We start from the raw sequence: 132,914 nt of genomic DNA on the forward strand, positions 1-132,914 counted from the left end.
TATATATATATATATATATATATATATATATATATATATATATATACACACCACATCTTCTTGATCCATTCATCAGGTGATGGACATTTGGGCTCTTTCCATGAATTGCCTTTCCATGATTTGACAATGCCACTATGAATGTTGGGGTAATTAAAACAGCATGGTACTGGCATAAAGACACACATATAGACCCCTGAAACAGAATAAAGTGCTAAGAAATAAACCCACACATACTCAGTCAACTGATCTTTAGTAAGGGCACCAGGAGTACACAATAGTTAAAAGGATAGTGTCTTCAACAAATGGTACTGGGAAAATTGGATATCCGCATGCAAAAGAATAAAATTGGACCCCCATCTTACACCATGCAAAAAACTCAACTCAAAATGGAGTAAAGACTTAAACATAAGACCTAAAATTGTACAACTCCTAAATGTAAATATAGGGGGAAATCTTCCTGACATTGGCCCTGGCAATGATTTCATGGATATGACACCAAAAGCATAGACAATAAAAGCAAAAATAGACAAGTCAGACTGTATCAAACTAAAATGCCTCTGTATAGTAAAAGAAGCAATCAACAGAGTGAAAGGGTAACCTAAGGAATTGAAGAAAGTATTTTTGAACTATAATCTCAAAAGGGGTTAACTTCTAAAATACACAAGGGACTCCTCAACTCAGTAGCAATCGATCAGTTAATAATCCAATTAAAAATGGGCAAATGACCTAAGTAGACATTTTTCCAAAAAGGACACAAAATTAGCTGAATGCTACATGTAAGTGATGAATCACTAAATTCTACTCCTGAAACGATTATTACACTATATGTCAACTAACTTGGATTTAAGTACAATTTTTAAAAATGACTGAATGTTCAGTGTCACTTATGCCAGTGGATTGGGGCAGAGAGAATGGGAGGTTGTTTTTCAATGGGTATAAAGTTACAGTTTTACAAGATGAATAAGTTTTAGAGATCTGCTTTAAAACATAGTGCTGCTAATTAACAATACTGTGTCGTATGCCTAAAATTTAAGAGGGTAGATCTCAAGTTAAGGGTTCATCCTTATCACACACTGACACAAAGACAAAGAGACATAAGGACATTTTTAGAGGTGATGAATATGTTTATCATATTGATTGTGGTGATGGTATCACAGGTGTCTGAATATGTCCAAACACATAAAAAATCGAATACATTAAACGTACAATTTTAATACACCGATTACACTTCAGTAAAGCCATAAAAAGTAAATACCACACACCTGAGTCAAATTTTTCCCCCCAGTAATGTAATTCACAAGGAAGTAATTAACTCTCTTGGTGGTTGAGGTATCCAAGTTTATTCTGTTTAATCTAAATTTATATATATATATATATTTTAATGTTTATTTATTTTGAGAGAGAGCATAAGTGGGAGAGGGGCAGATAGGAGACACAGAATCTGAAGCAGGCTCCAGGATCTGAGCTGTCTGCACGGAGCCAACCAATTGAGTCACCCAGGTGCCCCTGTTTAATCTAAATCTTAAAACCTTGGCATGTCTGGGTGGTATGACTGATCTCACAGCTCGTGTGTTTAAGCCCTGTATTAGGTTTTCTGCTGTCAGCACAGAGCCTGCTCCGGATCCTCTGTCCTCCTCTCTCTGCCCCTCCCTCACTTGAATTCTCTCTCTTAAAAATAAATAAACATTTTTTAAAAATCTGAAAGCCTAAATATAAAGAACTTGTGAAGGCGGAATTTAACACAAGGAATATTGTGGAAAATGATGTAGGTACTGGAAGATGTGGTGTAATGTCAGAAAAAGGCCAGTAATAATCTAGAAGGAAAGGCCAGCTTTTGAGTGGACTCAAATGCTAGGGATAACTCTGTTGCCCAACTAACAGCAATACCCCCTGTATTGTTTTGTATTGTTTTGTTTTGTCCCATGCTTGCCAGTCTACTTTCAGTGACTGAAGCTCAAAGTATCAGAATTCCCCTTTCCCAACCTTCCCTGAATCTACAACAGGCAATGTGATTCTTGGCTGGACAATGGGTTCTGAGAAGAAATTTTCTATAGAGCTTATGGGAATGTGTTTTCCCCTTACATGAAAGGAAAAATCAGAAGAAACTCTTCTAACTTTGGTTATTGCTGTGTAATATTATGATACCAGGAGCAATGTATGCACCTGCACCTATGACTTTTCCTTTCTGTATCCTTGTTAAAACAGAGTAGAGTGTTGGAAACATGGATATTTGATAATACTTCTTGTTTTGCTAATTTAACCAGCCTTGAAATTCTCCACCCCAGACCTTGTTATGTGATAAGATACTTATCTATGTTGCTTGAACTACTACTAATTAGGATTCTGTTATTTGGAGATAAGTTTTCCTAATCAATACAATCCTGTAAATATTATGAGGCCATAAGATGGGGCAAAGCAGTAAAGTAACAGGATGATATTTATATTTACAAATATCACTTTCAGTATAGTGGAAAAGGCACATAGCAAAGGAGAAGAATGCAGATAAATTAGTTAGAAGGTTGGTTTTATATTAAGATGAGTAAATAGTGATGGGAAAATAAAGTAAGCAGCAGAAGATATTTAGAGCACCATTTCCTTAAGTATATTCCATAGAATGTTGGCTTTGAATGGTTTTATTAGATAGTAAATAGAAAAGTTGGGGCATTAAATAATAACTTGGGAAAACACTAGGCTAAGTCAAACTCTCATTCACTAAAATGCAGTATAAACTCTTCACTGGGAATGAATAACAGATTTTTCTCTATGTAAAAGAATTTTTACTGAACTAGTGTTTCATAGAACACATGGTAGGAAATTCTAGACTTGGGTTTTATCTATTTTATAGAATGCTCCAATCCTGAGGGTTAAACATGACATAAAGTGGTTTTTTTTTTCAACTTTTTTAATATTTATTTTTGAGAGAGATAGAGTGAGAGAGCACAAGTGAGGGAGGGGCAGAGAGAGAGGGAGACACAGAATCTGAAGCAGGCTCCAAGGCTCTTCTGAACTGTCAGCACAGACTCAGATCCGGGGCTTGAACTCACGAACCACAAGATCATGGCCTGAGTCAAAGTCAGATGCTTAACCGACTGAGCCACCCAGGTGCCCCAAAATGTCTCAGTTTCTATCTTGAGTGGTATGATAATGCTACCATTAATTGTGACAGAAACTTTTATGGGAAGATAATTCATTCTTGGACTTTCTAAATTTTGAGTTGCCTGTGGGATAACCAAATAGGAAGAGTTTGCTAGTTATTTGAATATGCATCTGAAGTTCAACAATATTTTTTCCAGCTACATAGGTACTGATTAAAGTCTTATAAGAAGAAATTGTCTATATTAAATTCTTTAGTATAGACTTTGATCAAACTTCCTTTGTAATTGAGGACATTTAAGGCTTGGAGAATATCCTTTGTGAGTCTAGTAGGACATTAGTTTCTAGTGAAATATCTAAGGGGGGAGATGTAGGGCAGCCTGCAAACTTTTAACAGCTATAACATTTATAACAGCTATTCATCTGATATCCTCTTTGTCCATTGAAAAGGCATCTTTGAAAAGTATAGATTCACTCCTTAGAGGTAGAGCTAGAAGAGTGTTTGCTTCTAGCAATACCTATGATGTGTGAACTTTGGGCAATGTCATAGAATCTCTCATGTCTTGCTTAGTCTTGAGTGCAAGGGTTTCCGTTATTAACTGCAGCTGAATGTGAAGCAGGAACCTGGAGATAGAAAAACTTGAGTGGCCATTATGAACTCTCTAAGCTACAGAACCCTATAAACCCAATTAAGTGTATATTTTTAAAGAGGCCAAAAGTTAAACTGTTGATACTTTTAGATGGAGCAGCATGAGCACCATTTTGTGGACTCTGGAACAGAGTGAGTGACTCATAAAGACTACTCATCAAGCACTCTCTCCTTCCTGAAGGCCGTTTGAGTGTTTATCCCTCTGGCATTCCATGTCAAAACGCGTATCTGAACTCTCATCTTTTTTCATCAGCCGCTATGCTCTAGATGTGACATAATATGGAGAAACTGCAGGGCACAATTGCCAAGTCTGCCATCGGTGTGCCTTGTTAAGCCCGGCCATAGGCAAGGGAGTTACTGATGTTCTCACCTTTTCTTGCTAGGTATTCAGAGAATGACCACTGCAGACACGTAAACACTTGACATGGAAGCAAAACAAGTTGGTGGTGATGAAGCAGGGAAAACAGCAAAGCATATGTAGAAGATTGCATAGAGCATCCTTGCCCAGAGGAAACGTTACATGATTTTCCCTCCCAAGATTTATTTGAGTTGAATTTCATATGGGGAGACTATAGTTAATAATGTCTGACATGTTATACATGGCAAGCTTACAACAATAAAAAAATACTCAGTACAAAGAGATTCTTACAATACATCTCAGAATTTTGAGGTCAAATGAACTTAAGGGGATTTAACACTCCCTCCTGTTTGTTCCTGCCCCCCCCCCACCCCGCTAGCCCTCCCCAGAAGCCAGCTCACCACTCACAGTGGGAATGAGCTCTGGGGGCTGCGTGTCCATCTCCATCTTGGGCCTCCTGCCTTCACTAAGCCAGACCATCCCTGTCTCAGCCCCCCATGCCCAGGGAGGGGCAGGTGTGAGGGGCCACAGGCTCTCCTGCCTCTGCCCCACTTCTTCCTCTGCTCTGCTGAGTGACCGGTCTTCTCCAGGCTGAGTCCTCAGCCAGCCAGGCCACCTTTGGGGGCATGAGAGGACCTGGTAACTGGGCACGTAGTACAGTAAAGATGACTATCCATTCTTTGTCACGCCCCACATGGCACGTGAAATTGCCCTTCCCTTGGGTTTATCTGTTTGTTTATGCTGTGTGACTACTTAAACAATAGAATGTGGTAGAAATCATACTGTGCCTGTTGCAAAGTTAGGCTTTAAAATATCTGGCAGCTTCTATTTGCTCACTTTTGAAACAATCACTGTTGGGAAGCCCCTTCTCAAATCCACCTGCTGCTCAGAAGCCAAAGCCACATGGGGAGGCCGTGAGTGTGAGTTCTGTTCGGCAGTCTCACTGAGCTCCCAGCCAAATGGCAGCACCATCTACCAGCCATGTGAGGAAGCCATCTGGGCTGGAAGTCTCCTGATCATGTAGTCCCAGCTCACGTCACACAGAGGAGCACTACCCAGCTGACCTTGGTCAACATGTAGAATCCTGGGAAATAATAAAATTGTGGTGTTTAGCCACTACGTTTGATTTGATTTGCTCTACAGTCAGTGGTTCATAGTTGAAATAGCGAACATGGTTTTATTGTTGTGAACAAGTACATTCTTAACTTTTAGATGCTCTTCAGCAATAAGAAATTCCTGTCAGCTGACACATGAGAAAATAAAGAATGGTTCCATATGCTGCTTATGAAATAATAGAAGTTGATGAAATTCATGATTAGCTGCATTAGTGGATCCCAAGCATATGTAGGTCTGTGATTTGTAAAAGAAAAACAGGGAACAACTGTGTTCAGTCACCACGATATGGAGAGGCCACTCATTGGAATATAATATAATATAACCGTATAACTATGTAATAAAAAGCTTATAGTATTATGGCTAACTGAAGAAATATTGAGATATTTCACTACATATGAAATATAATTATAACCACATAAAATAAATAGAGCAAAACGTGTCTAAGAAGAAAAGGCTGAGAACAAGCCTGCAAAGTATTCATTAACTTCCCTGGATGTACCATTTGCATACTTAACTCTTGGGGTAAAAACAGAGCAAGCAAAACCCTATGCCGGCAACAGACGAGGGAATAGTTTAATCTCTCCTGGTCAGAGGTGGCTTCATTGAGGACTGTTCACTTGAGATGAGTTTTACAAGATGAGTAGGAATTTGTAAGTTGGTGGATGAGAGGAAAAGTCTAAGCAGAGGAAGTAACCTATGCAAAATCACAGAAAGAGATAAAATATCAAAGAGTAATAACTTCTAGAAACTGTAATTGTTCTGGCACATAATTTATGGAGGGGATAGAGAGAGAAAAGCAGGTTATAATATTATAGACCAATATACTAAACTCAGTATTTCCATTTGGATTGATTTCTCCTTTTTCTTTGAATGCCATGATGCTCTGTCTAGTTATGCTTTATATTATAGATATTTGACCACATATCTTACATTCTATTCTAGATCATAAAAATCCTTGAACCAGAGGCTTCGTTCAACAAATATCAATCAGTGTGCTAACTTTGCTTTCCCAGGCCCCTTTTAGCTGTTTAAGATTTTGACAAAGACCTTGGGACTCTAACCTACCAAGAGCAGAAAGTGAGCTGAGGCTTCTGTAATCCCAAAATGGTCATACTCCACAAAACCCAATGGCGATTATGGCTGAGAAGGAAAATGGATGAAGAGGAAGAAGAGCCAAGGGAAAATGAACAAATTAGAATTTTTCAGAGGGAAGAATTTGGGCCAATCAAGGGGTTGCCCCCCGTCAATGCCCAGAGGAGGGATTCCTTAGAGTGTTGACTTAGCTGAGCTTGTTATGTTCCAGCATGTACTGTGCCTACCATTCTTTCCCCTCCAAAAATGAAGAGTGTGTATTGTAGTTATCTTACGTCAGCACGGGGGTGGAGACTAAGATACCTGGTTTCGTTACCCAACAATTTCAAGAAGGTGAGGTGCTACACCTGTTCTGATGGAGACCCTCCTGCCACATACGCAGAGACTCTGGACTCTTACGGTGCAGCGTCTGTGTGGGTTTATGCACTTACTCCTTATGGGAGAGTTGCAGTGCATTCTCTGTATTTGAAGAAAGGAACAAAAGGATATTCAAGTTCTAGATATACGACCTATGCTCAATCAAATATTTGTGTGCTCTCTCCCCATTTCTCTGACACATTTGCAAATTAGATTGGGGCTGCGTGGTTAGCTGTGGCCAGTTGACTGTGAGCAGAACTAGCGTGTCTTACTTCTGTGATCACACAGTTAAGACCTAGGATAACGCTTCTATCCCTCCCTTCCCCTGCCATGGCAGTTTGAAGTGCATTTAGTTTATACAATGTAGACGAAAACAGAGGAAGATATCCTAGCCTGCATGAGACTGTATTTAGTCACTGAAACCTGCAAATTTGTTTATTGCAACAATGAGTATTAATCGCCGTAACAAATGAATTCCTGGGAGGAAGTGCTTAGCAAAGCCTTTCGAATTTCTTCTCCAATATTTCGCACACCCTTGTGAGGGATGTTTGTATCATTTATATCTTCCAATCCTTTCTTCAGTTTCTGCTCCATCTCTACAATATGTATAACAAAACAGTTTGCTAATTTGGTCTTATCCTCTGTATGCTTTCTGAAGTGAAGTAACATATCTCTGGCTATGGCCTGTTTTCCAAACATGAGTGGATTTATTATTCTAGCATCCAGCCAGAAATTAATTTTTCTTCCCTGGGTTGCAATTTCCATCTACTGGATTGTCCTCTGTAATCTCGTAACTTGAAATGTTCTCTCCAGCTTGTTGGAGCTACATGTCTAACTTAAATTTCCAGGGCTAACGTTTCCCATTGTTCATCTTTGTTTCTGCTAATTTAATATCAGAATACTTTCTTTCTTACTGTACTTTTCTTCACAAAGAAGGCAGCATTCCATTCTTAATGTACAGAATTTAAGAGTTTAAGGGCTCGTTCACATATGGTAATGTATCTGATTCTCAAAATAACTCTGCAGAATCCAGGCATGAATGGTATTATTTATGTCTTGTCCCCATATTCCAGATGAGGAATATGAGACCCAGGCGACCTCCCCAAATCCCCTGGCCATGACTGCCGACCCATCAATTCTTCTTCCAAGTCTCATTGTTCTACTCTACCTTTATTACCTTCTACCAGTCTTCTCATTTGTTCCTGGTCATATACTTTGTATATACATCAGTCACTAATATGAAATCTGACATGTTTTGAAACCTATCTTCCTGTGCCTAAAATCATATTTATACAATATGTTATAATGCCACAAATCGTAAGGAAGAAAAAGTTGGAAATCCAAATAGGAAATAGCAAAGCTAAAACTTAAGGAAAGAAAAAAACAGACATTTGAGGTATTTCCAGTGCTTTTTTTTGCTTGCTTGCTTGTTTTTTGTTTTGAGTTTGTGTGCACACACGTTTCATTTTGTTTTGTTTTGCTCTTGAAAACGGTTCTCCCAAGAACATTCTTGTTCAACTCCTGATGCTCATGAACAAGATTTTCTCCCAATCTAAGTGACAGAGCTAGCATTAGAAATGTTGGGAAAGTTTGAATGAAAAAGCCCATTCAAAAACATCTGGTGTGCATGTGTCTCGCTGGTAGAAGAGGCCCTGGTCCGGCAGTTCCAAGCAGACCCAAATCAGGAGACACAAACACTGGCAACAGGCGGATGCCACTTTAGGAGCACCTCCCCCACCTGGAACCGGGGCCATTGCCTTTGCTACCAACCCTGGTCAGGCTGCACAGGGGTGGGTACAGTGTGTGCCCAGGGTGCCTCCGTCATTCCAGAGGAGGCTGTTCCCGCTGGAGCCATGGCGGGGTCCTCGGGATGCGGCTCTGTGCCATGTCATGTGGGATTCCTGGCTGCATCTTTGTCCACATCAGCAGCTTCCTTGGTGGACACTGCACCCGAGAGGTGCCTTGAGCACGGCCCGTGCCACCGTGGCCCAGTGCCTCTGCCTCCCACAGATCCCATCATTGAGTAAAATTTATTTCATCTCATAAATAAACCTTTATTTAGATATTACTTTGAGAGAGAGAGAGCAGGTGAGGGGCAGAGAGAGAGAAGGGGAGAGAGAGAGAAACCTAAGCATGTTCCATGCTCATTGCAGAGCCTGATGCGGGGCTCAGTCTCAGGACCACAAGATCACGACCTAAACCACTGTCAAGAGTTGGTTGCTTAACTGAACCACCCAGGTGCCCCCCCAAAAACTAATGTATATAATCCCCATACATGTGTATGTATGTGTGTTTATTATATATATATATATATACACTATAGATACATAAAATATATAGCATATGGTATCATATATATGATATGTAGAGTATGATACAATTTTTGTAAAGCTCCAAAACAATTTGCAGTTTATTATTCAATAATAACTATTAAAATACTTTTTTTAAAGATTTATTTATTTGGGGGAGAAAGCAAGTGAGGAAGGAACAGAGAGAGGGGGACAGAGGATCCAAAGTGGGTTCTGTGCTGATAGGCTAATAGCAGTGAGCCTAATGTGAGGCTTGAACCCATGAACTCGAGATTGTGGGCTGAGCCAAAGTTGGATGCTCAACTGACTGAGCTACCTAGGCACCCTTAAAATACTTTTTTATTGAAAAATGGAACTGTGCAATTTACTTAAATATGTAGCCACAACTTTGCTTTTAGAGATCATCATAACATGTTTTCTGATATCACACTTAGGATTTTTATACAATTATTAAATCTACATATTGACAGCTTACTTCTTGAGATATAAAAACTGATCATCAATTATTTCTACCTTCAATGACATAGCACTAGCTGCCTTTTCAAATAGATATTTAATATTTTGTATCATATGGAATTAAATACTAAATTTAGATATAGTTCTGGCATAGTACTTTTAAGTTTAGTTTGTCACTTCAAGTCTTTTTCACTTGTCCTTTATTTTTGTACTAAATGAATATTAAAAAATTGAATTTTTCGTAGTCTGACTATTCATTGATATAAAACTAAAGGTAACCATATGAAAAAATTAGAGATGTAACTACTCTACTTTCTAGTATGATAGCATCAAACAGGTAAAAAATATATATATAATAATTCTTGTAGTAAGCCAATATAACTTGCTGAATACTATCTACAAAACTGTCCTGTCACCCAGTATAGAGGAAATTTTATAATTTGGGGGATATCTGTTCCACATCCAACTCTCCCTCTTAGGCATTAGGGTTTGAATCATATCCAGCCTTATGAAGTGACTGGCAAAATCTCAAAGCACCATGGGTAATGAAAGATAGAAGAGAAAGATGGGGGAAAAGGTAAACAATGTCACCATGTTCTGGTCCCCTTTTAAGTACTAAGTTACATGGCCAGAGCTTAGCTCTAGAAAACTGCCAAATATCATAAGGTAAAAGGTTAAAAATCATTACCAGTTCACTACTGCAGCCTTGGAGGTGAGCACTCGCATCTTTTGAAAGAGAATCTGGGTAAGCTGAGCCCCAGCACGTCAAGGTGTGTCTCAGCTTTCAGTTCAAGGCCACACACTTTCTGGGCAGCCTCTAGCCCATGACGGAACATGCGGATCCGAGGGCTTACCATTTGTGGTCATATTGACTCTCCTCTTATGGGCAGTCTTTACCCTGAAACTTCCTGGTGGTGGGCCACCTGAGACTTGTGCAGAACTGCCCTGCAGTCTGAGGGTCGTCCTGCCCGGTCCTGCTTCCTTCCCTTCCTTTTGCAAGTGTGAGACCAGCATCATGGTGAGAAGGCTTTTCCAGACTATTGTTGCCTTTGCTCTCTTTTTTTTCCACCCCTCACGGGAATTCCCTCCAATAACTCTCTTGCATTTTTATTTTCCCTTTGGCACCTATTGCCCAGAGACCCAGAATTGTCACTTGAGAGTCATTATTGACCTTACTAAGATATCCGACTTATAGCTTCTACCATTTTTGGTGGAGAGGGCTGAGAGAGCATGCGCATATATGAACAACTTCGTTAACTAGTCTCAGAAGATCATCAGAAAGCTCAATAACCTGGGAATCGGTACAAAACACAATTAGTAAAACAAAGATTTCTTACAAAAAAACTACTTGCAGAAAGTTAGCTGCTAGCCAAAAACTTTAATTTGATTAGGCAGAAGGAAAAGATTCTGTGGCGATTTCGCTAAAGAAAATGGAGAGGGAGGCACCTGGGTGGCTCAGTCGGTTGAGCGGCCGGCTTCGGCTCAGGTCATGATCTCACGGTTCGTGGGTTCAAGCCCTGCCTTGGACTCTGTGCTGACAGCTAGCTCAGAGTCTGGAGCCTGCTTCAGATTCTGTGTCTCCCTCTCTCTCTGACCCTCCCCTGCTCACGCTGTCTCTCTCTCTCTCTCTCTCTCTCTCTCTCTCTCTCTCTCTCTCAAAAATAAATAAAAACAATAAAAAAAAAAAAGAAAGAAAAAGAAAAAAAAAAGAAAATGGACAGGGATTTGCAAAACTCCGTTTCATTGTGTACTTTACCAAAACCTAAGTTGCCTCCTCATTATTACTGGTATTCATTTAGATTGTTTTCTAAATTAATCTAATTTAGATTTTCTGGCTCAGGTAAAAAAAAAAAATTCTCCACTTAATGCTTTGGAAGTTAACCAAATTCCTATGGGTTATTTACTTATTTAATAGAAATTAACCAAGGCTAATTATTGATGAGAATATGTCTTGCTGTAGCTTTCTTCAAATATTAAGATCTGTGATACTATGAATTCATAATAAAATGGCGTATGCAGTATTGAGGAAATAGATTACAACCTGCCTGTAGACTGTGGGATGCTTGAAGGCTTATCTTTATGTCCAACTATTGAAAGCACTTAGGACAAGTAGGCATTTGTGAAATGTTTCCTAAATTGGACTGAGGTCCAATTTTCCATGATTCTGTGCCAATGAATCCAGACACAAAATAACTTTATTGCGCTAAGTTTCACTGACATTGATGGCCAGCATTTGCCACGAGAATTGGATGGAAGTATTTACAGTTGAATTTCAGTGTATATAATTTGAAGGATCCTCTATTCTTTTCGCTTTGTCAGGACCTTAAATGAGACTTTTGAGTTGTATGTAACTAAAATAGGAGAAAGCATTTATTGGTCTGGCTTGGCCTGCCGATGTTTGGGATTACACCTAATTGCTTTGCCGCTTCTATTTTCATCAGCCTGCTGACAGGATTTTTGTAAATGTTGGAAGAAAGCCTAACTTAAAGGGGTTAAGCTTCTGAAGTGCTGTGATCTACAGTCAGTCAGAAGTGACAAATCGTAAGCAAAAGATAATCTCTTCCCCTTACAGAAATGCCAGCCCAAATATCATCTGTAGAAAGACTTCAGCAACTTTAATATATTCATGTTAGAGAGCAGAATTTAAAAATAGACATTTGTGGATCTTTTAGGTCCCTGCTGCTTTATAGATTTTAACGATGCTGTTAGCAAGTCTTTTCAGCTGTGGTCTGATGGTTTGCATAGAGACTCTGTCTTTTATGGAGATTTATGGAAAACCTGTACCACAAAGGCAAGCTAATACCCAGTCCCCCAACTTCCTGCATCTTCCGCACAATGGAAACCACAGCTTGTCAGGCGAGGGAATGTGAATCTGTTAGAAACGTTTTAAGCTGCAGGTAACAGAACATTCTCCAAAAAATGGCGTAAAAAAAGAAAATGAAATTATATACAAATTATAGAGATATACCTTTTCTTTTCTCTTCGTTCTTTCTTTCTTCCTTCCTTCCTTCCTTCCTTCCTTCCTTCAAACAGCATCTCTACTAGGTCAGGGATGCAAATATTTCTGTTCGTCTGTATCCTTCTCTTGCGGACACAAAATGGCAGTTGCATCTCCAAGCAGAGTGTCACCAAATCACATTCCAAACACAAAGAGAGGAAAGCAGGTAGAAAAGGGGCTTTCCTTTTGTTAAGGAGTAAAATCCTTTTTAGATTCCCCTGCTGGTGTCTCTTTATGTCCAATTAGCTAAAATCAGATAATATGGTCCTCTCTGGGTCCACAAGTGGCTGGGAAAGTGAGGAGATGGCAAAGAAGAATGAAGATAATCCTAACCAGCTTGGATAAAACTATTAAATTCCATGAGATTGGTTGCAGTTTTCTTTTTGAAGAAATTTGAGAATTTGTTAGCAAGGAAAATGCAAATTTTAGGATAGGCTTGCAATAGTGTTTGTAAACTCCTAGTCAGTCCTAGGCTTGTCCTAATTTGAAGGTCAGACAAATGAATTTCTCTGCTTGTTTCCACATAACACGGTGTTGCTGCCTGTTTAATATGAAAGGACCAATAAAAGCAAAATTAAAACTAGTAAGTTACAAACAGTAAAGACACTTAAACTGCATCCATAAGATTATCACCAGAAAAATAATCTGAGTTCAAATTTGCATGTTGGTATTAACATGTTCATGTTATTTTTCCACAATTACTCGTGGAAAGTTTATATTCTTTTGCATCCTGCTCTTTTCATGTGTCATAAATATTTTCCTCTTTCTATATTACTTTAACAATTTTTACTTATCACATCACCGTTTTTCATTTGTTGTTAGCTCCAGATACGTGTAACTATTTTCCTGTGATTGGCATTTAGTGTAGCATAAAGCGAAGCTCAGGAATTAGACCATAATCATCTTTGGCCTGGAGTTTCAGTTATATCACTTACACGGTGAATGACCTTTCAAGTTATTTAACTGCCCTGAGCTATAGTTTTTATATCTGTAGAATAAACTGAATAGTAACACTCTAAAGGTAATAATTATCAATTATTAAGTACATTTTATTCATTGAATTAGGTAAAGTTAAGAAGTAATTTGCTTCCTGTAAATTGCTTAACATGGATCTCACTGTGCAATCCAATATGGAGTCACGAGCCACACGTGACTACCATGAGTGTGTATAGATAGCTCTGTCTCTATATCTACATATATCAAAGTTTATTTATTTATTGTGAGAGAGCGAGAGCAGGGGAGCAAGCCCTCAGTGCAGAGCCCAATGCAAGGCTGATCTCATGAACTGTGAGATCATGACCTGAGCCGAAATCAAGATTCAGATGGTTAGCCAGCTGAGATGGGTACCCTGGAGCCCCTGTGTGGGATTACTTAAATTTAGGTTTAAATTAATTAAAATAAAACTTCAGTTCTTCAGTGGCACAAACATTTCAGGAGCTCAGTAGCCACATGTGGTGAGTGGTGACCATATTCAACAGTGCGGGAAAAGGTATTTACGTCATTACAGAAAATCTTATTGGACAGCACTGACTAGAATATAGTAAGAGCTCAATAAGTAGTGGTGCATCTACCTTTTCCTTCTTCTGAATGTCCTTGGGGAAATATTCTACTTCCTTATGGCGAAGCTCATAACAATTAAAATCATGACATTTCATTTATATTTAAGTAGAACTGAACACCTGTCAAAATGCTTTCAAAAATATTTAGACCCTTTGCAAGCCAAGTCTTTTTATACATTTAATTACAGAACTGCTAGTTTAGAATAATGATGTCACATAGTAACAGTCAATAAATGCAGTCACTGAGCGAAAGAAAGATTGACCAAATGATAATACAACCCAATAAAGTATCCGAGCAAAGATCTGGTTACCTTTTTTTTTAACTTTTTTTTTTTTACATTTTATTGTTTATTTTTGAGAGACAGAGAGAAGCAGAGCACAAGTGGGGGAGGGACAGAGAGAGAAAGAGAGACACAGAATCTGAAGCAGGCTCCAGGCTCTGAGCTGTCAGCACAGAGTCCGACGTGGGGCTCAAACCCATGAACCGTGAGATCATGACCTGAGCTGAAGTCAGACGCTTAACCGGCTGAGCCAGGCGCCCCAGATCTGGTCACTTTTATAGATGAAAACGTTGAGTCACTTAGTGAGTTACCAATATATTACAAACCAGCACCCAGTTGTCCAGGCCGAGGTTTTATCTCATAATGTCACTAACAAATATTTCAAATTTGAATTGTAGATAAATCAGTGTTAGTTCTAAAGATCAATGTAGAAACTTCCATCTCTATTCTATGACAAATGTGTCTGAAATTAGTGTGCCGTATATACACCCCCACATATATATAAATATGCATATACATATATTTTACACATACAATATGTACATGTATTAAATATATAATATACATAAGCACTACATTTATATTTAATCCGGGGTCTCTACTAATACTCACTGTATTAATGATATTAATACTCTATTATGGTCAGAAGGCTCAGGATGCCAAATTGTGCCCCAAACATATCCAGGTCTGCTCTTGAAAATTCCAAGGGAAATTTGTAAACAAACAAACAAAAAAACCCAATCACAAATAAGAATTAAAGACACATTTTATTTTGACTGGTCTTGAGCTCATAACTTCAATGCCCGGCATTCTGGGAAAGTGAGCTAGAATTAGTGATCTACCCAAAGCCCGCAACGGTATCTCCCTCCGCTTGTCCAAGTTTTGCCATAAGCCACCTTTCAGAGGCTGATTGATTACCAAGACACAGGACACTGAGAAGCAGAAATCTTTCAAGACAGATAGGCCAGGCTGTCTTAACTGATCTTGCAGCATAAACAGAAGAGGCAAAATGTGGGCTCCAGAGTGATCCCTTACGTCCCTGAGAGCAAGCCCTAGAATGACTTCCTACTTTGGCATCTAGGGGACAAGACAAAAGTGAGAGAATACAGAAGGAAGGAGAACATTCATGTCTCTAAAGGTGCCTGAGCTTTCCATGCATAGTTGTCTTTCCCACAGGTACAATGACCTAATTAGAGTTTCAAGATAGAACTCAATAAAATAAGCGTCTTCTTGATTTGTGAAAAACTGAAGGTGGAGTGGCAGAAAAGAAAAGATCTTCCCTGCTGCATTTGGGACCAAGGAACCACCTTGATCTCTTACCTAGATTTTTATATTTAATTTTATCACAGGGTATGTCCAGTTTTGCTTAAAGAATGTGTATGTAGAAACATCTTTTTGAAGTGTCTTGCACTGAGCAGAGGCAAAAGGTTTCTTAACTGTCGATTTGACATGAATTCTGCTACCCATGGAGTGTTTGTGCCTTCCCACAAGTCTTATGTTGAAATGGATCTCCAGTGGGATGGTATTTGGAGCTGAAGTGTTTGGGAGGTGATTAGCTCATGGAGGCACAGAACCTTGTGAATGACGAGTGCCCTTATAAAAGAAACCAGAGGGTTCCCTCTCTCCTTCCACCATGAAAGGACACAGGCCGAAGAGGGCAGTTTACAGCTTGGAAAGGGGCTCCCACCAGCGTTTGACCATCTGGCACCCTGATCTCAGATTTAAGCCCCAAGAACTGTCAAAATAAATTTCTGTTTTATCTAAGCCATCCAGTCTATGGTACTTTGTTCTAGCGGCCTGAACTAAGACAGATTAAGTAGAAATTAACAGAAACTATTGAAGGCAGATACTTAAGTCCCAGAAGGACTGAGTAGCTGAAGCTTTGTGACCTAAAAAGGCTCAGAGAAAGAAGGATTGTGACACACCATTCAGTACAATTGTGTGGATTCGGGGTGATCTGTGTGTTTGTGTCAGTTGGCATCCCAAGGGAAATCATTCATTTTTTTGGTTCCTAAACCACTTCTGGATGCAACAAAATGAAGCAGACTTTTCCCTGAAGTTACAGACTAAATATAATCATTTTAATCATATAATCATCTTATTCTACAGTTGGAAGATCATTTTTAATCTTATTTTCAACCCTGCTCATTGCTGTTTAGCATAACTTAAACGCACACTGTGAGCTAACTTTTCTATACTGTTGTATGTTAACATCTATCTTATTATATAAATAAAACACAAATCAGGCAAAACAGTGAGGATCAATTTGTGATTTTGGTCACTTTTCCTTTCAAAGTTGAAAAATCTTTATCAACTAGAGACAAATAAAAAATGACGAGAATTTTCCAAACTTTTCTAAAAACCAAAGAATCTGTTGGGAACCATAGTCACAAATAACCAGTGTATAAATCCCAATTCTCTATTGATATAATTTTGTACACCAGCCTGGATTAGGGAATATACCCAGTCTTCTGATAAAAAAAAAAAAAAACGGAGTTTGACTGTTATTTTCTATATAGATGATCATGGTGTAACTTTACACTTTTTATAGTAGTGATACTGGTGTATCATTATTTCAGCCTGTTAATTGATGATATCTCTCAAATGATGAGACAGATCAGTTCTGTTTGTCAGTTACTGTATTTGGTAATTCAGTTTGTAAGCTCTGTAAGTTGTAGTCAAGGGTTATGAGTGCCACAAAAGGCCAGAAGACGTGGGTGTATACGTTTGTATTTGTGTAACAGTGTGACACATGGTGGGAATAGACCACTACTGTTGACTGAATATCTACTGTGTTCCAGGCACTGTTCTGGGTACTTTACATTCATTCTTTTATTCTCTGGATACTTGTCATTAATTATATTTGAAAGGTTAATTCATCCAAGTACATTAATATTATGTCACACCCACACACACCCACACACAAACCCACTCTGTTTTGGTCCACTTAGTGGTATTAAAAGCAATTCACCTTTCACCTTTTGGCAATACCTTTAGTTTTTGAAGCTAGTATAAATGAGTATAAATGCTGCTTAACTATAAACAAATCTTTTAAGTCCCGAAGGGAGGCTGAAATTAGCATATCTAGTAAACAGCCTTAGTTGAAAAAAACGTTTTGTTTGTGATTTCTAAATAAAAATGGGTCTGTGTAGACATGTATTATCAGGGAATGTTAACATGGATACCTAGTAGGCTTTCAAATGTAGTGTGTACGGAGATGTACTAGCCTGCCGGAAACGCCATGACAAAATATTACAGCCTGGGAGATTACACAACAGAAATTTATTTTCTCACCGTTCTCAAAGTCTAGATTGAGGTACCAGCCGACTCTGTTTCTAGTGAAGGCTCTCTTTCTGGTTTGCAAAAGCTGCTCCTTGGCTCTGTCCTCACGTGGCTTTGTCACGTTGGGCATGTGGAGATCTCGGGAATCTCTTCCTCTTCTTACAAGGACTCCGACACTACTAGATAGAGTCCTTCCCTTATCACCTCGTTTTACTTTGCTGACCTCCTGCAGGCCCCATCTCTGTATACAATCGCATGGGATGGCTTTGAGAGCTCTAGAACTCCGCGCATAACGTCTCTTCCCAAACCTCTGCCCTCAGACACTTGACCAAACTCGAGCATGGCTGCTGGTGACATAAGCCATGCCCCTAGGGTAACCCCAGGGCCCCTCGTGAAAAAGCCGGCCTGAGAAAACTCGGTGCTGCCTGGAGAATTCACTGTTTCTTTCAGCCAACACTGGAGGACAGGCCGCAAACTCCTTAGAGCTTTTACTAAAGAGGACTCACGATTATGAATAGGTATCTCTTGCCACATGTGATTTTTCTCAAAGACCTGAGAGCCACTCCTTAATTAGTCTTCTGGAAGGGTCGGACCCGTGCCTTCCCGTGTTTGCAGGAGCACAGAATCCTGACGTCAGTAACTGTCAGCTTGCAAACACAGCTGACTGAATCACACTGACACTGGCCAGTGGCTTGTGGTTTTTCACGTCTCTGACTACTAAGCCCCGCTTTCTCTCCCGGCGTCTTCCTTCAAAGAACCCAATCACATCTGCACAGATCAGAATGGAACTCTCAGTTCTTTCTTTCACTGTCAGTACTTACTGAGTAAAACCTGTTTTCACTTCTTTAACGATTGTTAATCATGTTTGACAGCTTCAATATACAAATTTGGTGGAGAGGGGACACAGGTCAGTCCACAACAAGGGGTAGCATTAAAATTAGATATGGGTGAGACCAGGTCTATCAAGTGACTACAAGACTCTTTCTTCTATAAGGAAGAAAAATTGTCAATTGTTTCCTGCTCCCATATCCTTGCTTAGAGTGAATTTCTGCCGGTGTTCGCAACCATTCATCTTAACATTCTGCCTACCTTCTTGAGGGATAACTTCCCTTCATTTAGTGTAGACCAAATAATCTAGGTAACTAGGTGCTGCAGAAGCACCCAATTGCTTAGAAACCGAAAGAGCAAAACCCTTTTCTCACTAGCCCAGGTCACCGGATCGTGGCTGTGCAGCTTGGATGCTGGAGGAAGCTAACTCTGAACAGAGTATAATTGACATGCAGGAGGTTGAGTAGGGAATAGTCTTGGAAGGAAAGGGAAGCAAGCAGGTTTGGACAGAGGGAGACATTGGGCTGCAACACAAGCTCAATGGAGACATTAGCTAACGCCACAGCAAGTTCTGAGCAACCGTGACCCTTAGGCATTGTGCTGAGTTAGGACATGGGGAGAGCCCGATGCCCATTGTTGTATACAGACCACCCCCATCAGGGAGAGTGCGGCTTTCTTTATAAGCACCCTGCGTGGGGGTGTTGGCTAGGGATTTCTAGTCCTAGTATTCTGAGCACCTAGGACAGTAAGTACTTCATTCCTGAAGGGTACATTACACATCCGCCACATTGCCGAGTACAAGGTTTCTCTCTGGGAAATGAAATCTTGAGCTAATAGGACAAGAGAAGACAGAATGGTTAAAATTCATTCATCCTAGTGAGAAATGGCTAGATCTAGCTCACAAAAATAATTTTCAGCAAAAGAAGTCAAACACATCAGAGTACACATTTTATAATTCCATTTTCCTGACATCTAAAAACAACTGGAAAATTAATGTATGGGTGTTAGAAGTCAAAATAATGTTTACATTGGATGTGTTTTTATTTTTTAATTTGGTAGAATTTTTATCATTAAGTTGTTAATTCTTGTTATTTGTTACAAATAGCTTTAAGCACAAAGACTGTATTCCTAATTTTTTGTGTGTATATTTAATGAAGAAAATAAATATAAAACTATATGTATAATCTTTAAGATTTATATATTTATAAAGTTAGTAAAAATTAGGGCTCCATAAGAATTTTTATTTAAGGAGGCTCCATCAGTTTTTCAAACTTCTAAAAAGCTCTTTCATAGAAATTCAGTTAGGTGGGAGCCAATGTTTGGGCAGACAGTGATAAGCAGCTACGAAAATGGAAGCGAGATTACTTTGATTGAAAGGCAAAATGTGGAATCAGACCCAAGACAAACACTGGCAAAGGCAAGATTAAATACTAGAACCTGGAACTTAAAGACACAGAGCTGTCACAGGAGAGTTGGGGATGATTTTTCACAGAATAATAAGAAAATAACTACCATATATTGAGCCTTTCCATGGATCAGGCATCCTGGTCCAGGCATTTGAAAACGCATGTTAAAATATTATCTAAAAATTTCAGAATAAAGAAGGTGATCTTTTCATCAGAAGTTTTACTGAAGCAGGCATTGAGGCTTAAAGTGGTTAAAGTCACAGAAAAAAGTGTTTCAGCCAAGATTCAAAGTCTGTTCCAAAGAAACTTTCTCCTCTTTATATTGCCTAATAATAAACTGAAACTAATTTGAGATTCACACACACACGCACATGCATTATATGTATATGCGACAATAATAAAGGTTTTTAGCCACAAACAGCTGTGACACAAGCCATGAGGAATAGACCGCCTCAAATCAGAGGTAGTCTAAGAGAAGTCATTCATTTCTGAGGCATTCTTCTCAGGCATTGTACATACTTTGGTTTCATTTTTCCTCATTGCAATCAGCAGAGGAATTTACTTGGAAGCAAAAACTTTGGTTTCTTAACTATTATTACCCACCTGAAGTCATCGTTTCTGTTTATTACATCATAATCATCTCTCCGTGCCACCAAATGTACATTCCCAAAGAGGAAATTATGATTTCAAGAGAAGACAATGGAGCAGGAACAGATGTGCTACTAAAAGAGAGACATCCTATTATCCTGAAAATGTACTCCATAATGAAAAACAAGGGAAAAGAGATCAGAAGGTATGGTCATATTTCAAAATAGAGTCTGTGTTAGCAGCAGGATTACATTTAAATAGAAAGATCTGCTGAAGTTTCGATGTACCACTCATAGCACTTTATGCTTGACGCTTTATACACTAGAGAAAGTGCAAGAAATTTTGAAAAAAAAATTCCTCTTCTGCATTGTTGGTAAATCTTTTACTGTAGCCTTTGCAACATTTCCCTCTATTATGATTTTCTCTAGTGGCAAGAAGTTGACCCTATTTCCAAGTGTGACACTTTCATGTGGCTCCGATTCCATGATTCTCAAAACTTCTCTTAGACTGCATCATCTTCTTCAGGGATCTTCATAAGATATATGTCTTCTTGACTCTGGGGAAGGAGATATTGACAGAATGGGAAATCATGTAATGATTCAAAGTTTTTAAAAATGTGCGTTTGGTCACACCGATTCATTTATAAATCATCCCTTATTCGCTTAATATGTGTCAGACGTTTGATAGGCTAATGTTACAGAGATTAAAGATTTGTTACATAAACTTAAAGCAGCCATAACAGAGTTAAAGAGATCAATTAATGGATAATCACAGAACTGTGATCAATGCTATAATCGAGATACTCACTCTGTCCAGTGAGAGTTCCTTGTAAATGCAGAGCTGCAGATCAGACCAATGAAAGGAGACCAAAAAATGAGCAAAAACAGTGTTTGCAAAGATACAACAGTCAAATCAAGCATGGTACGTTAAGGACAGGGACAAAGATAGTCAGACATAGGTGTTGAGAGGGTTGTTGGCTATGGAGGAGACAGGTGAGGTTGGCAACGTGGGCCGGGCAGGACCAACTGAGCTTTTAAATTAGCAGTAAAGTGCGTAGAACTTTGCCTTATCTGAGGGTCATTCTGAGAAAATTCCTGAACTAAATCGACTCCCGGTGGGAGCGCGGTAAAGACCAATCTGTTTTCTTCCCAGGAGCTGCCCTTTTATCTCCCTTTGAATATCCTGGGTTTGGAGTACTTTGTGCTCACTTTTTCTGTGGCAATAGAAACATTTTTTTCTGTCATTTCCTTTCTATTTCTACTTGTTCCTCCACTCCTTTCCCACAGGCCTACTGTGTTATCTTTTTTATGAACTTTGATTAACTCAGAGTCAACGGATTAGTAACATCATCATACCTACAAAGATCCTTGAGCTGATACACCATCCTATTGCCATATTCTGCCCCATTCAGGAAGAATTACATGAGACATGCGCAGAGGAGGCAGGAATTTCCAGGGCATCTTAGAATTCTGTCCACCGCATGGGCCATCCAACAGAATCCCATTGCAGTCTTTTTACATTGTAGATACTCAATATATAGTTGTCCACTGACTGAAGATAAAAAATACCTTTGTAACAAAATTATATATATAATATCTTAAAGATGTAGTTAGTGATGTCTACATCACTAGACATCTGGGAGCGAGGGTGTCTCTCCTCCCCGGGCAAAAGCTTACTTGGTCCTTTGCCTCTCTGTGGTCTCTCTCCCTTTAACCTTTATAAATTATAATGCCTTGTACTATTTAGTTTTTTCGGCATTGTCTCCAGCTTCTGTCGAATGTGGAATTTTTAATAGTTTGAACAGTCTTGGGTCTGGGAGGTGATGTAGCACACGCTTGCTTAGGTGTGTGATTTCTTTCATACTTACCTCTTTCAGGACCTGCAGCTGATCTGTTAGGAACTTAGAATATGATTATTCTAAGAAAATGTTCTAAAAGATCTCAATTTCTGTAAATAATCCTCATGGAGAAGAAATTAAGGACTTTAATGATTTCTAGCTGCAGACATTTCTTGCTTGAGTCTGGGTACTGACAGACAAGTGTTTTTCTTTTCTTTCCTCTTTTTTTTTTTTTTTTTTTTGGTAGAAACAGACATGTGGAAAGAGCAAGAATATGTGAATTTTAAAGAAAGTATGTGTGCGGGCTCTTCATGTTCAGCTTCATTATTGGAAACATGCAACAAACAAACCTGCAAAGCTGGTCTTTTCTTACTTAGAACCGTGAAATAAAAGACATAAGCTGTTTATTATCCATGCTGCTTTATATAAAAAAAATATGTAGATACTTTATAGTCTCAGAGAGCTTCAGATACTGTGTAGGGACTTGTCCCTCATGATCTCTCATGATAAACATATCTAATTAAAACATAAACAGATTTTAAAAGCTTATATTCTATTAAAATCCATGCAAAGAAACATAGGAAAAGACTACATCTGTTACATATATGCGTAGAAATGTGAATATAAATGGAAAACCCTAGTTACTTTAACACCAGTTTCCCCAAATTTGGAATCCAGAGCAGTTTCATATGTCCACCTGGTTCAGGGATACATAATTACACCTTCATGTAACGGGACAGAGACAGGGTATAAATACAGGGTTCTTGTTAACTATTCGAATATTTCAAAATGAAATAAATTATGTTGACTGTTCCATGCCCATTAATATATACTTCTTGAAATTGATAATATCTAAATTTCTTGGAATAAAAAATTCAATGTATGCTAACTTATTTATAATTATGAATTAAACATTAAAAAATTCCCACCCTGAAAATACAAAAGAAACCCTCCAAATACCCACCTCATAAAGAGTCATGAATGAAAAGGTGCTTAAATTATAAAGAATAAATAAACCAAACCTATTTAATAAGTGCTTATGTTGATGGAATTAGCACATATTGGGGGAAGGAATCTGTTATAAATTTTGAATTTGGATCCTACAGATTTCTTAATACAGGGTTCAAGACATTTTCACTTAATTGATGCAACAGAGGCTAAAAGTTTTTCTCATGGTTTCACTTGGGCAAACAGCTCAACACTAAGATTCTTTCATGAGACGAATGGGGTTGTGTTTAACAAGGGTGGCATTCCTTTGGCAGTGATTGGCAGTGACCTGGAGAGAGAGTAAAGGAGATAACCACAGAATGATCATACATTGAAAACTGCTCTATAGTAGAGATAAACCAAAAGCATGACCAAGGATGAAGGTATTGATATTCAAGTCAGAGAGGATATGTTGTTAATGTCAGTGGGAAATTAGTTAAAATCAAGTGTTCAGGTCTCTGAGAAGCAGATGATCACAAATACCACTCTTCCTCCTTTTGGTTGCGTAGTTTGACCTTGACTCCCACAATTTCCTCTCTTGCTACAAGACTCTCACTTTGTTTTCCATTGATTTCTGCAAAGAACTATTAAACACTAAATACATCCCAAATTAGATTGCTCTTTGTAAATAAAAGTACTGATACTTAAATATAATGTGTATAATACTTGCTTCTGGCTAATATTATTTTCTTCCAATTAATCAGAGTCCTGGGATACTATATGATTCATTTACATTCACAAACATATGCATACACTCAATACACACACAAACATAGAAATATACACATAATCCCAAACGTGCTTTTACCCTGAGCATTGAAAAAGTCACATATTTTTTTTTGGTTTGGCAGTATTTTTTTTCACTCTTGTTAAAATCATTGTTATTTTTCTGTCATGTGGAGAGACATCAAATACCATTTCTTGTACCAAACTCCAACAAGTGAGAAGAAACAGAGAAGGCAATATTTTGGTGATGTGCTTGGGCTTTTCCTGATAACATGGAACTTCCTCCCTCATGGGAGGGAATCACAGAAGGCTGATGTATAAGGAAATGCTTATATTGCTGGATTTGCATAGCATAATATGATTTTAACTATTGAGGCTATAATATGAACTATGAAGCTCATGTGGAAAGAATACAAAAAGAGGCAATAAACAAACCTTGAGAGGAAGGAATCTCTTTGTTAGCAACAATGCAAGGAAATACATGCTGGTGTTAAAAGAAAAATTTTACTCTGAAAATAACAGAAATTGATCTGACCACAATGATAACTTGTCAAGGGAAGAAATTGCAAATTACTTCAATAGTTTCATCCCTAATGGATTATTAAACCAGAGTAGATAAGAGACAAGCAAAGTATATTAATATGGGCAACAATAAGCTGGCAGAAGGATAGAGTGAGAAACCTCCTAGGTCATTTCCATTATTATTCATCAGTTTTTAAAAATGCATTTGATATCTTAAAAGGTCTTGGAGTTTACGAACACATTTTTCCACAGTGCTATAAGCCAAAAAAATAATAAAGTAAAAGAAAATCTAAGAAAAACCCCCACACTTTATCTTGAAAGCAATTTCAGCCATTTTTCCAGCAAGTTGAACATTCAGAAATGTCTTATGATGCAAATTAAGAGTATCCTAAGATTTATGCAGTGTGAGAAATTACTGATTCCAAAAACATAGGTCTTAGACTTAGTGCTTAAGGCCCTTAAAGACTTAATTTCCAAATTACATTCTGTGAGAGCATTTTAACTCCTCACCCCTCCTGTGGTCTACACGTTCACCAAACAGCAGCATCACCCCTAATTTCTCCCTTGCTTATATATCCCATGTTTGCTGGGCTCCATGCTTTTCTTGGCTTATGTAATTTTCAGCCTGTAAACATCCAGCCACACCCCACTCACATACCAAGCATTCTCCAGCACCCTACTGATTACTTTCCTGGGTAAATTTCCAAAGACCTATGTTCAAATCTCTTTTCTAGTGTGTTCAGTTTTGTGTTTTAATTATTTGCACATTTAATTTACTTCCACCCTAACAGTAGTTCCCCAGACTTAAACCTTTAGCCCCTTGGAAGGAATGGAAATCTTTTTTTTTAATTTTTTAATGTTTATTTATTTTTGAGAGACAGAGCATGAGAGGGGGAGGGCCCAGAGAGAGGGGGACACAGAATCTGAAGCAGGCTCCAGGCTCTGAGCTGTCAGCACAGAGCCCACCATGGGCTCAAACTCAGTAACCGTGAGATCATGACCTGAGCTGAAGTCTGATGCTAAATTGACTGAGCCACCCAGGTGCCCTGGAATGGAATTCTTAAAGGGGACCCATATATTTATACATGCCTATATATGTTTTCTATGAATAGAGGAGTGAAACTATAGCCATTATTATATGAAGAAATGTAAAACACTGAGTCTAACTGGAGACAGCACCTTACAGCTCGTGGGCCAAATTCAGCCAAGTGCTTGTATTTATAAATACAGTTTTATTAGACTAGAGGCACAGCCATTCGCTTCTGTGTTGTTCACTTTTGTTTTCATGAAATAACTTTGGAAATGAGTGGTTGCAATAGAGAACAAATGGCTTTCAAAGGCTAACATATTTACTATTTGATCATTTAAGAGATAATTTTGCCTACTCCTCGTCCAAAATATAATCATCTCGAGGACCGTGGTAGTATTATAGATAACATTTGCATCGCCCCCATAGATACCTTAGAAAAAGTGTATAAGCTCTGGAGATTAAAACCAGAAATTGTTTCATTTTCTCAAAAACATACTTTTCTCTTCCTTTTTTATTATGACCCCCGCTTACAGTTATCAACAAATACTTGGTTGAGTTTACAAATGCTGGTCGTACTCCTCTCTCCTCACTGTTCATATCTATTAATCATGTCGTAATAATTACTGTGTTAAATTGTGTTAATTTGATCAAATCATCTGAGTGATGACCATCTCCTCAATCTCAGATGTGACACTTGATTGAATGTGCATCTTCCCATACATGGTTTCATATGATAAGCATATATTTTTGCATATATATGTATCCTTATTATAGACTACTGTTGTAAGAATTTACATATATGCTATCATATTGCACATACATTTCATAGAGTGAATTTTTTTCTCCTCATTCAACTGAAATCTTTTTCTGATACTCTCTATTTCTCTCTCCCTCTTTTTTTTTTTTTAAACATTTTATTTATTTTCGATACAGAGAGAGACAGAGCATGAGAGGGGGAGGGGCAGAGAGAGAAGGAGACACAGAATCTGAAGCAGGCTCCAGGCTCTGAGCTCTGAGCTAGTGTCAGCACAGAGCCTGACGCGAGGCTCGAACCCACGAACGTGAGATCTGACCTGAGCCGAAGCCGGAGGCTTAACCGACTGAGCCACCCAGGCGCCCCTCTCTCTCCCTCTGAAAAGGACCCTTGTGATTAATTTGGGCCCACCCAGTTAATCCAGGATTACCCCCCTACTCAAGATCTTTAACTCAGGCACACTGCAAAGTCCCTTTATCACGTAAAAGAACACATTCCAGAGATTAGGATGTGGATAGCTGTGAGAGGACATGATTCAGCCTACCAGCAGTACACAAACCATCAGGTATTAGAGACTGTCAATTTCCTTTCCAAAGCAGTTGCAGCAATTCAAATACTACCTCCACCAGGTCATGGTGTTTCCTTGTCTTTATATCATAAAGACTGTCTTTTCAGTCGCTGGAAAGTACAAAATCTAACAGTATTGCTTATAACTTTAAATTTTGTTGTAATTTCAAATATACTGGAAAGCCATACAAATACTTATAGGAACTTGTATACTGTTAATTTGCACTCACCTATTCTCTCTCTCTCACTGTCACTCTCAAAATAAATAAACTTTAAATAAATAAATAAATAAATAAATTGTGGTGTCATTATATTCCACTTGATTGTGTATCACTTCATTTATTTATGAAATACACATGCACACACATACGCACACATTTATTTGTTGCGATACGACAGTCACTATGCTAGACACTAAGTGACAGAGTAGTAGGGAAAAAAAAGTCCTGGGCAGAAATATTAATTTCTTATGGCTGGTGTAACAAACTATCATAAACTTAGTGGCTTACAGTAACACAGAAGTATTATACATCTCTGGAAGTCAGAAGTCCAAGATAGGTCATGCTGGGCTCAAATCAAGTGTCAGCTGTCTGTGTTACTACTGGGGAGGGTCTACCTGTGTAGTATTTTCAGCTGCTGAACGTCACCTCCACCCTTTGGTCTGTGAACTCACACTTTGATTTGCAAAGGCAGCAATGCTGACCAGAGTCTTTACACTGCCATTCACTCTGGTCTTCTATCTGAAGATCTGGATAATCAATAATTTCCCTATCTTAATGTCAACTGATTAGCAAGCTTAATTCAATCTGATACTTTAATTCCCCTTCCCTATGTCATATAACATAGTCAGTTTCTAGAGATTAGAACATGGACATCATTGAGGGAACGTTATTCTATCTACCACAGTAGCCATGATTGGTTAAGATCTCTGCCCTGATGGACATCGTATTTTAATGAGGGGAGAGGTTATCAAATATAAAAATATGTCATAGTTTTAAGAATAGATAAACACTTGAATAGAGCAGGGTTAGTGGAAAGAGATTAATGGGGATTGAAAGTAAACTATCTTATCTCTATTTTATAAACAATAAGACCAAGAAGTGAGGTACTTTTCCCAGTGTTAATGTGGCATTCACATCTCTGTCCCCAAAGCTACTGTTCTTTCCATGATTCAGCTCTCTCTCCCCATTGACCCACCTATCAGATTACAATGGGAATGAACCTGCCCCTGTTATTCCCAATTCCACCTGCAGTGCCTGGCCTCGGGTCTGGGATACAACAAAACCTAATTATATGTCTTTGGTGTTGATGTTCTTCTTAGGCTTTCTCATCTCCTACTTTTAATTGCTTCACTGGACCAACAACACAGTTATTCTGCAGGGAATACTCAGAAGTTTCCTTTGAAAACAACTACTGTGAGAGACAAAGTGGTACAAAGATCCATAGCCCATAAAATTCTCCTCATTTACCTATAGTTTTAAATGCTTTCCACAGGTGGGTGAGAATCATGGATGAAATATCCACAACTGAAGGATGTGCCCTCAAAGAAAACAAACAAGGCAAGTTACGCAAAAGTTGTGACCAAAAAGGGAAGCCTTGGGTGGCTCAGTTGGTTAAGCATCCAACTTTGACTTCGGTCACGATCTTGTGGTTGGTGAGTTTGAGCCCCATGTTGGGCTATCAGCAAAGAGCCTGCTGAGGATTCTCTGTCTCTCTCTATGCCCCTCCCCTACTGATTCTCTCTCTTTCTCTGTCTTTGTCTCTCCCAAAAATAAATAAACATTAAATTTAAAAAATTGTGACCAAATGGCCCATATAATCATTAGGTCAAAAAATCCATGATTCCTTGCTACCTAAAATGATCCAAAATCCCCGTTATCACATTAAAGGCCCTTCACAATCTGGATCCAATCTGTCATTCCAGTTTCATTTTCTGCCACCCTGTATTCTATTGTAGACTACATTATTTTGCACCACAAATTTTGCACCACAAATTGTTTCTAATTTTTAGGAAGCTCCTTGCATTTCACATTTCCCTAGAGTTTCATAAAAGCAAGGAAAATGACATGTATTTTTAAAGTGTTGGTGCTTACATAGACTTAGGCACCTAATAGGAATCAGTAGATGAACTGTAACTAATAAGCTGAGTAAATAAATTAACTAATTAATATAATTTTGACTGTTCAATAATTCTGTTCTTACTTCTGAGATCTATAATTGCATTTCTGTCTATTAAAAATATTGAATACTTCCTTTATTTTTAGTGCTGAATTAGCTCAGGCATTTCTTATTTTTTAGATTCAAGGCATTAGCTTGACTGTGTCTCATGGTGGTTGACTCGAAGGAAACTTTGGGGCTGTATGTACCCATCTCCTGATCAGCCATTTGCTTTGGTACATTAGGACTTTAATAGAAACTGCCTAATGTGCAGGTAAAGTCAGCAAGAAATGAAATATAGGTCATTACTCAGTGGTATCAATTGAGCAGAGCAGCAAGATGTAAATCACTGAGAAACGGGGATGGTTCATGCCATTTTGCACTTTGGTGTAAGTCTGAGGACTTCCTGAGGCTGAGGGGCCCCAGGGTCCACTTTAGAAAGCTAAGGAGCAAATCTCTTCCCTATAAGGGTCAACCTAACACCAGCAACTCCGTGGTCTAGAAAAAGGAAGTGAAGACATTGTATTTTTACCCCAATTTTCTGCAATTCTCTAGACTTATCCTTTATGTACATACATTACAGTACGTGACCTTAAACTTGTCACTCGGGTCTCCAAACCTCAGCTATTTAATTTATAAAATGAGGGGCGCCTGGGTGGCTCAGTTGGTTGAGCGTCCGACTTCAGCTCAGGTCATGGTCTCACAGTTTGTGGGTTCAAGCCCCGTGTCGGGCTCTGTGCTGGCAGCTCAGAGCCTGGCGCCTGCTTCTGATTCTGTGTGTCCCTCTCTCTCTGCCCCTCCCCTGCTCATGATCTGTCTCTCTCTCTGTCTCTCAAAGATAAATAAATGTTAAAAAAATAATTTATAAAATGAAAATGACATATATTCTCCCTACTTGGCATGGTTCTTTTAGAGCATTAAATAAAATACACAGAAGAACTTGGGTAGCAGCCCTTCTCACCCTCACCCATAACTCTAGCATCTTTCAGTGTCTATAGCCAATACCAAACTTCCAGTATCTGAAATCCCCAAGTACTGGCTTCAGTTTTTTCCCTGAAACCATGGAAAACCTCACTATCTATGTGCTCATGTGTGTGCATACACAGAACAGGGAGAATACTGAGGAACTAACACCCCCAGGAGCAACTCTCAGCCGTAGGTTCTCCAGAATTAGTATATAAATATTCTAGTTGCCTCATACTTCAGATTGCCTAATTATGACGTCTGTGTTTTATATCAGTTCCCAGAGTCCAAGTAGGATTTAGCTCAACTTGTATACTGTCAGCAGGCTTAATAGCACACCTTCCACTGGCTGCTTTCCGTTCCTTTCATCGTGTCTCTACCTATGTTATCGGAACTGCTCAAGCATACTACTTATAAATGAATCCTGGTCTCAGGATCTCTAATGAGGAGAACCCAAATAATGGCCTATACATTGTGAAGACGCACCTCAGTGGGGAATGATGTGTTATTATTTTCATAAACTAGAAACATAAAGCTAAGGAACTTTTTGTGTTTGGGGCTTACCAGGGCGCAGAAGAAATGGATATGGGAAGGGATCTGGGTGATAGCCTGAGGCAGGGTTAGAAATAGAGCAAGACTGTGTCTCCTGAGCCCAACGGTTAGCCTACAGGCAGATCATCAGATTTCAGCTCAGAAAAAAGACTCTTGAAACCCAGTAATGGCCTCTAGGTTCATAAATATAATTCAAGTAAAGGAAGGCATGTGCACCTCAGACACATTCCAATATGTGGTAACATCTAGAGCAGAGAACTTTAGCTCTAAAAGGGATCTTACCAGCTCACACCCATTTACCTTTATAAGGTAATTTTTTCTGACACTTCCAACAGATTGATTTTTAAAATGTTTCAGGAAAAAAAAGTGAATCATGACAGTGCTAGATTATTACCCATACAGTAAAATAAGAAGCCACAAGCTCATACTGGTTAAAAAATTGGAAGAGTGAGTAAATGGTGGGTAAGGTATGGTTCTGCCTTAAAGCAGAATTCCAACTAATAAGTTTAGAATATACAAAATACAATAATCTCCTCAGTCAAGGCAAAATTATGATGAGAAATAAAATACTTTCATAATCTCAAATCATCTTTTCACACGATACTTAGCAAATACAAACAAAAATAATTTGCAGTGTAGCAATCTGGTAGATAACACCTTAGCTCCATTAGTAATAAGACCTATGGGCATCGTGAGTGGGAAATAAGCATGACGTCATGAGAAGGCACCGCAGAATTTCTGTGATATTCTTGTCACAAATACATAGTCCTGAGAAAACATCAGACTGAAGCAAGGAACATTTTACAAATTAACACTCCAGTACTCTGGAGAAATATCAAGGTTATGAAAGACACGGGTCAATGAAAGAACCTTTCCAGGCTAAAGGAAAATAGGAATCCGTGACAACAAAATGAACCCTCATCTTACATGAGATCCTGGGTCAGTCCAAGAATCTTGGTGGGTCATTTGGCAAAACTGGTCTATAGATTTAAATATTAATATTGTATCAAGGTTAATTTCCTGATTTTAATTATTAATTCTAATTATATTTTGAAGAATCCAGTTATAGGGCATAAGGGATTCTTTGTACTAGTTTTACAATTTTTTTGACGTATGTTTATTTTGAGAGAGAGAGGTGAGAGAGAGTGCAGGTATATGTGCATGCAAGCTGGGGGAGGGGCAGAGAGAAAAAAGAGAGAATCTCAAGCAGGCTCCGTGCAGTCAGTGCAGAGCCCAATGCAGGGCTTGAACCCACAAACTGTGAGATCATGACCTGAACTGAAATCAAAAGTTGGATACTTAACTGAGACACCCAGGTGCCCCTAATTCTTTTAAATCCTAAAATTATTTCAAAATTACAAAAAAAACCCTTCTAAAATATTACAGACATTCACTCAGGATGATTCATACATTAATCAGAAACATGTCAGGGCACCTGGGTGGCTCGGTTAAGCGTCTGACTTCAGTTCAGGTCATGATCTCACGGTTCATGGGTTTGAGCCCCACTTTGGGCTCTGTGCTGACAGCTCAGAGCCTGGAGCCTGCTTCAGATTCTGTGTCTCACTCTGCCCCTCCCCGCCTCACGGTCTGTCTCTCTATGTCTCAAAAATAAGTAAATATTAAAAAAAAAATAGAAATATTTCAGTCCCAAATCCCAAACTAAGGACCAAAGCTTAGAAATCATGTATTATTTAAACTTTGATATTAAATCAGAAACAGTCTCATAAAAAATATTGTTTTGTTGTCATTTGCTTTTTAAAAAATGCTATATAAAACAACAGGAACCCATGTGTGATACGGACTCAAAAAAAACCAATGTTTCTGTCTCTACCATGAGGGTATATATTATTGAATGTCTCTGTTTCCATTTCTTTCTCTGAAAAAAAAATGGAGATAAAAATCATCTGCCCTCTGAGATCTTTCTTGCAAGTAATCGTAACGGTGAAAATCAAAGCAATTATGAAAACACTCCAAAGCAGTTCTTGCAATCCTCTGTATACTCAGGTTCACTATTCCATTCTGAATTGAATGTGTAAAAAAAATATTGTTCTTTAAAGTGAATGATTTTGAAATATGATTACATTTTTCAACAGGCTCCTTTTTATTGAAACTGGATTTTTTTTTAACCCCAAACATTTTCGGTTCTCAAGAGGCTGCCTTTTAATTATATCATCCCCCTGATCTGGAGTCTTTCTTATTGTTTGTTTAAATGTTATTGTTCAGACTTGAATTGATCGCTTCTGTTCAATTTCAGGGTTAGCATTTGCTGCAACACAGAGTGAATTTTTACTCCTGTTGCCTCGAGGACATTCATTGGAAACATCATGTTGCACTTGATGGAGACTCTCCTGATGAAAAGGTTCACAAAAAAGAACAAATTAATTTTTGGTAACGATCAATGGTACCATCCAGCACATTTTCCCGTTTCCTTTACTTTTCATTCTCTTTTTCATTGTGCCCTAGCTTCCTGATTCTCTTCAGGAAGAAAATACACTGTAATTTATTTTAAAAGAACTTCTATGGCTGCTTCCTGGTCTTAATTAAAACAGGGACCATAGTTTATCTGGAATCCTAATCTAGCTATGGAAGCTCAACAAAGAGCCTCAGAACCACAGCTCAAACCACAGAAAGAAATCAATCAAAAGGACTCTGTCTGTCTTGTTGCTAAAGAGAAATGCGACCCTCTGGCTTGGAGGAGACAATTCGCTAACCCACTCAACTTCCTTTTCATTTTTCTTTTCTTGTTTTTTAATTTCCTTTTCTTGTCTTTTAAATTATATATTTATGTGTAATATACAATTTGAATTTTATATACACACACTAATTTGAGATTTGTTTTCTTGTGACATCATTTCCACACAAAAGGTGTATGATAAATCCACTTGGAATGGCTAAATTATTTGTGAGTTTATTGTACAACAACTTTTTATTCTTATTTAGCACCGAGGGGACTTCCTTTATAGTAGAAAGAGATTGTAGAAATAAAATGCAGTGTTATTATGACATTGTTCTGCATTGAATACATCAAGAGCAGCCAAGCTGACTTGAAATGGCCAATTTACCCAGCTCAGTTTGTCAGTGTTTTGCATGTTGCAAATTTCTGTTCAACTCAGAGTGTTTTCTTTCACAAATATGTGTTTGGTATCCCTATGCATTATTAACTATATGCCAAGTATTATTCTCCAAAATTTTAGCTGTAAGACAATCAAATGACCTATTTTTGAAGAGTTTTTGGATAAAAGGAAGCAACTATGAATTAAGAATATAAAGTCTAGTCTCTTTTTTTAATGTATATAATTTATTATCAAATTGGCTTACATACAACACCCAGTGCTCATCCCAACAAGTGCCCTCCTCAATGCCCATCACCCATTTTCCCTCTCCCCAACCCCCGCCATCCATCCTTAGTTTGTTCTCTGTATTTCATACTCTTGTGGTTTGCCTCCCTCCCCCTCTGTAGCTATTTTTACCCCTGTCCTTCCCCCATATTGTCTGTTACATTTCTCAAGGTCCACATATGAGTGAAAACATGATATCTGTCCTTCTCTGACTGATTTATTTCACTCAGCAATATACCTTCCAGTTCCATCCACATTGCTGCAAATGGCAGGATTTCATTCTTTCTCATGCCATTGAATATATAAACCACATCGTCTTTATCTATTCATCGGTGGATGGACATTTAGGCTCTTTCCATAATTTGGCTGTTGTTGAAAGTACTGCTGTAAATATTGGGGTACACATGCCCCTATGTGTCAACACTCCTGTATCCACTGGGTAAATTCCTAGTAGTGCTATTGCTGGGTCATAGGGAAGCTCTATTTTTAATTCTTTGAGGAACCGCCACACTGTTTTCCAGAGCAGCTGCACCGGTTTGAATTCCCACCAACAGTTCAAGAGGATTCCGTTTCTTCCCATCCTCACCAGCATCTGTTGTTTCCTGATTTATTCATTTTAGCCCCTCTGGCTGGTGTGATAGGCTTTTACTATAACAAAGAGAGCATGTTATCATCTGCCATACACCCAAGCAGGTCTTAAATTATAATACTCAAAAGAAATGATCACTATTCCACGTATCCTAACCAGTGCCTACATAAAAGAATGTATATGACCAAAGGACACAGTAGGCATAGCACATGCTGCCTGGAAATTCAGCTTACAGTTAAAAACTTGTCTTTATTTTGTTTTCCCTGAAGAGCTAATACCACCTTCAAAATACAGTAAGGACCACTCTAAAATGCATATTGCTGGAGAACGCTTGGATGGACACTGTCACGAAAACACCCCAGATGACATAGGAGAAATGGTGAAGAAGAATCATAAGAAAAGAAGGAGGAGATGAACATAGAGATTCCAAAAGTACATCCCAGTAAAGCTACTGGTGGCGTCTCAGGTTTGCCTCAGGCCGAAGTTCTTTCATTTCTTAATTGGGGTAATAGAATAGTTTTTCTTTTACTTATAAATATTCTGAGAGTGTGGGTTACCTGTGTAATGGCTTCCATTAAGATTCTTTCAATACTTCTTCCTGCTTGATTTTCATATAAGTGTGCTAAGAGTACTATAGAAAGCTTCACTAAATTAAAATATTGTTATAGCTAAATGTTACAAATATTACATTATAATTCATGATAAAAGGCTATTCATTAGTTCAAGTTTCTATTAGCTTAATCTTTCTGTCTTCATGACCAAGAAGTAACAATGTTTTTTGGTCTTATAATGGTGAGTTAATTATTCCTTTTCCTAATAATAGCCCTTAAAAATGTAGAGTCTAGTGACAGCATTGCTCCATCCCTCGTTAAATAGAATAAGGACAGAATCGTGTGCTTGAAAGGGCTGCAATCGCAAAGTTTGAGAAACTGGGTTCAAGATCCATCGTCTGTGCTCATATATGTTATTAAGAGACCAATTTCTTCTTTCTGAACTTGTTTCTTGGCTGTAAGGTAAGGATAATAATCATTAAACCTATCCCCTCAGGATGTTGTGAGACTCAAATGTGGTAGTATATGTGATCAGAAATGTATACATTTTTTAAGTGCAAGGTCTTATCACCATAATCATCTTCACATTTTTAAGACTTTGCCTATGGGGATATATGACCAGTTCCCACCCACCCACCCCAGATATACCAAAGGCTCTGAGGTGTTCTCTGATTCTTTACATATTTGCATGTAATCCATCAGACCAGTATAGGTCTCTAAATACCCACATATCATATTAATATTGAAAACCAATAAAAAGAAGGAAAATATTATAACATAGAGATGTCATTGGATATTGAAAGTTTAGGAAATCGAAGGTAACACTTGGATGGAACCTGATGATCTCTGTCTCCTCCTCCTCCTCAAGCGTCTTTATGGTAGGATCACCTGGCCTGTAAGTAAATCCCACGGCTCACAATTTTGTAAGGTGCCTGAAGAGGATGAAGCTCCTTATCCCTGGAAAACCAGTGTGTTATGTTACGGAATATCTGAAGGTGTGGACCTGGGGAAAATTTGAAAGTGCTTTGGGGAGAAAATGGGAGTGAGTGGGCATTGGGGTCTGGAGAGAGAAAGCAGTTATAGGACACTCATTTCAGCCGTTGAGTCTGGAAGAGCCTCTGCATAATCTAAGGGAGCAAGTAATTTAGATAAAACTTCCACCAAATCTCCACATTGAACTTTTCTGAGATTTTCCTGACCATCGAATGGAGGTTCTCTTGTAACTGGTCTGAGGAGGACAGAGGTCCCAGGGTGGCCTAGAGAAGAGACACACCTTATCTCTCTCCAGAGAAGCAGTGACCACAGACTCGCCCACCCGCACTCATTGTGAGTTTCACTAGGCGGAATCACCACCAACCACATGATGCCCCCCCTCTCCATATTTTAAATTTCATTTGGAGCCATTCTCCTCTTGACTTACTGCACTCTAGACACACCAACCTCCTATTCATTCTTAAAAAATGAATCCTTCCCATTTCAGAATTTCGACATTTTCTGTTTTTGTAGCCCAAGGCACTCTCTTCTACTGTTCTTTACATGGTCTGTTTCTCCTCATTCATGAATGCTACACAGATTGGCAGACTAGCGCGGGATCGGTAATAGCCCCATGATTAACACCATGTAATAAAATAAAACTGGAATTAGCGCTGACAAGAAAGGATGGATTGTTAAATAAGTGGTTTTAGGATATTTAGCCATAGAATTTGGAGAAAAATATTAGTTTCTAAAAATAAGTTCAGATGAATTAATACCAATATCCAAAAAATGTCCATTAGAGAACAGAAAAATGTATTTTTTAACTTAGAACCTCAAACCAAAACAAATCATAAAATCCTGAATTACTCTATAAGAATTAAAATACTTTTATAGACAAAGCTTATAAATAAAGATAAAATGTCAGTAGCAGACCTGGAGAAAATATTTGCAATATATATTTCAACAACCTTTCATAATGTTCCCCTCAGCTTCTTCCTGATTCTAGGCCACGACCTACTTGTTTTCGAGCATTTTCTTTAAAAGCTTGTAAGTTCTTTCTGTGCCCCTTTGAGCTATACGTAAATCTTCCAGTATTTTTTATTGTGGTAAAATACACATAACATAAAATTTACCATCTTTACTATTTTAAGTGTACAGTTAAGTGCTATTAAATACATTCATGATGTTGTACACCATCATCATCATCATGTCCAACCCTTTTCACCTTGTGAACGTGAAACTCTGTACCCCAGACACTGACACTACCATTCTACTCTCTGCCTCTAGGATTCTGACTACTCTAAGTACTTCACAGAAGTGGAAACATACACAATTTGTCGTTTTGTGACTAGCTTGTTTTACTTAGCATAATGTCATCAGGTTTTATTCATTATTCACAAAAACATAGCACACAAAATATTAAACACAATAGATTTAAGAAATTAATGTTATTAAATTCTTTGTTTATATTTTTATTTTTTCCATGATTTCTTCTACATTTGCTAATGTTAGAGCACAAGTATACAATTAAAAATTACTGATAGTATTGTCTTATATCAAAATATAAACCCTTGCTTTGGTACAGACTGTTTGCCAACACTCTACAGTAACTTCCCAGAAATGAGTGATTTAATTTCTTTTTTAAAATGTTTATTTATTTTTGAGAGGCAGAGAGAGAGCACAAGCAGGGGTGGAGGCAGAGAGAGAGAGACACACACAGAATCAGAAGCAGGTTCCAGGCTCCAAGCTGTCAGCACAGATCCCGACGCGGGGCTCAAGCCCACTGACCGTGAGATCATGACCTGAGCCAGAGTTGGATGCTCAACCGACTGAGCTACCCAGGCGCCCCATGACTGAACATCTTAACATGTGGCACTTGAAAAGTAAGATGTCCCGTCCACTTTCTGTACCTCATGTCTGGGTGAACGGAAAGAGAGAGAACATACCTTCAAAATAGTATTCAATCTTATTTTTGCATCAGGATCATTGCTTAAAAAGATTCCCAAATCTCACCTTTGCTTCTCCTTTTGAAGACCTGTTATTGCTGGCCGGGAAGCTTCCTACCAGCACACACAAGCTCAGCACTCAGAAATAACTAGCATCTTTTTAAATATTGCAGGTACATTTGGTGAAGTGTGGGTGTTTGTTTCATCTTTGGCATGTGCTGACTTTCATCTGCTTCTCTCTCCTGAGGCATAAGGATGCCTACAGCCTGTAAAGCATATGGCACCTTGTGGACACCCTGATAAATATTACATGATGATGATGGTAATGACAGAGCAGAGCCCTGTCTTTGCTGCTGTATAATTCCTCCCTTACATTGTGTGCCTCCTCACACGCTGTCACACCCTTGCTTTCAGAGGCAGAGATTCCTTGCCAAATTAAGGCTTGAGAGGAACATATTACATCTTCATGTCATTGTGGGAGTGTGAGATGTGAATGCCTATAGCCATCCACGTCACTCAGAGATGCATCTATTTGATAAATACTGTCTCAAGAGCCAATTCAGATCGACTACCTGGCCAATTCAATCAATCAGATGGATATCTGATCCAAACTACTGGCCAATTCGGGGCGGGGGGTGGGAGGTGAGCCCAGCCCATCTGAGACTTTTTAGGACAGTTTAGTTAGTAGTATGAATTTAATAAGCATGCATTATTAGCTAAACTTTTTTAGACATGCTATTTAATTAATTTACTTATCAAGGGACTTAGTATATATCATTGTTAATATCAGCATCGATTTTTAAGGAATTAAGGAATACTACTGGGAGCTACAATTTGCTTGATACCGTATTGAGTACTTTTCATGCATTTTCTTGTTTAATATTCAAGCACAAAACCCGAGAAGTAGATACTAATACTGTCCTTTTGTGCACTTAGAAAAACTGGGGACAAGAAAATGAAAGGAAGCCTTGGCTCACAGGTAAGTAGGAGCAGTCCAGTTCAGTTACCCGTGATTCCTTAGTCTTCCAGAGTTTTCTGGGACTACTTTTAGAATGGAAAGAACACCTTCACAATAATACCCAGTCACTTATATATTTTTAAATTGTATATGAGGTATTTTTTGTTCAAAGTCTAATAAAAAATAGCCTAGCCAAAGGAAAAATTTCAAGTTCATGTGCGTCAAGCTAGCACGTCTACCTCTACCAACCATTTTTAAAGTGGCGATTCTATTCAAATTAGAATGAAACCTACAGATAAGAAAATGCCCATGTGCAATAATAAAGGGATGGTTTAAAACCACAGAATGGGATATTCTTCAGTGATTAAAACTGAGTATTATAAAGATTAATAGACTCAAAATGCTGACTGTACAACAGAAAATAAGAAAAAGAACATTGCCATATAAAGTGGCTGACAGACTAATAAAAAAAAGGAATAGGAAAATAAGGCTAAAAATATACAACAAAATGTGTGTTAACATTATGGGTGTGTTAAGATTATATTTCCTTTCTGTTTTAATAATTTCTAAAAGTGTGTTATGTTAATTTTATAATAGAAAACATTTTTAAAAGAGATCCATTATCAAGTCAGATTCTTTATTCGAAATGGTGGTCATATTAAATTATGATAATGAACAATTTAATCATGTATGTATATTTCTTTCTCAAATAGCTAATTCAGCAAAAAGAAAAGTCATGATCTATCAAAAGATTTTTTTTATAAAAACATACTTTGCTAAATCATTGACCAGATTGTTTGTATAACATATTTTCTTTGATCACACGTTTCCAAATATGCTTACTACAAAATTACTTTTTTAAAGGAAGAGAATTTTTATTATGATTTATGCAATTTCTCATTTACATAGTTTACAGTGCTTTATGTTTTAATTAACTCACCATCACTAGCACACTGAAATTATATTTTAGACCACTAATTGAAAAAAGTTGTCAATTTCTGCACTTAGTCATGCAGCTATAAATTTCATTGTCTCCTTCATGAGATTAAGGAGTATCCAATTAAGACAATGATTTTAATCCGTGAATTCATGAGGCATTTCCTAAGCTTTCCTACCGTTTCTACTAAATTGCATAACAAACTAGATTGTAAAGGCAAGCCCCATCATGAAGAAAAATAATTATCACCTTGTCTTGAGAATGGAAACATATTCATATAAAAGCTTCCCTATGATGGGAAGCAAGAAGGGCCTGCTGCGAATCCTTGACCTTCAAAGTCAAGGTCCCAGGTAAGTGCCCTGAAAGTTAATAGGCCGGGCAACAGAGAACAGAAAGGCCGTCTTGAAGAAAGAGAGCTGTCAAAATTCCATCTTTATCATACATGATTTTTTTGGAAGACTATTTTATTCTATCTTTAAATACTTGCAACTTCTGATTTTAATTCCTGTCTGAAACAACACCTACACTAAAGCCTTTAAGCTAGAGATACTTATTTAAATTCAGCACTTAGACTATGCAAGAAAGTATTTTATTATTCACATTGGAAAAATAAATTCTATTCTTGACTCCCAGGATGAGATGGGCTCCTATTTATCCACGCATCTATTCCGTCTATCTACCCACCTATTTGCTATTTTACTTCTGAGTGTTCTCTTACTTTCCCCATTTATATGTTGGAAAAAAAAACGTATTCCTTCTTTAAGTGTCGAAAAGTTATAATAGTGTAATGGGAATTATTTATCTTCAACCTTCAAGCTACCAATTCCTTTTTAAAAACTTACGAAAATGTTTACATTAAGTCATTTGCTCAACTGCAAATACCAAAACAAGGAAACAAATTTATTTCAAGTTTTCATCTCATAGTCCTTACAATACTCCTAGAAAGCGGTCCTGCCTTTTGAGAACGTTTTTGTGGGAAAAATATCTTGCTTTGCCATTCTGAGGTTTGACTATTATCATAAATATTGCTGTGAAAAAATTAATAGAAGCTGAATGCTGTATAAACATAGAGGATGGATTTATCATTCTATTCGGAGATGATAGTTTATGCTATCCCGCTGCTGATTTAAAAATGCAATGGTTGAGATGTAGGCAAAGGCAAAATTGAGTTACATCGAGGTGCTGTGTGTCACAGTGCTAGCCAGGGTGTCTAATGTAATTTGTCTGTTATAGTGTTTGTGAAACGTTCCATCTGGCACAATATGCCTCTAAGACAGAAGGTGTTGGCATATTAAAGATGCAGGCATCTCACATATGACTATTTACCCATTTATTATTTCAGCAGAAAGGAAGACAACCTTTAGAAAACAGGGAAGAGATTAGCAAACACAGACATTGGATTCAGATATAAATTTGAGGACTACTGCCTTCACAATACATCAAGATATTTTAAGAGGAAATGAGATTTAAAATAAAAGCTAAAAGCAAATAAATCCCAGAGATTATTTTTTCTTTTTGTTCATGGAAATTACACTTTTCACTTTGCTTCGCTGGTTTTCATTTTAAGAGAAAGGGATTTTTAATTTTTTTTCATCTATATTTTTGAGATAGAGAGGCAGAGTAGGAGCAAGGGAGGAACAGAGAGACAGAGAGACAGAATCCAAAGCAGGCTGCAGGCTCTGAGTTGTCTGCACAAGAGCCCAACGAGGGGCTCGAACTCATGAACCACGAGGTCATGACCTGACCTGAAGTCAGAGCCACCCAGGCGCCCCCAAGAGAAAGGGATTTTTTAAAAGAAAACTTGGAATGTCACCACAAGATATGGTAACAGAGCAAAGTTTCAGGCGAAGTCCAAGGAAAAAAACCCTCCATTATAGATCTAGCTCTTTCATTAAAAATGAAAGAATCACTTGATTACCATGAATCTTTTAACAGATTGCAGTGACTGCTATCTTACCATGCACCCCCACTGCCAATTAACTTGGCACTTTTTAAACATAGTAACTTCCGGAATGATGATAAATAGAACTGAAAGGAAGGAATGCCGTCATTCAATTAAAGGAGAGAAGAATTGGATGTGCTATTTTACATACTGGGAATAACAGACATGTTGAAACTAAAAGGACATTCACATCCTTAAGAATATTGACTTGTGATGATCATTATTTGAGAAAAAGCTAAGTAGGGGTGACCTAACCTGGCACCTCACACTCATCATCTCATTTAGTCCTCAAAACAAATCTCAGGAGGATGCTGTTATTATCCCATTTTGTCTATGAGGAAATTGAAGTTAAAAGAAGTTAAGGAATTACCCAAGCTTGGCCTCTCCCCTAGGATGGTCTGACTCCAAATCCTATGTTCTTTCCACCGAGATTCCCTGACATGGGATATTTCAGAAAGAAGTCACACTGGGAGTATTTTGATAAAGCACAATTAAAACTATTCTGCATCCCATTAGAAGCTCAAGGGTTTCTTTTGGTACATTATTCCATTTTGCTTCCCTAAGGTGATATTTGAAGAATTCATCAAACACAAATCTGGCTGAAATGCAGCCCCTCGGACCTATACTCCCTGCACTTCTCTTCTGTCTGAACCTCAATGCCTCCTGCACCTGGAGGTGGCCCTTCTGTGTCTTTTTATAACATAAAACAAAACATATTCCATGTTGACTTCCTTTTCCTCTCTGCCAAAGCGCTATTCCTTTTAAGCATTTCCATTGTTGACAAAACCCCCTTCTGACAAGAAACTTGGCCTTTTCCTTTCTTTTTCGTGTTTCATGTCTTTTACTATCAACTCCTGCCATTTCTGACCCACTGCATTTCACAGAAAAAAAATAGCTGCTTTTTCAGACCTACACTAAAAGGGAAACACTTTTAATTTCAGATAGTTTGGTTAAGTGCCTTCTTTTCCTCATAGGTCCTTCCTTGACATCAACCAGCCTGTAACACACAAGGTCTCACCCGGTAAGAACAATAATAAAAATACCATAACAAAATCAGAACCGTACTCCTTAGACACTATTGCCTTAATCTACTTCCCTAAAATAATTGTTTCAACTGCTTCTCAAATCAAATGAAAATGCCGTGGTATGGCCTTTCTGTTTCTTCACAAATTAACAAATTAACCCCACCCTTCTATATTGGCTATATTAATACCTTCATGTATAAATTATTTGATCTTCTGCAAGATAAACTCTACCTACCTTTTCCTGAATAATATGTATGTATTTATGTGTATATACACAAATACCTATCTACCACAATATATAGATGCATGTATATGTTTTGCATTTTTACATAATCTGTCTAATGTAGGTATTCATGGTGTTGAAATCCTTATTACCGTCAACCTCAATCTTAATATTAGCTAATAATTGTTTAAGTATGTACTGTAGGGGCACCTGGGTGCCTCAGTCAGTTAAGCGTCTGGCTTCAGCTCAGGTCATGATCTCACAGTTCATGGGTTCAAGCCCTGCGTCGGTCTCTATGCTGACAGCTAGCTCAGAGCCTGGAGCCTGTCTTCAGATTCTGTGTCTCCCTCTCTCTGACCCTCCTCTGCTCACATTGTCTCTCTGTCTCTCAAAAATAAATAAAGAACATAAAAAAATTTTTAAAAAAAAAGTATGTACTGTTCAGGTGCTTTACAGACATTATATTATGTAATTATTAAAATAACTCCAGGAGAAAGAAAAGATAGTGAAATAACTAAGTAAAGGTAGGACCTGTAAATAACTAATAAGAAGGGCAGTAGGTCCCTGATCTGTTGTTTGCTGTGTTTCCCATTACTCAGATATAGTTTCAAGAAAATCTGCCAATAAAATCAAATCAAAATCTTAAGTCAATTTTGGAAATGTATACACTCAGTAAACTACCACTCTGTTCTAGATAAAAGCATTTCCGTCACCTCAGAAAGTTTTCACTTGCTCTGTCCAGCCAATCTCCCATCAACATAAGTGATTAGGGTTCTAATTTCTAATATCATAGATTAGTTTTACCTTCTATTGAATTTTATGTAGGTTGAGTCATACGGTGTGCACAGTTTTATATCTGACTTCCTTCTCTTCATGATTTTGAGGTTCACTCGTGTTTTACATGCATCCTTTGTTCATTTTACTTATTGCTGAGGAGTGATCCATTGTGTGAATATATCACAATTTCTTCATCCATCTGTTGATGGAGATTTGATTTTTCCAGTTATTTTAGATTAGTAAAAACTCTTGTGGACATAAGTTTTCCTCACTGAAGTAAAAAATTGACCTGAAAAAGTGACATTGCCCTTTGACTTTCATCCCACCAGGTTTAACTTATTAAGCTTTCTTCTGCTGCTGGATTGCAGTTACCATGAGGAAAAGGATTATATTCTTTTATCCAGCTCATGACCCACATAAGATCTGCCAGTAAGTATTAGATGAATTAAATGTTGTCAAACTGCTGTTTAAGATAGTTTCTCCAAGAATCTTGTTTTGATACACAAAACCAACCTCTTAGCACTCATGAACATCCTTCCATATTCTTTCTGTGACTTTCGTTTGAGGTTCTCTGGGTTCGTAAGTTTCTCTTGACCTCCTTAGATATACTGGTTTGTATTTTGTGAGTCTCAGGGTCAATCACATGGCCATTGCCCTCTAAATATGGGAGGCTGGCTTACCAGCCTAATCCCAAAATGTAACACACACACACACACACACACACACACACACACACACACACACACATACACACCAGAAACTCTAGGGTGAAGACACCTCAGGGAAGAATCCTGGAATAAGTGTTCATCCAGATTCATCTCTTTGTAAAATTATCTCCCTAAGGGATGAGGATAAAATATGAAAGAGGAGGGGAAAGTCAAGGACCCTCACTCTTAACACTGAGCAGAAACAGTATAAATCAGGAGCCATGGCAGTGTCCCAAACTAGCCACTAACATGTACTTCTTTAATTCTCAAAATCATATTTTAAAAGAATCACAAGATAAGCCTGGAAAAATCTTCCAACAAATTAAAATATAAAACCTACCAATGTATGAAAACAAAAGTTAAATTTTCTGTTCTCTCACAGCGTCAGAGTATGACAGAAAGGATTGAGCCTTAGAACACACAAATAGGTTTGTTGTTTTTTGGTTTTTGGTTTTTGGTCTTTATTTTGAGACAGAGAGAGAGAGAGAGAGAGAGAGAGAGAGTTAGCAAACAGGCGAGGGGTAGAAAAGGAAGAGAGAATCTTAAGCCGGACCCAAACTGCCAGTGCAAAGCTGACATGGGGCCCAAACCCACAAGCCATGAGGTCATGACCTGAGCCAATTCAAGAGTTGGTCAGTGACCCGACTGAGCCACCCAGGCACCCCAGAACACACAAATAGTTCTTAAATTTTAGTGTGCAGAAGTACCTGGAGATGTGTGGAAAACCCCTATTCCCAAGCCTTACATTCAAGTATTCTAATTAAATAATTAAATAACTATGGCATGGTAATCACATTTTAAGTCAATGTACCAGGTGATTTGTGGACAGACGTGTAGACTTTGGCTACTCAAAGTGTGGTCCTTGGACCAGCAGCATCATTATCACCTGTGAGCCTTATTAAAAATGCAGTAGTTTGGAGTCATCCCTACACCAACAAAATCAGAATCTACATGTTAAGAAAATTTCCAGATGATTCTTGCATCTTTTCCAGTTTGAGAAGTACTGCTTCAGGTACTCAGCACACTGTGAGACATGCTGCCTATACAAACCAAGTAGGGATGATCCTGTTAGTTATTTTTGTTCCTATAAGATTCTAATTATGTGGTAGCACAATATGAAAACATCAAGAGACAACATTTAGCATTTGTTGAGCACTCCCCACGGGCCAAGCCCACTGTGTTTGGTTCCCCTGATGCTTTATTGCTCCGTTCTGATAACTGGGGAGTGTTGCAGGCTGCAGGAGGGAGCACACCCTTGGGGGACTAGACAGTTCTGGGTTTGAATCTTGAATTTTCTTTAGCTGCTCTATATATAACCTTGACATGCTTTGTAATGTCTCTAATTATTAGCATGGCTTCTTTGGAAATAAGGCTCCACCCCAGCCTTTGGTGAGAAGTCAAAGACCCAGGAGTGAGGTAGCACATGGCACGTAGTTAGTTCTTTCATTTCTGGACCTAATTTCCCCATTTCCCTGACCTCCATGCAGTGCTGATCTGTCACAATTCTATTTGTTTTTTTAAATAATTTACTTCAAATGTAAATATGTTTATTTGCATCCGAGTGCATTTTTTCACATGTTCTGGGTGCATTTTTTCTCTCACTCAAAGAACATTCTACCATTCTGTCCTGCCTTTAGAGTGTTAAAGAGAGTGAGAGATAACTTGACAAAATAATTCTGAGCTCACAATTCCACTGTGACTGGACTATAATGGTATTATATAGTACTAACTCAGCCTTGTTCTCAAATATATTTTGTGTACCTTCCCAACTAGACAGAGTCAGTTACGGAGCCTCTATTCTTTGGTCGACTTGCTGCTGTAAGAAATCTAAGTGTAAAAGGTCGCATCAGAACTGTATTCATATCTTTAGGATATGAATGCTGTTAAGAACTTGAATCTGAATCAGTGCATAAAGAACCCTGTAAATAATTAAATTATTTGCTAGTATGGCTCTGAAATTTGCATGACCACCTGCCCTCCTCTTGCAGGAAACCAAGTTATATTTCTTACAATCTGGGGCTCTGTTTATACATCTGTTGTTGAAACTATTTATTTCATTTAAGACAGAGACTGTAACTTACATCTTTTTCTGCAGCAAGTAACACTCTGCCTGGTACAGAAAAAGTCCTAGAGAGGTTTTTGTCGAAATGAACTAACCACAGGAAGATAGGATATAGGAATTGAGATTTCCTGACCCCAAAAAAGAAATATGCAATGGTACAATATATGATTCCTCCCTATCACAGCTTTATGCCATATCAAACTATTTTAACTATTAATATTGAAGGATTATACTTCAATTCTACTAAGAATAAAATGGTTTTTACCATTAGACATAGAAGAATGTTCATGAATTAAGTAAGCACCTTCTGGCCAAAGCATGTGAGACAATAGAACGCATCCACTAAAGACATCAGAGAACCTTGCTTCAGAGTTAAAACAAAAATAAAAGCACATATATATACAAACGTGTATATACACATATATAGGTGGTTTAGGCAGAGTGTATTATTTTCTGGAGAAAAAAATAAATGAGTGATTTCTCTTAAAATAATAGTAAAATACATACTGAAATAATTTGAAAAGTTAAATATATAAAATTACATGTGCCCCCACCCCGCCCCAATCAGAGACCACCAGAGACAGCCACTGGACTGAAGCTCTATCTTCAAATGTTTAGCTACATGCTGTGAAATCTCAAAATCTATTCATGGCCCAACTCCTTCTTCTCCTCATTACTATCTTGTCTTACTCATGAAATGATCCCTGCCATTGTTTATGACATACAGTATTGGTTTATTGTAAATTTGAAACTCAAAATGTCATTTACAATAGCATAACGAAAATGAAAGGTTGTAAGAATGAACATAACAAAATATATGTGAGTCCTTTAGCTAAAATTTGCGTAACTTTACTGCAATACTTAAAAATAGTGTCTTACAGTAGACAAACCCAATATAGTAAAATTGTCACTTTCTCCCAAATTGATCTATAGATTTGATACAATTGCAAAGCAAACTCTCTACTGGTATATTTCAAAGAACTTGACAAGCTTATTTTAGACGATTTAAGGAATCGAAGAGACCTAAGAAACTTAAGACACTGATAAAGAAGAATGATCAGGTAAGATTTTTAATACTAATTAAAACAGTGTGAGGGCTCCTGGGTGGCTCAGGCCAGTGAGCATCCGACTTCCACTCAGGTCATGATTCCACAGTTCACGAGTTGGAGCCCTGCTTTGGGCTCTGTGCCGACAGCTCAGAGCCTGGAGCCTGTTTTAGATTCTGTGTCTCCCTCTCTCTCTGCCCCTCCCCCACCCACACTCTGTCTCTCTCTCTCTGTCTCAAAAATAAACATTAAAATTTTTTTAAAAATTAAAAAAAACTGTGGTATTGGCACAGAATTGATCAAAAGGACAGAGAGAAGCCAGAAACAGGCTTAAACATGGAAACCTATTTTATGATGTGGCTAGTAATGAAAATCAGTGAGAAAATGTTAAGTATTCAAAAAATAGTGTTGGAAAAATTTATTTTTAATTGAAGTGTAGTTGACCTAGAATAGTATATTAGTTTCAGGTAAACAACAATAAACAACAACATTTATACACACAGCAAAGCAGCCACCACAATAAATCTAGCTACCATCGAGCACCACACAAAACTGTTTGAATATGATTAACCATTGTCTCTGGGCCCTACATTGCATCCTGTGTCTTACTTGTTTTATAACTGGAATTTTGCACCTTTTAACCTCCTTACCCTATTTCGCCTCCCTCCCTGGCGACGACCAGATTTTCTATTATCTATGTATCTGTTTCTGTTTTGTTTATTTTGCTTTTTAAAATCCACATATAAGTGAAATCATATGGTATTATTAATAACAAATTTGTTATAAAGTTGTTATAAATTAAAATCAATTTATTATCTCTATGGAAGAAAAACTTAAAATATATTCCTAATATAATGTGTGAAAAATAATTTCGGCAAAGTCAAAGACAAATTTAAATAGGCAAATTTTTAAACCTTTAGAATAAGATATAGAATCATTTTTGTTCAATGCTGCATATTATAGGATTTACTAAACAATACACAAAAAAGCATAAAGGACACAAATGAATATTTAGAAAATTGATTATAATAAAATTATGAATGTCTGCTCATCAGAGTACAGTATTTAAAGAATATAAAGAAAACTCATTTAATGGGAGAAGACATTTGCAACATATTAACTGACAACATTTACTGTCACTACAAATCAGTAGGAAGATGTGGAAATAATTTCTTTCAGTGTGCAGAAGACTTGAACAAGCTCTTTAGAAAAGAGCAAATATCAGTTACCATTAAATATATGGAATGATGTGTGAACTTATTGGCAATTAAAACAATGCAGGAAAATCCACAATGAATGACCATGTCATAGACACAAAATTAGAAAAAACTAAAAATTCTGAGATAATTCGTGTTGTCAAGCATGTAGAACAATGGCAAGTCCTATATATTATTGATAGAAAATTTGCTCAATTTTCTAGTCCAGCCTCTGTCAAACAGAAGCTATTCCACAGAGACATCAGGAAATATGTATAAGAATCTGTAATATTACTGTTTATAACAAGAGGAAGAAAAAAACTAGACATAGTTCAACAGTAAAATGGATATAGAAAGCATGGAATAGTCACAAAGAGAATATCATAATGAAATTCAATCATAGCTACTTTATCAACAACCAATTAAGTGAAAAACAGTTGTTCAGAGCATGATGCCATTATTCTATTTATATAAAGTTAAAAAAATGCAACTAGGGAATTTACTCAAAGATGTGCATATATGTGTCAAAACTATTAAAAGTGAATTATTAACACAACACTCAGAAAACAGAACACTTAGGTAGGAGTAATGGGAGAGGAAAAAGATTGGAAAATTACTCAGATTTTGCAGGGAGGATACATTGATGCTATTCTTTGTAGTATATAAGTCATAAACACTCTTGTAAGACATGTATCACATTTCTAAAATTCCTTTTAAAAAATGCACAGAAGTAAGATGATATTCGGATAAAACAATCACCCAGCAACTATTGGGAGTCTTTTAGGGAAGAGGGGATGGTGTCCCATCTTGGTGGAGACAGAAAAGAATCAATGACCAGAGAGAGACGTAAAGTGCATTTCTTTCAATTGACAGTATTTGTTGGCTTCACAATTTAATATTGTGATTGAATGAAACAGGTTTTCAAACATGATTCCCAGTTTTGGGGCACCTGGGTGGCTCAGTTGTTTGAGAGTCCCACTTCAGCTCAGGTCATGATCTTGTGGTTCATGGGTTCAAATTCCATGCTTCAGATCCTCTGCCCCCTTCTCTCTCTGCCCCTACCCTGCTCACATGTGCTCTCCCTCAAAAATAAATAAACACACAAAAAAAGAATACTTGCCGGTTCACTCCTTGTTCAACTTAGTGGATGTTGGAACCATTTGTAGAAAAAGGAAACACTGACGTTAGTTTAGGAAAGTATTTTTTACTCCTATAGCTTTGATAACTTGACCGAAATACAGATTTCACTCAGTGAAAGTTTGCTAAAGAAATGAGATTAAAGTTTTGGAGCCAAGGTGATCTCATCTAGCTAGAATTTCCTATTGTAATAATTTTATTATCTTGAAATACTCCTGTATGCAGTCCACAGGGTATGCTTGTTTGTCTGCGAGCCCAAACATAAGCTTGATGGTTTTGCCAGTTAGCACTGTATTTCCTCCCGGCAACAAATCCCACTCTCTTGCCCTCCTTTGTGATACTGTAGCTGGACCCTCGAAACATTTCTTCTTTGCAGCTGGAACAAGATTAAGCTTTGTAACTTGATGGCACTAGAGGGACACTACAGGAGGGAGGGAGTTCTTTTCTTAGTTCTAGTGGACTTTCTCCTCCTGCTCTCGCAGCACGTGGCAGATAAGCAAGAACACTCATTTACACTCACCTGCAAATGGATTTCAGGGGCTGCCCAGGGGGCAGTTTTCCAGAGTGTTCTAGTGGTGTCCCGGAAAACAGCTTTTCAGTGGTTCTTACCGGCATGGTACCTGGTAGCTTCCTGCCTTCCAGCCCTATCTGGCAGCATCGCAGCAAATTTCTCTGCCACTAAAGCTACCGTTTTACACCAAAGTCTGAATCTCAACCTTTGTAGGGGATAGAGAACATCTTCTAAATGTCTTCCTTCTTTAGGTACTCTTGTCTTATCCCTAGAGGTAGTGACAGCTTCTAAACTCCCCTATTCTGGAATTCTTTAGCATCCTCTTTACTCCTTAGTAGTTAATCTGTTGTTATTTAATAATTCTCTCTATTAAATTAACCCTATTCAGTTTACTGTGTGATCTCTATTTCCTGACTGAACCCTGACTGATAGTAGGATCAAACCTCTTTTGCTGATGAGTGTCCTACAAAATGTTTCCAGAACGACTTGACCTATCTCCACTTCTGTATTATATTCTAATCCCCTCTAATCAAAGGCTACCCTAGAATTTTGTTTGAATAGTATCTGTTTTCTTCTACCTTTAAGTGAATAGGTTTTGCACCTTTTACACAAAGACTATGACTCTTTGTTCTGACCTTTGGTGGCAGGGAAATTATCTCTGAAGAGTCACTCAAGAAGGCAGGATAATCCAGTTCTCACTGAATATGCTTTTAGATCAGAAAGCTACATGTTCTCTTTGAATAGTGAAAATAAATAGTAAAAGATAAATTTTAAAAAGCCAATATGTTTCAACAAATGATATATTCATGTGCCATGGAGAATAAATGACTTCAATAATCATAAATGAATGCTGCTGGAATCACAATTTTTTTCCCAAATCAGACTTTATTCTGTGTGATAAGTAAACTACGTGTCATCCATTGACTTTTGCCTTCCTTTGCCCCTGTGTTTCTGCTACTGAAAATGAAAGCTTATGCCCTCCACCCCCACTCTCTTTTCCCTACATGATTAATAGCACTTGCTAATCACCTGTCTCTTTCTGCATAGTTCATTGCAAGTGTGAGAAATATTGTCAGAAACTAAATGAACCTTTTGGAGTTGACTGATTTCTCCCAATTTTTGTGATTTTACCCAGCATCTGAATGGCAATTTATTTTAAAGAAAAAGAAGAAAATTCTCCCCAAGATTCTGACTTCTGATTCCTCCCAAAGCAGAAAACACACAATCTAAATAAAGTTGTTTCCAGAATTTACCTGATAAAACCTTTTGCTTTGTAAGGCATTATCAAAATACATTTAAAAACAATTTAATTGTTTCTTTTATTATTATTGTTCCACTTACTGATTGAGCCAAATGTGAATAAGCTGTATTTTATCCAGCTGACTCCCCTCCTAAGCTTATTGTCCCATTCAAGCCACCAAATTTGTGGACAAATATAAAACTTTATTTATTTTTTTAAATGTTTATTGATTCATTTTTGAGAGAGTGAGAGAGAGAGAGAGAGGGGGAAAGAGAGAGACAAAGAGCGTACAAGGAAGGGAGGAGCAGAGACAGACAGAGAATCTAAAGCAGGCTCTAGGCTCCAAGCTGTCAGCACAGAGCCTGATGTAGGGCTCGAACTCACAAATCATGAGATCATGACCTGAACCGAAGTTGGACCCTTAATCCAACTTAGTTGGCCCCACCTACACATCCCAACGAATATAACATTTTAGATCTAACACATGTTGTTTGTAAACAGAATGAGATATTCAGGGTATCACTGAATTTTGTGAGTATGTCTAAGCTGGAAGGTGGGAGGACAGAAAGAGAGGGAGACACAGAATCTGAAGCAGGCTCTACACTCTGAGCTGTCAGCACAGAGCCCGACACAGGGCTTGAACTTCTGAACCATGCGATCATGACCTGAGCCAAAGTCAGATGCTTAACCGACTGAGCCCCCTCAGGTGCCTCTCATTGATAATCTTTATTCAACAAATACATGTTCAGTAGCTCTTAATGGCCCAGGAGTTATACTGCATATATATGATAGTGAATGAAATAAGAACAGAAAGTAATAAAAGAAAAAAAGAAACTCTAGTAATATGCACTTGATGAGCCCAAATCCAAATTTATTCCCTAGGAGAAAGATACCTGCAAATTACTAGTGATTTCCAGTTTCTCAGCAGTTAATCATGTCTCCCACAAAAGAAATCATTAAGGAATCATATCTCTAAATTCTATTCAGGATTCTATACTGGACTTAAAGGTTTCATGAACAATCAAGAAGGGATTTTATTATTTATTTATTTTTTATTTAAAAAATTTTTATTTTGAGAGAGAGAGAGAGAGTATGATCCATGGGCATGCGTGGAAGAAGGGCAGAAAAAGAGCAAGAGAGAGATTCCTGCCCAAGTAGGCTCCACGCTGTCAGAGCAGAGTCTGACACAGGGCTGGGTCTTATGAACCGTGAAATCATGACCTGAGCTGAAATCAAGAGTTAGACATTTAACCAAGTGAGCCACCCAGGTGCCCCAAGAAGGGATTTTAGTAAAATTATAAATGTATTAAGAGAAGGGAGGGAAACGTAGCAGTAACTCATGTTTCTCTAGCTCCTGATATCCAGTTACAGTCTGTAGAGTACTTGATAGGCTTTGAAAGTAGCGGTTGGTTACACAAAGGTGTTTTATTTTAGAAAAATGAGATTTCTTATGGCCTTTAATATGTTGATGTTATTTCTGATCATCCAAGGTTTTATAATATGTATCATTTTCCAAATATACTGAGTCACAGAACAACTTTCCTTCACAGACCATCTTCTTGAACAAGTCACTAGGAGAAAAATAAGGTAGTCTATTGGTTAAGAAAGGGTTTTGTGGTCTGACAGTAACTCGTTCAATATCTCACATGGAATAAAGGACTTGACATCTCTGAGCTATTGTGATCTCATCTGTAAAATAGAATTAATTGCATATACTCGTAGAATGGTTAACAAAATCAAATTAGATATCCTATATAACAATTTTGCAAAGAACACACATTTGTGTATGTATGTGTGTGTATAAAAATAAACAGATACCCAACACATAGCTATGAAGATAGAACCTCCAGTATATGCAAAGGAACTGGATTAACGCAGAAATCAACAAAACTGCTTGAATGGCATAATTTGAGAAGCACAGGACCAACGGTACATTTCCCTGCGCTATTTTATTTATTTTATTTCAAACCTCATCTCTCCCTTCTCATATCGTGCCTCAAGATGTGTTGTCTGTGACCCTATTCCTCTCCCTAGACAACAACCGAAGAGGTCCTGGTCTTTCATTCTTAACTAGAAGTTAATGTGCTCATTATCCATAAACTTTACTGAGAATTTCTTAAAGAATGGCCCTAACTCAGGGATATATTTAATTGAAAAGACAATACCTGAAGATAAAAAGAATCTTAAAGATCCAACATAATGAATCTCTAACGAAGAAAAGATAGGAAGTCGTTTTGGGGACCGAGAGATCTTTTTATCTTCTGCACAGACCTATGGCTAAGATAAACATAGGCTTCTGCAAATGTGCAATTCTTATTTAGCTGTTTTAAGCTAAGTTTCTAGCACAGTTCAAGAACACAGTTCTGAGCAAAATCCCGCTTTGTCCCCAACACCTATTTTTAGTAGTAGGCGCATCAGTTTTTACCATCCTTGCTCTTACCCCCTCACCCACCATTCAAATCCCAGTGCTTTCAAGGAGTGACTACAACCATTTTTAGCACAGCATCTCTGACAGGTGGGCACCACCTAATCTAAACATTAACTTTCTATTCTCTTCTGAGCAGGGTATTTATTTAAAATGTCACACCCTCATAAAAATGTCTAATTTTTATGAGAAACAATGTTTATTCCAAAATGACAGCATATACTTGAATAGGCTAGGCTCAAATTATACCAGTCTTGTAGACTTCATGAATTTTAAATTACATGATACGATAGACTACAATATATAGACACTTCCGTGTGTTTGGTTTTCTCTTTTTTTCTAGTTTAATATTCTTTTATTATGATTGTGTGATAACATCAAATGTTGAAATGTTACTTATTGGAAATGGCAGATAATCATAAGGAAAACTGTGGGAGTTGTTAAAATTCCTGAATATGAATAATAGTCCCTGCTATTTATAAAGCACCTTTCTTCTCAAAAACCAAAATTTGCTTTCATGGTATTTTTCTGTGACATATATGTCTCTCTTTGGAATAAGAAGGGGCTATACTACTATTCATTTGGTGAATTAGACTCTATAGAAGGGAGACCAATTCAGTGCCCTGAAACTCAAGAGTGAGTAACACACACGATATTAGAATTCAAGTATCTGAATTGACGCTCACTCATTTGCTAGGTTGAATGTACCTTATTTCATTCATTGATAGTTAAATGTTAGCTCTGTTATTGCATCTAGAGATGGTATATTAACCAAAAAAGGTGTTACTTTTTTTAATGCCACATAAAGTATTGTAATAACAGAATACAATTTTGCTTTTCTTTTTTTAATGCTGGTTTATTTATTGAGAGAGAGTGAGTGAGTGCCTGAGGAGGGGAGAGGCAGAGAGAGAGGGGGAGAGAGAGAGAATCCCAAGTAGGCTCCATGCTCAGCACAGAGCTGGATGCAGGGCTCAATCTCGTGACTGTTAGATCATGATCTGAGCTGAAATTGAGAGTAAAAGCTTAACTGAATGAACTACCCAGGCCCCAGTTTTTCTTCTCAATGTAATTATTTTTGAGTTTTTAGACTAGAGAGACAATAAAACACTGATATAAAAATACCATGTGTTTCTTTTTTGAAAAAGCACCTGTATGACAGTGTTATATGACAAATAAAGGAAAGAAGTCTCTTTGAGTGGTAAAAAAAAATGAGTGACATTATTTCAGAGAAAACCATATGGAATTATTCTAAATAAGTAGAATCTCAGTAGGGAAGAATATTCAGAGGTTTTTATTCTATTACACTGTGACACATTTAGTATAGATGTTATTCGTGGGGCACTGGTACATTCTCTTGAGGGGAGAAAAAGTCATGATTTGCAGCATTTGTCCGCTTCTGTGTTGCACAGATTCCCATCATGGCCAATTTCATGTTGCCAAGGAGTCCCCGAACAAGAAGTGGAGGAGATACACAGGCCAGCATGGCCTGACACTTGCACATTACTGGATGTTGTACGCCAGGCCATATATCTATTGCCATTTGTGGGGCCACCACAATGCACTGAGACAACCTTCAACTACAAGGACGGCAGTTAGTCAGCAGCCGTGCTCCAGAACCATCATATTTGTGCAGAGGACATACCTCTTAGGATGACGCCCAGCCAATGGCCAGACGGCAGGGATGCTAAGGCAAGCCTATTCCTGGAAGATTTGAAATGCCCTCTGACAACACACTTTGACTCAAGTACTTCGCAATGGCTTTGCCAGACCTTTTCTTTGGCCCCTTCGCTATATGAGACACTTCTGCCTTATCCCTGTTTCCTCTCTCCCTTTAATTTAAGGACAGACCTGCACTGAATTCTCATGGTTCTCCCAGTCTTTCCCATTTTCTTTCATAGGTATTTCCCCTAATAAAATCCGTGCATGCTTAATTCCATCTTCTTGTTTGCCTCTTTAAGGACCTGGATTAACATTCCATTTCAGGAGTATCTCTGTGTAGCAAGAACTACTGTTACCTCATCCATATTCCTTGGGCCAATTTGAGGCGGTCTGCAACTGCAGTGGAAACTTCTCAAGAGCACTTACAACTCCGTAACACAAGCCCTCCTCCTATGCTCTAGCAACCTGATAGAAGGCTGGACATGTAGGAGAGTTCATGGATCCCATGTATGACTGTCAACCAATGAAAGCATTAATGTGATGGTTAGTGCTTCAGTTTTCTTGCGTTCCGATGAGACCATTCTAAATTATGTTTCATCAAGTCACAGAGAAGGTCACATACACTCCATCCAGTAAATTGCCAATTAACCCACTTCTTGGCAAACTTCCCTTCCCTGCTCCTACTCCAACACAGCTTCTTGGGCTCACCTTCCAGATAAACTGCCTGTATCCAAATCCCTGTCTTTGGTTTTGCGTTTGTGAAAACTGAAGATAGGGTACATTATTAAGATCAAGTGAGATACATTTTTAAATTTATTTATTTATATATGGATTCATAAATTCTAAGTCTAATAATAAATTCTCAGTTTTTCAACTGAGCTGAAAAATTAGAGCAAATTGATGAATCTAGCCAGGTGTAAGGAAACAGAGTAGAACAGAGGCATGGTCAACTGCAGAGCACAGGCTTTATCTACAGGGCAAGGTAGCTCCTCACTGCCTGCTTGTTTATTATGCAGAAACGTGGATCTAGAAAGCCAGGTATTGTGATTTTTACAGAGAACCAGTTAATTCAAATAATACATATAAGTAAATTTCAAGATTTTTTAAAAGCTATGTGGACAAAAGAAATACATCTTGTACATATAAACGTGGCCCTTGAATTTGTGGTCAGTGATCAGTGATTTTGGACAAAGATCCTACTAGATTTAAACATGTAAAGTGCAAGAATAAATGCCACTTCTTGGATGTCATCTCCTTTCAACGATAGCTTCTTGATCTTCCCCTGTTCTCTTTTTTTATACTCTTGAGAGAATTTCAGAGCTTGTGGCCTATCAAATTTGATAAGGGAATAGGTGAGTCAACATGGCATCAAGTGACTAAATGGTCTATACATGTGAAGGAATTAAGAGACCAAGAAGGTTTTATTCTCCTTTCTCAGACATGAAGCTTCTGATGTTTTAAGAACAGAGGCAAGTTGGGGAATTCTCATTCTTAAATAAAATGTTGCTAACTTAAAAAGAAACTGCTGAAGACAAATTTTCTTATGTTAATGTGAAATGCATTCAACTTTACCTTGCTTTCAAATTGTACTTACTGTATCTGGTTTTTTTCCCTTTATTTTTTTTAAGTTATTTCCTTGCTGTTGGTAAATTGTAGCCCTTCATTGTCATTTCAAATGGTCACTGCTGCAAACTTTCCTCCTTACCTTTCTTGTATCCAGTGTTCCCTTATCCCTCTTTTCTTCACACCTCCTTATCCTTTATAAGACTTAGTTTAAACATGACCATCTCAGTGAAAATTTCCTTCCTGAACGTGAGGTAGAGTTAAGAATGGTAGGTGTTTAAAGACACTTGCATAAATCATTATCTTTGACACTATTGGCATTGTATGATTCTTATTTGCTCGTCTATCCCTCTATGCGGAAGTCGAGTGGGGGACTGGGCTACATGTACTTTTAATTCCAACGTCTCGCTTAGTGCCTGGGGTATACTAAGAGACTAACACATATTTCATGAGTAGATGCAAGTCTTAACCTGTCTTAACCTCTCTTTCTTCTTCCCATTAGGTCTTCCCATCCTCTTCTGCTCCTCATGTGAGCAAGGCTTATGGTGAAAAATGCAATTGGCATCACAAGGCCAGTTTCATTAAACTGCATGGATGCTGAAATTTCTCCACTTCCTTGTTAAATTCTGAATAGAAGTGTAAGAAGAATAGGAGAAAGCAAAGAGAATGCAGAGAAGGCATTGACGAATGCAAACTTGCCAATAATGAGGAATTTATACTCACTTATCATTGGGGTAGATATTGTACTGCCTTTTAGCCTCACAGAAACTCTTAGAGGTAAGAAGGGTAAACACTGTTTGCAAATTAGAGAATGCTAATGAATGAGGATACTGAGGGGTAGAATGAGAGTATGACCTAGTATGTTCTATTCATTCCTTTCCCATCTTTAGGAAAATAAATAGGGGACTATTTTTTCCCTCAAGTCCTCTTTGAATGACATACTCTATGCTGTCTTCTTGTGTTTTGTTTTGTTTTGTTTTTACTTTTTTGCTCTTGTCTCTATCAGCTGGCTTCACTGAAAATCAAATCTAGTGTCAACTCAGACAGAATAAATGAGTAACCTGCTAAGTAATGTTACACAGCTTCTTTTATAAAAGGAATTCAAGACAGCCTTGACATCCATCTATCAAGCATGGTTAGTGCTAATAAAATCAGGCCTCCGACAGTGCAGGTGGATGGGCTGGCTGACCTTGTATCTAAATGACTCATGGTAATTTGTGGTTCCTCATGATAATTAGAAGTCCTGCAGGAGGAAAAAGCTAAATAACTGCCTCCAACTGATGCATGCTGTCAAGACACAGACCTTATATACCTGTGTTTCTCTGTGCCTCTCTAATCAAGTGTCTTGAGAGATCAATTTAGAAGGTGGCAAAGTGGGTAGGATAGAGGGAAGTTAGGAAGAAACTGGAGATGCCTTAACTTCCACATCTGCCTTTGAGTCTGCGTGTGGAAGCACCCACCCTTGACCATCACCAGGGCCTAGGTCAAGACATATAACTTCAAGGTTCTTCTTCCCTCCTTGCTGGACTGGGGGAAGAGGGACAAAATTTGAGAAGATGCAATAAATATATGTTTCCCCATTCCTCCCACTAGGTACAACTAAGGATCTCTGATAGTATATATATGAGAAACATAAGGTAGAGAGAAAAAAGTGGATTGGTTAGGGGTTTTGAGACACAAAGATGGATAAGATGTTGTGTTTTCTGAGTTTTCTTTTTGCTTAACATATTTCAGACTTGGAACTAAAGAAGCTGCCAACCTGGAAAAGCCAGTGGGTAAAATATTCCCAATAAAAGTCGGCATTCACTATCCAAAGAGCCAGGAAAGAGACAATATGGGAAGACAGGAAACTTTAGATAATACCTCTCTACCTAGTCCAAATACCACAGAAAAAAATTGAGACCCTCACCCCCAACCATTCAAGACCGAGTGGGTAGTCTACACTTTCACCTTTGCCAGAATGATTTCAGAGAGCCCAGAGTAAAGAGCCAAGAATTTGATCACCACGAGGTGATAACTTCCCCTTGTGGAGTCCAAGACCATGTAGAAAGCCTGAATTTCCCCATACATCTGGCAATCATAAAGCACCACTCACAGCCCCCGCTTGGGTGGTGTCCAGAGAGGTCTAATGGCGAGTCAGAATATCCACCACCTCCCGGTGATAACCAGGTTTCATGATGTCAGTGGAGGCCTCACAGGGAAGAGTAATAAGACACTCCTACTTTTCCCAACCAGGAAGGTGGTCATGGAGATACCGTAGGAGACATGAACACCCACTCAGTAATGATTACACTTCTCATCTACCTGAGTATGAATGCAAGTTGAGTTGGGAAACTTAACATCAATTCTCATCTGTCAGTGACAAGGTGGCACATTTCCTCGACTTCCTTCTATACTGTGTCAGAGGAAATAGGCTAAAATTAAAGGTTAACATTCAAAATGTACAGCTTTTAATAAACAACAAAAACACCTCATCATACCAAAAACTAAGAACATCTCAGACTGATTGAGAAAATGACAGTTAGTAGATGCCAATTTCAAGATAACAAATTTTAGAATTACTTGCCAAAATTTTATGTAGCCATCATAAAAACCCTTTATTGATAAATTTCAAACACTTGCAACAAATAAAAATATATAAAGTTTCAGCAAAGAAATGGAAAATATAAAGAAGAACCAAATTTTAAAACTGAAAAATAGAAGAACCAAGATAGAAGTATCAATGGATGGGCTAAATGGAGGAACAGAAAGAAAGAAGAATTATAAAAATAGGGAAAAAAACCCTGAATAATGAAGAGAAAATAAGCTAAAAGCTAAAAATAAACCACCAGGGCACGGTGAGACTATAACAAAAGTCTAATATTCATGTCATTAGAGTTTAGCAAGTAGAAGAGAAAGAGAAAAAAGTACTTGAAGAAATGATGACTTCCTAAGTTTGGCAAAAGATATGAAACTGCAGTTTTGGGAATCTTAAACTCCAAACAGTATCAGCCCAAGGAATTCCACACAAAAATACATCATAGTCAAACTTAGGAAAACTGAAAACAAAAAAATTCTTGAAAGCAGCAAGATAAAAACACCTTACCTTGTCATATCCCGGAGGCCGGGGTCGCGTTCCTTCACTGAGCCCCGCGCTGAGGCACCAATTGTCTTAACCCAGAGGCTGGTCCAGCGCGCTCGACCCTGGCGTTGGGGGGCACCTGTTCTGGCAGGGCGGAGAAGCATCGCGGGTTCTTTTCCTGAGGGAGGGAGAGAAAAACAGGGCAGGAGGGAGAGACGCAGAGAGTGAAGACAGCACTCGAGTTTCCGATCAGGCGAAAGAGAGAGAGAGCTTTATTCAGAAAACTGTCTCTTATGAAGGTTTCAAGGCAGGAAAACAAAGCAGCTGACCAAGGTCAGTTACCAGGTAAACAGAGTCAAATGAGTATCAAAAGAAACGCCCAGATTTGCCTCAGGAATGCTGGGAAGCGGGGAGTTAGCACTGAATAATCCAAAATACGGTTTTGATCTTTTGTGCACCTTGGCCACTCCTCGTCTTGCCCATCATGACAGACGCCAAAGTTATTTTGACCAGGAAATGGCAGTTTCCAGCCTCTAGATGCAAATCTTGTTTACTGGTTTACTCTCCGGAGAGTGATAATCCTTGCCTGAGGCAGACAGAAAACTTGGCGGCCCCTGACATTACCTTACTCTTATTTGAATAAGAGTAGCTTTCTGTCAGAACCCATCAAGGCCAGAAGGAAGTAGCAGGACGTTTTTCAAGTGCTGGAAGAAGCAAACTATTAATCCACAGTCCCATATCCAGAGAAATTACTCTTTAATAATGAAAGGTAAATCATATTAAGAGAATTTATTGTTGGTGGGTCTACCCTCAAAGGATGGCTAGCAGATTGCTTCCTGGCCTTTTGGCCAAGAACAAGTGAAGAATGGCTAGAAGAATTTCCTAAACAGAGGGGAAAAAAGAACATAAGGAAACTTGCTTGGAACATAAGCAAACATGTCAGTAATACAGCAGGTTTTTTTTTCTCCTATTTTCTAATGATGTTCTCCTTTAAAGTAAAAAGTAATCATAGTATCACTTCACATAGTGATTCTAAATGTATGTATAAGAAATATTTAAGGAAAGTATATTGTAAATAAAGGGAGTAGAAGAACATAAAGGGAGGTAAGGTTTCTACACTTCAGACAGACTGGTAGAGTGACAGTACCCATAGACTGTAATAAATTATGTATGTGTAATGTAATGCCCTGAACAACCACTAAAAAACTTTACAAAGAAATAGTCTCAAAAAGTATATAGATAAATCAAAATGTTATTCTGAGTGGCCCAGTCGGTTAATCATCTGACTTTGGCTCAGGTCATTATCTCAGTTTGTGGGTTCGAGCCCCGCATTTTGTGGGCTCTGTGTTGACAGCTCAGAGCCTGGAGCCTGCTTCAGATTCTGTATCTCCCCCTCTCTCTGCCCCTCCCCTGCTCATGATCTCTCTCTCAAAAATAAATAAACATTAAAAATTTTTTAAATATTATTCTAAAAATGATTAAAATAATCCATAGAAAACAGGAAATGGAAAACAAAGAAAAACAATAAAACAAAAAACACATTGACCAACTGAAGACCTAACATATCAATACTTACATTAAATATAAAAGGTCTAAATATACCAATAAAAATAGTGGTAGAGTAGGTTAAAAATGTGGTATGAGAAACTCATGTATGATGTAGGCAGGTTAAATGTAAAAGGATAAAGAATGGTATATAAGGCAAAAGCTAATAAAAAGAAAGTAGTGGTAACTATGTTAATATTAGATAAAGTGGATTTCAGAGCAAAGAACAGTACCAGAGACAGGGAATAAATTATATATGGCAAAAGAGTTAATTTTCCAAGATTGTACAAATATAAGGAGCTATAAAATATGTGAAACAAGAACTGAGAATTAAAAGAATAAATTCACAATTATAGTTAGAGACTTCAATGCCATATCCAAACAATTGATAGAACAACTAGAGAAGAAAATCAGGAAGTATATACAATTCACCAATATCATTAATCAATAGAGGTGAATGGACACTCAAAGAAAACTACCCAAAAAGAACAGAATATGCATTTTTAAAAAATTACTGTGGAAAATATATACCAAGACAATCCATGTCCTTGTCCATAAAATAATCCTCAAAATTTTTAAATTGAAATAATTTAGAATATGTTTTTAGAGAAAAGTAGAATGAAGATAGAAACAAACTGATAACAGAATTTACCAACACTAGGAAACTTAGAAACACACTTCTTTTAAAAAATAATTATTGGGGCACTTAGGTGGCTTAGTTGGTTAAGTGTCCAGCTTCAGCTCAAGTCATGATCTCACAGTTTGTGGATTTGAGCCCCGCATTGGCTCTATGCTGACAACTCAGAGCCTGGAGCCTTCTTCAGATTCTTTGTTTCCCTCTCTGCCCATTCCCCACTCTTATTCTCTCTCTCTCTCTCTCTCTCTCTCTCTCTCTCTCTCTCTCTCTCAAAAAAAAAAAATTAATTATTTATTTAGAGAGATGATCCCACAAACCTTGTAATTATAAATTGAGCCAAAACAAGAGTCAGATGGTTAACACACTGAGCCACCCAAATGCCCCAAGAAACTTCCAAATGACACATGGCCAAAGAGCAAATCCCAAGGAAAAAAAAAGTTACATTGAACTTAAGACAAATGAAAACAAAACATATAAAAGGGGAAAGCCTCAAATCTATAAGCTCCCACTTAAAAAACCTAGCAAAAAAAAAATAGCAAAATAAACTCAAAACAAGCAGAAAGAAGGAAATAATAAAGTAGAAATAAGTAGGATGAATCATTTCTGGCAAAACAATAGAGAAAATCAATGACACAACTAGTTGGTTCTTCGAAAAGATAAAATTGCAAACTTGTAGCAATAATAAAGAAAAAAACATGCATTATCAACACTAAAAATAAAATATCTCTAAAGACGCTATGGACATCAAATGATGATGATGATGATGATGATGATGATGATGATAGAATGCTACAGACAACTCTACATTGGTGGAGTTGACAGCCGAGACAAAATGGACCACTTCCTTGAAAAATACCACTAGTAAACACAGCCAATATGAAATAGATAATCTAAATAAGCCTATAACTATTAAGGAAATTGAATTCATAATTTAAAAACTCCAAAAGAAAAATCTCCAGGCCTAGATGGTTTCACTGTAGAATTCTACCAAACACTTAAAAATTAGCATCAATTCTAGGGGTGCCTGTGTGGCTCGGTTAAGTGTACAACTCTTGATTTGGGCTCAGGTCATGACTCACTATATGTGAGATCAAGTCCCATGTCAGGCTCCACACTGACAGCATGGAGCCTGCTTGGGATTTTCTCTCTTTCTTTCTTTCCCCTTCCCCCACTTGCTCACTCTCTCTCTCAAAATAAATAAATAAACTTTATACATTAAAAAAGAATTAGCATCAATTCTAAATAAATTTTTTTAGAAATTAGAAAGGAAGGGAACATTTCTCAATGCATAATATTAAATTAGTATTACCATGATTTCAAAACCAGAGAAAGACAATACAAAATGGAAAACTAAAAGACCTCAAAAACAAAGATTCGGGGATGCTCAGTCAGTTAAGCTCTGAGTCTTGATCTTATGGTCATGGGGTCAAGCCCCTTGTTATACTCCACACTTGACTTGGAGCCTACTTAAAAACAAACAAGCAAGCAAACAAACAAAACCAAAGATGTGAAGTCCTTTTAAAATGTTAGGATATAGAATTCAGAAATATATTAAAATAATCATACACTGTGACTAAGAAGGGCTTAATCCACTGATGCAAGGTCTAAATCACACACAAATAAATGAATCAAAATGAATCATGTACATTAAGTGTAAAACAGAAAACTACCATAGAACACTGTAGGGTATAATAAATATTTTTAATTGCATCCTTAGTCTTGGGTTATAGGGGTTTGCTGTGCCTATCCAAAAGTAAGAAGTACATAAAGAATATTTAAGGGGCACCTAGGTGGCTCAATTGGTTAAGCATCTGACTCAGCTCAGGTCACAATATCATAGTTCGTGAGTTTGAGCCCCACGTCCGGCTCTGTGCTGACAGCTCAGAGCCTGGATCCTGCTTCAGATTCTGTGTCTCCCCGCTCTCTCTCTACCCCTCCTTTACTTTTACTGTCTCTCGCTCTCTCTCTCTCAAAAATAAAGAAATGAACATTTTTTAAAAAAGAATAATTAATTCAGGTAGTAAATATCATACAAGTAAAAAACTTAGAATAATTAAGGTAAGTTTTATACAGTGTTATACAATACTGATTTAAGATTTATTTAGAATTTGGGAATTAGTGATTTGGACAATGAGAATTTTCTTTTGGATTCCTCACGGAATAAATACTTTGATTGACAGTGTGCTCCCTGGTCAGGTACAGAAACTAGGAGGGAACAATATTTTGGTTTTTTTTTTTAAATGTCAGTGATCAATAAATTAAGAATTCAACAAAATTCATTTTTTTCTAAGTCTGAAGCAGGAGGCTTTAGCTGGAATTTAAGCGTTCATATGAACACATCATCTCTGACATGTGGAGATTTGTTTCATTATCATTAGGAATTATCTGCTTAAAAAGGGGAGTGAGGGAGGTACATCCTTAAAAACACATCATACATTTTCTTATTGCATTGTATCACTTTCCTCTCCTTTGCCAGACAGAGGTTCTTTTTCTCACTTTAATTAAACTTTAAAAAAAATTTTTTTTAAGTTTTTGGTTTTGTTTTGTTTTGTTTTGTTTTGTTTTAATTTTGAGACAGTGAGAGAGGGAGACAGAATCGGAAGCAGGCTTCAGGCTGAGAGCTGTGAGCACAGATCCCAACACAAGACTCGAACTCACAAACTGCGAGATCATGTGTAAGGGAAGGCGGACACTCAACCAGCTGAGTTACCCAGGTGCCCCTTAAGCAAACTTTTAAAAAGGGACACAGGATAAAAAAAATATTTAAAATCTTTTCATGATTCTATACCTTAGAGAAGAAATATCCGGAAGAAATATAATGTGACCTGTAAGTATAACCAATGTATGTAATTTTAAATTCTAGCAGCTATACTAAAAAAACTAAAATAAATTAAATATTAATAATAGATTTTATTTAGTCTAGTATATTCAAAGATTTATTGTTTTAACATAAAATATTATATATTTTACAGGTTTTTTTTTACCAAGTCTTTGAAATCTGGTATATAGTTTACATTTGCAATGCATTCACTTCAGGCTAGCCACATTTCAACTGCTCATTAGCCACTGCCTAGTGGCTCTCCTATTGGACTGGGCTGCTTAGAGAATAAATAGCAAATGTTATCTTTATTCAAAAAGATTTCATGCAGTGATTAGAGCCACCCTATTTCCGTGGCATGCCTAAAATCTTCATATATTTATGCTGCTAGATTAATTTGTAGATTAGAATGGACTTTTTAATAGTAATATATAATTGCATATTCAAGGTTTGTTTATTTCTTCATCAGATCTTTATTCCTTTTTGTGAACTAAAATATGTCCGTAATTGTGTGGAAAATCAAGAACAAACTATAACATTTTGCAATAGTTCTGCAGTAGTGATATAATAGTAGATCACACTAATCAATCTTGAGTATCTTTTGCACTACCTCTTTTTCTTTTATTGAAGTATAGTGGACATGCAATGTTATATTAGTTTCAGGTGTACAGTATAGTGATTTGACAAGTTTCTATGTTATGTTATGCTTAACCACAATGTAGTAACATCTGTTAGCATACAGCACTATTACAATAGCATTGACATTATTCCTTATGCTGTACCTTTCATTCCCTTGACTTATTCATTCCATAACTGGAAAATCATACCGCCTACTCCCTAACCCATTTGGCCCATCATTCCAACACTTTCCCCTCTAGTAGCCACCACTTGATTCTCTATATTGATGGGTCTGTTTCTGTTTTCTGTTTATTCATTTGTTTTATTTTTTAGATTATACATATAAGGGAAATCACATGGTATCTGTCTTTCTCCAACCATGTTGTTGCAAATGGCAAGATCTCATTATTTTACATGGATGAGCAATATTCCATTATATATATATGCCACCAATTATATATACACATACCAATTCTTTATCCATTCTCTGTTTATGAACACTTGGCTTGCTTCCATATCTTGCTATTATGAAGAATGCTTTAAAAAATATGAGGTTACATATATCTTTTCAAATTATCGTTTTTGTTTTTTTGGGTACATCCCCAGTAGTGGAATTCTGGATTATATGGTATTTGTATTTATAACTTTTTGAGAAACCTCTATACTGTGTTCCACACTGGCAATCAATTTACATTTCTACCAACAGTGTACACGGGTTCTTTTTTCTCTTTATCCTTGCCAACACTTGTGATTTCTTGTCTTTTTGATACTAGTCCTTCTGACAGATGTAAGGTGATATGTCATTGCTGTTTTGAATTGCATTTCCCTGATGATTAGTGATGTTAAGTATCAATGAATGTGTCTGTGGCTGTCTGTAGGTCTTCTTTGGAAAAATATATATTCAGGCCATATGCCCATTTTTTAATCAGATTTCTTTGGTGTTAAATTGAATAATTTCTCTGTATATTTTGAATATTAAACCCTTGGCAGATATATCATTTGCAAAGATCTTCTCAATTGAACAGATTGCCTTTTAATTTTGTTTATAGTTTCCTTTGCTATGCAAGAGATTTTGGTTTTGATGTAGTCCCAGGAGATTTTTTGTTTTAGTTTAGTTTAGTTTAGTTTTGTTTTGTTTTGTTTTGGTGATGTCTTTGTGTGCTTTTTGTATCAGGGTAGTGCTGCTCTTGTAAAATGTAATTGGAATCTTTTCTTCCTCCTCTCTTTTTTGGAATAGTTTGAGGAAAATAGGTATTAACTCTTGTTTAAATATTTGGTAGAATTCACTTGTGAATACATCTGGTCCTAAAATGTTATTCATTTATAGCTTATTTGATTAATATTTCAATTTCATGACTAGTAATAAGTTTGTTCAGATTTTTTAATTCTTCCTGATTCAATTTTGTAAGATTACATATTACTAGGAATTTATCCTTTTCTTCTGCTTGCCCAATTTGTTGGCACCTAATTTTTTGTAGTATTCTAACTCTTTGTATTTCTGTGTTGTCAGATATTATTTCTCTTTCATTTCTAATTTTGCTTGGATTCTCTCTTTTTTACTGCAGAGTCTGGCTAAGGATTTATCACATTTGTTTACATTTTCAAAGAAACAGTTTGTGGTTTCTTTGATCTATAAATTTTTTATTGATTTTTCTCTTTTTTCTCTTTTTTTTTTTTTAAACCTTAATGTTTGTTTTTGAAAGAGAGAGAGATAGAGCACAAGTTGGGGAGGGGCAGAGAGAGAGGGAAGCACAGAATCTGAAACAGGCTCCAGGCTCTGAGCTGTCAGCACAGAGCCCGATATGGAACTCTAACTAATGAATCAGGAGATCATCACCTGAGCCAAAGTCAGACACTCAACTGACTGAGAGACCCAAGCACCCCAGTTTCAGTCTTCTTAAATGTATTGAGACTTGTTTTGTGGCCAAATATCTCATGTATCCTAGAGAATGTTACATATGCACTTGAAAAAAATGTACATTCTTTTGTTTTTGGATGGAACATTCTATATATATGTTATGTCCATCTGGTCTAATGTGTCATTTAAAGACACTGTTTTCTTATTGATTTTCTGTAAGTGAAGTATTAAAATTCCCTAGCATTATTATATTACTGTTAATTTCTATCTTTATGTCTGTTAATATTTACTTTATGTATTTAGGCACTCCTGTGTTGAGTGAATATTTACAATAGATTGTCTTTAGATTGATGCCTTTATCATTCTTTGTCTCTTGTTACAGTTTTTGTTTTAAAGTCTATTTTGTCTGATATAAATATTACTACCTGGCTTTTTCTTCTTCTTCCATTTGCCTGGAATATCTTTATCTATTCCTTTACTTTCAGTCTGCATGTGTCTTTAGGTCTGAAGTGGGTCTCATATAGATAGCATACAGATGGGTCTTGTTTTGTTTTGTACTGTTTCATCCATTGTGTCATCTTGTGTCTTTTGATGGGAACATTTAGACCATTTACATTTAAAGTTTATTTATAAATATATACTTATTGCAATTTTGTTCATTGTTTTCTAGTTTCTAGTTGTTTTTGTAGTTCTCAGTTTCTTTCTTCTCTTGCTTTCTTTCCTTATGGTGGATGACGTTAGTGTTGTGCTTGGTTTTCATTCTCTTTATTTTTTATGTATCTATTATAATTGTGTGTGTGTGTGTGTGTGTGTGTGTGTGTGTGTGATTACCTGTGAAACCATGAGGCTCATATATACCATTTGAAGTATATAGCAGTGTATATTCAGTTGATGGTCACATAAGTTTGAATACATTCTAAAAGAACTTCATTTTTACATACCCCCTCAAGTTTTTATGTATATGTTGTCATATTTTACATGTTTTTATTTTGTGAATTCCCTTAACTGTTTTTTAGATATAACTAATTTTACTACTTTTGGCTTTAACCTTCATACTAGTTTAATAAGTGATTAGTTGACTATTATCTGTGTGCTTTTAGTCATGATTTTTTTCCTTTTATAATTTTCTTCTAAATATGGCTTTTAATGTTCTATTTAAAAAATTCCCTTTAAGGGATGCCTGGGTGGCTCAGTCAGTTAAGTGTCCAACTTCAGTTCAAGTCATGATCTTGCACTTCACGGGTTTGAGCCCTGCATTGGGCTCTGTGCTGACAGCTCAGAGCCTGGAGGCTGCTTTGGTCTGTGCCTCCTTCTCTCTCAATCCCTCCCCTGCTTGTGCTCAGTGTCTCTGCCTCTTAAAAGTAAATAAACATTAAAATTTTTTTTAATTCTCTTTGAGATTTCTTATAAATAGGTTTAGTGGTGACATACTCCTTTAACATTAGTCTGGGAACTCTTTAGCTCTCTTTCAATTTCTCAGCAATAATCTTGTCAGGTAGAGTATTTGTGGTTTTAAGTTTTTTCCTTCTCCTGTTTGAATGTGTCATGCCACTTTCCCTGGCCTGCAAAGTTTTTAATTTTTTTAATGTTTATTATTTATTTTTCAGAGAGAAAGAGTGGGGAGGGGGCCAGAGAAAGAGGGAGACATAGAATCTGAAGCAGGTTCCAGACTCTGAGCTCTTACCACAGAGCCAGACATGGGGTTCAAATCCTTGAACCATGAGGTCATGACCTGAGCCAAAGATGGATGCTTAACTGACTAAGCCACCCAAGTGCCCCTGCCTGCAGAGTTTTTGCTGAAAAATTAGCTGATAGCCTGAGGGGCTTTCCTTTTTATATAATTAGTTGCTTCTCTCTTACTGCCTTCAAAATACTCTGTATCTTATATCTTTGATATTTTAATTATTATGTGTTTTAGTTGGACCTCCTTGGGTTCATACTATTTGGGACTCTCTCTTTAACCTGAACCAGAATGTCTGTTTCCTTTACTAGCTTAGGGAAGTTTTCCACTATTATTTGTTCAGATAAATTTTCTGCTCCTTTCTCTTGTTCTTTCACTTCTTGGACTCAAATGATACTAATGTTCATTCACTTGATGTTATCCAAGAGGTCCCTTAACTTATCCGAATTTTTTTCAATTATGTTTTTCCTTTTGCTATTCATCATAGATTGTTTCCATTACTCTGGCTCCCGGATCACTGATCCATTCTTCTGCAGCCTTTAATCTTTTTTTTTTTTAAATTTTTTAATGTTTATTTGTTTTTGAGAGAGAGACAGACACAGAGTGTGAGCAGGGGAGAGGCAGAGAGAGAGGGAAACACTGAATCCAAAGCAGGCTCCAGGCTCTGAGCTGCCAGCACAGAGCCCAACATGTGGCTCTAACCAACGGACCTCAAGACCATGACCTGAAGTCGAACGCTTAACCAACTGAGCCACCCAGAAGCCCCCTGCAGCCTGTAATCTACTGTTGATTCCCTCTGGTATATTTTTCACTTAATTTTTAATTCCTCAACTCTGATTATTTTAAATATATTCTCTTGGTTGAACTTCTCACTGAACTCATCACTCTTGTCTCCAGTCTGGTGAACATCTTTATGATCATTACTTTAACCTCTTTACAATGTAAATTGCTTATTTTTGTTTCCTTCCGTTCTTTTTCTAGGGTTTTGTCTTGTTCTTTTCTTTAGAACCTAGTCCTCTATCTCTTCACTTTGCTTGGCTTTCTGTATTTCTATTATGAATTAGGTGGAATAGCTATTTCATCTAAACTTGAGGTGATGATATTATGTTTGGTCATCACCTGTGTAGACTGTATGTGCCTGGTAACTTTGGTTGGCTGGCTGGCTGGCAGGCTGGCTGGAGCTGTGGCTCTCATGAACTGGGGTCCCCTGTTCTGGGGACACCCTTATAGGATGGCTAGAGATGAAGTAGGTACAGGTCATGGCAGTCCTAGGTGTCTCTGCACAGAGGGCACCCTGGCTAGACACTTAAAGCTAAAGTGGTACAAGTGAGGGAGACCTTAGGCTCTCCACAAAGAAGTTGTCCACGGAAGACAGTTAAACCTTAAGTGGGCACAAGCCACAGTGTCCTGGAGTACTCCTCACAGGAAGCACCCTGGTGGGATGGCTAAAGCCAAGGCAGGCATGGGACGGTAGTTCCCAGGGTGCTCTGTGCAGAGGGCATCCTGAAAGTGTGGCTGGAGCCAAAGTAGTATGGGCTTAGAATGTCCTGGGGTGATTTGCACCTGTCACCTTGGTGGAATGGTGGGTCCCATAGTGAGTGCTAACCAGGGGTGTCCCAATGTGGGCCACATTGAGGCTGCTTTGATGGCTGGGGCTGGTATGAGCCAGGGACCCCAGGTTCACTGAGGTGGTAGACTGGAGCCTGCTCCTGTCTATGCAGTCAAAGTGGAGGGAGAGTGTAAACTATGGCTTCATCAGCTCCTCTGACCTAGAAAGAGTTTTAGCAATGTCCCTGCCATTTGGTGAAGTTCTACATTTGGATACTTTATATTCTAGTTGCTCTTTTAAATTAAGGCTTTTTTCTATACCCTAGGAGATCTGGGGCCCAGGACTCACTGAGGTGGCAGGCCAGCTACAGGACCTGGACACTGTTCCCAACTGCAAGGTAGAGACATAACATAAACTGTGGCTTTTGCCAGGTCCTCCAGCCTGGAGCCGCTCCCCCTTCCCCTACTTGGCAGGGTTCTAATGTTGGTTCCTTTATATTCTAATTGTCCTTTGAAACCACAGCTCTTCTCTGTCCCTCCAGGACAGACAAATCTGCTCACGGTTCTTCAGTACTATCCCTCCCTCCTGCATGAGTATGAGTCGGTGGGGGATTGCCTTCATTACCCTGTCTCTATCCCTCCAGCCATTCTCCGTGTTCTCTTTTATTGCATAGAATCTGTTCAGTTAGCCCTCAATTCTTCTTCAGGAGGAATTGCTTTAAAAATAGATACAGATTTGGTGTGTCTGTGGAGTAAGTGAGCTCCGGGTCTTCCTACATCACCACCTTGGAATGAACTTTGCAATTAAAAAAAAATAATTTCACTTATCTTAAGAGAGAGATAAGAAAGGAGGCAAGGTCTGAAACTGAAATAAGAAATCATGATTTATCATTCAATTAGGAAACAAAATGTTTAACTGCTTTTGGGTGGGAATTCCAGGGTTAATGGAGTTATGTGTTGGAGTTCCTCAAATGTCCAGAAAATGCAAATCATGAATAGAACAAATGGCTAAATTAAACACCATACTGAACCTGCCCTTTGGACTTTGTTTTCTTCATTTTAGCCTGATTGTAGTCATCTCCAGAGATGCATCGATAGACACAGAACACAACCATTCCTTCCCACCTTCATGGCTACGACCTTCTTCTGAGCCACCATCTTTCTTTGGATGATTTAACAGCCCTGGAGTCCTCTCCTTCCTTCTGCCTGTACTGCTCTACATTCTAGTCCAAACAGAACAACCAGAAGAAATATGTCATGTTTGTTATCTCATAAAAAATGTTATGTTATTTCTCTAAGTAAACTTAGCAATTCATTCATTTTTCCTTAAACACAACAGTGTCCCATGAGCCATACACCCCTTGGCCCCCATTATCTCTCAAACTTCAGCTTCTGCCGTTCTTCCCAATTCTTACTCTATCCCAAACACTCTGGCCTCATTGATGTTCTTTGAACAAACTGGCACAATCCATTCAGGAGTTCTTTACATGGGCTATTTCCTCTGCCTAAAATGTTCTTTCTAAATGTCTACATAATTTCTTTCTCACCTACATCAATTCTTTGCTTACTTTCACTTTTTCAGTATTGCTTCTGTGTTAATGAGTTTTGATATTTGTTTCTACTAGTAGAAATATTAAATTTTAGCCTTTATCCCTCTTTTTTCCTTTTATTTTACCGCGTTCTATCCTTATCATGTATTATTTAATACATGATCGAGGGAATTTGCCCATTCTGTTCACTGTTGCATCCTCTTATGAAACAGAATGTATAAGTTCCATGGTAGATAGTCAGTATATACTCATTGAATATATGAATGAATTGGAGGTCAGCAATTTTGCACTTCAGTGAGCTATGATTTGCAGTTGGACTGTGCATTAATATCAAGAAAGCTTTCACTTCTGTAAGAAATCCAAAAGATTTGCACTTCTCTATGGTGTATCCTATTTCATTCATTATATTCTTATGAGTGAACAGTACTTTTATCATGACTCTGCATGTTCAGACCTGGCAATGAACAATAATAAACAATAACCCAGTTTGACATCTTTGATTAATGAACTGAAGATATTTTCATTTAGGCACAATTCACCAGGTAACATGAAACCAGAGTCCCTTCATTCAATTGCTAAAAAATAGTCTGTAAATTGGAAGACCTACAAATAGGGTAAGGTAAGGATTAGCAAAGGAGAAAGTAATAATGTACATACAGAAAGAATCTTTTTCCAAAACCGCCGTGGATTGTGACTTACCAACACTAGCTATATTATTCGGTGATTTAAGTAACTGGCTACAGTTCATATGTATTTGAAGCCAAAGCTTTTCAGCAAGGTGTGCGGCTTCAGCATGGCTGGCTAGTACGACTCCAGCATGTACATGCTTAAAAGACACTATTTCTTATCACTCTTTGAACTATTTTAGGGTAATAGCAACAGATCTGAATAAGTAATCCTGAAATAAGTGTGGAGTCCCCTTTGGGACTTCTGCTTCAAGCTAGTTGTTTTTGCTTTTTCTATTTCTATGTAAAGCTAGAAAACTCCTTCCTATATATTACAAACTGTCTGGGAGCATACGACTGTATATGTTTAACTGCTTTATTTTAGAAGCAACAACCACCCACTGCATGTTGAATAATTAGACAGAAGATTAAGAGGATACAGGTTTGTTGAAAATTTCAGGCTGCCTTCAAAATTAAATAAGCACAATGTTTAACTTGTTACTAAATATGTCACTGCCGGAGTCCAGCTCCAGCAGGTCCTGGGGTCCCTGAAAGGATGGACGGTGTCGGCACGAGAGAGTGATGGGAGAGCCACAGATTTTATTCTTTGTTGTTCATCACCGAGCAGGCATCTCTCCTTCCGTCTGCTTTGGTGTCTTCTTTATTGGATAGACTATAACATGACATCAGAAAATAGATATTGTTTACAGTTTCTAACTCTTAGTGATAAGGTGTTTTAATCACCAAAGGTGTATAGAGACAAGTTTTACAGAAGTCTTTTTGTAGAACCACTCCAATTTATTCTTGGCATCAGTCCCCAAGGTTAAGAAATTAATAAACCTATCTTACTTTGTAAAGGTTGGGTTTTGGCCAATAATTATGACTTTGTTTTTAATTAACATGTTATAACCAGGTCATGTAATGCACTTACAGTAAGGTTAAGTAAATTTTACAATCAAGAGAATAACAAGATGTTTTTAGAAAAAAACAGGATAATATACATATTATTTAAGTTAGTAATGCTAAAACTAAAACATAGGTTAAATTGTATATAGGTAGGCTGGGAGATATTTTACCTAGCTCATAAACCACAAGAGAAAGAATGTTTGTTAACAAGTTGCCAGAGAAAGCCCTTTCCCTGATGTAAGCATAATGGGGGCCCTGTGTGTGTTGACCTTGCACCTGGGTTTCTAGTTTCTTACCATCCTCATAGCTGAAGTCAGTACAAGGGAGGGTATTTGTGACTCCAATAGCAAAGATATATGCAGCGACTGATGTCCGGTCCTTGTCTGTTTCTTATCTCTAAGTTAGGCTCTTCTTCTCGGGGCCAGAGTTAATTGTAACTCTTGTGTTCTTAGCCCTGCTTATGTTTTGGGTCTGCAAGGCTCATTAGAAGAGCCTTTTGTCAAATATTCATATGTTTTGATCCAAAATCTCTTATGCAGGGACAGGAAAATGCCTTTTCTTATGGGGTAACCATGTGGGGAGTATCGGCCTGATTTGGAACATTGTGAGGCCTAATCAATAGCAACAGGCTTAATTTCACATGAGCAGTCGTAGCAGAAGAAGATGCCAGTTCCACCTCTCATGGCAGGAGCCGTGCAACGGCTGCCATTTCCTTACTGTGACCATGTCATCCAGCAAGGACGGTGCGGCTCCCGGCATGTCACATTTAAAACATTCTCCACCCCAGAATCCTTATATCAACTATATATGACCCAACAAATCCCCTGTTTTCTCCATAATGAAATCCTGCATGCAAAAATTGGATTTAGACACAAAGAATAGCGTAAAACAATTTGAATGATAGAAGTAGAATTTAAAAATATCTTCTAAAATTAAAAAAAAATGGTTATAAAGTAATCAGTGTTTTGGTTTGAATGTTTAGATCTTTACTTTTTGCCCAGGTCACATTTTGCATGGACTCAAAGTAACTCAGAGTAATAGATGGAGAATTTGGATTTTATGGCTCAAAAGGAATTCAATCTGGTAAATCAGAGTAATCATAGGGACTTCCTGGAAACAAAGACAGGGCAAAGCCAGTATTTGTGGATCAATTTATTTATACCACATGATGTTATACATTGTGTGCTTGAAATAAATGCATTCCAAATGTGTTCAGTAAGTACCGTTGCATACACTACAAAGATGAGAAGTGATGTCCGCTGTTTATAACCGTCACCCATGACTTGGGTGTGGTAGATGGTTTAAAGACCATATAACACACATGCAGAAGTAAGACATGCAAAATAAGTATCTGAAAGGTATAAACAACAACCCAACAAAAAATGTAGATACTACTGAAAGGAAAACGGATTACTAGCATATGAATTAATAGAACTAATAAACAGAATCGACTTGGGTTGTGAATTTTCATTTGTTTAAGTTAGTCATTAAGTTATTAGAGTTTGCCACTGAAAGAAATGTCATCAAATGTTCAAAAAGTTTAAATTTCACACATCCTGAATTGCACAGCAGAGACCTACACTCAGTACATAAAACCCTAATATTAGAGTATACGCTAACCATTTGTTTAAACTTTTGTTGTATGTTCATCCCTGTAATAGCTGTTTGTTTTGTTTTATAGATACTTATACTAACATCATAAGCTAAAGATACCTCTGGGGCACCTGGTTGACTCAGTTGGTTAAGCATTTGACTCTTGATTTCGGGTCAGGCCATGATTCACAGTTTGTGAGATAGAGCACGTGTCAGGCTCTGTCTCTCAGAGTGGAGCCTGCTTGGGATTCTCTCTGCCTCTCTCTCTCTACCCATTCCCCACTTGTTCTCTCTCTCTCTCTTTCTTTCAAGATAAATCAATAAACATTAAAAATAAAGATAGTTCTGGGGTTCCTGGGTGGCTCAGTCGGGTAAGCAACCGACTTTGACTCAACTCATGATCTCACAGTTTGTGAGTTCGAGCCCCACATCAGGCTCTGTGCTGACCGCTCAGAGCCTGGAGCCTGCTTTATGTTCTGTGTCTCCCTCTCCCTCTCCTTCTCCCTCTCTCTCTCAAAAACAAATAAACATTAAAAAAAATAAGAAGAAATAAAAAATAAAGATAGTTCCAAAACATTTTTCTTTCTGTTTTGCCTCAACAGCATTACAGGAAACTAGTAAGTACCAAAAACCTGCACTGCATCCCCATGCATTATGTCTCATTTTTTATTTTAAAGAAACAGTTGGAAGAATTAGTTTCTCTACGTAAATTTTACATTGATTTTTCTCAGTTCACTAGTCATCAGAACTCTTAAAAGCTATTTTATGATAAATATCGTGATGATGCTAATCATCAGTAGAAGTAGTATTTTATATTCTACAAATTACATGGAAGTTGTAATATAGTGTAATTCTCCAGGTGTCTTTCCCAAAGATTTCCAAGAAGAAATGAGAGAAAGGGCTTATTGCTATACAGCTTTAAGTATCCTGGAATATACTAGCTCTTTGTTTTAGATAAGAAGCTCTAACTACAGTTAAAGTGCAGTTAATTATTCAGTGGCTGCTTATCCATTTAAAGATTATCCAAGTCTTTTGCATCTCCTGTCATTAATTCAAGGCTCATTAGTTCTTCTTTCTTTCAGAAGTCTGACATGGGTCTCACTGAGCTAAAATCAAGGTCTAAGCAGGTCTGCATTCTTTCTGGAGCTTGTAGGGGAGAATCTATTTTCTTGGGTTTTTTGCCAGTGGCTAGATACTAGCTGCATCTTTGGGCTCTTTCCCTCCTCCCTCCATTTTTAAGTCAGCAGTGCACCATCTCTCTGACCTTCCTTCCATCACTATATTGTGCTCTGATCACAGCCGAGAGAGGTTCTGCCCGCAAGTGCTAAATCAGCCCACCCAAATAATCTAGAATAAGTTCTTCATCTCAGGGTCTGTACCCTAAGTCACATCTGCACCATCCTTTCTGCAAAATGATGTAACATACAGATTCCAGGGTATCAGGGCATAGATATCTTTGAAGAGTCTTTCCGGAGTCTAGTTATCACACTCAGTGAATCCCAAATTCTCATATTACTCTTTTTAAATTTCTTTTTAGGTAAAACAGCACATAACACTAACAAAATACCTAAGTAACTCGGGAAAAATAGCTCCCATTTGCTGAGTGCTCACTATTTTTCAGAAACAAATAGTATCACATAATTCTTCCAACAACCCCTTGAAGTAGGCAATCTTTTTATTACCATTTTACAGATAGGAGAGGGAAAATGATGGCTTGGGCCAAGTCACACTGCTGCGACCAAGCATAGAGGCAAAGCCAATGTTCCATTCCAGGTTCTCCTGGCTCCAAATTTTACTTGTGACTCTGTCTTACTTTGTAAGTAATTAATCTCATGTACTTACACCTTGACTCAAAGAGCTTTACTAAATAAAAACCATGATGGAGGCTGTAGTGCATGGCTTATAGCACTGGTTCTCAAACTTTACCTTGTATCAAAGCCCCCTTCAAGAGTTTGATATAGTGCACAGTGCCGGGCCTATCTCGAGAGTTTCTGATTCAGCAGCTGTAGGGCGAGGCCTGAGAAACTGTGTACCTGCAAGTTCTCAGGCGATGCTGATGCTGCTGGACTATATTTTGAGAACCACTGGTCAAGAAAATGGAAAGCCTGATTTGGGGCGAACATCTGCCCCAGATGCTCTTGGCAGAGGTGAACTTGAAGGACAGAATTGAAGGAAAGGCAAAAAAAAAGTCATTGAGAGTTAAGAGAGGGTGGGGAGAAATACAATTAAGCTAGCCTAAACCCCTATCAAGTAGAACAATTGACCAGGGCCGTTTGTTTATGTATTAACAGATCTGAAACTAAACCCCAGGTCTTCTCAGGTACAGAAAAACTGCTGAGAACAAACCTCACTTATTTTTAGCCTTTCCTGCCTCTGACCCTGTAAGTGGATTTAATTATCTACACTGTCTCCATTCTCATGTCAGTAAATAAGTGGAAGGCTGGCATCCGAGCTCTTTTTGTCCATTTGCTTTGAAAAATATCCTGGAACACTTGGGGTATAAATAAAGAGTGAAGTCTGTTTTTAGTGCCATCGTTTTATTAATTTAGGCTGTGCACAAGATCCATGCTATTTGAGCATCCAGAGGATTTTGCTAATTTTTCCCCCAAAGAACATCATTTTGGAACAAGGTCTCGATGTGCTGTTTCTCATGTGTCTCTCTAACGTTCCCTGGCAAGGCACGTGCGAACAGCCTGACTCCACAAGCATCTGGCTGGCACTAGAGCAACACTGAGTGAGACAGAAGGACCTGTTCTTCATCATCTTTCCAGAAAGGATTTCGACTCTCCGGAGCTTGGCGGGAAGTCCCGTCTTTTCTTCATTTCCTAACATTGGTATTCCTTTTGAAAGCCTACTTATTGAGGTTTCTGAAATGCTTTTCCTGACACCAAGTTTGGTCATCATCTGACCGTTAGATAATCAAAAGGACCTGGGAAACATTCGGAGTGAAATGTATGGCATGCTTTAGAATTGAAACACAAGGGGAAAGTGAGATGAGGCAGATGTAGGAGCTACAGCTTATGTACTGCATTTCTAGATGTCAGCAGTGTTGAAATATGTAGCTTAAAGCAAGTGTAGATCAGCAAAGGCTGGGATAGAAATAACTCTCTATTTCCTGGGATGATTCATTTAAGGAGGCTATTTATTGCATACATAGTTTAAAGATTACATGCCCATTTTCTTCTATGATTGTTCATACATAAATATATTTTCTGGCCCTGAAATCGCCTAACATTCCCTCAAAAACTAAAATAAAATGATGGGGGGGGGAGTTCATATCCTGAGCAATAGGATGTCAAGTTTCAAACATGGAAGATTATTATAGTAATGATTGATGCTTTTAACATGATGTCACCAAGAATGATATTTTTTCCTGATTGTTGATTTGAGTCAGAGATTAAGTGGAACACAACTCCCCAGGCCAAAGATTCATTGGAAAGGATGAATATGTTAAGAATGTCTTTCAACTTCATGGAGAGTTAAGCAGAGCATCTTTGGCTTGACCACTGGAAGTCTTCCATGTTGGTTCTCTGACAAATATGTGCCCAGGAGTCCTCTGGGCTCAGTCTGTGGTGGTACATGGGGGATATTCAGGGTTCAATTTTATTATTGTAGCCTTAGGTAAGAATTTGAGCCAGTTTAGCACTCCTTGATTTGAAGGCAAAGCCAACTCAGAAAAAGTAGCCAGAAATCGTTCCATGGGATCTAGGTGTTTCCTGGGCTGGTATTTATTTATTTATTTTTTATTTATTTATTTATTTTTTTTTTTTCTGGGCTGGTATTTAAAAGACTGTACATCTCCGGCCTATTTACCAAGCCCTCACTAAGGACTCAAATCACCTCTTCTTGGTAACATTCAAAGGCACACTTTATTTGCTTGGCTAGTTCTGTATTTTTCCTTATTTGCCAGTCATGTTGTCTCCCTGCATCCAGGAGTAGTTCCAGCAGTCTACTTAGGATATTTTTATTGGAAGGCTCTGCAGCAAATGTATCCTATCCTCTGTCCCTCCCCTATTTTAAGGTAATTTCTCTCCCTCTTCATGTTCCTGCACTTGATCGTTGCAAACAACAGCACATTGAAATGGCTCCCCACTGCCCTATAGCTTCATAAACAAGTAATGGGTGTAACCAACCAATGTGTATTTTGCATTCCACATGCAAGCCCCTCTCAGAGGATCTGCAGTACTTTAGAAGTCCATTCTGAATATGGGAAACATGTGATGGGGAAGGAATAATAAGAATAAGAAACAAGAACTACCTAGGTGAAAATAAATTTGAAATAAAATTCAGTTTTATTAGGAATGGTCTCCAGAGAGAAACTCATATAGTACTAAAACATAGAACTCCCTCACTGCAGTTACACCATCATATTCCATAAAAGATTTTCAAAGACCTTCTCCAGAGGTTGACAGAGTAGTTTATTATTACTATTACTATTACTATTATTATGTTTTTAAGTGTTTCTAATTCAAATAATTGAATGCAATCTGAGTAATCATTTAAATGTCAGATGCATAGTTAACATTTATATAAAATTTTGGAGTTTCCAGACATTTTTTGGTGTACTATCAAATAATATTCTTCAAAATAACTCTGTAAGTTACCATTATTATACTACATTTTAAAATGAGGAACCTGGGAGCACCTGGGTGGCACACCTGGTTGAGCATCTGACATTGGCTCAAGTCATGATCTCACAGTTTGTGGGTTCGAGCCCCACATTGAGCTCTGTGCTGACAGCTCAGAACCTGGAACCTGCCTCGGATTCTGTGTCTCCCTCTTTCTCTCTGCCCCTCCCCCACTCATGTTCTCCCTCTCTCTCTCTCTGCCCTCCCCCACTCATGTTCTCTTTCTCTCTGTCTCAATAACAAATAAACATTTAAAATAAAGTTTTTAATAAAAATAAAATAAAATGAGGAACCTGAGGTATACAGAGTGAGGTGGCTTGCCGGGGATCAGGCAGTTAGTGACAGAGTGGCCCTGAATTCAGTGGTTAAAAATCGTGCCTTCAGAACTTTCTATTATATAAGCACCTGGGGATTTGAGGGGACCAGAAATCAGTGCCCAAGCCCCAATCCAGAAAAATTAAAGCAGACTACCTAAGGGTAAGGTACAAGAATCAGTATTTTCTAGAAACCCCCTAGGAGAGTCTCATGTGCAGCCAATAGTGGGATCCACAGCACTAATCTGAATCAGTTTCTTTATCATAGTTAATATTGGAGCCTAGGTTATTTAGTAAATTTGTAGCATAGGCAGGCAAACTAATAGCAAAATCACTAGCATCCCATTTCTTATCTCCCATTCTCCTGCAGCAGGTGTTTTGGGTTTGCCTTTACCCAAACCCCATGAAAACATGGGAGATATTTAATACAACTAAAAAGAACACTGGGAATAGCAGGGACAGCATACAAAGCAAGCAAAGAGAAGGTCCTTGCTAGTGGACTCCAGAGTATTCCAATTTCATTATTCCCATTACCATGGACACCACTCCCTTTCCTCATTGAACCAATCATTGTCATTGGTCTTTGGCTCATATACTCAAGAGGGAGGCGAAATTACCAGTGGATATGCAGGCCCTGAACAAGTGTACATCAACTGCTTTTTTATTCTCTTGGTTAGTTACCAATGACTTGTGAACTTCCATTCAAAATGACTCTGACCTCTTTTTCATTAATGATTGTAAGTGCTCCTATAATTCCTAGTAAAACACAGAGCGTATTTTGCCACTATGAACTTGATGCATTTATTCTGCCCCACGCCTCTTTTTAATCAGCCTTCTTTCTTAGTGGCTGAGTCCAGAGGCCTGCCTCCTAAAGTAGCCTGATTAGCATAACACTGGATTAGAAAACAAGGGGTGGGCGGGCACCTGGGTGGCTCAGTCCAGCGTCTGGCTTCGGCTCAGGTCATGATCTCAGGTTTCATGGGTTCAAGCCCCATATAGGGCTCTGTGCTGACAGCTCAGAGCCTGGAGCTTGCTTCAGGTTCTATGTCTCCCTCTCTCTCTGACCCTTCCCTGCTCATGCTGTCTCTCTCTCTCAAAAATAAATTTAAAAAAAAACATTAAAAATATAGATATATAAAAAAAAGAAAACAAGGGGTGGGGGGAGAGGGAATTCACTAAATTCCACGATCACTTCTTTAGCTGATCAAGAGCTATACTTGGTAAGTGAAATAGCAAAAGTTTTATGTAAAGGTGATCCAATCAGGAAGAGGAGGTTTAAAGAAGACCCCCTTCTGGTTGCTAAGAATGAAGAGAATGTGGATAAAAATGGTAACGGAAGGAAGGCTTCAGATTACATTCTAGTACCCTTGCTTTAAATCTTCAGTAGATCATAAGAGTGAAGAGAATACCAAGTGCCCCTGCCCGAGCCGGGGCTTTGCAAGGGGAACCGTGTGTATTTATTGATCTAGTCATTCAGAAATATTTATTGAGTACCTGTTCTGTGCTGATTACTATTTTGAGTGACGGGAGTAGAGCAGTCTCACTCAGTTCCCATGTAGCACTGCTGACAGAAGAAAGGGCTTTTGTTGGAGAGTTGACTTAAATCTGAAAGAAAGATGTAACTACTGAACTGTTCAGACTGAGTTATTCGGAGAATCTAAGCTATTCAATTGGTCTAAGTTACTGAACTGAACGGAGAGAAGAATTTTGGTTCCCTTCTCTCACTGGCAGAGAGTGTTCCGGGGTATATCATATCAATTAGTTCTAAGAAAACAAGCAAACATAGAAATATGTTTCTCCACGTATTACTAATTTTGAAACTCTGCTCTGTTAGGGAACAAGGAGATGTAGTAAGACAACAGAATACCTGGGAATGGGGCGTGTCTAACTAACGTAGAGTATTGGCATTGCTCATTGCCAACACTGGTAAGCCTAGGAGGACTCAGAGGGTCAAGAAATGGATAATTTGGAGAAATAGTATACCATTGTTGTATATTTTTGCGAATGCACTTTTTTTAATCCTTTAGGCTAAGAGCTAGAACTGTGCCCCTAATTATGAAGATCAACCTCTTAGGGAAAAGAACAGGAAAGGTAAGCTGTTTTGGTCCTTGAAATTAGATAGTGCCATGCTTGAAGGAATTTATGTGCATTTATCTATATTCTAAGTCATTGAATAGCTGTAAGCAGCTATCATTTTCAAAAAACTTTCACAATTACGTGGCACCCTCTTATAAAATATAAATATAAAATATAAAATAGGTCTTCTTCCTAAGTATCATGAATAGCATCTCAATTTCCATACTTCATTTGACATCCATTTAGTGTTTGACATTGTTGTCTTAGTTTTTACTCTCACTAGGCTCCATTTATTTGTCTACAGTGTCTTGAAGCACGACAATAAAAATTCTTTGATCATGGGGCTATATAGGGACTTATCTAAAGATCTAAGAGCTTTGGCAGAATATAACTGCTTCTTTAAGAAGATTCTGGCATGGCAACAAGATTGTTTTACACTTTCCTTTTGCCCATTTAGTGATAGTTACGTATCTACAGTATCTGACATGTTTCCTAAGTATAGATATATGTAATCAGATACTCAGTGGCATCCAACCATGGCTACTTAATTTTCTACTTACATATTCAGGAAAGAGCCTAAAGTAAGAGGCAATGGGTACAATAATGCAATTCAGTGGTAATGATGATGAAAGTAAGCAATTCTCCTCTAAGGAAAGATCATCTTTTCTTGGTTCATTAATTGGTTAAAGAACTTAGATCAGCATAAAATGCCTTTAGCTGGTAATTAGCATGCAAATAAGCACTGGCCCACAGGCCCAGGATTTAAAAGGAACTTGGCTGGGCTTAAAAGGAATGCTGGAGGCAAGCATATTTTAATAAAAATAAAAAATAATTCCCAAAGCATTGATAATATTTGCTTTATGATGTTTTCCTTTTTAATCCTGTGAACTCCGCCTTGAGAGTTGACTCTATTATTAAGATTCACCATTGAGGGCACTTGAATGAAGTCCTTAAGAAACAAAAAAGAGATGTTGCTTTTGAAGAAGACCTGTGGGTTTTCCATTAGGAAGTTTATGAAACATTTATATCTGGTCCACAACACCTGGGCTTTATACAAGAGTATATTTTACAGAGACTATAAAGTTGCTGCAGGGGTTAATAAATTTGGAACCCCAATATCAACTCCATATCTCAGAACTAGCAATTGCCTCTGTATTTTTCAATAGGTTAGAGTGTGACCCTGTAACAGAATAACCCTAGAACTTCTATGACTTAACACAGGCAGAGTTGATTTCTTTTTTTTTTTTTTTTAAGCATTTATTCATTTTTGAGAGACAGAGAAACACAGAGCATGAGCAGGGGAGGAGCAGAGGGAGAGGGAGACACAGAATCTGAAACAGGCTCCAGGCTCTGAGCCATCAGCACAGAGCCCAATGCAGGGCTTGAACTGACTGGTGGTGAGATTATGACCTGAGCCGAAGTTGGACACTTAACCAACTGAGCCACCCAAGTGCCCCCAGGCAGAGTTGATTTCTCACTCAGACTACCTTTCTCACCTAGATGAGCAGAAGCCTCTCCACATTTTTCCATGGAGACCCAGGCCATTGGAGGCTCTAGTAATTTATAGCTGCACCATCTGGGACTCAGGTCACTGGCTCTTGAATGCTTTACCCTAGAAATGAGACTTGTTACTTCTGCTTTGAGCCCATGGGTCAGCACTAGTTGTCTGGCCCCACCAAACTGGAAAGCGACTGAAAAATATGGGGGGAGGGGTGGCACACAGTACACCATACTTTTCATTTTAAAGGCATACAGTGAAAGATTTTACCAAAGCCTTCATATCCTACTTTGCTACAACAAATGTGGTCAAGCTTAGGCTGACCAAGATGCTTTCTCAGAGCAAGAGTAAGAAAATGGGGACATTATTTTCTGGAGTGATGTAACAAAAATGACTACGGGGGAAGAGAGGTGGTGCCCTGACCACTTTGATGTGGTGTTTAAAGCATAATCTCTATTGAATTCCAGCCAAGTGTTCCTAGCTTTAAAGTTTTTAAGTTCTTTATGTAGATAAATATTTCTCAAACTTCTTTTTTTTTTTCCCAATACCTCCACCAACGGGCCTTTTTAGACATTTGTTTATCTAAATGACCACTCATGAAATATCATGCTACGGGTATACTCCATCTCTGTTTATATACTGTTATACCCAGATTTTAATATCGCCCCCAAAAACCAGAGATCGCCAGGGAGATCGAGTCACGCATGCAAAAGCAAAGGGCTTTATTACGAGTTTAGGCTGGCCCGGCCTAAGCTTGGGCTCACAGACTTTACCAACACAGAGGATCCATGCAGAGAGTGAGCCTGAGCATGGCAGGTAGGGGCTTTTATGAGTTTGGGAAGGGGGAGTTACAGGAAATGGTGACACAGGTATATTGACAGTAGGTTTAACCATTCATTGATACTTTTGGTGGGAGCCAATCACAACACCTAGAGTACTGACCAATCAGAGTGGGCCCAGGACCCGCATGTAGGGCGTGACTAGTTTTAAGCAATAGGTGATTATCCTATAGCCTCCATCTTTAGGCCCACCCTTAGAAATGTTAAAGGTGTTAGCTGGCCTTTCCTGATTGGGTGTTACAAGGGTTTCTGAGAAGCTGACAGACACCTAGGCCTCCAAGGTCAGAGTCAGTTTGATTCAGACCTGTGTCCTTACAATACCAAATGTGTATCTGAGCTTTACACATAAGAATGCTCAGGGTTTTTTGTCCCCTAACAACCTATTTTCATGCTCTTGAAGGTGATATCACCCCTCATAAGGATGCATGATCTAAATTTAGCAGAATAAAAGTGAAACGTGATCTATATTCTAGCATTTGTGCAGCTGATTTACATGTGTTTTACATGGTTCTATCATATTTTCTACAATTGTTTCCCATGAGCCGTTAGGAGTCAGGTGCCTCCACCCTCATTTTCTGTGTTTCTCCTCCAGTGCTAAGAAGGTGGTGACATAACTTAGTGAGTCAGAGCACAGGCTCTGGAGTCCAATAGCATACTTTCGAATTCTACTACCTTCCCTAGGGAGAGCTCAAATCTTTGACAAATTACTTAGGCCCTCTAGACCTCATTTGTTTTTGTTTTTGACTTTGTTTTTTTTTTTGCTCTTTAAATCTATACATGGATCCTAGTAGAACCTATGCTGTAGCATTATTTGAAAAAATGGGGAGGGGAGGCATTTTTTTTCATATTGCCTAAAACATAGTTCATGGTAAATGTTTTTATGTCATTGTTGCTGACGTTCTTAAGCTTATGTAGGCCTATTTCATAGCCCCTGAATCCTGGGATTTCTTCATGGAAATAAAAGAAGCTGAAGCTGAAATTTCTCTGTTATGTGCCTTAATCCTGTGTCACCATAGGCCTTAATCTTGACTTTATGGCTGGCAGTGCTGGCTTCCTGGCTTCAGATCCCAGGATCAGTATCAGGATTAGGTTCTAAGTAAGGTACCACAGAAATCCCTTTGGTTTGGGAAACACACAGATTAGTGTGAAATGTTAATATCTTTTTGATATTTTAGCCAACTGCCATACAAGTATTAAGACTGAAGGTTAAGACACTTACTCGGATTTTAAAGAAATAACCTCCCAAGCAAAAATAATAGTTGAGAGGAAAGAAGTATGGTTTCTCTAAATCTATTCATAAAACCCACCTGTGAGGGAGAATGGAAAGAACACTGGGCTTAGAATCAAAGTTCTGAGTTCAAACCATAGAAGTTTTACTGACTTGCCTGGGACACTTGAACCAGTCATTTAATCTCATTGAGCCTTGGTTTCCTCATCTGTAAAATGTAGATTATAACGTCTATCTCATTGAAGGATTTTGTTGGGCTCAGATGAATTAGTATTGATGTATTGATGAGAATAGTCTTTAGATACCAAGGCTCTATGTAAATGTTAAAGATTATTACCTCCACCTACTTTCACCCATACGTTGGTCTAGTTTTTCTAATTACTAAGGGAAAGCAGGGATGACTTTCTGATTACAGATATTTTATCTATCCCATATCATAACCCCATCTAATCAGAAAATGTAGTGCTATTGAATTGTAAAACGAATACTCAGATTCCTGATGTTAGTTTTAAAATGGTGGAAATTGCCCCAGAAGCACTAACTCTACCATTTTCCCCTAATACCTGCCAAATACATTTAAAATTAGATGGATTCGAATGGCCAGCAATCCACGTCTGCATTCTCTTTTCCTTTTTTCTTAGCTAATAGAATGAAAGTATGTTAATAAAAAGACATCTCCATGCCTTAGTCTATTTCTAGTTGTTTCTGTAAATAAGGTTACAGGAAGGGATATAAATTGGAGACTTTTGATGTTTGGCATGAAGCATTAACATAGCTCCTTTGGACAGATGTTAGAGATCATAAAATGCCAGAAGTTCACACACACAAGATAGAATCAGGAATCTCACAGGATACAAGGGTGGAAGTGGTATAGATCAGTTCACCTGGAAAGTTTCCTTTTGCTCTCCTTGTACCACCTCCCTTAACTCACATGCATGTGAACCGGAAAAGATGGATCACAAAGGCTTAAGAAGTTATTATAATTTGGAATCTTGTGAAAATCTCTCCGAATTGGATAGATAAGAATATGGGTCATTCCCATGATATGTGGTATCTCACAAGGAAAATAACAGGCCCGTGAGCTTGTGCCAATCTGTCTCTTTATGATCCAGGTGACGAAAGAGTAAAGAGCTGGTTGGAACTCTGTTTAGCCGATGAAAGTATAGTAGGTTTCCAATTCTCTGCTACGTAATATATTTCTCTCCATAGTTGGGAAATTTGAGCTTCTTTGTCTGAATATTTAAAAAATGAATGCAACTCAGCATAGCATTAGTATTTTTTTAAATCTGCAGTGTCAAGTTTTGCAAATAATATACATCTTTTTTTATACATGACCTGTAAGTTGACCTTGGTGCTTTGCTTTGCTCTTGAACTGGCATCCCTTTCTCCTGCCAGTCTCCTGCTAGCTTTTCCACGTCAGTCTATTTATCAGAGCAGATGCCTAGGGCACAGGATTTGTAACTCCACAAAGTGTGTATTTCACTTGGAAAGAAATATTTGAAGGAGCCAGAGCAGCACTGGTTCAGGGGGGCATTGGACATTGGGCATTAAGCACAGATACATTTAATAATTTATACAGAATTAATAAGGTACTCGGTTGTATTTAAAAGCTATGATCAAGTGACTGTTCCAGATACTATTTACAAACTTGATACTTTGCTGGGAGACAAAGCAAGTTTAGTAACCTAATTAAATAGAAATTAAATTAAGGAAAATGCATAATCATATTCTTATTAATATGATAACTTTGTAAAAATTATTTGCGTATTGTGGGCATTGAGCAAGATAACTAAAGCATGCTAATTAGATTTTAAGTGAATTACCACCATGTTAATTCATATTTTATAAGAATAGTAATTAAATTCCAACATGTTATAACTATAGAATAATATTTTATTATATCCCATACTCTCATTTCCTTATAAGTAATTTTGAAACATCAGCTTAATGAATTAGTAAAAGTGCAATAGTGTAACTGGGCATTTATTCTTAATAGAGTCCAGATTATGAAGTGAATTTTTATTATTCTTGAAGTCATTCACAGGACAATTTTAATGCTATAATACTTACATTCCATTTGGAGTTCTTTTGTAGCTACTTTGTGCTGTCAATGACTTTCTATTGCATATTTAAATAAATATTGGTTTTATATCCCTTTTTCTAACCTTCTTTTTGTTTATATAACAAAGAATAATTATCCTGGTCTTTGGATTTGAATATCAAGTTCAGTAGGCATGTAATATTTTATGGATTGGAATTTTATTGGTCAGGTCACCATATAAGTTTGCCAAACATTTTGCATATTTGAACAAGGGTACAGATGTAAGGGGTGATTCTGATTCTCTTACTAAAGAGTAATTATAAGAAGGATGATAAGATAAATACTAAAATGTGTGAAGTCAGCTTAGGTCTTCTTTTCGGCAACTAAGCCACCCTCTTGGTCATATGCCATTTAGAAAATAGAAATTTCATTGCTCTGTTAACTCAGGGTCTTAGCAGGGCCCCAGTAGTCGATAATACCAGTATGTGCCAACTGAAAAATGCTGCATAGAAACTAGTGAGAAATCATTATCAACGAGTTGTTAATCAGAGCAATTTGATATGGCTACTACCTTGCAGGGTCCTCTGCAGAGTTCCCATGCTGTTGTCCGAGAGAACTCCGTCTTCTTTTCCCTCAGTGCTTCCGACTGAGGAGATATGACTTACTGACCCAAGGGAAGGGTCTTAAAACATGTTTCCAATAACATTTTGGGGAATGCATTAATATTTCAACTTTTCAGATAAGGAAGCAGAAGTGATGCTATGTAATAGGCAGTGCCCAAAATTTCCAAAGGTTCCCAGCAGGAGTTGTTGGTTGCATTTCCCTCGTGATTGCTCGATATCATCCATTCTCCAGTACTTCTCAACACAGCCTTCAACCACTTATTCCTGTCTTACCTTTCTGTAGTGTATAGGCTCTCTGTGCTCCTTTACTCAACCTTAGGGTAGATGCTGTGACTCCTGCCCAAATTATCTTCAGAAATGAAGGATTTAAACTTCCAGTTGCTGGTGCCTCAGATTTCACCCCCCTCCAGGTACTGCCTTGGGTAGAGATCTGCCTCACTCAAATTCATGTCTACTTCCTGGGATAATCTGCAACCAATAACTAACCAAAATCAAAGTGCTTGGCTTCTAACCCCAAAGTGGGGAAGGTTGAAGAAGTATGCCTTCTTTATACCTCTCTGCCAGGTCATCTGTGATCTCCCCTAAGACCACATTGCAGTTCAACTTCTCATTTTGCCTAATGGCTTTTTCGTCTTTAGGTTAGATCCCCAGAGCACTCCCTGATAAATTTCTTGCATGTTAAACTGTCTCAGAGACTGTGGCCCCGGTGAAATCAATTGCAGCAATGCTGTCCTGCTTCTAGATCTGGAATTTGTCATTATTTTGTGGAGATCACAGAGTTAATCTACATTAATGCTATTTTGTTTTTCTGTCCTGGATACACACTTCTTGAATGTCTTAAATAAATAAAAACAACAGTTGAATCTAGATGATGAGGTTAGGCTTATAAGATGTAAGAGAACTTTAGTCTCCAAAGGCATTAGATAAAATGAGGGAATCTTACCAGGAGAGATAATTGGATTCCGATCATGAATACAATAACTAGAAATCAGGAATATGAATTTAAGTGATTGTATGAAAAAAAGGATTTCCCTTTGCAACCTTCAGGGTTCAATGATTAGATAAAAGTCCCAAAGGAAAATATGTTTTGCCTTTGTGGCTTTGATCATTGGATGACTACTGGAACAAAAACTTCAAGTTTGCTACAGGGAAATGAGTTTGAGTAAGTGAGGAAATTTTTCTGGTAGGTTTTACCAGTGGAGAACATGGAAGCTCATTACCCTTTTACATAATGAAGTCATTTGCTGAACTTCTTAAGTGCCTCTTGACTGAACACATCCAAGGACAACCAGAATGGAACCAAGAGGAAATCAAAATTCTTTCCTAATAATCCTTTAGAGATAGTTCATGAAATCTTTCCAAATATTGGTATAAAAAACTCTAAATAGATTGTTATAAAGAGTTTTATTTAAACAGCCAAGTACTTTCTGGATAGTTCCATAACTATGAGCTTTCAGTGATCTCTTAACTCTCCCCAGTGAATATTCATAGGCTTCTTCAATGCAGTATTTATGTTTTCCAAACTATAGGTATAAAAGTTTCTCATTTTCTCTATTTTCAGCCTAACAGTCAGCACATTTCTGTGTTTCAACTTTTCTTTGTCATATCTGCCTAGTGCCATTGAATCATAGCATTCTCTGATTCTCACCCCCCACCCCAACACACACCCCAGATAATACTTACTGAGACTTAGAAATTGAAGATTTAGCTAGGGTTGCATATAAATGATAAGTCTCATATAAATGATAACCTACATTAGGGAAAGTCTATCCATGGAGAAGTCTATGTCTATGATGTGAGCTTATTTGTTTAATCACATGTTTTATTTAAATAATAGTGCAAATATAGTATATACTTCCAACTCCAAATTATTGGAGATGACCTTTGAAATAAAGGATGCTATGCTTTGAAATAAACTTGCTACAAAACTTAGCAAGTTTCCTTCCCTCCATCCCCCCTTCCTTTCTACTTTTACTTTTATCTTTGCTTATATATTCCTTAAGTCTACTGTTAACACTAATAGATACTAATAATGCAAAGGTTTGCACATTCACTTATTCAACAAATATTTATTGAGACTCTATTATGTGCTGAGACATGTGTTAGAAATTTGGGATACATTTTTTTTTTTACCCAATCAGGGATTTCCCTTCCCCAAAGAAAGTTAATTTAGAGGGAAAAGAACTTCCTTTTATTTTTCCAGGATCTGTGACTTAGCTTAAGAATTAAACTGACAGCAACAGATTAACAGAAGAAAAGTGTACACATTTTCTTTAATATTTTGTATATGTACCTGAGAGTCTTCAAAAAGAAAATGAAGACCCAAAGAAGCTGTAAAGCGCCAAAGCTTATGTAGTTGACAATGCAGGGGTGAGGAGTGCTGACCCCCTATATGGTCAAAAATCCCTGTGTAGCTTTTGATTCCCCCCAAACTCAACTACTAATAGCCTGTTATTTGTCTGGAAGCCCTACTAGTAACATAAAAGTCAATTAACATATATTTTGTATATTATGTGCATTATATACTGTACTTCTACAACAAAGCAAGCTGGAGAGAAGAAAATGTTATGAAAATCATAAGGAAAATAGGAGTACCTCGATGGCTTAGGCGGTTAAGTGTCTGACTTTGGCTCAGGTCATGATCTCACAGCTCCTGAGTTCACACCCTGCATTGGGCTCTGTGTTGACAACTCAGAGCCTAGAGCCTGCTTCAGATTCTGTGTCTCTCTCTCTCTCTGCCCCTCCCTTTATCACACTCTCTGTCTCTCTCAAAATAACATAAAAAATTTAAATCACAAGGAAAATAAAATATATTTACAGCACTGTATTATATTTGTGTATTTAAAAATGTGTGTTTTAGTGGATTTAAAGCACTTCAAACCCATGTTGTTCAGGGGTCAACTGTACTTGGGCTAGGAGTAGGAAATTATGGGAGAGTGACTAGGAAATGCATGGGGGAAACTAACGGGAGATGAGGGCCATTTTACTGGGTTTGTTTGAACAGATCCATTTCAGTATTCACTCACAGTCAGGTGATAAAATGTTCTTCTCAATATAAGGAAGTCACTTTTTCGAAAACATTTATTTATTTTTAGAGAGAGAGAGAGGAAAAGAAAGAATCACAAGCAGGTTGTACACTGCAATGCGGAGCTCGAGGTGGGGCTGGAATTCACAAACTAGGAGATCATCACCTTAGCTGAAATCAAGATTTAGATGCTTAACCAACTGAGCCACCCAGGTGCCCCACAAGGAAGGCACTTTTGTCATGGGAATGTTACACTTGCTTTTAGGTAGAAAAGGAAAGGTTAGAGAGACCTTCATGTATCTATTGTTTCTTAAATGCTTTTAGCTCAAAATAAGCAATATTCCAAAGCAGGATATTATGGGGTGGCACATTCTGAACCCCTTCAATAACAAAGTGACTTCTAATTTCAAAAAATTCACTGCGGATTAGGAGACTCTGGCACGTAGCAGTCATACATCAAATGTGTTTTATGTATTCGCTGCTCCACAAAAATGAGCTGGAGAACCTCCCAGTTCTACTTTTCGGGATTCAGGAAACTATCAACAAGAGAAGGAGAAATCCAGGCAAGAAAATAACTTGATCAGAGATCTGGGGCTTAACAGTGAAATCCTGTCAGCACGGTCAGGGGGCATTGAGCTGACTGACTGCACAGGCAACGCATAGGAAAAGAGACTGACACATTAGCGAAGGGCTAGATTATCATCTTTACATTTCTTACTGAGAAGGCTGTGATGGAAATGACGTTGGAGAAAGCAAACCGGCCACCAAAAATTGGGGGTCTCATTTTGTAATACAGAATTACAGTTAAATATGGCTTCCCGGCCAGGGATGGCATATTCTGGCCTCTGACAAATCAAGATTGTGACTGGTCACTGATTAGATGTAAGGGGCAGGGTTATGTGTTTCTCCCAAGTCATAGTGGTGCAAAAAAACCAACCTGAGTTTTATAATGACTTGATGAATCATATCCCCAACCTGATAACCAAGAACACCTACATTAGACAGATGCACAATTGAGAGATTAACTTTTACTCTCTTATCCGATGGGCATTTTCAGTTTTCTTTGTCCCTACAGCTAGCTTCCCCCTAATTAGTGCACAGGGCCATTGGAGGATTTTTCATACAGGTATGATATGGTCAGATACATATTTTTGAAAAAGGAAGATGTATTGGTTTTGGGCAGGAAGGTCATGGTATCATAAAGTGTAATAGTCTACCAGAAGGTTAGGATTTGTATCAGGAATTTTACAGCAAAAAGAGAGGATAGCTCCGTCCAACATTTGGGTGGTCTAACCTCTAGGAATTGCTCCTAGCTTTGTTAGGGATAGGTCTGGATGGCTCTCAGAGTTTGAAATATATGAATGGCAAATTAAGAGAAATACACAAATTTCCAGAAAGTAAGAGAATTAATGGTACAGTAAACATGCATATTAGATTTGGAGGACCCAAACTATCATGACTAGGGTGATTATGTTCTGAACCACTACATCAAAATATTTAAAATGAAGGATTCCATTTTTAATGGTAAATCAACATCTCATTGCAAAAACAAGTATCTTTGGTTTATTATTTATAGAAAATGGTGGGTTTTTTTCATCTGGATGCTCGCCACCTTATAAAGACAGGACTGCCACAATACATTTCAGGCAAGAGGGTCTAGAGACTTCTAAATGCTTAGTGAGTGGAGCTTGAAGAGAGAAATCCCCTCTGCCAGGGTGTAGAATGCCAGATAATGAATCGTCCAGGAGGTGACATTACAAAGTGGAGTCTGGAAGAAGAGAAGTCCAGGAAATAAGAGCTGTTATAGAATGAATGATTGTGGTAATTAGGGTTATGGGTAAAGAAGGGTTTAGTTATTGCAATGCAATAACTAAAATCAGATGCATGTTTTAAGCAATGAAACTGTGCCTTTTGGAATGTGTCAAATTCTTGCTTTTTTTTTTTGTTTCCATAAAACCTAATGCTCTAGTCAGGAAGTGTCTTACTCTTATAAGACATACAGAAAAAAAAGGTAATTTCTGAAATACAAAAAGAGGCTTATACACACACCTAGCTTCCTTGAACCAGTTTTGGATTAAAACAACAAAAAAGACATCAATCATATTTCTCAATCAGTATTTAGCATATCATTACCAACTTGGCAGGAATAAATGACACGTTTGTAGGTGATGCTAATGAAGATGACATTTTAAATTCAGATTGACAAAACTCAAAGCTTCTATTTGTAAAATAATCCCCAGATGTGATACTGAATCTCTGAGGGGATGTTTGAATCACAATACTAGAATATTGTTCTGTTGAAGGTTTCATGTATAAATTGATTATAATCTATTTTTTTTTCAAGCCACACTTCAATGAGGTTCTTTTGATTATTTTTTGGATTTTTGTTAGTTGTTCGTTCTTGGTTTTGGAGGGAAAGGAAATTTTGTCTTTTGTATTCCACTGTTAGGAAGCTGGTGACAGAAAATATAATGTATCATCCAGGGAATTGTTTCAGAGTTCAGGTTTTCAAATTCTTTCATATGGTTGCAGACAAATTTGCATTTATACTAAAAAATAACAGTTCTTTTTCTGATTATAAGATTATATGCTCAGTCTATAAAACTTGTGAAAAAAAGTATAAGGACATTAAAATATGTTAACATAGTTATGTGTTTCTTCTTTATTTCTCTGCGCATGGATAAATTTGGTGAGCTTTTTCTTGCAATGGTTTATTATATCATCCTATGTCAAAAACATTTTTTTAAATTTTCTTTTACATTTATTTATTAATTTTTTTTTGAGAGGCAGAAACAGAGCATGAGCAGGGGAGGGTCAGAGAGAGAGTGAGACACAGAATCCGAAGCAGGCTCCAGGCTCTGAGCTAACGGTCAGCACAGTGCCCAACACGGGGCTTGAACCTACAAACTGTGAGATTGTGACCTGAGCCAAAGTCGGACGCTCACCGACTGAGCCACCCAGGTGCGGCCTCAGAAACATTTTTTGACAACATAATTTTAATAGCTGTACAAGATTTATCACATAGATATATCAATATCAATAAATCTTTCTTTTTTTCTGAACATATGGAATGTTTCCCGAGTTTTGCTCTTCTACAGCGCGCGCGCGCGCACACACACAGAGAAAGTCTCTACCCGGGCAAGTCTCCTTATAATATCGCTATATCTGTACATGTTATTTTCTTACTAAAGATTGATAGAAATGAAATTTCTAAATCAAGGTAAGTCCTGTTAAAGGCTTTGTATACATATTGTTATATCGCCCTTCTGATCACCTGTGGCAATTTACGCCGCCATCAGCGTCATTGTTACGTTGATCTAGCCAGCTTTGATTATCATACTATTTCTAATCTGTGTCAATTTGACAGATGAAAAGTGGAATCTTATTTTGTTTTTCGTATCATTTTCATTTTTCTGTCTATAAGAGGGAATAAACTTTTTCATTTGTTAATTAGCCATTTATATTCTTCCTTCATTAGCTGACTTTCTAAATCTTTACATAGCATTGTTTTCAAAATACTGATTTATAGGGATATACTTTTAGAGATACAAATTCTAAGATCTTTTCAATTTTATTGTTTACTGTGGTCCCCATATCTTTCATTATTCTGTAGACAAATATTAACATATAAGTTACAACATATGTAAGTATATAAATGGAACTATACAAGTTATAAATATTTATCTGCTAATCTGGATTTATAGATACACAAGGATTCTTGCCTTTATTGGAGTATCTCTACTCTTCACAGTGTTGATTTGGAATGCTTATTCTATCACTAAACATCATATATCATATCGTATATTGTATTCTTACATAATCTCTGGTCTATTTTAGAACTATTTATGTTAGCTCATAATACCAGAGAGCATATGATAGGTGTATCGATTATGTTATTCTTATTATATGAGATAGATTTATCTATTCCATGTCACACCAATGAACCATTTAATTGTTATTCTTTTATAATAGATATATTTAGACATATCTGATGATAGAAGTTCCTTATTTCCTTTTCAAAATAATTTCTCAAAATATTTCCAAATGATTTTAAATTATTTTATCAAATTGCAAATAATTTTCAGATGAGATTTCAGTCAATGAGGAAGTATTTTGGACATAACACCCTTTTCAGTACTCAATATTTCTATCCATAGAAATACTATGTTTACTCATTTGTTTAAATATCATAGCTGTTAGAAAGTGTTGTAGCTTTGCATGTATGAATTCTAAGCATTTTCCATGAGAATTGGTCATTTCTATATTATTTATTTATTTATTCTGCATTATTGAAGGAACTTCAATACATTACATGTTTTAACTGGCTCTACTGATACATAGGAAGTTTATTGCTTTTTTATTTAGCCTTTTTACTGGATTGTATTATTATTTAAAATATAATAGAGTTAATCCTCTACATTCTGTAAAAAAAAAATGGATGTGATGATCTCATTGCAATCATCTTGTTTCATTATTTCCAGTAAGTTTAACTCTTGTTACTTGTTCTTTCTTCTTTCTTCTTCTTCCTTTTTACTCCCCTTTGACTTTGAATAGACCCTCCAGAAAAATATTAAATAGTAATGTCACTAACAAACTTTATTGTATTATTTAAAAGCTGGATGGAATTTCACTACAGCTGTGTTTTCCAAAGTGTTATCCTTTGAACATTAATCTCTCCAGATGCTCCGGGAGCAAAGAATTCCATGTTAAAAACTGTTTTTAAAAAGTCTGAAACTTATCTTGATGGCTTATAATGTATTTTTGCATGTTAAAGACCTGAGAAATCTTGTAGTAAAAAGAACTGTTTAATTGCGTTTTATTTCATTTCCTAACAGATGACAGAATTTTTTATAGAATTTTAATTAAAAATCATTAGAATTAATGTTGCATTGAACAAAATCAGACATCAATTAAAGCAAAACTCTTTGTCCTATTTACCCAACTGAGCAAGTACCAAAGGCGGGAAGAATGTTCTGTTCTGGGTGCAGGCAGTAATAAGGGGACATATTCTCTGAACAGAATGTGAAAGCAATAAAAGCCAACTAAAGATCAGTGTCATTACCACTCTTCTCTTGCTTGTAGTTCTTTGTCCCCCTTCCCCCACCAAAACCTTTGGTTATTCTGAATACTAAATTTAGAAAACATTTTCCGTCTCTCTTGAGTCTTTGTCATTTATATTTAAGCTTCAAATTACACATTTTTATTCTCTTTTAGAGTTATATTCTACATGAACATTAGCTTGATGTTCTCCCATTTACATCGTGGCTCCCAACATATGCAGATTGGGCTACATGTGTTCATTTTGAATTTATTTTTAATTTTTGAGAGAGATTGAGTGAGAGAGAGAGAGAGAGAGAGAGAGAGAGAGAGAGAGAGAGAACCCAAAGCAGGCTCCAGGCTCTGAGCTGTCATCACAAAGCCCAATGTGGTTCTCAGATCCATGAACTATGAGATCATGACCCGAGTTGAAGTCAAGATGCCGCACAGACTGAGCCACCCAGGTGTTCCAGACCGTGTGTTCTTTATGAGACCTAATTGGCAAGGATAGCATTGTTTGCTGTTTGAAGTTTGTGTCCTTGTGGGGATATATAGTCTTGCATTTATATAAATAGTACATTGGAAATAAACAATAGTACCCAGTGGTGGTAAAGACAAAGAATACAACTTCAGTTATATCAATTTCATAATTCATTGTGACCACTGGAGTTTTTATTTGTATTTAAATTTTCAATTAGTGAAAAAAGGTGGGCTGCAATATTTTCATTTGCTTGATTCAGATTTTGGTTCCCGCACAAAGCATGTTTCTAAGTTAGAGTAATGTGTTTAACATTTTTATTATTCTTACTCGGGCAGTAGAGTTGACCTTTTGTACCCCTGCATCAGTCAGTTATTGGCTGCAGGTCGGGACTAAGGCATCTTCCATTAGCAGACAATTCTCCAGGGAAGGCAGCTGTGAGCAGTTATTACCCAACCCTCACAGTAATTGGGATGGTTCGTGGGCCTGGTTAAGGACTCTGAGTAGAGAACCAATGGATTTCACTGCAGATTCGAAACTTTTCTTCCCATTTACTCTGTTGAAGCATTTTTCAATTTGTCAAGAATATACTTGAGGTAGGCTAAATAATGCCCTCCCCCTTCCCCCCCAAAGACATCCATGTCCTAATCCCTGGAATCTGGAAATGTAGTTTATATGGCCAACAAACCAAAAAGGGATCTTTGCAGCTGAGATTAAGAATCTTGAGATGGGGAGAGGAGCTTAGATTATCCAGGTGGGCCCTTAATGCAATCACAGGTAACCGTATAAAAGGGAGGCAGACGGAGCCAAGAGACGCTGACGGGAAGGTGTGTTTACTGAGGCGGTTGAACTGTTGAAACCACCAGAGGCTGGAAGGCGCAAGGAATGGATTCTCTCTTAGAATCTCTGGAGGGAGCATGGCCTTGCCAACACCCTAATTCTGGCCTCCAGAATTTATGAAGGAATAAATTTCTGTTGTTGTAAGCCAGCCAATTTGCCGTATCTTGGTGCAATGGCCACAGGAAGCGAACGCAGCACCACAGTCAGACTGAGAGGTAAGCAGCTCTAGGCTGACTTTTTCTAGGTAAATAAACCTGTCTTTGTCTCAGATCTGTGAATACCAAACTTTTTCCTATATTCATGTTTTTTTTTCTTAGCAATTGTTTTGTATGTATATTGTTGTATGTTTGTACGTATATTGAAAATGGTGGAAAGAAAGTAAAATTTGAAGTCAACTAGTCCTGGTTCTGAATTCCAGACCATACTTAGGCAAGTTACTTAAAGTACTACTGCCTTAGACTCCTTATGATGCTCCTTCGGTACCTATGGTGTAAGGGAGAACTACATAGATGAGATGAAACAACAAATCCAGAGCATCTGGTTCAGAGTAGGATTCGGAGAGAGTTAAGTTCCCTGTCTTTCTTACCTGAAGTAATAGTACATACTTTGGCATCTTAGTAACCATTGAGTAAGTAAGTCTATTTGCTTGATGCATTGAATATACTTAAAATTTATACTAAAACATTTGCAATCTATTTGTAAACAATTGGTATTTACAAAAGAGTACACAACATTACTTATATACAAGCATTATACATTGGAGTAAAAAGAAATCCTGGACTATATTGTAACTATGAAGTTTCAATATTCCTTTTTTAACCATATTACAAATCATTTCTTCACTAGAGAGTTGTCGAAATCAGCTGTTAATAACATTTTCGAATCTAGTACTTTGCAACCTGAACACACAAAAGCAATCAATGGTAACTCGGCTTCAGCTATACGAAGGTGCGCTGCGTTTGTTTGGTGTGGTTTAGGTGTTGCCATCTGTTTCTCAGATATTAATGAGCTAAATGTTTAAGAATTAATAGGACCTAACGTTACAAGTGCCATTTTCTGGAAAAAAGACTATTTCTGAGCCTTGGATTGGGTCACTTTGCCAGGAAAGAGACCAAGAAAAAAAAAAAAAAAGAAACTTAATCAGCTCAAAAGAATGGTCATCTTAAAAGGAATTGAACTGATTGGAAGAGATAGAGTGATATCTGATAGACATTTTGGTAGACCCAGTGAGTTCAGGACATGCTGGATAATTAGAAAAGCAAAGGGATCTCAAAATATAATACTAGTACAATTTTTTTCTCTGTAGACTAATAGCAAGTGGCTTAGGATGTATCCTGTGCTGCTAGATTCAACTGACTTTGGGGGCTCATTAATCTAACTTGGTGTTAGACACACCATGAGTATGTATCCTCACCTTACCAGTGAGGCTCTTGTGTTGTGCTGTTTGTTCTTGTGAAATAATAGATGAAGATAGATCTATCTGCCCCAAGTTCCTGGCACAGAGCTCCTAAAACTCTTGCAGTTCCTAAGTGATAACAGTGCTAAGAGCATCTTCTGTTTTAATATTTGGTCTTTGACCCTGGTTTCGGACAGACTTCCTAAATCCCTTGGAATTTGCTAGGTGATAGTCTATCTTTTGCTCTAATGACATGACTCTTGGTGAGCTCCTGGATGGAGGCCAGTCATCAGAAAGACCAAGCCGTGATTGGAAGCTTGGAAACTTTAGTCCCAGGCCTCAGTTTCCAGAGAGGGGAGAGGTGCTCCAAGATGAGATAATGATCAACCATGCATTCATGATGAAGGTTCCAAAGAAATCCTAAAAGTACGGGGTTCAGAGAACTTCTGGTTGGTGTATACCTCTACGTTCACTGAATGTGGTGTACCCCAACTTCCTGGGTGGGGACAAGATCCTATACTGGGGACTCCTTCTGGACCTTATCTTCTAGATCTCTTCATATGGCTTTTGCCTATACCCCTTACCATATCCCCTATTGTGTAAGAAACTGGTGAATGTGTCTCCCTGAGTTCTGCAAACTCAGGATCAAACCCAGGGAGGAGATGATAGGAACCCCAATTCAACCAAAGTACAAGTGATAGACTGGAACTTGTGATTGGTATCTGATGTGGGTGGTTGGTCTTACGGAACTGAGTCCTTGGTGGGGTCTGATACTAACTCCAAGTAGGGTCAGAACTAAGTTATGTAGCAGGACACTCAGCCCTTGGCAGAAAATTACTTGGGAAATAGAAAACCTGCACCTCTACTGTCAGAAGTACTGTGAGTATGTGAGTAGTAGAAGAAAAAACACTGCGGAGTGTGTGGGTGTCTTTTTGTTTGTTTTCTTTTGATGACCTACAAATTCTGACCAGCAGCAAACTTGTATATGTACAATATTTATAGTATATTCATGTATGCACACACATTGTGGCTTCTATACCAGAGGCCTATACTAAAAATGCCAAGTATTTGAGAGGTAGATAAAGGAAAGTGGTAATTTTTTTTATCCATTTACAGATTTAGACATTATTTTCTACTATACTATCGTGTTCCTGCCAACAATCCAGGAAAGCACATTTATGCCTGACTTGTTCCAAATCTCAGAAATGTTAGGACTTCTCCTAATTTTGTGAAACTAAGTATTGTTGGTAAGTACATAAGTCTTGGGGCTCAGATCCAGAGTGGCCCAGTGCTCTTATCCGTTTCTCATTGTTCTCCAGAAGAAACCACTGGAACTTAAATGATGAGGGATCCAGAAGCCATGTGCCCTTCAGAACTGCTTTAGAGCACACTTAACGATATGACAGATCAGAGTGGAGGGGACAGCACCTAGGGGACTTGGTACAGCATTGGAACGAACCCTCCTGGGGCTTCTCCTGTTCCTAAAACTCCCTTCTATGCTCATAAGATTCCTGAAAGACTCAACAGATACAACACAGAGAATCCTATGAGGAGTGTTTGCTGCTGAGCAGAGCTTTTCCTGTGAGGACAGCTAAGGCCCCAGAAACTCAAAAGCCCTGACCCAGCAGTTTTCCTGTCCTCATCCAAAATCCCATAGAACTCTCAGAGTTAGAAAACCTCTGCTTTTTATCTTTCTTACTATTCCATTGTTCCCTTGTGTCCAATGCCTCTTCAACTCCATTATGGGCTTCTACAGTTTGGAAAGAGAAGAGAGCTCCCTTATACCATTCCTTGTTTGCAGATGAATCCTCCTATCTTGATCCATCCACTCTTTGCTGATTTCTATTGAATTTCACTCATTTCTCCTTGCTTGGCATTTCGGAAAAATTCCATATTGGCAAATTTGTTTTTCCACTTGGGTTTAGGTTCAAAGTGGTTACTTGGATGGAGTCTAGAACTCGATCTTGAAAAGGCTGAGAAGTTCAGGAAAAGGTAGGGAACAAATATATTCCTAATTTTTACTAATTTGGCTCAGAATTAGTTCTACTTGTCAACTTGTCATTTGATTCCTTGTTTGTGATTAAACTGACACTTGTAGTAAAAACTGATTCCAAAAGGGAATTGTTTGCTATCATGTATAAAAGAATTAGTAGGATCTTGAAATAGTCATTGTACAGGTATGAAACTCTGCCATTGTTGGGTGAACATTACAACTACTCTTACATGTAGTAAAACTTCTGCAGATGGGTCATGTCTCAAGCTATTACAGAGATCATCATGATATGACCTGAGTAATTAGCTTAGAGAAAAGAATTCCTTTTTCAACAAATTGAGCAGGGAATAGCAGTGGCCGTGTTTGCCCTGACCTTTATCATTCCTAGAATAATTTTTATCACAGCAAATTTTCTACGGAATCCTGTGGATTGAGTATTAATTTTATCTCCATTTTAAATCCTAGATTAATACGCATGTTAGAAATTACATTTAGAAAATGGTATATGGGGCATCTGGGTGGCTCAGTCAGTGAAGTATCTGACGTTTGATTTCAGTCAGGTTACGATCTCATGGTTCGTGAGTAGGGCTGTGCGCTGACAGGGTGGCGCTTGCTTGGTATTCTCTCTCTCTCTCTCTCTCTCTCTCTCTCTCTCTCTCTCTCTGTGCCCCTCCCCCACCAATAATAAATAAACCTTAAAAAAAAAAGCACAGCAAATTATTATTAAAAAAAATGGTAAATGTAGTTATGAATATGGGTCCTCTGCTTTAAATTATTTTTAATGTTCCTTTATTTTTGAGAGACACAAATCATGAGGAGGGGAGGGGCAGAGAGAGAAGGAGCCACAGCATGTGAAGCAGGCTCCAGGCTCTGAGCTGTCAGCACAGAGCCTGACACGAGGTTTGAACTCATGAGCCATGAGGTCATGACCTAGGCTGAAATCTGACAACCAACTGAGCCACGCAGGTGCCCCATGGATCTTCTGACTTTAAATCTTTTCAATTGTAGAAAATTATATATCTAACTTAGGAACAAAGCCTCCTTACTGAATAGAGAAATAAGAGTTTAAATATTATAAGAGAGAGAGAATGTAAAAGAAAGATACCTATTACAGTGAATAAACTTATTCAGCTCCTGTTCTATTTGGAATCCATTCCCATTTTGCCACAGTATCTACTCTCTGGATTTGAGAATCAACTCTGAAGCACTGGACATAACTTTAAAAAATAAGAATGCAACCCATAGTAGTCTAGTTAACTGCCAGTGTTTTGGAAAATAGGCAGAAAATAGTTCCAAGAATTGAAGGAGAGGGAAAGTAACTTTGCCAAAGGCTGTGAGGCTTAGGCCACAAACCTAAGTTCACACTTGAACCTAAGTGAACACTTGAACTCTCAGATTGTGACCGAACCCTCCAAGAGTGGTAAATTCTTCTAATGAGAAATTGGGTGTCATTTTCTACATGTTCATTCATTACTATCTTGCTGAATTATTGATTTATTTGATATCTTAAAACTATAACTTAATTTATGAATACCTAACATTAAGAATGCTCATGTTTACTCTGTATATTCATTGATTTTCTTAGCAAAGAATAAATGCATTGCTGCAATAGGTCAATCATTAGATTGGCTGTTTGGGACACTGAGGTGAAAGAAACATAGCATTATTTTCAGGGAGCATATTTTCATGGAAGATGAAAAGCATGTATGTATTTATAACATAGCATGAGATATGTAATAGTTGGACACATGCAAAGTATTTTGGTAGCACCAAGAGGGAGTTAATTGTCTCTAACTATAATTGTTGAAGGAGACATCACATAACAAAATTGGTCTTGAAGTTGAAGTGTGTCAGTTGGAAAAAAAAAGGGGGGGGGATGGTATAAAGCATTCCACACTTGAAAAAAGAAATAGGGTGTGATTGAGAATGAAGATTTTGGGGAACTGTAAATTATCTGATACTGACTAGTACCAAATGTGAGCTCCCCAAATTATAAGCCAAACAGCCTGCCAATGAGACAAACTTAAGTTTATTCTTCCTGCAATGAGAGATCTCCCTCTGCAGTAGTACTGGCTGAGCATAAGGGCAAATTTGAAATATGTATTGAGATTTTATTTTATTATTTTTCTAACATTTATTTTTGAGATACAGTGACAGATCATAAGCAGCCGGGGGAGGGGGGGAGGCAGAAAGAGAGGGAGACACAGAATCCAAAGCGACTCCAGGCTCTGAGCTGTCAGCACAGAGCCCAACGCAGGGCTCAAACCCACGAACTGTGAGATCATGACCTGAGCCAGTCAGACGCTCAACCGACTGAGCCACCCAGGTGCCCCTGTATGGAGATGTTAAAATCAAGTTTAAGACTGGTTTTTAAACGTGAGGTTGAAAATTTTTTTATTTAAGTTAGGATTGCTACAGAGCAGCAAGGCAAGGATTTCAAAGGAGGGGTTCAGAGTCTTAGCATATAAACTGCCATTTGACACCTTCAAGTGAAGTGTTGATGTATCTATCAGATAATTTCTAGAATGAATGATAGTCATTTGCAACTTTGATTTTGCCTGGCAAAAGTGGCCTGAAATGATAATGTTATATTAATGATAAATGGAATAATAGGGTCATGTTTCTGTAGACCATAAGACGTTTTGGTGTAGATGGTTCTGATTCTCAGCCTGGATAAAACGGGGGATAGTTGAAAAAAGTGCATTCTATCAGATCTTAAAAGTTTTTGTTAGGTCCTCTTGAAGAGATAGCAAATTTTTCTTAAGAGAGTGGCTTGGTCACATACATGTGAATTGGTAAGAGAATAGAATAGAGATTAGATAGGTTAAAGGGGAGGAGTGGAGATAGAAGGTAGAGATGATCTGTAGATACGGGATACAGGTGAAATCAGCTAGAAGGTAAGAGGTTATAAGGGCTTGAAAAAACAGGAAATAATGAGACAAATTTTTATAATACCGCATATTTAGCTACATTTAATCTACACTAGAATCCTGGAAGGTAGGTACCATTATATTTCACTTTCCGTGTGAGCGAACTGAGTAACTCAGAGGCAAAACTACCTACTTCTTGTAAAGATAAAGTCAAATCCAGAGTCCAATCCAGGCTCTCTGGCCTTTGCTACATCATACTATGTTCCAGTTTGCTAGTTGGGGTTATTGGGTAATTGAGGGTAGATGAGCAAAGTTGGAGACTATTGGAAGATAATGATTTGCAGAAGAATTGATTAGTGATCATTTGAGCTTGGGACACCACATGTCCTCTATGTCCAGAACTGATCCCAGGGTGGGTGTTAATGGCGTTAGTTAGAAATGAGTCTAAAAATCAAAAGAGGTGTGTTTTAAAAAAACAAAACAAAACACAAAAAAAACCTCACAAATGTTTAATGAGTATCTGTTCAACGTATGGTTGAAGCTAAAGAAATAAAAATAATGGTGATGACATCGTTCCTCCTTATGCTGGTTGCCTGTATGGACATTGTATGGAAAACATATATTACTCCTGTGTTTCTCCTTTATCCTTAAACAACTACACTAGAACAGATGTATGGGGATTTTTTTCCATACCAAGCAGTTCTGCTACACCAACTGGGTATCCTGAGATTGAACTTCCTTCTGACATTGTTTACCCAGAGCTAGCCTCAGATCCCACAGGTTAACAGCTCAGTTCCTACAAGACTGTTCTCCCCCTACTTAAGATGCCAATTACAAGTCAAGTTGTCATTTGTTCTTCTGACCAATTAGCTATAAATTGCAGTTTTTCACAAATCCCTCCCTAGGTTTGATTAATTTGCTAGAGCAGCTCACAAAACCAGGAAAATGGCTTACTTTTTACCAGTTGATTGTAAAAGGGTATGACAACATCATTAGATGAATAGAAAAGATGCACAGGGGCAAGTATGTGGAAATGGGCACAGAGATTTCAAGCCCTTTCCAGGAGCATCCCTTTCCAGCCCCTTCATGTACTCAGCAACCCAGAAGTTCGCTAAACTGTGTAACTTTTGAAATTTTTAGGAAGGCTGATGTAGACACGACTGATTATTGATCTCCATTTCCAGCACTTCTCTCTAAAGAATGGGGTTGGGGGTGAATGTTCCAAGCTTCTAATCGTGATTTGGTCTTTATGGTGCCAGCTCTGTATCCAGGAGCTTTCTGAGTCACCTCATGAGAACAGAAGACCCTACCATTACTTAGGAAATTTGAAAGGATTTAGGAATTTTGTATAAGAAACCAGGGTCGGGGCGCCTGGGTGGCTCAGTCAGTTAAGCTTCCGGCTTCGGCTCAGGTCATGATCTTGTTATGCACAGATCGCAATATCGTCCCCAAAACCCAGAGACCGCCAGGGAGACCAACTCACGCATGCAAAAGCAAAGAGCATTTATTATTACGGGCTTAAGCTCGGGCTCACAGACTTCACCAGCGCAGTGGATCCGTGCTGAGAGCCCTGAACAAGGGCTGAGCAGGGTTTTTATGGGCTTTGGGAAGGGGGAGTGACAGGAAATTGTGACACAGGTACAGTGATCCAATCACTATTGTATAACCGTATTGGCAACAACTTTAACCATAGATTTTGTTTAGAGCATTCGTTACTTTTGGCTGGACCCAATCACAATATTTAGTGTTTCTTTGAAAATAACCAATTACAGGGTGGGCTAAGGACCCCCACATAGGGTGTAATTAGCGTTAAGCAATAAGTGATTATCTATAGCTTCTATTCCTAGGCCTGCCCTTAGGAATGTTAAGCATTTTAGCTGGCCGCTTCTGATTGGGTGTTACTAGGGTGGTCCTTGGTTGAGCAATCTGTGCCCTTTTATTGTCTAATGATTCTAAGAGACCGACACTTAGGCCTCCAAGGTCAGAGGGGAAACTTGAAGCCTGTCATGGAGTCAGTTTGGTTCAGATCCATGTCCTTTCAATCTCACAGTTCGTGGGTTTGAGCCCTGTGTAGGGCTCTGTGCTGACAGCTAGCTCAGAGCCTGGAACCTGCTTCACATTCTGTGTCTCCCTCTCTCTGACCCTCCCCTGCTGGCGCTGTCTCTCTCTGTCTCTCAAAAATAAATTAAAAAAAAAAAAAAAAAAAAAAAACCAGGATCAAAGGCCAAATATTAGAATAAAAGATGGTAGGAAACTATCAGGGTTTTAGGAGCTCGGTGCCAGGGACAGATTGTGTGTGCGTGTGCGTGCATGTGTACACACTATACATTGTGTGCGTGTGCATGCATGTGTACACACTATACGTTGTATGTGTGTGCATGTGCGCACGCATGCATGAGTACACATACGTTGTATGTTATGCATTATATATGTAATTTTTATTTCACAGAAGTATAGAAGATATTAAAAGAGAAAATCATAGGCAAATGGTTCAATTAAGTTTTTCTAATAAAGAGTGGTCATGGTAATTTGTGCCATGGTGTGTATTCTGGAAGCATGTGGTCCTTGACCAGATCTTTCTTCGGCCAATTTCACTGTAATTTATTTGAGTTCCTTTTAATACACTCTCCTTAAACTTTCTATAGAAATAAAACATGGAACTTTGCTGTACATGATTAAGGCAGGACTTGAATTTCCTAAGCGATAGCCCAGTTTAAGGCTAGATATATTTTTAGACTAACTTAAGACTAAAAAGATTTATAGCCTGGAACCAAAGCAAACCATCATCTTCACCTTGGACAATAATGTGAACAAGTTGCTCCATTTCCCTGAGTCTCAATTATTTTTTTATGCAAAATGGGCTTTGTAATACCAACTTGAGAAAGTTTTTATGATTAATTCCTTAGTAGGTGGTGTTTTACATAAGAATTATTTTTTGGTGAAAATAGGTAAACTTTGTCATCACGCCAGTGAAATTCTGTGTTCTGATTCAGTATATTTTAAAACTCACCAACTTATCTCTGAATTCTGTTTTTAGGCAAGTCACATTATCTTATCGTTTTTCAATCTGATGCATCTGCCTTCATAAATCATATATAAAGTTGATAAAAGCAAAGAGCACAGCCTTAGGAAAATCCAACAGGTCAGCAGCTATTTATAATTTGACAATTTATGAGAACAAATGTCTCCATTACATAAATAATTCCCTTGCATTTCATTTGCTTACACACCATTATTTCTACAAGTTTGTCACAAAAGAATGGAGATCGATTTATCTTCTTAACTGACACAGTGGATAACTGTGAACACAATACAGTCCTTTAGTTCTTTTTGCCGAGGAAGGTAATACCAATCTTTTATTTTATAAAGATATACCTGAATTTTAGCCAAAGGCTAATGAGACATAAAAAAGAGACATAAAAAGCCGAATGAGTAATGTGGCCTTGAGCTTTTTCTGTGTACTCCAGTGATCTTTTGGCTAGTTCTACCTGAGTCACTATCTTTGAATAGAAATGTAAACTGACCTTAGATGTTGTTTTGCCCTTTGGCTTCTCTCATCAGCATAAAAGTAGAAGCAGTAGAAATGCTTCTGGGCCTGTTGCTAGCCTAGGTGCAGGTAGAGCAGAGGCCTCCCTGTTCTGAAGAGCAGGCAACCCGTGTTCTAATCCTGACCTCCTATTACACATTTTCAAGCCAGTCACACAGCCTTCTGAAAATCACTTACAAACTAAAGTTGGATCAGATATGTCAATTTAAATTTTTTAATTAAAATTTTTAAATTTTTTTTAATGTTCATTCATTTTGGGGAGACATGCGAGAGGGGGAGGGGCATAGAGAGAGGGAGACAGAATCGAAAGACGGCTCCAGGCTCAGAGCTGTCAGCACAGAGCCCACACAGAGCTCCAACCCACAAACTGTGTGAACATGACCTGAGCCGAAGTCAGATGCTCAATGGATTGAGCTACCCAGGCGCCCCCTGATGTCAATTTAAAAATCATTTATAGAGGTGCCTGGGTGGCTTAGTCCATTGAACGTCAGACTCTGGAATTTTGGCTCAGATCATGATCTCCTGATTCTTGGGTTCAAGCCCCATGTCAGCATGTCAGGCTCCACACACAGCATGGAAGCCTGCTTGGGGCTCGCTCGCGCTCTCCATGTGCATGCACACATTTATTCTCTCTCTCAGAATAATCTTTAAAAATTATTTTAAAACATTTATAATGACTTATCAATTATAAATGAGAATATCAAAGCTTACTTATAAAATAAGGAGACTAGACTGTGTGCTTGAGTACATCGTATCAACTGGACTAAGACTAGAAGCTGTATTTCCCAGAATGCTCTTCCTGGGGTGTTTGCCAGAATGGAGCTGATCAAGAAAGGAACTAGGACAACCTCGGAAGGCAGGGGTGATGCCAAAGCCATGACTCTGAGAAGGAGCCCAGCAGTCAGATATTAGGACAGTAGAACAGAAGTCAAGTCCAGTTTGTTTTGCCCTCCTCCCAGTCTGAGTTTAGCTGTCTAATTGCTGTTCCCATCAACCAACAGTGACGCCAAGCCCACCACCAGGCACTTGGTTGCAAGCCTAGGGTGACACCAGTTATACGTAGGCACTAGCTTCCTCAGAAGGGACAGATACTATGGGCCTTACAAGTACTCCCTTTACGATCCTATTTAGATGTCCAGAAGTACTTCTAGCATTTTCCTGCAAGCTCTAGCTTGTTCATGTGCTCCGGTGTTTCAGGCCAACACGATTAATGATTATTTTTTGGATCTTTCCATTTCTCCCTTCTACATCTTCCCTTCTTTGCTTCCTTCTGCATTTGTGTAAGATCTAATTCTGATCATGTATACCCTGTTCGCATAGTACTTCTAAGGGGTTCCATTCTCCTGACCAAACTCAGACTGGTAGAAACCAGTGCTCACCAAGGTCCAACATAAAATGTTTCTATAATTCTTTGAAAGACTCAGACATTAACCTAAGCATGATAATAAAGGCTTTTGTTTAACCTTTATTAGTCTATGAAGTAGGTATTATTACTAGATTCATTCTGCCAGTGGAAGAACACATTTTATAAGTATTACCTAATTTGAGTCATGCAACTTTTTGTGACTATAATTCAGTCCTAATATATATCACTCTGGAATGTAAATTCTCAGGGTTCATAGACCTCTTTGAATCCATAGTTTTGTTTCAGAGTAGCTTGTAAATGCTAGAAAAGTATATATTTGCATTAAGGATTCTTTTAGATAGAAGGGGTGCATAGTTTTCAGCACATTTATAAAAAATTCTATAAACTCAGGCATTATAATTAATGCTTGGACCTACTCTTGAATATGGTCTGCACTGGCCACATGTGGCTACTTAAATTTAAATTAGTTGAAATTTAATTGAAAATTAAAAACCAGGGGCGCCTGGGTGGCTCAGTTGGTTAAGTGTCCGGCTTTGGCTCAGGTCATGATCTCACGGATCGTGGGGTTCATGGGCTCAAGCCCCTCGTTGGGCTCTGTGCTGACAGCTAGCTCAGAGCCTGGAGCCTGCTTCAGATTCTGTGTCTTCCTCTCTCTCTGACCCTCTCCTGCTGGCACTGCCTCTCCGTGTGTTTCAAAAATAAATTAAAAACATTAAAACAAAATTTTTTTAAATTAAAAACCAAAAATTCAGATTTTTAGTCAAAGTACTTCTGGTTCAAGTGCTCAGTAGCCATATGCGGCTAGTGGCTACCATGTTGAACAGTACATCTGGAACTTTCTGCAATGACAAAGATATTCTGTTACCCAGTGCTACTTTAAAGGATTTTCAACATTTTAAGAAAATGCAAAATGTCCGTTGCTCTCTATTAAAAGAAACAACCCCTTTCTTTCCATTCCCCTACTCCCCCTCAATTCTCCCCCAAACTCAACATCCCCATTCAAGTAGAATATCAAATTCATTGAAAAACTTAGGAGAAGCTCTATGTTTTCCTTTATAAAGGTCAGTGCATTTTGTACAGTGCGATTGCATACAGAGTTGAAAAACAGATCCAGTTCACCTACAGAGCCACATAAATATTTTAAGACTGTGTTTTATAAACTGTAAACTTTACTATAGGCTTTGGTTTCAGAGCAGGTGAAGTCTATATATCACTGAGTCCCACCACTCACGGCTATTGTTTTAGTAGCCTGCTTCTTCACTTGTGCCATAAGCTACCCCAACAGACTGGATTAACAGCTCTCCAGGGCCCCCTTCTACCTTCCAGAAGAAATACTGATTGAACCAGAAGCAAATTCCTTCTCCTCTGACTTATGTACATGAAAGAAAAACGTAGGATTTACCAACAGCACAATAGACTGCCAACAGGAAACCAATCACCCTCTTCAGGGAAAGCACTAAAGCATTTATCACGCTTTCAGGACACAAAGGTTTTGAATGGTGAACATGGACCTTTACAGCTGCAACCGACTTTTTTTTTTTTTTTTTTTTTTTGCATGTTAAGGAGCAGCATAACAGCATCCCCAATTAGGACCTAATTAGAAAAATAAGTAGCAGTTCTAGAATTTTTGGCAGCTATCCCGCATAACCTGAAAGTAATCAAAACACTTGAAAATCACCTGCATAGAGCCCTGGAGTGGGTATCAACATCAGTTCTACCAAAAGGGGAAATACAGTTGTGTTAGTTGCCTTTTAAAGTGCTTTCACCTTTCTTTCCTGCAGCCTTTTTAGGAGTAGATTCTCTGCTTCTCTAAGACCATCATTCAAAAAACCACATACATGCAATTTCTAACAATATTTTGAGTAAACTCTTAAGCTGAAATGTATGTAGAAGCAGGGCCTGGAACATACTTGAAAGTTTATAAGATCGAAGAGAATATTTAAGATTTTCATTAAAATATACGTTGTATTTTTTAAGTTTATTTAATTTTAGAGAGAGAGTGAGAGAACATCTCAAGCAGTCTCAGTGCCATCAGTGCAGAGCCTGATGCGGGGCTCAAACTCACAAAACTGCGATCATGACCTAAGCCCAAGCCAAGAGCCAGATGTTTAACCAACAGACTGAGCCACACAGTCACCCCAAAATGTACATTGATTTTAGTATTGAGTGTATTCTATTCTTTAGAAATATCTTACCAGTTATAAAGATAAACTTTGTAGTCATGATTTGCAATCAAAAGATATTTTAAACAGAATTGGACACTGTTCAAGTCAGTGTCTCTTAAGCGGGGGCTATTGGAAAGTTTAGGAAATATTTTCAAAAGTCCGTGAGAACATTTTCTTTAAAAGAGTTTCTTCTACTTTGGGGTTATTTGTTGGCTACCTACCTCAATTTCTTTCCTTTGCAAATAATAACTTTTCCTTTTAATCAGGGAACTTAGGAAGTCTCCTGAAATTATAAAATAAGTGATTTTTATTAGCTGCCTATAGTGAGAGGGAAATGAGATGCTACATGAAGTCATCTAATATTGTGCCTGTTACAGTAGGATTTGAATAAATGATGGCTCCCTTTTCATCCTTCTCTGATTTGGAAGCATGTGACTATAGCTAACACATTCCCAGGAGAAGATTCCCTCACCCATTCTGTGAAAGTGTCACTTTGCCCAGTGTCCATGACCATATGTAGAATTAAATTTCTAGCCTAATGCTCTTGTGATCAGAGAACTCACTCTATATAATTTCAATTAAAATTTGTTGAGGATTACTTTATGAATTTTTGAGAGAGAGCGAGAGCGAGCAGGGGAGGGTCAGAGAGAGGGAAACATGGGATCTGAAGCAAGCTCCAGGCTCTGCACTAGCGGTCAGTACAGAGCCTGACTCGGGGCTCAAACTCACTGACTGCAAGATCATGACCTGAACCGAAGCCAGACACTCAACCGACTGAGCCACCCAGGCAGAAGATAGCTTATCTTGAATAGTCCTTAACCGCCAAACACACACACACACTCTCTCTCTCTCTCTCTCTCTCTCTCTCTCTCTCTCTCTCTCTGTGTATGCTATTGATGGGTGGATTGTTCTATATATGTCCATTAGATCCTATTATTAGATTATTCTGCTCAAATTAATTTTTATTTTTTATATTTTTAATGTTTATTTTTGAGAGAGACAGACAGAACATGAGTAGGAGATAGGCAGAGAGAGAGGGAGATAGAATCCAAAGAAGGTTCTAGGCTTTGAGCTGTCAGCCCAGAGCCCGATGCAGCACTGGAACTCAGGAAGCGAAACCATGCGATCATGACCTGAGCCAAAGTCAGATGCTTAACCGACTGAGCACCTAGGCGCTCCAAATTATCTATTTTTTAATAAACTTTATATAATTTTCTTATTGGTTCTGCGTATTTCAATTACATATATAATTTATCATAATTACTTCCAATTTGAGTAAAGTGTAAAAATGTTTTCAAGACCCTTTACAATTGTGTTTCAACTATCAAACATGTTTTAAGAAACTCACAATAAGTAGGATAGTCCATTATTTATGATCCTATATTTACCCATTCTGATGGTCTTCTCCTCTTTGTGAAGGGCCAAGCATTTTAAAAATTCCTTTGTTTCAGAACCTCCTTTAGCTGTTTGTTAAGGATCAGTATGCTAGCAATAAATTTGCTTAGTTCGACTTTCTCCAAAGATACTTTTCAAAACCTTTGTTCCTGAGGTATATTTTCACCAAATATAGAATTTGTAATTAACGATTCTTTCCTTCAGTATTTGAAACGTGGCATGCCACTTCTTTATGGCCTCCATGGTTTCCGAAGAGAATCAATGTTCATCCACAAGTAATGTGTTGTTTTTGTTTGGCTGCTTTCAACATTTTTTGTCACTGATTTTTATAAGTTAAGAAACACAGTGCCGTGGATTTCTTTGCTTTATCCTATTTGGGTCTCACATAGCATCTTGAAGCTACAGGTATACATCCTGTGCCAGATTTAGGAAGTTCAGACATTTCCTTGAAAGCATTTATGCACCCTCTCCTCTCCTTGTGGGACATTCAATGATGGGAAAATTAATGACTTTATCTCCTACAGTCTTCATATTCTACTCATTTATTCCTTAAGTTTAGTTGAAGGTTGATAAGTTTTATGATCTATTCTCAATTTGATTCCATCCTTTATCATTTTCCTTTTTTAAATTTATTTTCTATTTTTTTAATTTAATTTTTTAATTTATTTATTTTGAAAGACAGAGACAGAGAGAGAGCAGGGGAGGGGCAGAGAGAGACACACACATACACACACCGAATCTGAAGCAGGCTCCAGGCTCTGAGCTGCCAGCCCAACACGGGGCTCGAACTCATGAACCATGAGATCATGACCTGGGCCAAAGTCAGAAGCTCAACCAATGGAGCCATCCAGGTGTCTCTATCCTTTATCATTTTCATCTAATCAGATTTTATTTTAGTGATTACATGTTTCAGGCCTGTAATATACAATTGGTTCTTTTTTTGTTATGGAAATGTAATTGGTATATGTTACATGAATTTCAGGTATAAAAATATAGTGATGCAATCACTATATACATTATGCTATGCTCACCTCAAGTGTAGCTACCATCTGTCACCATACAACACTATTATAATACCATTGACTATATTCCCTAAGCTGTACCTTTCATCTCTGTGACTGATTTATTCCATAACCAGAAGCCTGTACGTCCTTCAATCATTTTGCCCATCCCCGCCCCCCCCCCACCGCCCTTCTCTCTGGCAGCCATCGGTTTGATCTTTGTGTTTATGGATCAATATCCACTTTGTTTTGTTTTTTTAGATTCTACATGTAAGTAAAATCATACTGGTTTTGTCTCTCTCTGTGTTATTTCACTTAGCATAATAAGGTCCATCTATGTTGTTACAAATGGCAAGATCTCGATCTTTGTTATGCTTGAGTAATAGTCCTCTGTGTGTGTGTGTGTGTGTGTGTGTGTGTGTGTGTGTGTCTGTCTGTGTGTGTGTACACACTGCTTCTTCATCTGTCAGTGGACACTTCGGCCGCTTTGTCTTGGCTGTTGTAAATAATGCTACAATAAAATAGGGGTGCATATGCCTTTTCAAATTGATGGTTTTGGGGTTTTTTTGGGTAAATACTCAGTAGAGAAGTTACTAGATCATATGGCATTTCTATTTTTAATTTTTTGAGCAAACTCCATACCGTTTTCTATAGTAGCTACACAAATTTACATTCCCACCAACAGTTTACTAGGGTTTCCTATTTTCTATGACCTGGCAAGACTCTTTATTTACTTGTCTTTTTTTATCCTCCATGCTCAACATGGAGCTCAATCCCATAACCCTGGGATCATGACCTAAGCTGAAATCAAAAATTCAGTGCTCTACGGACTGAGCCACCCAGGCATTCCTGGAAATTGTTTTCTAACATCTCTTTCTGCTACTTTGTAACTAGTGCATAAAATGCATTAGTGTTTTGTGTATTAATTTTGTATTCTGCAATTTTACTTCATTCATTTATTCTAATAGATTTTTTGGTGGACTCAAACATTTTCCTTATATAGTTTCATGTCAGATAGAGACAGTTTTACTTTTTCCTCACCAATGTGGATGCCTTTCATTCTCTCTCGCTCGCTCGCTCCCTTCTTCTTTATTCTCTTTTTCTAGTTTCTGTGGCTAGGACTTGAATACTCTATTGATTAAAAGTGTTGAAAATGGACGTCTTTGTCTTGTTTCTGATCTTGGAGGAAAAGCTCTCTGTTTTTCACTAATGACTAGGATGTTAGCTGCAGGTTCTTCAGATATGACCTCTATTACGCTGAGGTACTTTTCCTTTAAGCTCACTTTGTTGAAAAGTTTTTATCATAAATGGATGTTGAATCTTGTTAAATTTTCTTCCTGTATCTATTGAGATGACTATATAGTTTTATCCCTTGTTTTTAATAAACTGGGGTGTCACTTGATTGATTTGCAGATACTGAGCAATCCTTGCACCCCCTAAAATAGATCCCACTTAATCTTTTTAATGCTTTAGTCCATGTGGTTTGCTAATAGCTTGTTGGGGATTTTTACATCTATATTCATCAAGAACGCTAGCCTGTAGTTTTTTTTGTTGTTGTTGTTTTGTTTTATTTATTTTATTTTTTGCAGTTTCTTTGTCTGGTTTTGGAACTAGGGTAATGCTGGCTTTGTAGAATGTATTTGGAAACTTTCTTTCCTCCTCTATTTTTTGGAATAGTTTGAAGGTAATCGGTATAACTTTTTTTTTTTTTAAATATGTGGTAGTATTTACCTGTGAATCCATCTGGTGCTGGACTTTTGTTTGCTGGAAGTTTTTTCTTTTTGCTTAGTGTTTCAATTCCATTTCTAATAATTGGTCTGTTGAGATTTTCTATTTCTTCCTGATTCAGTTTTGGAGGATTGCCTGTTTCTTGGAATTTGCCCATTTCTTTAGACTGTCCATTTTGTTGGCATATACTTTTTAATAGTTGTTCTTATAATTGTTCTGTAGGTCTGAGGTGCTTGTAACTTCTCTTCCATTTCTGATTTTATTTTCTTAGGTTCTCTTATTTTTTCTTGATGAGTCTGGCTAAAGGTCTAACAACTATGTATATCTTTAAAAACAGATTTTGGTCATTGATCTTTATAGTTTGTCTCTATTTTATTTCTCCTTTTGATCTTTAACATATTCTTTCTTCTAACTGTGGGCCTTGTTTTTATTTTTCTAGTTCATTTTGTTGTGAAGTTAGATTATTTTATCTCCCCTCCCTCTCCCCCGGTAGGCCTGTACTGTTACAAAATTCCCTCTTAGAGCTGTTTCCCCTACATTCCAAGGATTTTGGACCGTTGTGTCTTATTTTCATTTGTCTCCATGTATTTAATGTCTTCTTAAATTTCTTCATTAACACAGTAGTTGGTCTGTAGTCATTTAGCCTCCACATATTTATGTTTTTTCTATATGTTTTCTTATTGATTTCTAACTTCAACCACTGTGGTTGGAAAAGGTGCTTGATATGATATCAGTCTTCTTAAGTGTACTGAGATTTGTCTATGCCTCACATGTTGGATATCCTGCAGAATTTTTCTCAGATGTCCACGTGCTCTTGGAAAGAATGTGTATCTTGTTATGGATGAAATGTTCTGCACATATTTGTTTATTCCATCTAGTCTCATGTGTCATTCAGATACTTTTTCCTTATTGATTGTCTGCCTGGGTGATCTATCCATTGACATAAGTGGAATATTAAAGTCTCCTATTATTGTATTACTGTCAGTATCTCCCTTTATGTCTCTTAATATGTGTGTATGTGCTATGTGCTTCTTTATTGCATGCACAGATATTTACACTTGCTATGTTTTTTTATTGGACTGATTCCTTTATCATTATGGAGTGTGCTGCTTTGTCTCTTGCTACAATTTTTGTTTGAAAGTCTGTTTTGTTTGTATGGCCACTCTAGCAATTTTTTGCTTCCATTTGCATAGAATATCTTTTTCCATCATTTTTCTTTCAGTCTGTATGGGTCTTCAGGTCTAAAGTAGTCTCTAATAGGTAGCATATAAGTGGATCTTGATTTTTTTTTCCATTCCACTACCCTATGTCTTTTGATTGGTGCATTTAGTCCATTTACATTTAAAGTAACTATTAAAAGGTGGCGTTTATTATCATTTTATTTTTGTTATTTTTGCAGTTCTCTCTTTTTTCCTTTCTTTTGCTCTCTTCCCTGGTGATTAATGATTTCCTTTAGTGTTATGCCTGACTTTCTTTATCTTCTTTCTGTATCTATTATAGGTCTCTGATTTGTGGCTACCATAAGATTTATATATAACATTCTAAGTGTATAACAGTTGATGGTCACTTAAATTAAAATTCATTCTAAAAATTTTTCATTTTTACTCCCTTCCATGTTTTATGTATATGTTGTAATATTTAACTTTTTATTTTGTGAGCCATCTTAACTAATTTTTAGATAGAACCAATTTTATTACATTTGTCATATAACCTTCATATTAACTTTTTAAGTGATTGCCCTACTGAACTTACTGTATATTTTCTTTTACTCATGAATTATTTTTCCTTTCATAATTTTTAAACTTCTCATTATGGCTTTTTCCCCCCCTTAAGTCCCTTTTAACATTTCCTTAAGGACCATTTTAGGATAACTCCTGTATCTTTAGTTTCTCTGAGAAACTCGTTTTCTCTCAATTCTGAATGATGAACTTGCTAAGTAAAGTATTTTTGGCTGTAGACTTTCATCCCCCCTCTGAATAGATCATGCTACTACTGCCTCTCATCTGCAAAGTTTCTGCTCAAAAATCAGCTGATTGTCTGATGGAGCTTCCCTTGTATGTTACCAATTGCTTCTCCCTTATTGCTTTTTAAATTATCTTCAGTCTTTTACATTTTAATTATTATGTGTCTTAGTGTGGACCTCTTTGAGTTCATCTTGTTTGGTACTTGCTCTGATTCCTGAACCTGGATACCTATTTCCTTCTCCAGGTTAGGGATTTTTTTTTCAGCTATTATTTATTCAAATAAGTTTTCTTTTCTCTTTCTTCTCCTACTGGGACCCTTATAATGTGAATGTTTGCATATTTAATGTTGTCCAAGAGATCTTCATGTTGTCCAGGAGATCCTCATTTTCATTTTTCTTTTCTTCTTGCTGTTTATCTTAGGTGCTTTTCATTACTCAGTCTTCTAGATCACTGATTCATTCTTTTGCATTCTCTATTCTTCTATTGATTCCCTCCGTTGTATTTTTCATTTCAGTTATTGTATTCCTCAACTAAGAGTAGTTCTTACGTTTTCTGTCTCTTTGTTGAAGTTCTCACTGAGTCATCCATTTTCTCTCTAGTCTGATGTGAATCTTTATGACCATTCCTTTAAACACATTATCAGATAGATTGCTTGTCTTCATTTTATTTAGTTATTTTTGGGAAATTTGATCTTGTCATTTTGTTTGGAGCATATTCTTCTGTCTCCTCATTTTGGTTGACTTTATTTATTTCTATGAATTGGACAGTACAGCTACTTCTCCTAAACTTGAAGGAATGTTCTTGTTTATGGTCATCCCCTGTGTAGACTATGTGTGCCTGGTGAGTTTGGTGGAATAGCTGGAGTTGTGACTGTCATGGGCTGGGGGTCCTGGGGCACTCTGTGCTGGGGCTGTACTAGTGGGAGGGCCAAAGCTGACATGAGCATGGCATAGGCAGTCCCAGGGCCCTTCACGTAGAGGGCTCCCTGGCAGAATGGCTGAAGCTAATGGGGTGTATGCCAGGGGGGCTGGTGCTCTCTACATAGAGGATACAGGACAGCTGAAGCTGAAGTCAGTGCAAGTCAGAGTGTCCTGGGGCAGGGCTGTGCTCTGGTAGGGTAGCTGGAGCCAAGGCAACACAGGCCAGGGATTCTCAGGGAGCTTTGCCCAGGGATGCCGCAGCAGGGTGACTGAAGGTGACGTGGGCATGGGCCAGCAGTCCCAGGGCACACCATGAAGGTGGCACCCTGGCAAGTGGCCTGGAGCCTAAGCAAGTGTGGACCACTGGTCCTGGGACACTCTGCACCAAGGGTGCCCTGGCAAGTCATCTGGAGCTGAAGTGGTGTGGGCCTAGACAGCTCTGGTGTGCTTTGCACCTTGTTACCTGGTTGGGATGACTGTAGCTACAGGAAGTGCTGACCAGGGTCATCCTGGTTTGTGCTGCCCTGGCACAGCCTTTGTGGGGCAGCTGGGGTTGGTGTGGACTAGGGGCCTGGGCCTCCCTGCGGCAGCAGCCAAGCTAAGGACACCTTGTTTTCCCATCTGTGCTTTCAAGTGGAGTGGGGGACTTAAACCATGGTGTCTATCAGCCCCCGAGACTGGAGAGTATTTCAGCAGTTCCCCGGCCATTTTGCAGAGCTCTGGGACTGCATCTTTACATTCTAGTGGCTCTTTAAAACTGCGGGTGTGTATGTGTGTGTGTGCGCGCGCCCGCACGTGTGCATGGGTGCATCCAAGGCTAATAGGAGCTAAGGGCTTGGTGCTCACTGAGGTGGCAGGCCAGCTAAGGCACCCAGACCCTGCTCTTATCTAAATTATCAAGATGGAGGGGAAAATATAAACAGTGCTGCTGGCCAGCCCCTCCGAAGCAGAGAGACTTCCAACAGCCCCGCATTTGTCAGGGTTCTAGGGCTGGTTCCTTAATATTCTAGTTGCCTTTTGAAACCACACTTTTTTTTTCTGTTCCCCCTGGTCAGATAAAGCTGCTGGCAAAGCCTCAGTGCTAGCCTTCCCTACCACAGTTGGCAGCATGGGGGAGAGAGTTCTCTTTATTTCCAAGTCTCTCTCTTGCCTTTCTCTGTGTGTGTCTCTTGTGCAGAGGCTGCTCAGGCAGCCCCCAGTTCTTCAGGAGGAATTCTGTATTTACAGGGATAGATTTGTGAGTCCATGGAGAATGTGAATGCAGGGTCTTTTTATATCATCACTGTTGACCTTCTGAAACTATTTAATTCTTTTAAAATTTGTTTAAAATTCTGGACTCCACTGACCCTATCCTGGTGGAGGAACTGGAATACTGCCTGTTAGCAAGGCAGGGAATGAAAGACCAGGTTTGAACTCATGAACTGTGAGATCATGACCTGAGTCTAAGTCAGATGCTTGACCAACTGAGCCACCCAGAAGCCCTGACTTTGACTATTTTAGAGACCTCATGTAGGTGTAATCATCGAATGTCTTTCTGTTACTGGCTTATTTCAGACATAAGCACAATGTCCTCAAGGTTTATCTATGCTGTAGCATGTGACATGGGTCACTTCTTTTGTGAGGCTATTAATGTTGATGCTACATTATCTTTATCCATTGGTCCATCTGGCCATTTAGATTGCTTCCACCTCTTGATTATTACGAATAATGCTGTAATAAACATGGAGGTGCAAATATCTCTTCACTATCCTGCTTTGAATTATTTTGGATATATACCCAGAAGCAGGATTGCTGGATTTGTGATAAATCTGTGTTTAAATTTTTGAGTGACCTCCAAACTGTTTCCCATAGTGGCTGCATCATTTCATATTCTAACCACAATGTTCAAGGGTTCTAATTTCTCCTTATCGTTGCCACACTTGGTGGTGGTGGTAAGTGTGGTGGTAAGTGTGTATGTGTTTTGGTAGTTGCTATCCATTGTGGTTTTGATTTACATTTCTCTAATGGTTACTGATACTAAGCATCTTATCCTATGCTGTGGTCCATGTGAATAGACATTACTATAAATAAGCTAGACAAGTATTTTAAATTGGAATATTGTTACTGAGTTGTAATTAATCTCTTAAAAGATGATTTGCAAATATTATTTCGTATTCTTTCTGTTGTCTTTATACTCGATTGTTTCCTTTGATGGATAGAAGTTTTAAATTTTCCTGTAGTCTCATTTCTCTATTTTACTTTTGTTGCCTGTGCAACAAAATCATTGAAATAACTGCCAAGATGAATATCATGAAGCTGTTTCTCTATGTTGTCTTCTAGGAGACTTGAATTTTGTTTTTATTTTTTATCTTTTATTATTTATGTTTACATTTAATTCTTTATTCCAAATTTTTATTTAAATTTTAATTAGATAACATACAGTGTAATATTGGTTTCCAGAGTAGAATTCAGTGATTCATCAATTACATGGAACGTACAGTGTTCGTCATAGCCAGTGCCTGCCTTAATACCCATCAGCCCGACGCCACCCATATCCCTGCATCAACACTCAGTTTGTTCTCTATCTTTAAGAATCTCTCATGGCTTGTTTCCCTTTCTCTTTTTTTCCTCCCTTGCAGATGTTCATCTCTTTTGTTAAATTCCATATATGAGTGAAATCATGTGGTATTTGTCTTATCTGACTTATTTATTTACTTACCATAATACATCTAGTTCTATCTATGTCATTGCAGATGGCAAGATTTCATCCTTTTTGATAGCTGAGTAATATTCCATGGTGTGTGTGTGAGAGTGTGTGTGTGGGGTGTGTACCACATATTCTTTATTCATCAGTTAATGGACATCTGGGCTCTCTCCATAATTGGCTATTGTTGATAGTGCTACTATAAACATCAGAGTGCATGTTCCCCATTGAATCTGTATTTTTGTATCCTTTGGATAAATACCTCATAGTGCAATTGCTGGATTAGAGGCTAGTTCTATTTTTAACTTTTTGAGGAATTTCCATACTGTTTTCCAGAGTGGCTGCAATGGTGCAAGATGGTTCTCCTTTCTCTGCCTCCTCAGCAACACCTGTTGGTTCTTGTTAATTTTAGCCATTCTGACAGGTGTGGGGTGGTGTCTCATGGTTTTGATTTGTATTTCCTGGATGATGAATGATCCTCAACATCTTTTTATGTGTTTGTCAGACATCTGGATGTCTTCTTTAGAAAAGGACTTTTATTTTAGGTCTTACATTTAGGTCTTAAATACATTTTGAGTTAATTTTTGAATATGGTACGAGATAAAGGTCCAAATTACTTACTGATTTGCACATAGATATCCAGTCTTCCTACTACATTTGTTGATGAAGCTATCTTTTTCACATTGCATGACCACGGTGCCCTTGTCAAAAGTCACCTTTCCATATTTATTACTTATGGGCTCTCTATTCCATTCCATTGGCCTGTATATTTGTGTTTATGCCACTACAACATTATTTTGATTACATAGCTTTGTGATATATTTTGAAATTTAGAAGTCTGAGACCTCCAAATTTATGGTTTCTTTTCAAGATTTATTTGGATCTATTAGATTTCATATGAATTAAAATCTATTTTTTTCTATTTTTGCAAAAAATAGCCATTGAAATTTAGATAGGAACTGTATTGAATCTATAGATTGCTTTGAATAGTTTGGACATTTTAATATTATGAAGTCTTTGAAACTATGAACATGAATTGTCTTTCCATTTATTTGCCTTCAGCAATGTTTTGCACTTTTCGGTGTATGTCTTTCATCTTCTTAGTTAAGTTTATTCCTAAGTATTTTGGTCTTTTTTTTATCCTATTGCAAATAGCATTATCTGAAAATTTCTTTTTCAGATTATTGTTAATGTATAGAAACACAACTGATTTCTCGGTATTGATTTTGTTTCTTGTAACTTCACTGAATTTGAATTTTAGTTCTAACAGAACAGAGGTATGTGTGTAATCTTTAACATTTTCTAAAGATTTTGTCACCTATAAATACAGATCATATTAATTTGTCCTTTCCAATTTGAATGTAATTTATTTCTCTTACTCTCCTAATTGTTGTGGCTAGCAGTTCTAGTACTAAGCATTTCTTAGTATGATATCAGCTGTCAGCTTCTCATATATGGATTCTATTATGTTGACATAGTTTCCTTTTATTTCTCATTGGTTGTGAATTTTTTATCATGAAAAGACATTCTGTTTTGTCAATTTTTTTGTGTGTCAATTGAGATGTGATGCAATTTTGTCCTTCATTGTGCTAATGATATATATTATATTGATTGATTTCTGTATGTTGAACTATCCCTGAATTCCAGAAGGAAGTCTCACTTGGTTTAAGCACATAATCCTTTTAATAATGCTGTTAAATTTGATTTGATAGTATTTTGTTGACAATTTTTGCATTAGTACCAATCAGGAGTAATGGTCTGTAGTTGTCGTCATCGTTGTTGTTGTTTTTCCTTATACTATCTGTCTAGCTTTAATATCAAGGTAATACTGGTTTTATAAAATGAGTATGGAAGTGTTCCTACCACTTCAATTTTTTGGAAGTTTGAGGAGGGTTTGTTTTAATACATAAAATGTTGGGTAGACTATTGCAGTGAATTCATCTGGTCCTGAGCTTTTCTTTGTTGGGAGGCTTTTGATTACTGATTCCTCCTTACTTATTATAAGTTTATTTAGACCTGTCATTATTTAGTCTTGGTAGGTTGTATGTCTCTAGGAGTTTATTTATTTCTTCTAGGTTATTCAGTTTGATCACATATCATTTTTTCATAGTAAACTCATAATCCTTCTTACGTTTGCAGCATCAGTAGTAATATCTAATTTCCATTTCTGATTTTAGTTAAGTCTCCTCTCTTTTGTTCTTAATCTAGCTAGGAGTTTGCCAACTTTTGATATTAAGCTATTCATTTCATTTTTTTCTATTTTCCTACTCTTTATTTTGTTGATTTCTGCTCTAATCTTTATGTCCTTGTATCTGCTAATTTTGGATGTCATTTATTCTTCTTTCTCTGGGTTATTGAAGCACAAAGTTAAATTGTTTGAGGTCTTTTCTCTTTTTTTATATAGGCATTTACCACCACAAACTCTTAATACTTTCACTGAATCCCATGTTTTGATATATTACATTTTTGTTTTTCATTTGTCTCAAAATACTTGGTGATTTCTTTTTCTGACCTATTGATTAAGCCTTTAGTTTCCATGTGTTTGTTTTTCACTTTTCCTTCTTCTACTTATTTATAGATTTATACCTTGTTGTTGGAGAAATTAATCTTACGATTTAAATCATCTTAAATATGTTAAGACTTGTTTTTGTAGCTTCACATGTTGTCTATCCTGGAGAATATTCCATGTGCACTTGAAAAAGTATATTATGCTCTGACTACATGGGGTGTTCTTTATATGTCTGTTCGGTCTAATTTATCTATATTATTACTTCCTTTGTTTTTCTTTTTTTTTTTAAATTCATTTTGTGTCTGCTTGTTGTATTCAGTTTAAGAGTGGGGTATTTAATTATCCTATTATTGTATTATTATTTCTCCCTTCAATTATGTCAGTATTTACTTCATATACTTAGGAGTTCCGATGTTAAGTGAATATATACTTAGAATTGTTATATCTTCTTGGTGAATTGGCCCTTTTATTGCCAATTATTTGTCTCTGTGACAATATTTTTACCAAATTATTTACCAAAGTCCATTTTGTGTAATACAAGTATGGCCACACTTGCTCTTTTGGTTGCCATTTACATGGAACATCTTTTTCCATTCTTTAATTTTCAGAGAGTGTGTGCCCTATGTCTAAAGTGTGTCTCTTGTAAATAGCATCTAAATGAGACAAGTTATTTAGTCCATTCAACCAATTTATGGCTTTTCATTGGGGAGTTTAATCCACTTATGTTTGGATTTTTACTGATAGAGAAGGACTTTCTTTTGCCATTTTGTTAAACTGATTTCCTCTTCATCTTGTAGCCATTTTATCTTTATTTTTCTCATACTAGTTTTCTTTGTGTTTTGTTGACATTTTTTTGTAGTAGTAGTTTGCTTTGATTCATTTCTCATTCTCATTCGTATATCTTCAATAGGGATTTTCTTTGTGGTTTCCATGGGGCTTATGTAAAAGATATTAAACTTCTAGCAAGTTATACTATACTAACAATTTCAATTACACACACAAACTTTATTTATATCTTTATTGCCTTTATATTGTCAGAAATTATATGTTTATATTGTGTATCTATTAACATGATTTTGTAGTTTTTGTTTTTATCTTTAAAATTCTGTATTAGACTTACAAGTGATTTACACACTAGCATTACAATGCTATAGGATTATATATTTGTCTATATATTTAACTTTATCAGAATAGATTTTGTATATATTCATGTTGCTATCTAGGATCATTTTAAACTTGAACTTCGTTAGCTGTTTGTTGTTGTTGTTGTTGTCATTATTGTGTTTTGGGTTTTTGTTTTGTTTTGTTTTTTAGTTTGTAGAATAAACATAGCAGCAGTGAACTCCCTCAGCTTTGGTTGATCTGTCAAAGTCTTAATTTCTCTTGGATTTTTGAAGAACAGCTTTTCCTGACATAGTATTCCTGGCTAGGAGTTTTTTATTTTGTTTTTGCTATTGAAATATATCTTTCCATTCCCTTCTGAACTGCAAGGTTTCTGCCGAGAATCTAATGATAATCTTATGAGGGTTGCTTATACATGAGAAATCACTTCTCTCTTCCTGCTTTCTAGATTCTCTCTTGGTCTATGACTTTTGACAGTTGATTGTAATGTGTCATAGAGTGGGTCTCTATGAAATTTGTTGAGCTTCTTGAGCTTGTCTCTCCATTTCCTTTCTCATATTTGAGAAATTTTCAGTCAGTATTTCTTTAAATGGGCTCTCTGGTCCTTTATATCTCACTTCCTGTCTGGGATTCCTATAATAAGTATATTGACCTGTTTGATTATGTCCCATAAGTCCTATAGGCTCTATTCTTTTTCTTGGTTATCCTCTATGTAAATAATTTTAATACTGTTTTCAAAATCACTGATTCTTCCATCTGCTTAATCAAGTCTGCTTTTAATCCCCTTTAGTAATATTTTTCAATTCCATTAATATATTTTTAACCACCAGAATTTCTGTTTAGTTTTCTTAGAATTTCTGTCTTTATTTTGATACCCACACTTTGTTCATGCATAGTTTTCCTGACTTTGTGTAGTTGCTATGTTCCCTTTTAGTTCATTGAGTGCCTTTAAAATGGTTCTTTTGCATCATTTTTCAGCTAATTCATAATCTTTATGTTTTTATGGTTGATTACTAGAGTTTAGTTTGTTCCTTTGATTGGACCATGTCTTATTTCTTTGGATGCCTTTAATGTTTAGTTTGTAGTTGGACATTTGAATAAATACACAGTTCTCCTAAACTTTAGTGTCCAAATTTTGTGCAGGGGAAGACCTTCATCAATCAGGTGAGCTAGAGATTCTTGGGGCCTTTCAAGCCTTTTCTGGGACTGTGTCTGCCCTTGGGCTATGTGTATAATTTCCAGTTAAAGCAGTTTCTCCATCTCTTTTAAAGAACCTGTAATATCTTCTTTACCTCGGGTAGCTGTCTGTTGTGTTGTAGTCTTTCTGGTGCTCTAATAAGTGGTAGTGTTTGCCTTTGTTCTCTGCGGTCCCCAACCTTGCATCCCAATTACTACATCATTTCCTTCAGTGCTCCAAATTAGGTGAGACAGTTCCGTAGGAAGCCTCTTGAAAAGCCAGAATGTTAGATGGATATTCTACTTTCTTACCCTGCCATGGAGAAAGCTGGAACTTGAGAGTTTTGTCTAATCACACCACCCTGCCAGAGAAGGGAATGGACTATGGTGGGCAAATGCAAAAAGCCTTTCCTGCCCACTTGGATCTGACTCTTTTTGTCTTTCTGCTCACCCTGTGGTGCTTCCACCTCTTAACTGGCTTCTAAAGTTCTTATATAAGGGATTTGGTTCATATTTTGTTGTCAGCATGATACCTCTGTGGGGGACCTAGGGACCCTATTCTGACATCTTGCTGACATCACCCAAAAGCAGGTAATTTTTAGGCTAGACCAAAATTATGAACAAGAAAGCCTGCTGTTTAAGGAAGTACATATAGTTGCAGAGGAATCTTAGTTGAATTCAAAGCTTCCAAAATGGAAAAAGGCCAAATCTAAAATGTCAGAATTTTATTAGTGACTGTCTGCTCCTCTAGGCTAGATGCTCTGTTAGAATAGGCATGAGGCCTTACTCATCACGGTGGTTGTGGAGGCATTTATTCATTCATTCCATGCATCCAGTAAGAAATCTTCTCATTGCATGAATGTTAGCTATTATATTGGTTGATAAGTAAAAGTGGTGAGCAAGAAAAGCCCATTTCTTGTTTTTCTGGGCACTTCGAATCTAGTGAAGAATGCAAACATATAAACAAACAGCCTAAATTAGTATGATGAATATTTGGAAAGGATTAATTGCAGGGTACTAAGGGGGAAAATGATTATATTTCCCTTTTGGGCTGGCCTCAGCCTGTTGATAGTGATGTTACTGGCTAGAAATGCAGGGAGGCACTTACCTGGCCACATGATAAACTCTCCAGATACATTTCCCCTTTCAGAACCAATGTTGTGGCTGGACTGGCCTTTGTGATTTTTATTATAATTGCATAATTCCTTCACAATAACCAGAAACTTTTGGGGGGAAATGTTGGGGACCATACATTGGCATACCTGGGACCATGCATCAGGTAAATGGAAATAGGGGTACTGGAGGAGACAAAGGGAGCATCCACAAATGGGAGAGAGAGAACAGGCCTGGGGTTCTGCTTTTATTGGGGTCAATGGTAAAGACATAGAGTTTCATGTGTTCACTCTTTATTGGTGAATTTAAAGCTTAAGAGTAGGAATTAAAGTACTAGAAGGAAAAAAAAAAAACAAGCAGCCAAATGGTCATTTATATAAGTCATCCAGAGAGCCCTAAAAGAAAAGGAAACCTTGCTGGGGAAGGAAAAACTGGGGGGATAGGGGATGAGATTGGAGTGGCCTCACTCTTTATGTAGCCCTATGGCTGACAATCTGTATATTTGACTTTGAAGTAGATGCCTCAGCAATCAAAAGCTTAGGTCAAGAACTCACATTACAATTTTTAAAAAAGATGCCTACACTATAATCCCAAATAAAGTGAACTCACATAACAAATTTTGAATGTAAGGGATATTTGTATCAATTATACCAAAAGTGGTCTGTACTCCTAAACAGAGTGGATATCAACCCACAGTCAGTCACAGTCTGGAAGAAGAAGAAACTTCTTTTGACATCTCATCAGAAGGTCAATAGTAGTAACTCATGCTATGTCACCATGCCTACATCATTCATCTCCCTTCACTTCATCATGTAGGTGTTGTCTCACGTCATTACATGAGTAAGAGTGAGTACAGTACAGTAAGATGTTTGGAGAGAGACCATATTCACATAACTTTTATTATAGTCTATTATGATTGTTTTATATTATTATTAGTTGTTCATCTCTTACTATGCCTAATTAATAAATTAAAATTTATCAGAGCTACATACCTATAGTAAAATTTTAAAAAGGTATATATAGAGTTTATTACTCTCTGGTTTTAGACATCCACGGGGGCTCTTAAAATGTTTCCCCCTGTATGGGGAAGGTGGAAGGCTACTGCAATCTAGTATAGCTAAAATATTTTGTGAATATGCCAAACCCCAAGAAAAGTAACCAGCAAAAAATGATACTTTTTCCAATTTTATGAGGTGGAGTTCTCTATTCAGCTCCCCAGATCCCCCAATTTTCATCCTTTTTGGGTGAGCTCTCTATTAGCCAACTAGACAGTTTGACATCAGAATAGAACTAAAACTTGATCAATAAGTGTGGCAGCTGTGAAACATGTACAATGGATGGCTTTAAGGGACAAGAGGTGGCCCATACTCGATTTGTCATGTGCTTCCAGTTTCATATTCAAAAGCTCTCTTACTTTAGTTCTGACATTTCAGGTGTGAAGAGCAGAGTCAGCAAGTTCCCTTAGTGAATATTAAAAAATTAGGGCTGAAGACTCTAGGGAGGAGATGTAGAAGCAAAAGGCAGGTAGTGACAGGAAAATGGATCAGAAATCTTAGTCAAGGGAAAGACGAGAACATCCAGTATTCTGATAGGTTTAGCCACTGTCTGGGGACACTTAGGCTTTTTCTGGTGCAGAAAGAAATCTATTCTTTGCTTCTCAGTATTTCCCCAAATGTCTTAAAACAAATTAAATGAGAAATGTATTCTTCTTAAAATATAATGTGGACATTATTTGGATAGTTGTGTGGTGTTTTTTAAAAAAAGATATTTGTTCTCTGTAAAAAAAAAAAAAAAAAGAAAAAAAAAGAAAAAAAAAAGTAAAAGTGTTTACAAAACTCTGAGGAAAGGACTAGAAAATCATCCCAGAGCACAGTAGAGCTTGTAAGTTATCTTGCCACCTCTTTTAATTTCCCTCTCAACTTTTGGGACCCCACGTATCCATCTTATGTTGGATATTTTCAAACCATCAACCTATGTCCCTTAAAGCATTTGCACCAAATGCATTAGAATATAGACCCTAACTGGAAGACAAATGAGCTGTCTTGGCTTAAAGGGATGATCCTTTAATGGTGGCATTTCTAACAGTGAGGCAGGTGATAAAAGTGATAGAAGAGCACTTTGGGTGTGAGGGTGATTTTCCAAGTCCTCTTGAATCCTGGCATTTTAGCAGCCGTCAATTCAACTACTGCACCATTAGAGGCTTTTTCTATAAAAGTTGAGAGGGATAGTTGGTGGATTCTAAGTTCTGCTTGTACAGGCCCTGGGAAGAGCCCCCACTGAAGTGTACATACTAAGTTCCAGGCATTTAACCAATATTTAAAACCCTGCTCAAAAAGAGTCCATCTTTTTGTTCAAATTAATATCTGACATTGATGGCTCTATAAGAATGTGATATGGTACCTGCTATTATAAAACATACCATCAATCCTCTGAGTCCTACATATCCCCGAAGGCTGGAACCCAGGTGTATGCCTCCCTGACAGCTTCCTTGATGACTCCAAACATCAACTAGGTTTCTACTCATACCATATAAGTATTTCTATTTACATATGTTTGGCACTTAGTATACGTGCTTTCAAATTTCTGTTTTCAAGAAAGTACTTTATGGCCTGATCTAAAGTTATGCTCATGGAAGCAGAATCTATCTTTTATAGCATCTTCTGTTCTTGCATTTACTCGTGTATTAGTCCAGTGTTTCTCCACTTGGCCAGATTAAGTTCAGCCCAACTTAACACAAATCTAGTGAACATCTACTATGTGGTAAAGAACAAAGTTTCAGAGATGGATGAAATAACATCCCTGTGCTCATGAAGATAATGGACTAGTCAATAAATAAGAGCTCAGTTTGTACTAGCCACATCATGTCCAACAAAACTCATTTGATTGTGAGGACGTTGAGATAAGAGACTATACTTCTTTTTGTGACTTCAGCATGTAGCACAGTCAAGCCCTGACTTTACTTTTGGACACCAGACTAATAGATCCAATGGCTCGTATGACATTTCTACACCAATAGATGTCTCTGCTTATCATGACCCACAGAGAACTCTCTGTCATCTCCACTCCACACGTAGCCTACTTTTGTAAGTAAATGACAGAGGTTTCTGGCTAGCTTCTATACTCACGTTAATAGTCAGTCACATTGATTTTAGATCTGAAAAAATGCGTCCAAATCTCACCATCTCCCTTGCCATACTTAAAGCCAGCTAGTTTCTCTGTAGTTACTGCAACCACCTCTTAATTCATTTCCTTGCTTCCACACTCACCTTTCTGTTGTGTTTTGTCCACACAAAGCTTATTTACAACTCAGGATTTTGGGTTTTGCTGTTACCCTTGACCTGAGTTCTCTTCTTAAATGAGAATTTTGTCTTGTTTACCACATAATCCCTAACATATAGGAAATTTCCTGGTACAAAACAAAAACTCATAATAATAATGATAATAACAACAAAACAAGAACTCAATATTTATTAAAGGAGTAAGCAAAATTTGGATTTTTTTTTGTTGAATGTATGTAGATATGAATGAATGGTAGCAGCACCCACTGTTCATGTGGCTAGGAGCTGACCTAAAAATATTATGGTTTAAATATATTTGATTATATGGGGTATTAATGATTAACTAATCCTATGCTAGGCATTAAGTGGGTGATTGAAATATGTCCTGGGTGAGCTCAGAAAACCAATGGCAGAGAACCACAATAGTTAAGCAGTGGTTTTCATCTTCAATACTTGTCTCCATGTTAATAGAAGTTCGCTTTTAGCCAGATGAGGGTCCTTTAGCTTTTAGTGTTGGAAAAGTTCCCAAGTGAGCAAACACAAATTTCATGAGTTATTTTATTTTTATTTTTGTTGTCTTTTTAAATTTTTTTTCATATAGTTTATTGTCAAGTTGGTTTCCATACAACACCCAGTGCTCTTCCCCACAAGTGCCCTCCTCCATGACCATCACCTCCCTTCCCCTTTCCGCTCCCCCTTCAGCCCTCAGTTCTTTTCAGTATTCAAGAGTCTCTCATGATTTTCCTCCTTCCCCCTTCCCCTCCCCAAGGTCCTCTGTTAGGTTTTTTCCTGTTAGACCTATGAGGGAAAATATATGGTATCTGTCTGAGTTATCTTATTTTAAAGCAATAATTTCCTAGAAGCTGTAATAAACTGAAAAGAAGGCTAGATTTGCTTCCCTGCCCTTAAGTCTTGTTTCCTTTTAATCTTTTTCTGGATCTCGGATTTATTTATTTCCATTTGAAAATTGGGATATATTAGTAACTCCTCAAGGGTTGTTATTTGGCTTTAGGGAAGCAATTTACACAAATAACTAGGACAGGGTCGGATGCATACTATGTCTTTACAAATAGTAATAGGATAATAATGTATTAAAGCAAAAAAATACTATGGAGTATTTGTATGAATATAAAGGAGAAGGAATTAAGGCCTTGAAAATAGAAAGAATATCTTATTTCTGACATAGAGTATAGATTCATTCTGTATCTTACATAGTTGTAACTATTTTTACCAGGCATATAGCAGGTACTCAATAAAGTATTTTGTGCAAAATTGTGTTCAGAGTCAGAAGAGAGAGAGAAGAGTGAGAGAAATTCAAGAAAATGCTCTTTTTATTGAAAAGATAAAGAACATTATATTTAAATTTTCCATATTATAACGAATTTTGGAAAAGGTGAAAAAATATTCCTGGTAATAACTGAAATAATGGTGATATTTTCTGTAAAATATCACCTAAATTTGTTGTAGAAAAGTTTAAATTTTATTCATGGTTCTCTTTGAAAAAACAAAAGGAATAGGCTGGGATTCTAATTCAAATATTAGGAAATGAAGTATTATTTTGTCTAAATCTGACCTTGATTACTCTATCTTGCATAGTTTTCATTATTTTAACCAGGTTTATTATAAGTGCCCAATAAATATCTTTTGAATACATGAATAAATTGTTCAGGAATTGTGTGTGTGTGTGTGTGTGTGTGTGTGTGTGTATTTATGTCCGTAAGTTTCTTGTGATCTCAAACACATATGTATTATTGGTTGCCAAGTCTCTTAGTCTCTTGTGACCGAGTCCATTTGCCATCACTAATAGCCTATAGGCCATGGCCTCTTTGCCTGTTTTTAAATTTTAATATTTAGGGGCTCCTGGGTGGCTCAGTCGGTTAAGCGTCTGGCTTCCAGCTTCAGCTCAGCTCATGATCTCACGGTTTGTGGGTTCGAGCCCTGCGTCAGGCTCTGGGCTGACAGCTAGCTCAGAGCCTGGAGCCTGCTTCCGGTTCTGTGTCTCCTTCTCTCTCTGACCCTCCCCTGCTCGTGCTGTCTCTCTCTGTCTCTCAAAAATAAATAAAAAACATAAAATTTAATTTTTAAAAATATTTATTGGAGTATAGTTGATACAGCATAAAATTAGTTTTACATATACAGCATGGTAATTTAATAACTCCATATAGTATGCTATGCCCACCACACATGTAGCTACCATCTGTCACCATGCAACACTATTACAACATCACGGATATATTCCCTGTGCTGTACCTTTAATCCCCATAATTTATTCCATATCTGGAAGCCTGTGTCTCTGAGTCCTTTTAA

The 132,914-nt window shown here is 37.6% G+C and overlaps 3 long non-coding RNA genes across 3 annotated transcripts; all 3 read left to right on the top strand.

Annotated features, from left to right (window-relative positions):
* Nucleotides 1-20,501: 20,501 nt before the first annotated feature.
* Nucleotides 20,502-34,811, top strand: LOC115292862. The gene is made up of 3 exons (XR_003909178.1): nt 20,502-20,577; nt 32,722-32,826; nt 34,664-34,811. It is a non-coding gene; the product is annotated as an uncharacterized LOC115292862 (long non-coding RNA).
* A 7,897-nt stretch (nt 34,812-42,708) lies between these two features.
* LOC115292864 lies at nt 42,709-55,983 on the top strand. The gene is made up of 4 exons (XR_003909180.1): nt 42,709-42,724; nt 44,058-44,157; nt 47,431-47,558; nt 55,462-55,983. It is a non-coding gene; the product is annotated as an uncharacterized LOC115292864 (long non-coding RNA).
* Nucleotides 55,984-56,044: 61 nt separating this feature from the next.
* On the top strand, nt 56,045-72,277 carry LOC115292863. The gene is made up of 4 exons (XR_003909179.1): nt 56,045-56,254; nt 57,777-58,051; nt 71,367-71,438; nt 72,104-72,277. It is a non-coding gene; the product is annotated as an uncharacterized LOC115292863 (long non-coding RNA).
* The last annotated feature ends 60,637 nt before the right edge of the window (nt 72,278-132,914 follow it).

This window comes from Suricata suricatta, chromosome 5 (assembly GCF_006229205.1).
Source record: "Suricata suricatta isolate VVHF042 chromosome 5, meerkat_22Aug2017_6uvM2_HiC, whole genome shotgun sequence".
In the NCBI taxonomy this organism is placed as follows: Eukaryota; Metazoa; Chordata; class Mammalia; order Carnivora; family Herpestidae; genus Suricata; species Suricata suricatta.